We start from the raw sequence: 144,179 nt of genomic DNA, 5'->3' as shown, positions 1-144,179 counted from the left end.
TTCAAATTGCTAATCTGGCCCCAAAGAATCTGCAGTCGAAGAAATATGGAGCTATATTGAAACACCTTTCCCCACCCCTCACCCACCAGGCATATTCCAGCACAGTAATAGGGCAGCATGGGCACCTTGGGTTGGGAGGGATGGGACCAGCGAGAGAAGGCAATGACTGAATTCAGGACCACAGGAGTCTGGCCTCTCCCAAAAGTGTCCCTAATGGCCAAGAAAGTGCTCTCAGACCCCACAATTCATATGACTGATGGCCATCTGCAGCTTTCTGTTCTCAGCTAAGCAGGAATAAATGTGGAGAACAACAAAACATTCAGATGCTCTTTTGTGGTTTTCAAAACAATTGCCAAAATTTTACACTAATTTCATTTTGTGGGGACATACCATAGGAGAAGAGAGCACTTTGCTGGCATCCTGCTTGCAAGGTCCTGATCTGCTGTCAGTGAATATTTCAGACCTGCCTTGGCTTGCCTTCCTCACCACTTTGGCTTCCTTTGGCTAGTACCACTTTTATGAGTTATTTTTCTGTTCAATGACATTCTGTAGTCCCTTTTAACTTACAGCAGTGTTTCCAAACTATTCCAAATAAATAAATAATAATATATATATGATAGATATAGATATATAGGAGGCAATATTTTTCTTCTAAAGGTACAAAAATTAGAAAAATGCTAGGCACATATGTATAGCTTTATTATTTCTCTGATTCTAAAATGAATCATTTTTTTCACATTTTAAATCTGGAATCAACGTGATCTTAGTAACTGATGTGTGGCACATTTTTTCCTAAAAAGCTATTATTAAATCAATGGTGCAACCACTGGTGTCTCAAAGCAATGAAATACTGTGACTTGTAACTGTACGAGAGATCACCTGACCTAACCCACAGGCAGCTAGGACACTAGGCACCAGGTGTTTTTGCACATGGTAAGCTCACAGGGCACTTCTTCGTGGGCAGGGCAAACCATATCTCCAAGGCAGGTTGTACACCAACCTGGTCTGGGGTATGGATTTGATATTTTTTATTTTATTGAGTAGTGAACATCTATACCTTATACACATACTTCCCACAGTGCTACTTCTGAAAGAAAGATACTTTGCATAAAAAGTAGAGAGGTTTGTAGCCCCCAAAGTGTGTCTAAACCAAATATACACAAATTTAAAATTCTACAAAGTAAAACTGAAAAATTTGTCTTGGATTTCTAAGAAACTGAGAAAGAGGTTGTCCAAAATAAAACAATTCATGAATTTAAAAGCAGTTTAATTCATATTGACCTATTTTAAAATGTATAGGTGATCTTAATCTTCCTTCTGCTACAAGACTCCTAATGCAAAATGGAATTTCCAAATTTGACTGTAATTTTAAAATATATAAGAATGGACTCTACATGGCTTTTGATATGACAAACTGACTCAGCGATATCATTATAAAATTTAGCAGACATAGAAAAATGATTAAAAACATTGCTTCCATACAGATTCAGTACAATCCCTAATAAAATCCCAAAGGAATTTTCCACAGAGATAGAATAATCCTAAAATTCATATGGAAACACAAAGGACCCTAAATAACTAAATCAATCTTGACAAAGAAGAACTAAATTGAAAGCATCATACCCCCTGATTTTCAAGCTATAATACAAAGCTGTAGTCATCAAAATTGTATGGTATTGGCACAGACATAGATCTATAGAACAGACTAGAGAGCCCAGAAATAAACTCACACTTATATGATCAATTAATTTACAATAAAGAACCCAAGAATATACAATGGGGAAAGGACAGTCTTTTCAATAAACGGTGTTGAGAAAACTGGACAACCACAAGTCAAAGAATGAAACTGGACCACTTTCTTAAACCATACACAAAAATTAACTCAAAAATGGACATAGGTCTTGGCAATTATTTTTTGGATTTGGTTTCAAAAGCAAAGGAACAAGAGCAAAAAGAAACAAGGAACTGCATCAAATAAAACACTTTTGCACAGCAAAGGAAATCATCATCAAAAAGGAAAAATTCAACCCACTGGAGGAAAATATTTGCAAATCATTTATTTGGTCAGGACTATTCAGAATATTCAGAATACACAGAGAACTAATACGACTCAAGAGCAAAGAAACAACAATATCAGTTAAAAATGGGCAGAGGATCTGAATAGGCATTATTCCCAAGAACACATACAGATGGCCAACACGTGCATGAATAGATGTTCAACAGCACTAATCAGGGAAATGCAAATCAACACCACAATGACTTATCACCTCACACCTGCTAGAATGGCTATTACCAAAAAGACAAAAATACACTCGTTGCCAACGCTGTTGAAAAAAAAGAAACCTTGTGCACTGTTGATGGGAATGTAAATGGGTGCAGCCATTGTGGAAAAAGCCAGTATGGAGGTTCCTCAAAATATTAAAAATAGAGCTACCACATAATCCAACAATTCCACTTTTGAGTATTTATCCAAACAAAATTAAAACACTAACTCAAAACACTAATTCAAAAAGATATTTGCACACTCATGTTCCCTGCAGAACTGTTTACAATACCAAGACATGGAAACAACCTAAATGTCCATTGATGGGTGAGTAGATAAAGAAAACGTGGTTTACATATTCAATGGAATATAATTCAGCCATAAAAAAGAATGTAATCTTGCCACTTATGACAAGGTAGATGGACCTTGAAGGCATTATGCTAAGTGAAATAAGTCAGACAGAAAAAAACATAAACTGTATGATTTCACTTACATGTGGAATCTAAAACAAAACAACAACAAAAACAGAGCTCATGGATATGACTGGTGGTTGCCTAAGGCAGGGAATGGAGGATAGCCAAAATGGATGAAGGAAATCAAAAGGTAAAAATTTCCAGTTATTAAGGGGTTCCTGGGTGGCTCAGTCGGTTGGGCATCCAACTCTTGGTTTCAGCTCAGGTCATGATCTCAGGGTCATGAGACTGAGCCCCACATCGGGCCTACACTAAGCATAGAGTCTGCTTGAGATTCTCTGTCTCTGCTTCTCCCCCTGCTCACACTCTCTCTCTCTCTCTCAAATAAATAAATAAAATGTTTTTTAAAAATTTCCAGTTATTAAATGTGTAAGTCGTGAGGATGTAATATGACTGCAGTTAATAATACTGTCTTGCATATCTGAGAGTTGCTAGGAAAGTGGATCTTGAAAGTTCTCACCGCAAGGAAGAAAGATTGTGACTATGTATGGTGACAGATGTTAATTGGACTTACTGTGGTGATCATTTTGCAATATATACAAATATCAAATCATTATGTTGCACACCTGAAACTAATATGTTATATCAACTACACCTCAACGACAGCAACAAAAATATTGCTCTAGGTAGAGAATGTAAAATAAATTTTTGCTCAATCTGTACAGTTTATTTTTTTATTCTTAACAAAATTTTCATTTATATAATTTTGTGCCATTATATTGTAAAAATTTTTAAATAAAATTCATTTCTTACAGCAATTAATTCATATTGATTCCATATTTGCTATCTACTATAATTCACATGCAAATTTTATTTTATAAGTTCTTGTGGTGCTTTTTCAAGTCACTATAATTTGAAGATCATCCTTTGTTCAAATCAGTTCACACACTCTGCCTTAATGTGAATTCATTTAATGTGAAAGTCTCCTGGGTTTGTCTTGGTTTTTTTCTTTTCTTTTTTTATTTAAATTTTAGTTAGTTAATATACAGTACAATATTGGTTTCTGGAGTAGAATTTAGTGATTCATCACTTGCATATAACACCCAGTGCTCATCACAACAAGTGCCCTCTTTAATACTCATCACCCATCTAGCCCATCCCCACCCCACCTCCCTTCATCAACCCTCAGTTTGCTCTCTATTGTTAAGAGTCTCTTATGGTTTGTTTCCCTCTCTCTTTTTTCCCCCTTCCTGTATATTCATCTGCTTTCTTTCTTAAATTCCACATATGAGTGAGATCATATTGTATTTGTCTTTCTCTGACTGCCTTATTTCACTTAGCATAACACACTGTAGCTCGACCCACATCGTTGCAAATGGCAAGATTTCATTTTTTGACGGCTGAGTAATATCCCATTGTACATATATTCTACATCTTCTTTAACCATTCATCAGTTGATGTACATTTAGGTTCTCTCCATAGTTTGGCTATTGCTGGTAATGCTGCTATAAAAATCAGGGTGCATATACCCCTTAGAATCTGTAATTTTTTATCCTGTGGGTAAATACCTAGTAGTGCAATTGCTGATCATAGGGTAATTCTATTTTTAACTTTTTGAGGAACCTCCATACTGTTCTCCAGAGTTTCTGCACCAGGATGCATTCCCACCAACAACGCAATAGGGTTCCCTTTTCTCTGAACCCTTGCCAACACCTGTTCTTTCTCGTGTAACTAATTGTAGCCATTCTGACAGGTGTGAGGTGGTCTCTCCTTATGGTTTCGATTTGTATTTCCCTGACGATGAGTGATGTTGAGCATCTTTTCATGTGTCTGTTAGCCATCTGGATGTCTTCTTTGAAAAGTGTCTATCCATGTCTTCTGCCCATTTCTTAACTGGGTTATTTGTTTTGAGAGGGTTGAGTTTGGTAAGTTTTTGATAGATTTTGGATACTAACCCTTTATCAGATATGTCATTTACAAATATCTTCTCCCATTCCATAGGTTGCCTTTCAGTGCTGTTGAATGTTTACTTTGCTGTGCAGAAGCTTTTTATCTTGATGAAGTCCCAGTAATTCACTTCTGCTTTTGTTTCCCTTGCCTCCCACAATGTGTCTCGTAAGAAGTTGCTATGGTCGAGGTCAAAGAGGTTTTTGCCTGTGTTCTCCTCTAGGATTTTGATGGTTTCCTGTCTCACATCTAGGTCTTTCAACCATTTTGAATTTATTTTTGTGTATGGTGTAAGAAATTGGTCCAATTTCATTCTCCTCCATGTTGCTGTCCAGTTTTCCCAAAACCATTTGTTAAAAAGACTGTCTTTTTTCCACTGGATATTCTTTCCTGCTTTGTGGAAGATTAATTGACCATATAGTTGTGCAGTCAGTCTCCTGTTGAGAGATAGGCAATCTCAATATTTATGTTTATTTCCTAATACTGAGCATAGGAAATGGTCATCCTGGTAGCAAGATGCTGGTAACACCCACATCTATTCGAGGACTTTTCTGTTGCAAACAACTAGAAGCTAAATGATGCCAGATACCAAAACCCTGAAAATGAAAGGTAACTTGAAACCCTAACAAAAACATTTTTTAATAGAATAGGAAGATCATATTACCACGTTGGTTTTCAATCTCTCCTGACAGGTCAGTGGTTTATGAAAGGAGATGAAATGTTCTGATGATGTTGAGTAGTAGGTTGAACAGTATAATTGGAAAGGGGTTTGGGAAAGGTGTTAAAATTCAGAAAGTAGATTCACCCATATAAATTTTGATCAAACTTTAATCCTTTAAGCTGGTCCTATTCCCAGAATGCCAACAGAGCCACTGTGAATTCCACAGATTATCCTGTGAGACTCTGAACTCTGTACATCATCCTTTGCAGTATTTTCATCAGGACCTGAGAGAGGGATGTGTATGTGCACCTGAGTGCACACACACGTGAGGTAAGTATTATAGTACAATAGCATCACCTTACAATGTCTCAAAATCTCTTTATAAGGAAGAGAATCCAGATGAAGAAACTCGAGCTCAATGAGTCTAAGAAAAAATGGTTACCAAACACTGATCCACAAAACCCTAGAAGTTCCACAGAGGCCACCTTGTGGGGAGGGAGGGTCAGAAAAGGATGAGGGGGCAGCATCCCGGGCCAACCACCTCCACTTCAACCAGAACAACTCCACCCCCATATGCTTTACGTACTGGCGTCCACCTAAGATTTCCCTTGAAGAAAGGATATGGCTTCTAGAATTTGAAAACCATTACAGTAGGAACAACTCTAGGTTCCTTTACTGCTCAAACATTCTGTGATCACATTAGAGCTGGTTCATTATTCATTTGATCATTTAGCCAGTCAACCTCCCCAAAAATAGGGCACAGCTATAATCTAGGCACAGCACTAAGAAATAAAAATGAATAAGATGCAACCTCTGATCTCAAGAAATTCATGGTCTAATGGGATCCAGCAACATACAAAACAACATACAAAACAAAAAACAGTTACTGTCTGGTACTCTAATAAGAGGATTTATAAGGTAAAATGGAAGTAAAAGAAAGTAATTCTTTACCTGGAAAGAGGGAGAAAAGGAAGATTCAGGAAAGACTGGCAGGTGTGGCTGGACTGTTATAAATGACAAGAAGGAATTCTAACGCAAGCAGAAATGAAACATAGTAAATCTTGTAGCTAGGAAGAATCCAAGAACAGTTCACAAGATGGAGGTCAGAAATGCAAGATTGGCGGCCTGGGGATGAGACCCAGTGACTCAAAACATGGGGCTTCCACTCCCTCCCTGAAAGCAGACAGGCCCTCTCTACTTCAGAATATATGGCTGCCTGCAGTCCCAGTTAGCATTCCAATGGAGAGAAAGCACTTACTCCCAGTGCTTCTCTATCCATTGCAGGGAAGGACCCTTTCTGGTTCTGAGTTATATGTCACTGTTGCCAAGGCACACGGCACAATGACTGGTCTTGTCAAGACCATGAGCACCCTACCCATCCCCCCACCGATTATCAAAGGAGCTGAAACCAAGAAGAAAGGGGATGGGAAAAACTCTGAGAAGAACAGCAGGCTTAAAACAATCCAGGCAGAGGAACCCCACAAGTGTGAAGGATGACTATCTCACCTTCTGGCCCAGACGTCTTTCTACCACACCATATTACTCCATCCAGGCCACCTTGAGCCATTTCTGCGAGTGTTGCATCCACAGGAGGCCCCAGACATCATTAGCCATTAGTTTCTTAAAGCTACCATAACAAAGTACAGTCTCCCCGCTTGTCCAGGACTCCTGTAACTGTTCCAAGACCCCAGTGGATGTAGATAGTACTGAACTCTATATGTACCTATAATGAAGTTTAATTTATAAATTGGGCACAGTAAGAGATTAACAACAATAACCTAATGATAAAATAGAACAACTGTAACAATATACTGTAATAAAGGTTATGTGACTATGGTCTTTCTCTCTCAAAATATCCTATTGTATAGTACTCACCCTTCTTACAGTGATGTGAGATGATAAAATGCCTCTGTGATGAGATGAAGCAAGGTGAAGGATGCAGGCATTGTGACAAAGTGTTAGGCTACTTCAGCCTGCCAATTGGTCAGAAGGACAACCATCTGCTTCCAACCACAGTTAACCACAGGTAAATGAAACCTCAGAGACCAAAAGTGCAGATGAAGGAGTATTAACTACTGTACCACAAATTGGACCGCTTTAAACAATGGAAATTTGTTGTCTGCATTTGGGAAGCCAAAAGTCCAAGATCAAGGTGTCTATAGGGCCATGCTCCCTCTGAACCCTTGGGGGAACCCTTCCTTGCCCCTTTCTGGCTCCTGGTGGCTGGCCAGCAATCTCTGGCACTGTTTGGCTTGTAGATGCATCACTCCAATCCTCTGTTTCCATGTGGCGTTCTCCCTGGGTGTCTGTGCTTTCAAATGGCAATCTTCGTATAAGGACATGAGTCATTTTGGATTTGGAGCCCACCCTACACCACCATGACTTCATCTTAACTAATTACATCTACAATAACCCTATTTTCAAATAAGCTCACATTCTGAAGTACTATAGGCCAAGACTTCAATGTGTCTTTTTCAGAGAGTGCAATTCAACCCATAACCACCATCTACATAACCAGACACTAGGATTCTAGTGCTTTTTCTGAAAGAAAAACCTTAAGCCTTTCCTACTCTTGGTACACCCAGAAATATCTCAAGGTCAAAGACAGTAGATTGAAGTATAATCCAACAAGGGAAACAGAGCTCAATCCTCACTAGGGTAAAAAATGTTAAAAATACATAATGCCAAAAAATAATAATAATAATGCAAAAAGCCTATATTAACATGAAACTCCAAGTTAGAATTCATGGTCTGTGCCTACAAAATGCACAGATTTGGCTGCTCCATAAACATCAGTATTCTGCCATTTTCCTCATTATACAAGACCATACATACTTTATGAAAACATAAAATTGGTACTCAGTCCTTAAACCATATGTTTTAATAAGTAGCAGCTAATTAGGCAAAGCATTTGCATGTCTGCTATTTTGGGATTGTTTCAACATCTCCCAGGGATTGTAAACGTCCTTACTTGCAGCAAACTATACCCAAAGTAGTAGCAAAATATAAGCCACAGCTATGCAATTATGCTACTGTAAGAATATGTTCTCAGCAGGTGAGACTGCACTACCAGGCCAGGTGATTAGAAAAGAAACCTGGCAACAAAGGCAAGACGCGGGGCAGAGGCCCAGGGAGAGAAAGCACACACCCAGTAGACGCCAGTTAGCTGTACTGCAAAGAATTTAGCTTTGTCTAAATGTTAAGAGCTATATGAGAGATTATCTCCTAGCCTGGGACTGACCTTGTTACAACCATGGCTTTACTTACTTTTTACTGAGAGAGAGAGAGACAGAGAGAAGTATGGGAAAGGTGGGGAAAGGGCTTCTCCCTGTTTTTAAGAGCTCTGAATTCATCAAGTGGCCTTTTATTTTTCTGAAATGAGGAACAGTGAACTATCAAGTGACTTTTGCTGCCCCTACAAATGATAAATGCTTGTTAAGTAAAGAAGGTCTATTGATGGTCACCCAGAGTAGTGTAATTGGGAAGCTTTCCTCCTGTGCACCCCCCAGGGGTAACCACCCTAAATTCCACCAATAGAGGCATTTGGGGGTAACACCTTTTCCTCTTCCTCAGGGTCCTGCTTTAAAATGCAAAAGCTCAGGCTTTTTTTTTTTTTTTTTAAATTTTATTTATTTATTCGACAGAGATAGAGACAGCCAGCGAGAGAGGGAACACAAGTAGGGGGAGTGGGAGAGGAAGAAGCAGGCTCATAGCAGAGGAGCCTGATGTGGGGCTCGATCCCACAACGCTGGGATCACGCCCTGAGCTGAAGGCAAACACCTAACCGTTGTGCCACCCAGGCGCCCCCAAAGCTCAGGCTTTAAGACACTACACAAACACAATCTTTACAAAGTAACTTTTTGGAATTCCAGTCCAAACCCCCACCCCACAACCCACTGGCTAGGCTGGACTAAGGAGACCTTTCTCCTCACTCCCTAAGCCCCTGATAAGATAAGGTGACCCCCTTTACACCGTTTCACTATGACTTTTTTTAGTATCTCCTTTCAGTCTCTAAAGTGTCCCAGTGTAGATGAAGAAATGCCCAGTCAACTGAGTCATTCTTGACTTCCACCCGCCCCTGCCACAGGGCCTTGTATCTCCCATTAGAATGAAAGGAGAGGCCGTGTGGCATTTCCTTCTTTACTTCCAGTGGCTAGAGATACCTGGCATCTGGCAGATAATCAATAATTTGTGGAACTTAACTAAACTAAATGAAAACGCCCTTCAGTCGTTAATACTCTAATGTCCAGCCACATACCAGCTCACCAGATGGGAGGGACCCCTAGCATCAGGAGAACACTGGGCCACAGAGGGTAGAAGATCCCTCAGAGAAGACAAGCAAGTGCCTGAGAAAAGCTTAGCCTCTCTCACCACCTACCTACTGGGCAGTCCTTCCCTACCCGCCAGTGGGGGACAGTAAACACCAAAGCCTACTTGCCAGGATCCTTCTCCAGACGCAGTCAGACAGCGGCCAAAGACGGTACGTGAGCCACCTACTTCAGACTCTGAAGGTTCTTTCTTCCTCTCTTTTCTGGACTTTTTCTCTTTACATTTATTTTGCTTCTCTTTCTGGCTTCATGTTCTTCTGTCTCTGGGAGGGCAGGTGTGGCAGCGACCTGTGTTGTAGTAAGCTCTCTGATTATTCTCATGCATGCTGAAGTCTGAAAGCCAGAGGAGTAGGCACACACAAGAAATTAAAAATGATCCTACAAGTGCACAGTCCATGGTAGAAGGCAGTGTGGGAGTAGGTACTTGCTTTGAGTACACTCTAGTTCAGGTCTCGAGAGGCGGTTCTGTGGCCCTCTCCCAGCCACCAGGCCCTTGCCTCATATTTCGCAGGCCCAGGATGTTGCCACCACACTGAGAGCTTAAGAGTGAAGTCCTAAGACTGTTCTGTATTCATGAAAGTTTTATTGTCTCCACCTGCTACATCCTCAAGCCAGCCCTGAGTATATGACGCAGGATGACAGGATCAAAGGTCCCCAGGTGAGATGCTTCCTTCGTTGCTGTGGAGGGCACCAGTGACCACATGCCTGAGTTTTGACAGCACAGCAGAGAACAAGGAGCTAGAAGTTTCTCTCCTTGGTGACTGACACTAGCTAGCCTTTACAAAACTGTCCCCAACTTCTATTTCCATTAAAGACAGACTAGATCATTCAAACCAACTCTTCTGCTGAAGACAACCTGTAAAAGCTAAATGAATTATACAAACATATTTTCATAAATGGACCAAATAGCTAGAAAGAGTGAAGAATTCATGGCCATACTCTAGTTAAAAAATGGAAATTCAGAGAAATGGGCCCCACTTTGGGGGGGGGGGGGCTTTGCCCTGAAGAGGTAGTTAAAGAGCAAAGCAGTATTTTCAATAGCTCATGAGGATAGAAGAGAAAAGACAGAGTCCAGACCCTGCCACAAAGGCGCTCCAGTGAGCCACTCAGTGCTGGGGTTGGTATTCTGAGAGCTGCACTCTAGAAATAAGTGCAAACTGCAATTAAATTTGCTCTCAGGGGGTGCCTGGATGGCTCAGTAGCATAGGCATCCAACTCTTGATTTCAGCTCAGGTCATGATCTCAGGGTCCTGCATCAGGCTCCACAGTCAGTGGGGAGTTGGCTTGAGATTCTCCCTCTCCTCCTGTCCCTCCCCTCACTTGCACACATGTGCATGCTCTCTCTCTCTCTCTAAAATAAATAAATAAATATTTTTTTAAAAAACTGCTCTCAGTTGTAGCCAGATTGAAAGATGTTTGAGTGACCCAAAAGTCTCAAACCTTACAATTACCATAATCCTGGACTGCAATTCCAGTTACATCCAGGCACCCAGCAGAAGCAAAGAAAATCCTCTCTGGGGAAAGATATCATTCTAGGCCTCAAATTATTTCTGAAAGTAATGTTTTCAAATATAAAATCCTACACACAATCAAATATAACCAGGCCTCAAAGGAAACAAGACAATACGAACAATAACAGCACAATAACAATAGGAATGAACACACAGGTAGTCCAAATAATAAATTACCAGATAAAAACTATAAAACCAGAGGAGAGGCAAGAGGGTGGAGGAGTAGGGGACCCTATTTCAACCAGTCCCCTGAATGTAGCTGGGTATCTACCAAACCATTCTGAACACCCATGAAATCAGCCTTGGACCAAATGGACTTCATAGATATATAGAGAACATTCCACCCTAAAACAAGAGAATACTCATTCTTCTCGAATGCACATGGAACTTTCTCCAGAAGAGATCACATACTGGGACACAAATCAGGTCTCAACTGATACCAAAAGATTGAGATTATTCCCTGCATATTTTCAGATCACAATGCTTTGAAACTGGAATTCAATCACAAGAAAATATTTGGAAGGAATTCAAACACTTGGAAGCTAAAGACCATCCTGCCAAAGACTGTTTGGGTCAACCAGAAAATTAAATAACTTAAACAATTCATGGAAACCAATGAGAATGAAAACACATCGGTCCAAAACCTATGGGATACTGCAAAGGTGGTCCTAAGGGGGAAATACATAGCCATCCAAGCCTCACTCAAAAAAGTAGAAAAATCCCAAATGCACAAGCTAACCTTACACCTAAAGGAACTGGAGAAAGAACAGCAAATAAAACCTAAACCAAGCAGAAGAACAGAAATAATAAAGATTAGAGCAGAGATCAATGAAATAGAAACCAGAGAAACAGTAGAGCAGATCAACAAAACTAGAAGCTGATTCTTTGAAAGAATTAATAAGATCAATAAACCTCTGGCCAGACTTATCCAAAAGAAAAGAGAAAGGACCCAAATTAATAAAATTATGAATGAAAGGGGAGAGATCACAACTAACACCAAGGAAATAGAAATAATTATTAGAAATTATTATCAGCAACTATAGGCCAATAAATTAAGCAACCTGGAAGAAATGGATGCCTTCCTGGAAACTTATAAACTACCAAGACTGAAACAGGAAGAAACTGACAATCTGAATAGACCAATAACCAATAATGAAATTGAAACAGTAATCAAAAACCTCCCAAAAACAAGAGTCTAGGGCCAGATGGATTCCCGGGGGAATTCTACCAAACATTTAAAGAAGAAATAATACCTATTCTTCTGAAGCTGTTTCAAAAAAAAATAGAAACAAAAGGAAAACTTCCAAACTCATTCTATGAGGCCAGTGTTACCTTGATCCCAAAACTAGGCAAAGACCCCATCAAAAAGGAGAATTATAGACCAATATCCCTGATGAACATGGATGCCAAAATACTCAACAAGATTCTAGACAACAGGATCCAACAGTACATCAAAAGGATTATCCATCACGATCAGGTGGGATTTAATCCTGGGATGCAAGGGTGGTTCAACATTTGCAAATTAATCAACATGACAGAACACATTAATAAAAGACAAGAACCATATGATCCTCTCCATTGATGCAGAAAAAGCATTTGACAAAATACAGCATCCTTTCTTAATAAAAATCCTCTACCCTGTAGGGATAGAGGGAACATTCCTCAACTTCATAAAAACCATCTATGAAAAGCCCACTGTGACTATCATTCTCAATGATCAGGAACACGACAGGGATGCCCACTCTCACCACTATTATTCAACATAGTTCTGTAAGTCCTAGCATCAGCAATCAGACAACAAAAAGAAATAAAAGGTATTCAAAGTGGCAAAGCAGAAATCAAACTCTCTCTCTTCGCAGATGACATGATACTTTATGTGGAAAACCCGAAAGACTCCACCCTCAAATTACTAGAACTCATACAGCAATTCAGTATTATAGCAGGATACAAAATCAATGCACAAAAATCAGTTGCTTTTCTATACACTAACAATGTAACTGTAGAAAGAGAAATTAGGAAATCAATTCCATTTATAATAGCACCAAAAATTGTAAGATATCAAGGAATAAACCTAACCAAAGAGGTAAAGGATCTATACTCTAGAAACTACAGAACACTGATGAAAGACATTGAGAAAGACACAAAAAGACAGAAAAACATTCCATGCTCATGGATTGAAAGAAGAAACATTAAAATGTCTATGCTGCTCAGAGCAATCTACACGTTCAACACCATCCCTATTAAAATAACATTGGCATATTTCAGGGGCACCTGGGTGGCACAGCGGTTAGGCGTCTGCCTTCGGCTCAGGGCGTGATCCCGGCGTTGTGGGATCGAGCCCCACATCAGGCTCTTCCGCTGTGAGCCTGCTTCTTCCTCTCCCACTCCCCCTGCTTGTGTTCCCTCTCTCGCTGGCTGTCTCTGTCTCTGTCGAATAAATAAATAAAATCTTAAAAAAAAAAAAAAACATTGGCATATTTCAAAGAGCTGGAACAAATAATCCTAAAATTTGTATGGAAGAAGAAAAGACCTCGAATCACCAAGGAAATGTTGAAAAAGAAAAACAAAGCTGGCAGCATCACATTGCCGGATTTCATGCCATAGTACAAAGCTGTGATCACAAAGACAGCATGGTATTGACACAAAACAGACACATAGATCAATGGAACGGAACAGAGTCTCCAGAAATGGACCCTCAACTATATGGTCAAATAATCTTCAACAAATCGGGAAAAAATATCCAACAGAAAAAAGACAGTCTCTTCAATAAATAGTGCTGGGAAAATTGGACAGCTATATACAGAAGAATGAAACTCGAACATTCTCTTACACCATACACAAAGATAAACTCAAAATGGATCAACGACCTCAGTGTGAGATGGGAATCTATCAAAATCCTGGAAGAGAACATAGGCAGTAACCTCTTTGACACCAGCCACAGCAACTTCTTTCATGACACGCCTCTAAAGGCAAGGGAAACAAAAGCAAAAATGAACTTTTGGGACTTCATCAAGAGAAAAAGCTTCTGCACAGGAAAGGAAACAGTCAACAAAACTAAGAGGCAACCACAGAATGGGAGAAGCTATTTGCAAATGACATTACAGATAAAGGCCTGGTATCCAAGATCTATAAAAAACTTCTCAAATTCAACACCCAAAAAGCAAAAAATCCAGTCAAGAAATGGCAGAAGACATGAACAGACACTTCTCCAAAGACATACAAATGGCTAACAGACATGAAAAAATGTTCAACATCATTAGCCATCAGGGAAATTCAAATCAAAACCACATTGAGATACCACCTTATACCAGTTAGAATGGCAAAAATTAACAAGGCAGGAAACAAGAAATGTTGGCGAGGATGTGGAGAAAGGGGAACCCTCTTACACTGTTGTTGGGAATGCAAGTTGGTACAGCCACTTTGGAGAACAGTATGGAGGTTCCTCAAAAAGTTAAAAATAGAGCTATCCTATGACCCAGAAATTTCACTACTGGGTATTTACCCCAAAGATACAGATGTCGTGAAAAGAAGGGTCACATGCACCCCAATATTCATAGCAGCAATGTCTACAATAGCCAAACTGGAAGGAGCCGAGATGTCCTTCAACAGACGAATGGATAAAGAGGATGTGGCTCATATATACGATGGAATATTACTCAGCCATCAGAAAGGATGAATACCCACCATTTGCATCGACATGGATGGAACTGGAGGGGATTATGCTAAGTGAAGTAAGTCAAACAGAGAAAGACAATTATCATATGGTTTCCGTCATATGTGGAACATAGGGAATAGCACAGAGGCCATTAGGGGAAGGAAGGGAAAACTGAAGGGGGGGAATCAGGGGGAGATGAACCATGAGAGACTATGAACTCCGGGAAACAATCTGAGGGCTTCAGAGGGGAAGGTGCAGGGGGATGGGAGAGCCCAGTGATGGGTATTAAGGAGGGCAGGTGTTGTAATGAGTACTGGGTGTTATACACAAACAATGAATCATGGAACACTACAACAAAAACTAATGATGTACTGTATGGTGACTAAGATAACATAATTAAAAAAACTATAAAAACACTATGATCAATTTGATCAGAGAAAAAAAACAAAAGCGAATAATTTTAGCAGGAAATTGGAAAAGAGAGAATGTAACATTGCAGATTTGAAAAGGAAATCAGGTGAAATTCAAAACTTAAAATAATGTACTGGTTTACTAGCAGATTAGAGAAAGCTGAATAAGGAATTCATGAACTGGAAGTTATGTCAGAAGAAACAATGAAACACAGATTAAAGGAATGGAATATAGAAAGGAGTGGAGAAAAGATATAAAGGCCACAGTGAGAAGATCAAACATGTTTAGTTGGAGACCCAGAAGAAAAGAAGAGAGAATGGCCCAGAAACAGATATGCTGCAGGTGACTGTCCTATTCTGCAGGCAGAGAGGTCCCTCTCATGGGGCTCCTGGAAGTGATCTTACACTCTACCACTTAGTGACAGACAGGGTGCCTTTGTGGGGGCAGAGTGTTAATAGAGGGACCATAACATTTATCCAGTTCAAACAAATACTTTTCAACCAATGCAACTGAAATGCTTCAAATATTTAAATCATTCCCTCATGCATGCTTATTTCAAAGTACAAATTCAGTTTTGTTGGTGGTGAGTTACATTATCCAAAAGAAACCCCCTAGTTTGGGAGAAAGGTTGTGAGGTGCTGATGTGAACGGAGGTTGGCAGCTGAGGGGGTACATCCAAGGCATTTAGGTAGGTGTGCCTGAGGGGAAAGAGGCCAACAGCACAGTCCATCTACTGTGCCCTGAGTGAGACACCCAGGAGTCACTGCTGGACCCAGTCAGAGAGGGCCCTGCAGCAGAATCTGAAAGAACTGGTTTCAGGAAAGGGACAGCAGGTGCTCTGGTACACACTGGATGGCAGATAGCTCACAACTGTCAGTGGGGCAGTCTCAAGCTCATCACGGTACATAACTTGGCATTTGCTCAGCCAGGACTTCAGAAAATAGAGCAGCCTGTAACTCAGGAACAGCAAACAAAGAGCCCCGGACACAGCCTTCTAGGGGCAGCAGGGTGGTGGCCGATGTGAACTAAGTGCCCTACTGCATCTGCAGTGGTCATGCAATCCTGAGAACTGTGAATTAGCGCCATTCACCTCGCTCCTTTAGAACTCCTGAGCAGGCGAGGCTAGCAACACACAGGTGAAGTACTTTGGAATCACTACACACACACACACACACACACACACACACACACACACACACGCACAAAGGAGATGCCCTGTGAATTATCTCAGTGTAGTTTATTCTCTGTGGTTTATTACTCTGTAGGTGCACAGAGAGCCAAACATCAGTTGTTCATCTGACCGATTTTTCCCTAAGGATTGAATGGGACCTTTCAACACAGGAATACCACACAGCCTTTATTTTGAGCTCAAGTCAAAACACTTGCTGTGAAAAGGCAACTCCTAAACAAAACAGAAGCCAGTGGAGAAACAGGATTCACAATGTAAACAGAAATTTCTTACCCCAGTTTTTTGTTGTATCTTAGGGAAAATACAATGTAAAGACGAGGCCAAGTTCTGATGAAATAAAGTAAAATGGTCATTTTCAGAGTGTTAACACTATAGATGTCAGCTTTCGGCTGATAACTCGATAAGAATGATTCAGTTGTTTAAAACATCTTACTAATATGTTCTGCTTGGAGAACATGTCACAACCTAAAATGTCACCAGAAATAAGATAACCTATACTAATTAAAAGGAACTCTGAGTCTGAGAGAAAATTTAGGATCTCTAGAGGAAAAGGTGCATGTATTGAATGCATCCTTCTTGTTTCTTAGTTTTGACAAAAGAGTTTATTTTAGATCTAAACATACGCCTGACGTACTGTGAGCTTAAAATCTTCTGTATATTTTAACTAGAAAGAGAAACTAACCAGAAATAAAGAAGATAAACACATTGACCCAATAGATCCCCATTTTCCAAGCAAAACTACAGGCAAACTGTAAAAAAGCAGAAAAAGCAAAAAACATGAAATGTTTGCAGTTCCAAGTCACCTAAATGAGTACTGGTGAGAGAAAGAAAGTCTTGCCATCTACTGGGATGAGCAGAGGCAGGTGGCTCAAAGTTCTCTTATTGCTAGCTTGGCTACCATCCCAGGGACACAAACAACCTTCGACATAAAGAGCTGACTGTCAATTGGGGCTGACAGCCTTTGGCTCACATTTTAATAATAGCAATGTTTTGTTCTAAAAGGTCGACGTGTACTAACGCATTTCATCTTCCCAATGATTCCATGAGGTAGGCACTGTCACTGCCCTATTCTATCCGCAGGTGAGGGGACTGAGGCACGGAGATTGCACCCTGCCACAGCCACGAAATGGTGGGCCCAGGACTGGAGGGTACCAACTTTCAAATTCCTCCAGAGTGGTGCTTCCCAAAGTACCAACCATACAGCTGTCCCAGGGGAAGAACTGTTACAGAACAAATTCAGGTAGCAACAGAAAGTAAGTCTTCTCAAACATGTATAGAAATTTGACAGAGTAGCATATATGTTAAAATGGTGAGGGACTAGGAATTTTTTTAAAAGCTGGTCCTCCCCCACAGAGGGTATGAGGAATGCTGATCTATAGCTCAGAAACCACCCCAAGTTCATTGCTGATGAGAAGGAACCCAACTCCCCATCTCTCTTCATCTGGGAATCACCGCTGTTAGTAGCACAGCATGTGTCCTGGGAAGGAGCCACCTGCCTGCTGAGAGTGACCACTGAGAAGACAGGGCCAGGGGAGCTGGGAGTGCAAGGGTACACAGCTTTCCCTCTCCGGAGTTCTCTTTGGTGAGCCCAGAACTTTCCCCCTGCAGTGTGTAAAATTAGGAAGAAACTGTGCTGTCTTCAGCGCCTTGCAGAGACTTCATTAGAAATGTAGCATTATGAGTGATCTTGAATAAAGTCATCTAATGCCTCGCCTTTCCCTTGGGGAAAGAACTATAAGGGGACAGGGTACCGTGTCCCCTAGGAACAATAGCGCTGTGGCACCTCCACACCCATTTCTTTGGTCCATCTGATCCCAAAACGCCTCTCCCAGTAAATAATGTATTCCTTCTCCCTTGTAAAACAGGACACAAATGCACCAACCCCTCTCCTCACTCTGAAACAAAGAAGCAGCATGGGAAAGGACCCTCAATATCTGAAGCAAGAAAGGCTTAACTTGAAGCCCAAGATGGGGATGTAAAAGGCCCCTGACCCTCAAGGGAAGGAGGAGGAGGACAGTGCAGGACATGCTGGTCGGCTTTTCTCAAGCTCACTCAGCTCTGTTTTCTTGGAAATCCCATCCCAAATAAACTAAAATGGAGCTTTTGTATCTCCGAAGCCACAGTTCACCACAAAACCTAACATTTACAAAGAAAATAAATGATACCATGGAGGAAGTTTCAGCTGAGGTACTCTGGACCACAGGGCACATTTTTCTGGTGGAGGAGATGGATGCTGTGTGAAGGAAGCTTCGGGCAGGAGTTGCCTAGGGCCGAGTCCATAAAGATGTGGGTTGTCGTGGTTCACGGAAAGTAAAAGAGAGAAAACCCAAAAAGGTCACTCACTGTGTACAAACTAAAAACCCACGGAGTCTACTGCTGCCTTTAAGAGATATGGGTTGAGAGGAAAATTCCCACCACTCCTGCCTGATAGAAGAGGCAAAGGCAGTGATGGCAATATTATTAAGGCTTAAGGCTTTTATAGTTGACAAAGTGTGTTTGCACATGTGATCTCATTTAATCCTAGTCTTCATCCTGGGCAATAAACAGTAGTTTTTATAATCCCCTTTGGAAAGTAATAATTGATAAAGATGAAGAAACTCAAGACATTTTGCCCAGATCACACCACCATGCATCAGCTACTTAATTCCATGTCACTCATTTCTTGGTTCATATGTCCTAGGGGGTTTCATTTTATCAGCTACTATCAGGTCAATGATATTTAGACAACAAATAATGATACTAATGTTACCTAACCAAGTGCCTATTACTATACGTACTGGAACAGTGTGTGCATGTGCATGTGTGTGTGTGGTATATAATCTTCCTGGCAATTTTTTAGTGGATCTGAATTCCAAATAGACTCACGAAGACCTTTACATCAGCATATCTGTGCTGAATTCTTGGTGAATAAATGAATGAGTAAATGAATGACAGTTAGAAGGAATATTTGCAATGTTCTAGCCTGAAGGTTCATCCCCTAGGGAGCTAACCGGAACCCCCCAGAGTGGGTTGAATTCCCAGTCTCCCTGCCCCCACCAGCCACATACACATGCCCGGGGCCCCCCTCTGAAGACTGTGATTCTGTGGGAGAGGATGTGGCCTGAGGATCTACATGCTTCAAACCAGACCCAGAAGTGCTCGCTCCTGATGAAGAACCACCTTCTAGGTTAACTCCTTCCTTTACAAATGAGGACATCAAGGTTATGTGACCTGTTCAAGGTCACACAGCTCATGGAAGAGAACATCATAACCCAACACTCCAGGCTCTGGCGGGGCCTCCACTAGTACTTACCAGAAAACATCATATGGTACCAAGGCCCCTATGAGCGCTAACTGAAAAGCTCTACTCTTTCACCAAAAATAACCAAATTAAGGCCACTTAAACAATCAAAATGTAACATATCTTTTTTTCCTCCTGCTTGAATGGACTATGGAAAGTTCTAGTTAAGAAGATAACCTGGGTAACAACTCCCAGAGTTAGCAGAGGAAACAGACTTAGGTGATATAGGATAAAATACCTAGCCATACACCATTTAGCTTTTGGCTATACAGAACGTCCCTCAGCACAGTGCAAGGTCTCAGGGTCATCCCTGAGCACGGACACACCTGACCTGGTCTCCCCAAGTCCTATCACCTGTGTGAGGGCCTTTGTTACCTCTGTACTGAGAGACCTCTACTTCCTCATTCCTCAAGATGCAGGCCATGAACTACTCCAGCTGCTTCTCTCTGGGAGAGGTGGTGTGTCCTTGGAGGATCAATGTGAGGAGCCTCTGGGAAAGGCACTAGGAGGGTTCCCTGTGAGGGCTCCAGCGTGTGGAAACACTAAAAGTGTCAACTATCATATGGGACTGTGCTTCTTGAAAACATACGGGGATAGGAGGATAATGTGGAGGGAAACATTGAAAAGACTGAAACTATCATTCAGGGAAGAGTGGCTCTGACATCAAGGCCACCTTTTTTAGAAGATATTTAACAAACACATCACATTTTTAAGAAAACAATCTTTTTTGCCCTGCTGCATTTTGGGCAGACCCTCCTCTGAACGGTGGTTTGCTGCCCCCTCGTGTTCATTTTCTTTTATTAAAAATGTTTAACAAATCCTTATAACAACCCTAATTTTTCATTTTCCTTTCCTTCCCAGTCTTTCCAAAGAAAACTATCCCTTGAATGTCACTGAAATAGCCAAATTAAATCACAATTAAGTTAAATTAAAGAAAAGGGTCTTCTTACCACATACGTGAGTTGTTTAGAACAGAAACCTGATTTCTGTTTCTCCTCCAGTTGTCACTCACCAACCAGAGCCATCAACAGGTTAAGAAGAACTCCAAAGGACCACATGACAAAGCCAGAACCACAAAAGTCACCACCACGTCACTTCAACATGGTCTCTTTAAGGAGAGTTTAATTCTCTCCCTGAGAAAAGCCATGAGATACCCCCAGCGCTTCCCAAATCAGGCTGGGCATCTGCAGAGCAGTGTTTAGACTCCTGGGACTCGCCCCCAGAATTTCTGAATAAGTAGAACTGGGACAGTTCAGTTGTATTTTTTAAAACTCCCCAACTAATTCCACTATACTTCCAGATTTGAGAACCACTGAACTACTACATGAGCGAGGACCAACGTGTACAGAAAAGACGTAAAGGACAGTATTTTTAAAAAAAAAAAAAAAAAGTCAAGTTTTTTGACAGCAGAGAAGGTGAGCACAAGGACACACATGGGAGTTTAGGATTTTGTCTGTGGCCAAGAACAGGTGCTGCCAGGGTGATACTGGGATCTGGGAGTGGGCACCCAAGGTGAAAGGAGCCCCATTATGGGAGGGGTGGAGGCACTGGAGACAGTAGCTTCTGCTGCTTGTCAGCCCTGTTCCCTCGTCGATCCTCTTCTCCACAGCCAGGCAGGCCGCACGTCCTGCTCGTTCTTCCTTGTCAAGCTTTCTGAAATGCAGCCCTTCCCTGTCTACAGTTCTCACTTTAATTCTGGTAATGAGGAAGGGGCAAGGTCAAAAGAAAAGGGGACCTTTTCTAAAACATTCCCCTTGTAAAACCATTTACTTAAAGATATTCTGCTGGTTCTGTGTTTTGTGTTTCCAAGGATGCTTTCTATAGATTCACTCCAGGCCCTCTTTCAGGAATCCTCCAAAAAGTAAAGGGATAGAAACACTTGGTTTACTGTGGCCAACGTAGCACCTGCGTTATCTCCTCAATCTTTTGGGGACTTCACGAAAGTAATAGGAAATGCATATGAGACCTATAAGACCACAGGGACAAATATGCAGGGGCGGATACAACAGGAGATGACCTGCTGGAGGGAATAAAGTAAAGAAATCAAGGAAAAGTTCCAAGAATTGAAAAGGCCTCCTCAATGCCTAGAAGAATAAATGAAGGAAGACCTACACAAAGTAGTATCTTCACAAAATTCCATGGACCTAGAAATAAAGATAAAAGCAGATCACATACAAAGAATCAGGAATCAGAATGACTTCAGACTTCTCAACCAGAGACACCGAAAGGCAATAGAGAAATTCTGCAGGGAAAAAATTACTAACCTGGAAATATATATTGGGCCAAAGTAAATATCAAGAAGTAAGACATGTTCAGATTTGCAAGGAATTCAACATATTACATGTGCACCCTCTCTTGGGAAGGTTCTGGAAGATGTGCTCCAGAAAATGAGGGAATAAACCCAGAAAAGGAAAATGTGTTAAAAGATAAACTGAGGCACATTAAAAGTTTCAAGAGTTAAAGCCAAAATTAATTTGATCGGTCAGCGTCAAACCAGAGGTGGTTAGGAGTGCTCCCTCAACAGAAGCAAGGGAAAGACTTAGAGAAGGCGTGGAAGCAAAAAAAGGATATTATATAATTGGCTATAGCTTAAAGGCTAGTTGGCTGTCCATGACTGGTTTTCTCTAGTGTTTAAATTTTGCAACCTTGAGGCATTTACAGGCTTAGATTTCAGTTTGCTTGCATAGGTCACCACAGCATTACAGCCTCTTCAGTCTAGTGGCCTTCCTGTTTAATTAATTTAACACATGGGACCCAGGCAAAAGGAGCTCCAACAGAGTGAAGGGGTGAAGGCAAGTTGGAGGATGGGAGCTCTGCGAAGGCTGAGAGCACAAGCAGTTCAGCTTAGAGCAAGAAGACAGAGAATGGGAAAAGATATGTTTGATAATTTAGAAAATATCACTGGCATTTGACAAATGTGATGATATGCATGCAAAATGAGTGCCAAGGGCATAAAAAAGCTAAACCAATGAAAAAGTGAGACAACACCAGGTTAACCAAAGATTATGTAAGAAAGGAAAAAATTACTCCAAAATTAAACTCAGCAATCAGGGATATGGTCTACAAAATGATGTCATTGTTATGTTTACATCACGATGTTGAAGACGGGAATGGGGAGTACAAGAGGCAAACAATCTGCCATAATACAAAGCCAGTAGCTAACGTCTCTGATTGATAAATTCAGAAATATGACTTAATCTTTTGCCTCTGAAAGACAGAGGTGAGAGGGAGACCATTCTCTGAATTCCTACTGGAAGCTTTTGAATTGTGAGCCATTTGTATATACTGCTTTTCTGGAATTATTCTATTTGTTAAAGACACATCAAATGGATTTCCTCTGGAAGTATAGTCAATGAACTGCTCCTAGTGGTTGTCACTAGTGAAGGGAAATGGGAGGCTGAGGAAGCAAGTGGGAGAGAAAAATATTTTTCACTAAGCATCCTTCTGTACTTTTTAAACCTGTACTTGGAGGTTGTATTATCAAAAAGGCATATGATTTTTTTTCCAAGGCAAAAGAAACAGGAATTGAAAATGGTTGCCCCTGGGCAGTAGAACTGAAGACAATGAAGGCGTGGAGAGAATAGGGATATTTCGTATCATTTTCTATTTTTATATACAAAAAAGATTTGTTGTTTTAATGCTTGAGTATTATATTTTTAACATATGCATGTTATTCTATGTATAAATTTTTAATAATGTTAATGAAAGCTGTGTTGTTGCTTCTCGGACACCAAAGTTTAAACACTGTATAGGCTGCACCATCAGGCAGGCAAAGGAGATCCTGACCGCATTCTGTAGCCAGGGAGTTTCCCAATCATGGAAAGTTCTTTGGCCCCCTCTGCTGGTGAGTGATACCCTTGTCAACGAGTATGAAAGCACTTGCATGTCTTCCCTGAGAACCTCCTATAAACTAACAAATTCATTAGCTGAGTAGTTTCATTTCTATTAAAAATCCCATTAAATTATCTGAGTATGTTCTACATTCACTGGCAATGTCACAGAAGGAAACGTTACCATTTCACACTTTTCTGTGAATTCCAAAGGACTTTTTTCCCCTCAGCCATTATTTTCACATAAATAAAATCTCGGGGCGCCTGGCTGCTCAGTTAGTACAGCATATGACTCTTGATCTCAGGATCATGAGTTTGAGTCCCACACTGAGGGTAGAATTTACTTTAAAAAATTAAAATAAATCTTTTCTGGTGCTCAAAGATACTTTTTTCTCATGCTAGATCTGCAAGAGAAAACCAAATAGTAAATTTAAAGATTTTTTTCATCCTTGCAGTTAATTTCCAGATGCCATATGGACAGAAACAAGTTCTCTGAAGACTCATTAGTCTTTGCTGTCTGAAGGGACTTTCTCCACCTCCTGCCTCAGATGGGAGGACTCCCTAGAGAGATTCCAGACGTGTAAAAATCCACCTTGCCTCATCCACATATCGAGAGACAGAGTTAGCAAATACTTTCATGGGTTTTCTTTATTTTTGATTACATAAGTAATACATGCTGGCTTTAAAAATTAGACCTTTTTTTAATTGTCACAGCAACTTTTAAAAGAAATTCCAGAAAATCTATTTTGAAGCTTTTTTTTTTTCACTGCATACCCTATGACCCAGCAATTTCACTACTTAGTGACTCTCCCAGAGAAACAGGAGCATGTATACAAGGCCACAAGAGCTGGAGACTGTGGCACTGTTTGTATTATCAAAAAAATGAGAACAATCTAACTACCCATCAGCAGGGGCATAGTTAAGTAGATGGTGATTATCTACACTATGGTTGATTCCTTAAGCTATTCAGCATTTTAAAAGAATAAGGTAGTTTACATGTGCTAATATGTGGATATATATTCAAAAATACAGTGAAGGGAAAAAAGTATATTGTAGAAAAATCCATATGGCATGGTGTCACGTGTTTTTTAAATACTATAAATTCTCTCTATGTACATATATAACCATGTAAATATGCAGAAAATACCAGGAAGGCCACATACTAAACAGATAACATGGGAGAGGGCAGGGAAGACGGCCAAGAGTGGTATTCAAAGGCGCCAGCTTACAAACATATGGATTCGTTAATTACTTGAGTAATTAAAAACTGATGTAAAGGTTATCTCTCCATCTCCATCCAATCCCACCTCCCCAGAAGTAATCAACCTTAACAATCCTTCTATAACTTTCTCTGTGTTCATACAGAAATACACAAATACACAGGCACATGCACCTTCTTCTTTTTTTAATTTTCCAAAACAGGATCAGACTACACATAATATTCTTTCTTTTTTCACTTAATAATATTTCAAAGATAAGGGTGCCTGGGTGGCTCAGTCGGTTAAGTGTCTGACTTCGGCTCAGGTCATGATCTCAGGGTCCTGGGATCAAGACCCACTTTAGGCTCTGTGCTCAGCTGGGAGTATGCTTCTCCCTCTTCCTCTGCCCCTCCCCCTGCTCATGTGAGCGTGCCACGCGCGCACTCTCTCTTCCTCTCTCTCAATAAATAAAATCTTTAATATTTCAAAGATACCTCTTCAGGTAATATACAGACATATTTTATTCTTTCTAGTAGTTTCACAATAATCCATAATATGGATGCATCATGATTTATCCTAAATTCCCTTATTCATGAACATTTCAGTTGTTTCTAGTAACTTTTTGCTACCGTATCATATAGATATTATATACACATGTATCATTTAAACATAATATGGTGACAAAAATACAGATACATATGTATAAATATATACTCATATAAAATAGCAAAAAGAAAGAACCAGAACTATTTATCTTTACATCCTGCCATTTTTTCTGAGGAATGCTAGATCAAAGGGCATACAAATTTATGGTTTTATTAGATAATGAAGGCTATTTGTTTGTTGGCCATATGGTTTTATTAGATAATGAAGGCTATTTGTTTGTTGGCCATGAGGTTCCTAACTTCTGATAGAGTTAATGTTCCAGAACCAGCCTTATCCAGAACAAGGCCACCCTCTAGTTCAAAAGTTAAAAAACTTTTTCTCTAAAGGTCCAGATAGTAAGTATTTTATGATCCTCAAAGATTCACACTCCCACCAGCAATGCATGGGGGTCTCCATTAATCCCAAACACTCACTAGTTTGGATGCTATCAACCAACTGCCAAATACAAGGTTTTAAGAGGGTCTAAGCAAAATCACCCACTACAACCACCTTGCTTTACAAGAGGGCAAGCTAAGACCCAAAGAGATTAAGTTATTTATCCAAATCACATAGCACCTAAATAAATAAACTGGTAACTACTTGTATTACAACTGGTTGTTAAACAAATTTTCTACTTTTCACTGGACTTTAGCTGAAAGCAGATAAGTTTGGAGCTGCCTGAGGACAAAGCATGCCTGAGAGCAGAATAACACAGAGATGGACAGAGCTGACAGTCAGCCAGCAGTGGTTCCCTCCCCAACAATTTCAGTTTAAAAGATAACTTCAGTTTGTTTTTCACCATTTGTAGCCTAAAAAATTCTGTCTAATTCACTAAATTCCCAGTCATATGGTGTGCCTTTATGGTTCTTTCTGAAGAGAATTTTAAGTTATTTTTTAAGAAAACTGATATACTAGAAAACTATACAAAACCATAGAACTGTCTGAAAGCTCAAGATTAATAACTATTTGATAAAACAGCCACCAAGTTCCCAGGTTAGTGAGTGTTCTTTTTCTTCAGTACAATAAGGAGGGTCATGTTTCAGTTAAAAGAAAAATGAATTGAAGTGTGACGGGGAACAAAAAGAACGTCTGGATTTCACAGGTTGAGGGACATAAACATATTCTAAAACTACAGTGTTCTCCAGAAATCTTTAATAATATGCGAGCCACTTGGAGACAAATACCAGGATGAATAGCACCTCTCTGCTCTTTATGCTGGACACTTGGAAAGTTCACGTTCTAAACCAGCTGATTGGTTGCAGATATGAGGCTGGCAATGTAGAGTGAGGATGGCCAACTGTTTTTGCAAATAAAATTTTATTCAAAAACATCCACATTCACTTGTTTTCATGTTTTCTATGGCTGCCTTCTCATTACAAAAGTAGAATAACTATAAGAGAGAGCAAATAGCCCACAAAGCCAAAAATACTATCTGGATATCTAGAGAAAAACTTTGCCAACCCTTGAGCCAGAGGGTTGCCTTGTCCTGGATCAGGCTGGGGAAGACTGGCTCCACCACCAATTAGGACCCTCATGGGTTAGACCCTCAAGTCAAAGCAAACACTCCATAATGCTGGAATACCCATTATGTGCAGGCACTGTGTTCCCGGGTGGGAACATAGGGGTCAAGACCACCTGGCCCTGACCTCTAGAAGGTTTCTATCTACTGGGAAACCCAAATATATAAACAAACAGCACAGCATGATATGGGATTTGAGAGTTATACATTTAAACAATATATAAAGAATGCTTGGCACAGGGCTTAATATGTAGTAAGCAATTAATGAAGGATAGCTCTTAATTTCTCTTTTTATTGTAATTCCCCAAATGCCTTCAGAGCCACCTACTCCTGGCTAGAGAAGACAGAAGGTGTTTCACAAGGTTAGATGTTGAAGCAAATGAGCCAGAAGGAACCCATGACTCCAGGCCTGGGGGGTTAGGTTGTGAGTGTGAAAAAATACGTATTTGTCAAAGCGCAGCGAGTAATATGGAAGTCTGAGGCTCAGCAATCGCGCCCGGGAAGAACCTCCTAAAGCCTCTGAGACCAGATCCTGAAGGATTCCTCGTGTTGCTAACAAACAACGACCAAAAGGAAGAAGAAAGTGGCGGGTTCTGTGAAGAGTTGGTTTCTTTTTGGACAAAGAAGCCCTTAACAGGCTTGCAGGCTGAGCAGAGAGACGAAAGGGAGAGAAAAGGAGCAGACGCCTAGAGACCCTGGGACATAGGGGCTTCCTCAGAGAAAGCAAAAGGGGGTGCTGGTTTGCAGACCAGCCCGCACACGGGAGGCAGGGGGTGACGTGCAGGGGCGGCAAGGCCCCTCAGGAGGGCAGGGGCGGCAGGACGCACGCTGCCAGGGAACTTACACACCAAGCGGTCCCGGGCGCCGCCAGCCGCGCGGACCCCCGCAGCCGCCGCCACGGTCTGGAGTTGATGCGGACGCCTCCCTTGCGCTCGGTCACAGACACCCCGAAGTCTCCACAGCACATGGTTCCCTCGAGGCTGCGCCTCAGAAACCGACTCCTTTTGCGGAAACGGTGCGAAGAAGGAACGCTCCAACGACTGGGCGGGGCGAGGGGCCTCTGAATGCCCGGATCCACCTGGGGAGTCAACTGGAGGTCATGACCTCTCCGTGACCTCTGCGGACACTGCGTGCCTGCGAAGGCTCTTACAACCCGGCGCTCCCCTCCTTCTACAGTGAGTCCGGATCAGTCAGCAAGGGGTTCCCCTATCAGGGTGGTGGCTCATTTGGGGGCTGCGGGGTACAGTGGAGGCAGGTACTGCAGCAGCAGGATAGGCGTGTGCCAGAGAAGACTCGCATCAAGATAATGGTTCCCAAAATAACTAAGTTTTTCTGCCCAGAGTCCCATGATCCAAACCACTGATTTAAGTCTCGCAGACCGGGGGTCTGATCACTCAGGGCTTTCACTTGTGCCCTCACGTGATTTAATAAAGATGATACATTGGCAGACTCATCAGTTATAAACATATTTTGTTTGGATAATGGCACAGGTGCGTCCTTGCAGGCAGTAATAATGTCCATTCTATTTCGGAGGACCGCTTTTATCATTAGAGAGAGTTCAGTGCTCAGTAAAACCAGGCTTTGCCAACAATCATTTAAAGCTTGTTGGGAGAATTTAGTAAGGACTTCTTTGTGTCCTATAATGTCTTCCAGGTCAATGGAGGGAACATAGATGGCGGCTAAATGATCATACTGGTGGAAAACAGAATGCGCCCATCTGGCCTTGAGGAGATGGAGACTGGCAGCTTTAGGAATTTGATCTGGTTGTGCCTATCATACATGTTGGCTGAGGGAGGCAGCACTGTCTGCATGAAGAGATGGCCTGGGGGCAGTCAGAGGTAGGATTCAAACCAAAGTTTTTCCAAACTCAGTGTTAATAGCCTTAATATTTTCCATAATGTTCTTCAAGTGGTTGGCGATCAAAGTCAGGCCTTTGACACTTTAACTTAAAGTGTGATCTTCTCTCTTTAGCCACTTGCCAGCATTTGACATGATTTTCTGCCTCCTTACCTGACTCTAGTCTTATTGGCCGCTGCTGTCCTGCCTGTTCACTGCCGTTCTGTACCCTGCACCTTGCCCTCCTTTGCTGGAACACCTCTGCCATGTTCCTCTCTCAGCCCTAACCTGTCTACAAAAGTCCTCATTAATTCCTAGAAAATACTGAAGGCACCAAACATAACCCCAACTTTGCCTTCTCCTTCCCCTCGGTGCCACTCCATATGCTGGATGGGGAAGCTACTTCACCCAGCTGACTCTGGGAATGTCATGGTGCTCCATGAGGGTATCCGGGTATCTGATGAAGTCTGCCACTCTCTGCTTGTGGGTTTTGTATGCTTTCTTCAGGGTCCTTTCCATTTGTTCCAATTAATGACATTAGAGGGAAGAGTGGATTGTCTTTCTAACCCACTTTAACAAAATATTGTCATATGAAAAAGAGAAAATGCAACCAAAAATTGTAGCAGAAACGTGTTGGAGAGGAATGCCAGTTAACTAATTTTAAAATGTCATTTTTCTGGATTTTATTAGTTTATAGCATTCGTCTTTCTTTTTTAAGATTTTATTTATTTATTTATTTGACAGAGAGGGAAAGACTGCAAGCAGGGGGAGCAGCAGAGGAAGAGGGAGAAGCAGGCTCCCCACTGAGCAGAGAGCCCAAGGTAGGGCTTGATCCCAGGACCGAGGGGATCATGACCTGAGCCAAAGTCAGATGCTTAACTGACTGAGCCACCCGGGCACCCATCATTCGTCATCTTTTTAAAATCTGCGATTTTTTGTGATTTGTTCTCATTCTAAATGAACAGCCTCATTCTTTTGAATTTCTCTTAAAGAGAGCCCCCCAAACTGTATAAGTTTTAGGCTCCACAAAACCTAAGTCACCCCAACTAAGCTGGGATGATGTTTTGTACAGCAGCTTTAACAAACTACCACAAACTTAGAGGTATAAACAACACAAATCTATTATCTTACAGTTGTATAGGTTTTAGAAGTTTGACATGGGTCTCACTGGACTGAAATCAGTGGCACGGCTGAACTCCTTCTGGAGGCTGTAGGGGAGAATCTCTTTCCTTGCTTTTTCCAGCTTTTATAGGCTGTCCACCCTCCTTGGCTTGTGGTCCCCTCCTCTATCTTCAAAGCCATAACAGTGATCAAATCCTTCTCACAACCACCACTCTGACCTCCAGTAGTCAAGTCTCCCTGACTCTCCTGCCCCCCTCTTCCACCTTTTATTTTAAAGATTTATTTATTTATTTATTTATTTATTTATTTATTTTTAGAGAGAAAGAAGGACGCGTGCAGCAGCACATGACTCAGGGGAGGGGCAGAGGGAGAGAATCTCAAGCAGGCTCCCTGCTGAGCGTGGAGCCTGACCTGGGGCTTGATCCCATGACCCTGAGATCATGACCTGAGCCGAAACCAAGAGCTGGATGCTTAAACACCTGAGCCACCCAGGTGCCCGCCTTCCACTTTTAAGAGCGATTGTAACTACACTGGGCCAGTGTGGATAATCCAGCATAATCTCCCCATTTTGTTAGTTGATTAACAATTTTAATTTCATCTTCAGTCTTTATATATATATATATATATTTGAAATACAACTTTATTCAGATTCTAAGTGAAACAGAATGGGAATAACAGTAACAAACAAGATTTTATCACTGGATATTGTGATGTGACTATAGTAATCTTATATTTGAAACTCAGAAAGGAAACAACTGCATTCTAAAACAGCTAAATGTGCAGGTCCAAAAAATGAGGGTACTTTCACTCTGAAGCCCATTCATCTCTTTCAGCATCCCAAAGATGAAGCACATGTTCTGCTCAGCTATATAATAAAGTAGCAAACATACTGCACCACTGACATCACAGAACCGTTGCCTATAAAACTGGGCTTCTGATGCCGGGCTCCAGATGCACGTTCTCACAGGGCACCCTCCTTCTCCAGGAGAGCAGTTACCGAAGCAAGCTCTAGAACATGCTCATTCTGTGCTGCCAAAGCTGGGTCCGTGACAACCTCTAGGGGGCAAGAGCAGGCATGGCGACAAACTCTAAGCTAGGGTCTCCATTTAGGTCTCTAGCAAGCCATTGGAAGGGCTTTTCAAGTTGTAGTTACTTTTGGCAAAAATGTCATAGAACTGAAGGTTCTTCTTTCAGTGGAAAACAATAGATTTTGCCTTAACTTTCCTGTCCTTAATGTCCACTCTGTTGCCACACAGCACAATGGGGATGTTTTCGTATACCCATACCAAATCTCTATGCCAGTTAGGCACATTCTTGTAATCCTTGATGTTACATCAAACATTATAATGTCTTGGATCTCATAGCCATCTCTCAGCCCACCAAATTTCTCCTGACCAGCCATACCCCATACATACCTTTGTTGGTATGGAACACAAGGAGGTGGACCTCAGTACCCAAGGTAGCTACATGCTTCTCAAGTTCATCAGTCAGATGACGTTTCAGGAACATAGTTTTTCCAGTACCACCATCACCAACCAAAACAAGTTTGAACTGGACTTGGGGTTCTCCTAGGACAGCCACTGTGCTCTTCCAGAAGCATCTCTGGCCTACCTGACTGAGGGCTAGAAAGATGGCAGAAGTGCAATTCAAGGGAGGCCTAGGTGGCTCAGTTGGCTAAATATCTGCCTTTGGCTCCGGTCATGATCACAGGGTCCTGGGATTGAGTCCCATGTCAGGTTCCTTGCTTCTCCCTCTGCCTGCTACTACCCCCTGCTTGTGATCTCTCTCTCTCTCTCTCTCTGACAAATAAAATCTTAAAAAAGAAAAAGTGCAATTCAAATGCCCCCCAATTGCAGTCTTAATTCCTTTTTGCTACGTGAGGTAACATGGTCAGAGGTTCGTGGGATTAGGACGTGAACACCTTTGGAAGCGATTCTGCTGCTACCACAGAGGGTGTAAGCCTGGACCACTCTGTACCAGTCTTCTCCCCATCCGCACCCATACTCATTTCCAAAGGAGGAAGCTATCAACAAACAGGACAGTAAGGGTAAACCTCAGGAGATAAGGCAGGGTATGTATGGGAGAGAAGGAGAAGAAAGGGGGAGAGAACCCTCACAAGTCCTGGTGATAAAGAATTGCTGACTACCCCCATTCTTCCTTACTATTGATCAAATTCCTTTTCTGCTTGACCAGTTTGAGTTCAGTTTCTGTCACTTGCCACTAGCAGACTCCTGATTAAAGAAGCAGTCATTTATTGAGAGTCTAGTATATGGCAAGGCACTGTGTGAAACACTTGCATTTTTCTACTGCTCATAACCACACTGCAAAATATTAGTTTTTGCATTTTAAAAAGGAAGAACCTGGGGCGTCTGGGTGGCTCAATCAGTTAAGCTTCAGACTCTTGGTTTTGGCTCAGGTCATGATCTCAGGGTTCTGGGATCAAGCCCCCACTCGGGCTCTGCACTCATCCGGGAGTCTGCTTGAGGATTCTCTCTCCCTCTTGCTCTGCCCCTCACCTTGCTCATGTTCTCTCTCTCAAATAAATAAATAAATCTTTAAAAATAAATAAATAAAGATAAAAATGAAGACTTTAAGGATTGAAGTACCTTGCTCCAGGTCAGCCACTAAGGCTCCAAAGTAAGTCTGTCCAACGGATTTAAGCAGAGTTTATAGACAGAATTTGGAGCTTTCCTTCTGTGGGTCATTTCCTTCTGGAAGTCACCCCTAACTTTCTGTCCTATGGTCCTCCACCCAGAAAGACAGGTTTTCTACTGGTGTTTTAACTCTTCCTAACTAGGTCCTGACTCAGGCTAGAAGTCATCAAAACAGGAAACTGAGTCAGTCCCATTCATTTCTCCTAAGATCAACCCCCCTCCAGATTTTGCCGGCTCGTCTCTCTAGTGACCCCATTCTGAACTCCAAATCTGTATAACTAAGTGCTATCTAGATGTGGCCATTTGAATGCCTCAAGTTCAACATCCAAGGTGGACACTCTCTTTCTCTCAAAATATACTCTTCCTTCTCAATTTCTCTTGATCAGGTTCTTCTTTCAGTGGAAAACAATAGATTTTGTTTTTTTCAAGTAATCTCTACACCCAATGTGGGGCTCAAACCCACAATGCCAAGATCAAGAGTCTCATGCTCTTCCAACTGAGCTAGCCAGGCGCCCCTCTCAATTTCTTGTCTTAATGTATGATACAACCATCTAAGCCAAGCAGAGGGCAGATAGCCTTGACCTCTTGACTCCCTTACCAACAAAATCCTAGTGACTCTCTCTCCTTAACACCTCAATTTCATTCCCACTACAATTGTCTTAGTTCACTTCTTTTCCATTCTTTGCCAGTATTACTGCAACACTCTTAACTATCTCCCTAATTCTCAGTGTACCCCCGTCCTAGCTTTTCTTTACACTGTGGTCAGAGTGATCCTTCTAAAATATATGTATCTTCTCATAGGACTTCTCTTCAGTAATTCCTCATTGCCTCCAGGATAACATCCCGGATATTTAGTTTGATTGTCGAGATCTCTGTCTGCTACAGTGGCCTTTGCCTATCCCTCCACACACACTCCTCTACCACTGCTCACACACTAGCCCCTCTGTTGAAACACTCTTCCCTCCTTCATCCACCTAACGTTTAGTTATTTGTCAAAATAAGGAGGAGAATTTTCTGTATTTGCAGAGAATTTTCTGACATGTCTTTACGCAGGTCACAGCATTCATAATGCTATCTTGGTTTTAACTTCACTCTCTCCACACTAGGTGAAGAACTTCATGAAGGATGGGACTCCGTTTTCAGTATCTGTGTTCCCAGAGCCCAGGACAGTGCTGATATTAAATTCTCCGTAAGTACTTGTTGGCATAATGAAACAGCATACTTAAATAAGAGTAGTCATATTGTAAATGTAATTTGGGTATGCGTCTCCCCTAGATTTTTCCCTAGACAAACAATTTTAATTCTTCCAACCTTTCCTTTAATCACTTTGGTAAACATCCACAAAAAGAAAACAAACAAACAAACAAAAAACCACTGCACGTTCTTCACAATGAATTGAACTTGGACTGGGCATCCCTAACAGGTATCTCACACTCCTGCTTCTTTTCGTTCCTGGTTCTTTCCACTGCACTGACCATCGGGGTAATTGAATGATCTAAAAGTATCTCTAACAATTTTAGTAGGAAAAGGAACACAGTACACCTCATGTCATGTCATCAGGTTTACCAAATTCTTAAATATTACCTGGGAACAGCACCCACGTTTTCTATTTATCTAAGAGTTGCCCGTGAATAGGCAACTTTAGATAGAAACACGCAAACCTACAAATTCACAGAGTAAAAAACTCATCTATTTCAGAAGAGACAGTAACAAAAAAATATATAAAATAAAGGAAGATACAAAAATACCCTGGACATTCCTAATACGAAATAAATGTCTCTCTCAAAAGAAATGCACATCCATAAGGAGGTTAAATAGTGAAGAATTGAATCAAAGGCAAAGGTAGCATAAGAACACTACCAAAAAAAAAAAAAAAAAAGGACTCAAATATACAACTCACCTCTCTCATCAGACAACTAACTGCAACAATGTCAATTTTTTCTTGGCCACAAGAGAGCAAGGAATGGTGGGGTATAGTAGATTGGTCAGCTGGATAACTGTAGTGGGAAACTATTCACTAATGAATATTGATATTCCAAACTGTACCAACATGAAATGGGAGGTGTGGGTGGAATATATTCAAATAATTTATTTGACTCATGTGAGATAATTTGGAGTGGAAGAAAAGACTTATTAATACATAGAAGTAGCAACCTAAACTCAAATTGGACTCAAGATTTAAAAAAACTTCTACTAGTAGTAATAATAATACATGCAGTATTTTTCTAAATTGCTTTGCAACATTGTGCCACGTGAGGGCACCAAAGACTTAAAAATATTTTCACCATGTTTTCTGCTGAAATAAAAAGTTCCTCTAATTTCTTCAATGAATATTTATTGAGCATTGTTCATTTTTTAAGAACAAACAGATGTGATAAGGACACAAATACAAATCAAATATGATCAGTAGCCTTGGTGAATGAGTAGAAGTGGCCTTAATGCTGGCTGCTGAAGAGAATGTCGTATTTCACATTAATTACTGTTTTCATTTGGGGGTGCTGGGCCCATAATTATTGTCATTTGGTATAAGCATATTCAATCTAGCCTCGACATTACTTCTCTAACTAGGGCCCGGATTCCTGAGAGTCTCTGAGACTCTCGCAGGGTTGGTTCAGTTCACACTATTTTCATTATAATACCAACATGGTTTTGCTTCTGTCACTTCTATTTTCTCAGGCATCTGTAGTGTTTTCCAGAGACTTCATGACGTGATAATGTCATTGCTCTCCTCGGTAATGAAATGTGTTTGTAGATCGTGTTTTTAAAGAAATTTCTAAGGTACCGAGGTGATCACTCCCTCAGTGCCCTGGGGTTGGGGGCAGACGCACAAGACCGCAGGGTGTGCAGCGTCCCCGAATCCGTGAGCAAGTGAGGAGATTCTCTGTGCCCGCAGGGACCCTGCCCCCCCACGGCGATTCTGGGCACCTCGACACCCCCCCCCCAGCTACCCCCCTCCCCCGCCGCCACCCCTCCCCTCCTCCTGCACCAACTTTTCCCGCACCCGAAAGGGAATTCTCCTGTTTGCCCAGGTTACATCCTGGCTGGCGGTTCTAACCTGCTCCAGCACCTCCACACCAGGTCACTCCTCCCTGCCTGTGGCTGAGACGATCGTTGCTGCTATCTTATTTGCCATCTACATGTGTGACCTGCACACCAAGATACAGATCATCAACTGGCCTTGGAGTGATTTCTTCCTCTATCTGATCACCTCCATTGTCCTTGCTGAGAGAGGAAATACTCTAGAATCATCGCAAGGAGTACTGGGCCTAATCGATAAGTGCCTCTTCGGCTATGATGCTTATACGTCACCTTCCCCTAGAGGCAGTAAAGACTTACAGCCGCCCCCACTGACCCTGCGGATGGTCCAGTGTAGGTGAGCTCCCTTCATTTCTTTCTGTAGCCTGCAAAAAAACTTCCATGGAAATAACTCCTCCCCGCCCCTACAATACTCCCAGCCAACTCCCAGGCCCTTATTGAAGGGAAAGTGCCTTTATCATGAGACTGTCTTCTGACCTGCCTCTTGGTGTGGCCATCTTTATGTATGGGTGTGCCTATGCCCCCTTCCTTCTGCAGTACCCAAAAGGAGACACCTGTTCTGCCTGGACTATGTACCCAGTTAAGCCACAAAATTAGGGAGGAGGGAGCCTCAGATTTCAGATTCTAGGTCCCAGGTTGTGGTTCTGTGGAGGGATAAACAAATTGTTAGAACATATGATAATGAATAAATCAGTCCTGGTCAAAAACAAAAAACAAAAAACTAAGGTAACTGCTTTAGACTATAAGTCTGTGCATTTTCAGAGATTAACTCTGTTCTCTGTACTCTTACTGGGCTCTTGCTAGCTATCTTCAGTTATACTCGCTATGGTCTCTGCTCAGTATGCAGTAAATCATGATTTTGGAGCCCACAAGGTTTTCTTACACTCTGTGGAAACAACAGTACTAAATATTCTCTGATACCTTGTTTCAAGATATTTTTAAATTCTAAAAAACTTTTTCTAGATTTTTTATATCTAAAATATTACTTTGTAACTTAATAGTTCATCCTCAAATTAACTATGTATTTTTCTTATGTTTAAGGATAGTTGGCTTAATATAGGGAGACTAAAAGACTGGTTTTCACAGTCCAGAGCTGCACCATCTACCACATAAAGATGTTGAAAGTAATGAACTCATGGAAGGAAGGAATCTACTCCAACGAAACTGCACAAAGCTATAAATCAACAAAAGTATGATGAAAACATCTTCACTTTGGCTTTATGGAGGTCTTTAACTTATTGCGCCTTATGCAGAACACTTTCAAGTAGTTCTATGGTGTTGCTTAAATAGCAGCATCAGTTTGAGACCCAAGTTTAAAGAGTTTAAAGAAAAAGGAATGGAATACTGTACTGGGTTGAATTGTGTGCCCATTAATTCATGATCACCCTGAACCTGAGGATGTCACTTTATGGAAACAGGGTCTCTGCAGATGTAATCAGCTAATGGATCATACTAGATTAGGCCCTAATCCAATGATTAGTGTCCTCAGAAGAAGAGAAAGCAAAGACATACACACACCCGGAAAGCAGCCATGTGAAGATCGAGGCAAGAATTAGAGTTTTGTTGCCACAAACCAAGGGATGCTAAGGATTGCTAGAAACCACCCAAACCTAGGAAAAGTGAAGGAAGGATCCTCCCCCAGAGACTTCAGAGAGGGCATGGCCCTGCCAACACAATGATTTCACACTCCTAGGCTCCAGAACTGTGAGATAACAAAATTTCTGTTGTTTAAATCATAGTTTGTGGTACTTTGTTAGGCAGCCCTATGAAACTCATACAAATATTTTATTTTTTTAAAGATTTTATTCATTTATGTGACAGAGAGACAGCCAGCGAGAGAGGGAACACAGCAGGGGAGAGGGAGAGGAAGAAGCAGGCTCCCAGCCGAGGAGCCCGATGTGGGACTCGAACCCGGAAGGCCGGGATCACGCTCTGAGCTGAAGGCAGACGCCTAACGACTGCGCTACCCAGGCGCCCCCATGCAAATATTTTAAACATAGAAGTTATGAGGTCTTTAAAAGCCAAAACTTGTTTGTACCCGGCATTTCCAAACAGAAATACAGAAGTCACTGAAGCATCATACAGATCTTTTGTATTGTACTGCCTAGAGGAAACCACTTAAGTGGCTGAGAGGCTAATTTAAAGCCGTGATACAACTGACACTGCTGAATACCTGAAAATTCAGTATAGAAGTCACAGGAATGCCATTTTCCAATGACATAGTAATTCATCAAGTTAAAAAAATATTTTCTAAAGATTTTATTTATTCATTTGACAGCATCAGGCAAAGGGAGAGGGAGAAGCAGGCTCCCCACTGAGACTCAAGTTAAAGGCGCCCCTCAAGTTAAAAATTTAATTGTAACGTGAAGACTGAGTTGATAGCTCATCTTCAAAACTTGGGTGGCTCAGTAGGTTAAGCGTCTGCCTGCCTTTGGCTCAGGTCATGATCCCAGAGTCCTGGGATGGATCCCCGCATTTGGCTCCCTGCTCAGTGAGAAGTCTGCTTCTTTCCCCCTCTCCTCGCCCTTCCCCTCCCCCACCCCTGCTCTCTCTCTCTCTCATAAATAAAATCTTAAAAAAAAAAACTGTACTTGTCTTACAAGTGGATGAATCTATAGATGTGCTGAACTTACTATTTTGCTTATATTCATCTGATAATTAGCACCAATTATCAAAGAATATCTTCTTTTATGTGAATACTTACCAACAAACACAAGTGATGCTGAAGCAGTCAAAACACTAACTTTTTGAATCAGAGTTTATACTGCAACAATTGTGTTGAACATTTTCACTGATGGTACAAAAGAAATGGATAAACTGCTGGTACTTCACTATGAATCGAGGTGGTGACACCAAACAGTATTAGTAATTATTCTATTTTTTAGCTCCCTGGTACTAACAGTAAGGTTGGGGGGAATAACAGATTCACTTAAGAATGTTCTGTTAAAACAGTAAAAGTTATTGATTCTACTAGATTTCAACCCTTGAGTACATCTTTTTAATAGACGTGCAATGTCTGTGATGCAATGGGACATATACCTAAGGCTAAATATACCAGGTCATGTTACTCACATTTTGCCATCAAAAAGTATAAGGCAAATAAATTACACAAAACGTCTAAGTCAGAGCAGCTTACATTATTTATGACTTTGAGATGAGTTACAATGAAAAATAATGAAAATTTTAAAAGTATGAGCTAACAAATTTAATTTACTTAAGACCATACAATCTAAGTCAAAAGGACCATTACAGTCATCTAGGGCAAGATTTTCCCAAATGCAAGAAGTCTTTCACAGTATCTATGAAAACTGGTCACCAAGCTCTTGTTTGAATACTGCCACTGCTCACTCCCACTAACAAACCATTTTGTAAGAACTCTAGTAAAAGATTTTTCATTCAGTGACTGAACTCTGCATCCCTCCAACATCCTTGGATTGGCCCTAGTTTCTTTATTAAGGTAACCTGATATAGTAGAAAGCACACTGACTTAGGAAGTTAGAAGACCTCATTCAAGTACCAGTGCCCTCCTACTCACAGGAAGACTTTGGGCAGATTGCTATCCTTCTTGAGTTTCAGCTTGTACAAATGCGGAGTACTCTTGCTTTCCACTTCACTCCAGCAAATGGTCTAAGGTTCTATAAGAACATGTTTAAAACTTCTTGGTAAACATATGTTTATCCATGAAATACACATTTAGAAAATCACCTTGCTAGAGTTCTTTCCATTGAGATACACAGAAAAAAAAATAATAATAACAAAAGCTAATATTGCTGAGTGGACTGTCTGCCAAGCTCCCATAAAGGCTTTACATGTGGGTTTTTTTTTTTTGGTTGTTTTTTTTTTTTTTTTTTTTTTTTTTTTTGAGATCGCTCCAAATACTATCCCATTTTACACTTAAGGAATTTGAGGCACATACAAGTTAGGTAATTCAGCCAACATCACACAAAAACTACGCAATTAATCTCTTTTCCTAATAATACTTGAAATACTTGAAGACAGCTTTCCTACCTGCTTTCTACTTGCCTTATCTTTTGGGCACTCTTGCACACGCAAAAATCTATTGCTCAGAAAAGCCTGGCCAGAAAGGGGCCCAGAATCCTGGGGTCAAAGCAATGAGCCCTTCTGAGACCCAAGAATGCCTATGCTAATCAGGTACAGCAAGACAAATACCCAGGAGCAGCCACCCAGCCTGCAATGAGAGACATTCTGGAAGAATCTAACCTCTCTTCATAATTCTCTTCAAGTCAAAAAGAACAGCTTGAAAATTTGTCAGTTAACAACTGCAATTTCAGTGGAACTCTTCTCTACCAAATCAATAGCTAAAACTCAAGGCAAACAACCAATATTACTCTCAAATGTTTTCACTTAAGTCACATCTTAGAAAAGAAAGACATGTGATTTTTATTTTTTAGCAGACAGACACATTGGAACTGGACCATCCGAAAGACTAATGTTCCCTTCAGAGTAGTCACATTGGTAGGCTCTGCACTCACAAACGTGCGGGGCAGTGCTAGGCACTGAGAAGGCAGGCGCTCAATATGTGAATTATTTTGGTGATGCTGCCATTGCTTAAAGCATTTTTAGAATACTTTTGGTTAAGTCCTCCAAATCAAGACATATGTTTATTTTAATTATCTTTGACAGTAGCTCTTCTTATCCTTAGAGCTCACTATTTAACAAGTTGTGGAATTCCTTCTTCCTCTCAATTGAGAAATAAACCATAGAAAACTGCATAAGCCATGAAGAGTTTGAATACATTTTAATGTAAATTCAGTGTATTTTTAGAAATGCCAAAAGCACTATTCAAAGAGAAGTTTTTGAAAAATAATTTTTTTTCAGGTATTCTGAAATGTGCCTAGCTACCTACACAAAGAATCCAAGACTTACCTTCCCTGATCTTAGTTATATGGATACACATAACATAGGTTAAATAGACCATGTATCTTGAGGCAGGGCCACACCCTTTTATCTTTGGATTTCCCCATTCACTAACACTACATTATGTTTATGGTAATTGCCCCAAATTATTCAATTACTTGATTTTTAGTAAACTTTCAGATTTACTTTGGACACAGACAAAAGGCTTACTTGTTAAAAGAGAAAAATAACTTCTTAGAACCCCATTTTCCTTAAGTCATTATAGAAGGTATTACTGATGTACTGCCTTGGGGAATTTCTCTGATGCAGGCCAGATCCTTGTTCTGCTTTCCAACATGCCAGGAATAGTCTGCCTCTTTCATTGCTAACATACACTCCTCTACCCAGACAACTCTTCACCTACAGTCACACCTGGAATGAGGCATTCACAAGTTAACCCTTCCACCTGTCTCTGCAGGGTTGTTGTTGTTGTTATTATTATTATTATTTTAGTAATCTCTATACCAATGTGGGGCTCGAACTCATGACCCCAAGATCAAGAGTTGCATGCTCCTCCAACTGAGACGGCTAGGGCCCCGCCCCCACCCCGCTCCCTGCAGTTTTAAGCAATCATGTTAAAGGATTTTTAAAGCTAAACAGAAGCAACAGTGAGTCCTGCAGTCCAATTTTAAGGTCTTTGATGGTTTCCCACTGCTTGCAGGGTAAAATCAAAGTTTGGTCAACTTGGTAAACAAGGTTCTTCGTGATCTGGTCCCTGCAGCCTCACCTCCTTCTACTGCTCCTATACTTATACTGAACTCCGTAAGGTTTCCTGAACCCCTTTGGCTGTAGCATGCCTTTGCACAGGCCAATTCCTTTGCCTAAAATTTCCTTCTGCCTTCTGTGCCTTAGTAAATTGTTATTCATTCATTAAAACCAAGCTATGATATCCTCTGGAAAGCGTTCATTGAACCCTCTGACCCTGTAACCCTCTACACTACACATGCTTGAAAACTCATTTGCAATGTCTTTCCTACAAGGCTGTGATCAACTTCAGCTCAGGGGTTATCTTTATTCTTTGTACTTTCAGCAGAGAGCCTGACCTAGCAGGCCCTCACTTTACTCAATTTATGATTTAACTTGAGAAATTGCAGATTCAAGAACATTTACTATTAGTCATTAATCATATTTAAAATGTAAACTAGTGTAGGCTTCATATGTACTTTCTCTCCATCTTCAATCGGATCCCTTCTTACCCAGGTTGGATAAAGCAAGCAATTTGAACTTCGCATCCAGTTAGAAGCTGTTTAGCTCTGCCTCCTCATTAGTATGGTAGAATTCTCAGTCCTTACTGCCGCAACTTGTTCCTTGTTCTGTGTATTTACAGTCCATGTGGCACTCTGGCGTATTACAGTCCATGTGGCACACTTACAGTCCACAAGCCACTCTGGCATGGCTTAACTGCATTATCACCTTGCAGCCTCAGTAGCTGAGGAAGGTGTTTCTGGTATCTAGTTCCTGGGTTCAGATTCGATACACTGATTTTACCTCTTTCCCCTATCAGACATACGATCTTTCCCTCACCTCCACTCCAGAAAGAATTTCAGTACTGCCCTCTTCTCTGTGCCCAATTGTTAGCCTGAAGCATGCACTACTGAGACTTAACTTCACCACTTGTCACTTTTTGTTACCTGAGCAATTATATGGGCCTTGTCTCACTGGCACCCACCAGACTTCAAAAGCAGGGACCAAAATTCTGATGGGAACCTAATGCCTTGGAATAGCAAGTTGCAATACCAAACCTCGGACCCTTTTTTCAGAGCTCTTGTTCCATTTTATGTCCTATTGCTGGTAAAGAGATGCTTTTGGTTCTCACTCATGTTCAGAACAAAGAGATAATATACTCTTTACCAAATACTTCTCCATCACGTCAGAGAAAAGCTCTAGTTTCAACCACAAGTAGTCTCTTTTCGAATAAATTGCCAATATTATTGTTGGCATAACCCAAATGAGACGAAGTCAAAACTTTTTTTACAAAAATGCAAAGTAGAGAACACTAGCAGAGTACCAATTCAGGAAAGAAATTACTTTTAGAGGAGAAATGGAAAGTAGGACTGCCCTTTCAAAACTGTCCCCATGATTTACTACGGTTTTCCCATTTTCTCACTAAAATACTATTTGTATTGCACCGATAAATGTGCACTTCTTTCAGTGTGATTCAGGATTCCATGTATTTGATCCTGTGTGGACACAGTACTACAACCATGTTTACTAAAAGGGGCAAAATTAATTTTTTAAAAGTTAGGCAATTTCTAAGACTGAAAGACCATCCTGGTAATGGTGTAAAGATCAAACACCACATCTCTTTCACTTTAAAGTTTACAAAGAAAGACTTGGTCCTTAATATTTAGAACAGTTAGCAGCAAACTAACTGCTGCTTAGTTTGGCCCCCAGTTGGCCAGTTTTATTGCAGAAGACATATACATTCATTTACGTATTGTCTATGGTAGGTTTCATGCTACAATGACAGAGTGGCTGCATGAAATTATATGGTCTAAAATATTTAGTATCTACAATTTACAAAGTTTGCTTTCTGTAAAACTCAGAAAAAATCTCCCAAAATGGAACTCCACACATCTTAATAGGTGGTATGAAACCTCTACACCTCTATTTGGGCATGAGAGATGGTCTCTATTTTCCTTACTTCTCAACACATAGGTTTTATCTGTTCTGCAAAATGAGTAACTCTACAACTCATTTCACCAAAATAGTAAAAATTGCTTAACACTGTTGGGACATTACATCCAGATATAAGGGGGGAAAAACTCCAAATAAAGTATTTTTTCACCTCTGGGGCTTAAGGAGTGCATTTGTGTGAGGAGCACTGAGTAATGTACAGAATTGTTGAATCACTATATTATACACCTTAAACTAATATACACTGTATGGTATATTCTAGTTTAATTAAAAATTTTTTAAATGGGAAAAAATATTTTTTCACCTCACCAAATTAACTTCCTATAAAGCAACTACATCTACTTATTAACAGTACTCAGACTACCTGAAGGGAGATTCCGTTGAGTTAATCAATTGCTAGTTTGCCCTCTTCTCAGGCATTAAAGAAAACCACGTTAAAATGCAATTAAGACTATGACAATAAAAGCATATTCCCCACTGAAAAAAGCACTCATAGCTAAAGAAGAATGCTATTACAGGATCATAAACTTATGCTAAAGCTGACACCTATAATTTAATCTTCAAATCATCAATGTCACCTAGACTCACTGGGCTTGTTCTCATGATAGTGCCCATAAGAAGCCAAAGGTTATCTCCCTTTCATCACAATTCACCAGCCCGTTATCTGTTCCATCTTTAGCATCCCAGAAAAAGGAAAAAAAAAAAAAACATTGAAAGAAATGGAGTTGAACTCCAGCTTAGAATTGTCATTTCCACAAATAGCATGAAATGATGGAACTATTGGAGGCAACCCTATTTTTAAGGATTTGAAAGCACTGAGGGCCATCTGTGTAATTAATTCACAAGGATGTGATTTACCATTAAAGTGCAATGATTACATCTCAGAAAACTGGTAAACCTCACTTTAAAGATCAAATCAGATTATCAAGCTTAGTTCATAGCTGAACACAATACCAAAAACAAAAATGAAGCAGAGATTCAAACAGCTCAGTCTTAGTTCGAGAACTCAACCAGATGCTTCTCGTCATATGCAACCATTTGGAACAGGATCCACCTGTTTAATCTAACATGTAATTTTGAAAACATAACACTACATGCTCCTTGAAGCTTTCTATTGAATAACATGGTGTTAAGCAGTGATAAAACAGCTAAAATTTATGCAGCAGCTACTGTGTACCCAAGGTTTACACCAGGCACTCTTCATCATTTTCATCCTCAGAGTAACTCCTTGGGATATGAACATCTAAAGCATTAAGTATCTGAATTAAGGTCACAGCTCATAAGGGGCAAAGCCAGTTCTCACCGTGTTTTGAAGCTTTCCAGTGACAACAATGGGCAGACAAGTTGGGCAACAACTACTCTGTGGGTTCTTATGCATCCCAAGAATTAGGACTGCTGCATTGAATATGAAGCAAAAGTGTTCTTCCAAAAGGTCTTGTGATTTAACACACTATAAACTTAAATCACTGTGCCAGGTTTTCTACAAAACAAATACTACATAAGGGTAGGTGGAGGGAACTTAACAGGATAAATTAATCAATGATTAACTGCACAATTTATGTCTAAGTAAACAAGAAAAACTCAATTACAAAAAATTGAAAGTAGGTAATTACTGAATTACACATTTCCAAACTCTTTAACTACAAACTTTTCAGGTGCATGTGTCCCAAAATGACCAATCACCACATCTCTTTTGTTGGAGCACCAAACGTTTTAAATTCTAGCATGCAGTCCCTAGGCAAGGAAATAACATTAAGTAGCAAAACAGAATAACTGAAGCTTCTCTGCAGTACTTGGGAAGGCTCTGGGGGATTTTTCTATTGTTTGAAATGCCCAGCCCACCCCCTCCACCATGGCCAGGTGGCCATTATAACCTCCAGAAACATAACTGTTCAAAAGACAGTCATAATATCCAGCTCTCAATCAGTGATATCCTATTACTTAAAAGCCCTAGCAATGTATCCCTAAGTTTATCATGTAACTCTAAATAACAATTAAAATCTCACTTGAAAGAAACATTTCAGAAGGGTGTGCCTTTTCTAAATCCAGGTACTTAGATTCGAATAAAAGCACCTCTTAATAAAACACCTTTTATAAAGTTATGAGATTATGGAGAATCCAAGTAGAATGCGATGTCAGGTTAATGATGGTTTTTGAGTCAAAAACAAGTCCTTTATGACATATTCCTAAGTTTAAAATATGTTCATATGACCACATTCTCACAACAGTACATAATAAACACTAGCAAAAGGAACTTAAAAGCATTTGTTTATAGGAACCAGGCCCTTCAAGACATTGAATTTTTAATAGTTAATATAAATCTGATGTTTTCAAATCAATCTGATTTTTAGGTTAACACTACTACATTTATTTCAACTTTAATAGAAATAGATTTTTGGAAATATAAATAATTCTAATTCTTATCTTAATATAAAGCAAGATACAATTTTTGAATACTATTTTAAACCCATTACCATAAGATTTTTGCTCATTAATTACATTTCATACCAAAAAAGGGGGAGGAAGTGCCGAGAGGGTGGTGGTAATAAGAGGGAAGAATTACAAAGGAGGGGACACCAAAAAAAACTTCTGGGGGGGGTGACAGGTATTGTTCACTACCTTGATTGCAGTGATGGTTTCGCAAATGTCAAAGCTTATCAAAGTATATGCCTTAAATGTGTAGTTTATGTCAATTTATACTTTAAGTGGATTGTAAAAAAATAACCTGCCACAGAGAAACTGCGTAAGCAGCCCAAAGTACGTTTTTTTTTTTTTTTCCCAGACCTCCAAGGCGTATTTCTGAGTTCAACAATTCCACACTGGGTGTGTAATTTAATTAGTTTCTGTACTTACAAGCTCCTTTTCAAACAATATGGTCCAAATTCTTTACCAGCTACCCATTATTCAGAGAGCAAGTTAAAATTATGCTAAGCTTTAATGGTTCTATTGAAATACTTTGTATGGATCCACCCACTCAGTAATCAAACTTAGTCCTATCATTTAATAAGTAGAATAACCATACCACTGTATCTTACCATGCTCATAAAAGGTAAACTACTAAACACATTCCATATCAACGCCATGAATACACAATAAACATTACTTAACTGCTGATGAGAATTAAGGCAAAAAAAAATTTATCTGAATATAAAGCAGAAGATGCCAGAAAACTTTTCTTAAAAAATCTTTTCTGAAAGCTATTCAGTGGAAACAGTGAAGGCAGATTTTTAATGTAAACCACATTTCTCAGGTCCCTTCTAGCTTATGTTAGCAAATACATTTTCTATCTGATAGAGTTCATTAATCTGTTAACCAATCTAAGAGTCTCCCAAACATTCATTATGTGATAGTGACAGAGCTTTGTCAAAACATACTTTATGTCCTCCTGTGGATGTAATATTACATTTAATGCTAGGTGACTGGATTGAACTGTGGTATATAAGAATCTATTTAAAAGATAACTTTAAGATCTATTTAATACTTTGTTACCACTCTTACTCATACTCTGAGTTTTGTGGGGATAAAACTGTGCTTTTGTTTTTTGTGTTTTTTTTTGGTTTTTTTTTTTTTTCCTTAATTTCCCCATCACCACCAGTCTCGGTGTGAACAAAAAGTCTGGCTTCTCTTGAAAGCTGGGGAGTTTGGGCAGGATCTTGAGGTAGAAACAGCAAAAACACTGCAGCCTTCTGAGAAAATATAATTTAAAACAAGAAAAAACTCTGACGATTAGCTTATGGTAACAGAAAACCTACATTCTTACTCTGAGATTACACCCTTTACAAACAGCATATATTTAAACCGGGATGGAAATGGGATAAGGAAAGCTATAAGCAAATGCCAGGTAAACAAAACCAGAAAAATCAAAATACAAATATACAGAGCCAAATTACTATTCCAGTCAGCAATGAAACAGTAATGATTCTAAAATATGCAAGTGAAAAATAAAGTGACTATTTAACATTCATTTTAATAAACTTGTTAAGCATTTGATAATAAAAAGGATATTTTCCATTAACTTTCTTTTTGTAAACTAAGAAAGTAATCATTATCTTTGATAAAGAAAGTATAACTTTGTTTTAATAAGTAAATAAAGCATATTATGTGTTTAGAAACCAAAACCTCGAACACTAGAGAGAACAACAATATTCTGAAAATCCAGTTTATTTTCCATGTGTGGACAGATCCAGTCAGTGTGATCAGTTTTTCTGCATGTGTAATAATTTATCAAAATAAGTTTTCCCACAAGACTCTTCCATCAACTCTGAAAGTCCTGGTCTGACAACATACCCAAATAAAGTTCTTGAAAATCACCTCTTAAAATTTGGAAGAAAGTGTGTCAAGTCTTTCCTGTAACGTTTACCAAACTACAAATGGCTAAAGAGCAATTTATGTTTTAAAAGGTGACTAGTACAACACTTGAGTTCAGGAAATTAATGTTTTAGTGCACTTTGCTCCAGTTTTAGCCAACATGCTACATTGTCCTTTTGGGGGTGGGGGGCACAAAGTGGACTTCAGGATTTCCATTGTACGAAAAAGGTATGACTCTGCAAGCAAAACAGTGTAAGCTGCCTTTTTTTCTTAAGACCTGGACATTTTAAGACAGAAGCTTTGCAAAACATTACACAATTTTTTATTATTAAATGAGAAAATCTCATTTGTTACATCGTCACATTGCTAGTCAGAGAAATGCTGCAGTGATGAAGAAAGTCAATGTTGGATCAACCAAAGTCCTCATTTCTACAACATTCATTTACAAAGAAATAATGTTCAACACAGCCCAACACAACATTCTTGGTTTTCTTCATAGTGAAGTCCCTCAAAAAAATCATCTTCTAATGGGGTATTTTACTACATAAATTATAGTTCTTCATTTTTACAATTCACCCCAAACTGTATGAGAGATGTATCACACTAAAATTTCTAAAGCTGTCAGGAAATCCTTCACACATCGTCATCATCTGATGTGTCACTGCTACTTGTCTCTGTGTCATCATTCTCAATAGTGGGTTTGAAAGTGCTGTTTTTCCAGGGTCCAAACTTGAAGTCACAGATCAGGCCATTTTTCAAAATACCATTTTTCCTCAGACCATTCTTCTGTAACTAAAAGACCAAAAACAATATATTAAAATACATAATCTATCCTCCAGGGGTTACTTTATAAATTAAGAATACTGTTAATAATTCAATGTGACCATGAACACATTAATAAAATTGTATTCTACCCTGAAAATTCCAGGTATCATTTCTGGAAAACAAGTTAAATACAGTTTATTGATCCAACTGTCCTAAGGAAGTATTTCCTAGGAGTAAATCCTTACCTTTTAGAGAACCACAATTAACATCTACCAAACCAAAAAGTAAATAAATAAAATTAGTGTTTATTAGCATAGTGGAAAGAGCACAGATTGTCAATCCAGACAGGGTTGGCATGGATAAAACCCTATCACTTGTTAAGGTACTAAAAAATCCTTTCCAAATTTTCACTTCCTGAGGTGAAAGTTGTACTGAATACCTTCAGATGCTAACCAGAATAAAAGCAGCAGCCATTAACCTTTAGCTGTTATTTTTATTATTCTGACCAAACTGGACTATTCCCTACAAACTGCTTTATTCACACTTTGCAGAATAAGTAGAATACAAACTATTCCAGCACGTAAGTATTCTTTTTTTTTTTTTTTTTAAAGATTTTATTTATTTATTTGACAGAGAGAGACAGCCAGCGAGAGAGGGAACACAAGCAGGGGGAGTGGGAGAGGAAGAAGCAGGCTCCCAGCGGAGGAGCCTGATGTGGGACTCAATCCTGGAACGCCAGGATCACGCCCTGAGCCGAAGGCAGTCGCCTAACGACTGCGCTACCCAGGCGCCCCAGCAGGTAAGTATTCTAATAAGGTGCACAAAATAACAAATTCAAATACAGCCCTTTGCTTAACCACAGAGATTCTAATACTGGGGGAAAATAGTCTTCCATTTCTGAAAATGAGAAATCAGAACTAAAGGGGTTAGATGGCAATAAATAAGAACTGGGCCCAAAGATCACAAATTGGGTGGGGGTGGTTGATCCAAATTAGAAACAAAATTTAAAGACACGAAATTAAGTTACATTAATAATAGTAACATTATACTCTCTAGTAACTCTGGTCTTCTGAATTTCTTTCATGAAAAACGAGTCTCTGGTAATTTACACCATAAAAATCTCTGAATAAACCTTCTTAAGACCAAATCCACTTATATATCATTATTTGGACCTGTCTAGAAGTTTCATATTATAGAGGGTCTTTTTTTTTTTTTTTTTCAGTCATTAAATCTTGAATATTAGGTTAGGATCCAAACGAAAAGAGCCACTTATATCACAGCTTATTTTGTTATAGACTCTGACAAACAAGAAATAACAAGTCTCGAGTCTCAGCCCTCAATTTTCCTTTTGCCCTCCCTATTTCTCTATTTTCCATAGCAGATTCTCTTTTCTACCTAAATTATACAGCTTACGCTACCTCCCTTTCACTCTGAACAAATAACCTCATACTACCTTTACTGAGAAAAACCAAAGCCCACGTACGTATCCCCTGGTGTTCTCAGCCACTGTGATGATTACGAATACACCTTGACCCTTTCTTAAAGCTACATCTTTACCATTCCCCAAAGTTCTATCCTTGCTTTTCACATATGTATAACATCAATGCTACCTCATCTTTCCACAGCCTGAAATCAGCTGGAGAACTTTGATTTTAAAAAAGGGGAAAGGGGCACCTGGGTGGCTCAGTCAGTTGAGTCTGACTTCAGCTTAGGTCATGATATCTCAGGGTCCTGGGATGGAGCCCCATATAGGGCTCCACGGTCAGCCAGGAGTCTGCTTGTGCCTCACCCTCTGCCGCTCCCCCCATTGTGTGAACTATTAAATAAATCTTTTAAAAAAAGAAAAAAACCTAAATCTTTTTCTCTGTTTTTCCTAGATGTCTGTACTGTGCCCACAAACATCTAACTTAGCATTTTCTTTTTAAAAGCTTTCTAAAAACCAGCTCCTCCTGTACTGTTTATAATCATACAATTATCAGCTCATAGGTTAAAAATTTCAAAATCCTGCTGATTCTATTTCAGATCTTAGTCTCATCAAGACCATTTTTTACTATCATTTCTCTATTTTAGGCCCTCACTTATCCCTCCTCTAATTATTACAATATATTCCCAACAAATCATCCTGATTCTGGTCTTCCAAACTACCCTTCCAATGTATACTTAATACTACACCTGTACTTCATTATGTACAAACAATTGTTTCACATCACACACACACACACACACACACAAACCTCCAGCACACTGGCTCGTTCTCTTCTGCTCTCACCTTCAATATTTTGAAATCAATCACATTCTGCTCTATATGGAAATCCCTCTACCTGCATTAAAATGTCACTCTATGAAGGAGCTCATCTATGTAAAAATCCATAGTCTCTTGGGTATAATTTAAAAAACGTTGAGTTTGAAATCAGAGTCTCCTCTGTTATCAGATAAAATATAAAACCTTTAATAAACAGCATCAAGCCCTAATGGTTTTTCGGGTACCTGTGTCAAATGATATGTCATCATTAATATAAACATATCCATGTCCTTATTAGTTCACAAAAATTTAGACACTATACGTACATGCCACTACTCTCCAACATAGAGAATGCAAAATATTTTTATATTACTCTGTCAGATTTTATCTGCCTGCCTCAGTTACAAAGTCACAAAGTTGAAAGCCAACTATCTTGGTCAGACAGTATTTGTGTTCTTTGGAACTACTAACTTATGGTAATGGTACCTGGTGGCTTTCACCAGATTCAGAACTGTTTAAACAGATTCACAAACTGGTAAATCCATACAATGGACTACTTTCAAAAGGAAAAAAGCAGCCAAATCTAAGACTATACTGTACTTGGTTCAATTACTAAAACATGCCAGAGGCAAATTATGGCGAAAGAAAACAAATTGATGTCTGCCAGGGATTGCAGCTGGGAGTAGAACTGAATGCCAAGGGGGATGATGGTTATACCTCTGTCAAGACTTGTCCCACTGTATGCTTAAAGTCAATGTTTTTATGTAAAATATACAGTATAATAAACAAGACAAAAAATCCCTTAAAACTATTACCCTGCATTAGCTTCATAACCATGTTATGGAAAATACCATGGTTCACTAAGAATTTCTGAATAAAAAATTTAAACTGGGAAGGAAGAAGTATGAAATTGGAAAAGAAGTAAAATGATCTGTTCACAGACAACATGACTTTATATGCAGAACACCCTAAAGATTCCACACAAGAACTGAGACTATAGCAAAACTGTACACTGAAGATCAACACACAAAGTCAGCTGTGCTTCTGTCACAATGAATAATCCGAAAAGGAAATAAAACAATTCTATTCACCACAGTACTAAAAAGAATAAACACTTAGAAATAAACATACGGAATAAACTTAACCAAGAGGCCAAAAATTTGTACACTACTGACTATAAATTACTGCTGAAAAAATTTTAAAAACACCAATAAATGTATAAACAGTCCATACTCCTGGATTAAAAGACTTATTACTAGGACGTGAATATTATCTAAAGCAATCTACAGATTAAATGCAATCCCTATAAAAATCCCAAAGTATTTTCTGCAGAAGTAGAAAAACCCATTCTAAAATTAATATGGACTCTCAAGGGATTCCAAATAGCCAAAATAATGTTTTAAAAACAACAACAAAGTTGGAAGTTTCATGCTTCCTGGTTTCTAAACTTATTTCAGAGTTGAAGTCATCAAGACAATGTGGTACTGGCAGATTATCAAAGAGAAAATGCCAGTGGAATAGAAAGCCCAGAAATAAACCCTTGCATATATGGTTGATCCCTGAACAATACAAAGGTTAGGGGCACCAACCTGCCCCCTCCAACCCCATGGAGTCAAAAATCCATGCATTACTTTTGACTTAACTAACAGTCTACTGTTGACCAGTAAGCCTTACAAATAACAGAAAGACTGTTTTGTACACTTTTTGTATGTTATACATTTTATATACAGTATTCTTACAATAAAGGTAAAAATATGAAAATGTTAAGACAATAACAAAAATACATGTACAGTACTGTAAAATAAAATTTGCCATCTAAGTAGACTCATGCAGTTGAAATCTGTGTTCTTCAAGGAGCGACTGCATACTCAAATGATTTTTTTACAAAGTTCTGACAGATATATCCAAAAGAATGAAGGCAGGTCCTTATAACACAAACAAAAACTAACTCAAATGGATCAAAGACTTAAACCTAAGAACCAAAACTATCGAACACTAAGAAAAAAACACAGGAGAAAAGCTTCATGACATCCGGTTTGACAATGATTTCTGGAATACGATAGTAATAGTAGGGGGAACTAAGGAAAAAAACTGGTAAACTGGACCCCATCAAAAATTCAGAACTTTTATGCATCAAAGAATATAATCAAAAAGAGTAAAAAGGCTATCTACGGAATGTGAGAAAATATTTGTGTATCACGTAGGAGTTAAAATCCACAATATATAAAGAAGTACCACAACTCAACAACAACCTGATTTAAAAATGGGCAAAAGTACTTGAATAAATGTTTCTCCAAAGAGGATACACAAATGGCCAATAAGTACAAGAAAAGATGCTCAACATCACTAACCAATACTGAAGAAAAAATTAAAACCACAGTGAGATACCCACTTGGCAACCATTAGGATAGTGGTAATTTAAATAAATTCTTGAGCACCATTGGTGGGAATGTAAAATGGTACAGCTACTGTGGAAAAATGGTATGGTGGGTCCTCAAAAGTTAAACACAACCATATGATCCAGCAATTCCAATTCTATCAAACATTTCCTAATATTCTTTCAAAAAGGAAACGATGGAGACAAAAAACAAATGTTTCAGAACTTGAAATATTTTTATGCAAGGAAAAGGATAAAAGGTGAAGCTATCTGGGAAGCTACTCATGCTTTTTACTTCTTATCCCCATATTATTAAGAAAAAAAAAATGTCTGGAACATGACAAGTCATAGACATATTATTTATACTAATCCCTAAGCACTGCAGACTGGTTTAAAACAAAGGCAATTCTGACATATACTGTGATGTCTAATAAATTCCTACACAGAAAGGTGTAAAACCTCCCTTCCCTTTAAAAATGCTTAGTATAATATGTTGTTCTGATTAAGGAAAGGCAATTCAAAGTGAACTTGTATGATCCAAGTCCCCTCACCTGTTCACTAATAACTTGGAATTCTCTCATTTCATCCTCAGTTAAGGGAGCACATGTTTCATCATTCTCACTGTCTTCTTGCCAGCCCATCTCCTTTAACAATCTGAAAAGAAGGTAGGGAAATAGGTAAATTTAATTTAGAGCTCCACCCAAGTAGGATAATACCATTTCTATTGTGTCCAAGAAAACGCCATCCAGATCCATTATACACATAATGTATATTACATGCCACTGCTCTCCAACATAGAGCACATAACACAAAACACATAAAAAAGAACTTTATGCTTTCAATCTTTCTGAAAATGAACACGTAAGATTAAAGCCCAATAAACTTAGAAAAGATTAAGAATCAACTGTGCAATTGCTTTAACTTTGTTGTCAGAGGTTCTCTAGGCTGGAAATTTGCAAAAGGGTCTCTAGCTCAGAAACCGAAAAAAAAAAAAAAACTGCTAAAAACTTAAATTAAAAGTAAAAGCAATATTCCTCTTGGTTTTCTTTAATATCATCACAATCTATCATATTCTTAGCTACTCATTAGGTTTTTTACTTTGAAATGGTTGAGCTATCTTACCTCCTACTTCGCATTTTATAGTGTATTTATCTGTTGATATCACCTCTTACATGCATGCCAGTCATCAACCTCAACACATATTTCAATAAGAAAGGGGCATTGTGCTCTACAGTAACATTTCTCATATTTAGCTCTTAATTAGGATCAAAGTAAGTAAAATAAATAATACGGTTATACTCTTTTCCTTCCAATTTTTAAAGAGAATACCTCCATCTTAGGCAAAGAGAGCTTAAAAAAAATCATTAGCAGGGAACCAATGACTTTTTTTCAGTCAGGCAAATATGAAAATCATAGTCATAGCTGATGCATTTGACTCAACTATTTCAAAGTCTGTTTCTTACACAGCCACATATATTGTACTGATCTGTCTGTACTGGTTTTTTGTTAATTATCTCTCTTACGTATTTGTTATTCTAGTTATACCTACTCATCTTTCAACTTGAGCCTGCCACAAAGGTCTTGTACCTTTTCAAATAATCTCACAGAATACCAGTGCTCAGAGAATCTGAATAAAATTTAACACAACATCCTTATTTTACATATAAAGAATCAAGATGACATAAGTAAAATAACTTGCCTACTTGATGGCAAAGAAGCAGAGAATTCTGGTTTTCTCCTTCCAAGTTAGTTTATATTGCACCAAACCCTCTAGACCAAAATGTCACAAATTGTTGTCAAGTACTATTCCTCTCATTCCTTTCAATAGTTCAACACTTCTTTTCCAACACACTGTCTTCGCTCTTTAACCTAGACGGCTTCTTATGGAACAGCATTTCCATTCCCAATGCCACCTAGTTCAGAGTCTGCAGACCTAGATTGGTAAAACAATCTAACTACTTTTGCTAGATCCTTTGTTTCACTATTAAAAAATGAATGTTAGGGGGCGCCTGGGTGGCACAGTGGTTAAGCGTCTGCCTTCAGCTCAGGGCGTGATCCCGGCGTTATGGGATCGAGCCCCACATCAGGCTCCTCCGCTATGAGCCTGCTTCTTCCTCTCCCACTCCCCCTGCTTGTGTTCCCTCTCTCGCTGGCTGTCTCTATCTCTGTCAAATAAATAAATAAAATCTTAAAAAAAAAAAATGAATGTTAGCTAAACAATAATGCAAATGAAACAGGTTATTTCAAACTGTATAAAAGACAAGCATTCCTAAATGCCCAATCTCACACCTTTCCCCTTCCTTCCAGTGGGTGTTAACTGTAAACTGTTTCTGGAATAGCTTTCAAAACAAATACTTTGCCCCACAGTTAGTAATATACTGTGACAGTGATCTGTACCTTTGCTTTTTCATTAGCATCTCTCCTCATTCTCTCAAACTATTACCATGTCACCCATATACCTTAGACTTTTATAATAACTACCCTCTGCTAAGTGTCTCCAATTGCTTCCCACTTCCTAAAGAACAAACTCCTTAACTTTAACACCATGACCACAAATTCAAATTTCTTACATTAGAAAAACCATAGGTTTAGAAGCAGAGGACTTGGGTCATAACTTCTACTCTATCACAAACAGGTATATAAGCCAAAGGCAAATTCCTTCACTTCCCTGAGCTATTTCTTCTTCTCAAGCAATGAAGATGCTTTAATAGATCTAAGGCCTGCCTCTTCAATGTCATCTCTAATTCCATTAAGGACTACGCACTCCCTCAAGAAAGCTCACTCACTGCCCCCTAAAACAAACTAGGTATGTATTCAACACTAAATATCCCTTTCACACCCACTTCTTGTCCTATTAATGTTTCACTTTTAAAGATTTAATTTAGCTCTGAATTACTCCTTCTGACTGGTACTCAAGTCATGAAATCATCCTAAACTCCCTTGAATTTCTCTGGCATCAAATGAGTGAAATGTGAAATCATTCACATTCAAGCTATCCTCACTATAGTGATGACATATTGAAACTTGACAGCAAAACTAACAATATATATGTTTTTAATATTTTATACGCTTCATGTATTTTTCATTTTATATTTTAGTTTACACATGTGAACTAAGAATTGTCCTCCTTGAGAACTGTACCACTGACACCTGATTTGTTAAAATTCAACCAATATAAGTACTTAATATGCACATAACTTAAGAATCACAAAGTTTACAGGAAATCTGAAGCCACGGAAAAATAGTTATCACTCCATTTTCAGAGAAATAAAACCCAAAATCTAACAGAAGGCATCAACTTTGTTACCTCAAAAATAATGTATTAATGTGCATCTGTAGAACACTTACAAACATATACTATACAAAGTACAAAGAAAACTCAAGGTAAGAAATTCAAATTAAAAGGGTTCCAAAGTAGTGACAGGTTTACTTCCTCTTTTTATTGACTTGGGATCCTTTTTAGCATGTGCAACATCTCCACAAAATAATATAAAGTCGTAAAAAAAAAAAAAAAGAGACATATATAATGTAATATTCAGGTAGTCATCACTGATAATCGCTTTATGCACCATGGGTTCCCCACCAAACGCTCCCCACCAAGAGTTTATTCCAATTTTGGATCTCCTCTTCTTGCTCTATTTGGCTTAGTTTCTAAATCCTATATCTCCCATTTTCTCCTGTTAGTAGTCGGCAGAGGACCAAACTTTGTTGAGGTATGGAACGTCAAGTCTCTCTTCCCTGCATCTTCATGGACCAAAGAAAAAACTTTCTTTGCTTTCTACACTACGTCTGCAGATGAAGAAATAATAACATTAAATCATTCATTGTAGGTACTGGGGTTATAAAAATATTTTCTAAGTAACTGTGGCTCACTCAACCTTCTTTTGCTAAAAAATACTGAAGGCAAACACAAAAACAAAAAGATACTAAGCTTCGACTTTACTATTAAGTTTCAATTTTTACTACAGCCTTAACAGTTTCTACAAGTAAATTATTTAACTTCATTCTTTTATTGCCTACACTGTATCTCCCTAAAAAACTCATCTTTTACTATCATTAGAACATCTGGCTTGTATACTTTCTTTTCTCTACACAAGACTTGTTCTCTTCTACTGTCTGACTAGAAATATTTAATGACTACTGGTGAGAATGGAAACTGGAAAAACATCTTCGAGCACTAACATGGCAGAATCTGATCATTTTAATTATGTGTGCCATCTGACCTATGAACTGCATTCCTAGTAGTTTGTTTTATACACACACAAATATTTAAGGATATAAATACAAGGATGTTCGCAAGGGCACTATTTTTTTTTTTTAAGATTTTACTTATTTTGAGAGAGAAAAGATAAGAGCACAAGGACGGGGGAGGGACAGAGAGAGAGAAAGAATCTCAAAGCAAACTCCAGGCTGAAGCGCAGAATGTGACAAGGGGCTTGATCTCATGACCCTGAGCCAAAATCAAGAGCCGGATGCTGACCTAACTGAGGCATCCAGGTGCCTCACACAAGCACTATTTGTAAAAAAACAAACACAGGGAAGGATCCCTGATCAATAGGTAAATAGTTTCATGAATTATATCCATACTACAGAATAGTAGCTTCAAAGGAGGTATACAGTATTTCTACTAGAATGGGAAAAAATACTGAAATGTCTACTTACACCTATCTTTTTAAAAAGGAATTATTGTTTACTAGTTTCTGCACATATGACATTGCAGCCATTACTCTCTAGGATCAGAGTCACAAGTCAAACTATATCATGAGGTAAAGGGAATTCTACCCTTTAGGGGTGGGTATAAAAACCCCATGTGGTTACTGAACCATTTATACTAAATGCATAGTAACAAGATAGTTTGCCCAAACAAGTAAATTTAAAGATACTACCTAGTTAAGTTAGCTTAAAATTAATCTAGTTAAATTAACTGTCATCAAATGGGCATTCACATTTATCATCCACGCAATAAATTATTTCAGGTAAAAGGAAGCCCCAGTTAGTACAGGAGGATTACAAAATTAAAACAAATGCCTGTGTTCTCATATACAACAGTTACAGCCACATCTAAAAAGAGCAAGACATGATTTGGTAAAGGGAAAACCATCATGGAGATAAAGAATAATGTATGAATTGGACCAGAAAGACAAAGACTTAAAGGGGTGTTTAATATAAATTTTTTAAAAGTTATTCCACAGAGGTATAGCCTACATCCCCACTGTCTTAGAATTAAATAAAGTTCTAAGAGAAATGGCATTAAACTAAACAGAAAGTAAAGTCATTTTATTTATTTGTCAGAGAGAGAGAACACAAACAGGGGGAACGGCAGGCAGAGGGAGAAGCAGACTCCCCCTGAGCAAGGAGCCCGACGTGGGACTCAATCCCAGGACCTTGGGATAATGATCCAAGCCAAAGACAGACGCTTAATGGACTAAGCAACCCAGGCATCTCAGGATGTAAAAATTTTTAATGGAAAAACAATTGTTTACACAAAGCAATTACAGGGTAATATATCACAATATTAAGTGTACATATTAGCATTGTATTGCTTTAGTAGTTACACTGAAAAACTCCAAAAATATGTATGGAAAAAAGCCTATAAACATGGAATCTGTAAGGGTGCTTGGGTGGCTCAGTTGGTTAAGCATCTGCCTTCATCTCAGGTCAGGATCTTAGGATACTGGGATAAGATCAGCCCCCATATCAGGCTCCCTGCTTAAAGGGAAGTCTGCTTTTCTCTCTCCCTGTGCCCCTCCTCCAGCTCATGCTCTCTACCCCCCTCTCAAATAAATAAGATCTTTAACAGAAAAAAATGAAAACTGTAGACTGAATAGTAATCTAAATTAATACGAGTATATATGGTAAAGAGGGTCATAATTTCTCCCTTCATGGTGCTTGAGTGAAACCAGTTGAACTGTTTTTCTTACTACAATTAAAGCTTCAATAAATCTGCTTAATTAAAACAACAAAAAAATCAAAAGGAATTAAGTAGAAGTCCACAAATCCTTCACTTACTAATGCTGAACCATGTGGTTTATTTCAAGACCACATAAAGGGTAAGTCATTTCTACAAAATACCTGCTCTTACCTCTAGAATCACAGGAGAAAAAAAACATAAAAGTTCACTCTGGACTTCATTATTCTTCAATTCTTAGACTAACTCACTTAAGAGTTCCCTATTTAAAAACAGTTTAAAGACCGTAATAATGAAAGCACAACTACTCTTGAAAGTTTGCAACAAAAAATAAATCACATGTTGAAACAACTGGATATCCACAAGGAAAAGGATGAATTTGGACCCTTATGCCTCACAACATGCACAAAACGTACAATAAGGAATAAACGCGAAAAAACTGATAAAAATGACTTCATTAAAATTTAAAGTTTTTCATTTCAAAAGGGACCACTGAAAAAGTGAACAAACTCAGAATGGGAAAAAATATCGGCAAATTATATAGGATTAAAGACTTATATTCAAAATATGTACAGAATACATACAGAATACATACAGAACTCTTACACAAGACAAATACAATTTAATAACAGGCAAAGATTTTCAACAGATTATTTCTTCACAGAAGACATATAAATGGCAGGAAGTAGTTGAAAAGATACTCAACACAGTCAACACTGATTTTTAAGGGAAATGCATTATCAAGAACTACAAAAAGATACCACTTCATATCCATTAGAATGGCTAAATCAAAGAGAGATGGTAACAGGTGTCAGTGAAAATATGCAGAAACTGGAACCTTCATATATGGTTGATAAGAAGGTAAAATGGTACAGTCATTTTGGAAAATAGTTTGGCAGTCTCAAAATGGTAAGTTTATGTCCTAGCAATTCCACTCCTGGTATCTATCCACCAAAAGAACTAAAAACATGTCCATACAAAAACTTGTACATGGAATGTTCCTACAGGAGCATTATCCAGAATACTCACCAAGTACAAACAACTCAATACTCATCTAAACTGATGAACAAAGTGTAATAGAGCCATACAGTGTACTGTTATAAAGATACACAAGGTAGTGATACACGCTACAACATGAATCTTGAAAGCATAATGCTAAGTGAAAGAAGCCAAAACATAAAACACTAACGTATGATTCTATTTATACAAAATATCCAGCAAAGGCAAGAAAATAGATTAGTAGTTGCCTAGGACATGAAGGAAAAAGGAGAAATAAATGCAAATGAGAACAGGGTTTCTTTTAGGGGAGATAGAAATGTAAAATAAATGTGATGACAGTTGCACAGCTTTGAATACACCAAAAATCAAGTAACTGTACACTTAAAATGGGGGATACTTGTGGTAAATAGCTCAATAAAACTGTTAAATAAATCACATTTCTATACTAATATCAAAATCCTGGATGTAAAACATGCAGAGAAAAAAAATAAAAATGAATACTAACCTGTGTTCTGCCTCAAGTGAACTGGAAAGAACATCAGTTTGTGGGAAGGTTGAAGACCGAATGATCTGCTGGGAAATTACTGAGGCATTGCCATTCTCCTGTGGAATTTCATTTTCATCAAAGTTTCGGTTTATATCCCTTTCTTGGTGAGTACTGTTGCTGTTATGCAAATTAAATGAATCGTCATCCTGATTTTTAGGGAGTTAAAAAAAAAAGAATGAGTTAGAGAATACATAGCTGTTGAAATCTTTAATAGATTCTGGTTAGATTTCCATGTAATACATAAATATTATCATCAATAAATTTAGGAGACCTCAGAAGATATAAAATTAAGCTGTGAAAGATACCCACAGCTTTCTGTCTTCACATTTATTCAAGAAAGGCAAATCAACAGGATGAGGTAGGCAAGATGGACAATAGAAAAGAAAACATTATTTTTGCATAGAACAAGAGAATGATAAAAATCTACTTCAGAAAAGAAGTCATTCTTTATACAAATAGTAAACTAGCCTTCCTTTCAGGAAGATGACTATTTTGATCAAAGTTTATTCAAAGGTCTTAAATGATACCTGCCCAAATATTTCAATGACATGTGAATGTCAAACCAAGAGTTATTGCTAGTTCAATTACCTTCTCTGAGCCAGCATGACTTTCATCTTCATGTTCCTCTTCTACTCTGTCCCTTTTCAATGCTTTCAAAAATTCACTCTTCTTATCAGTGCGCATACGTGTCAGTTTGGTTAGACGAGGCTGCTGATTAAGTTTGTCAACAGGTGAAGCGGAATTTGAGCGATTACACTAAGAAAAAAATTCAGAAATATTAATACGTAGACAATCTCAATATAAAGTTAACAACTACCACAACTTCCTATTTCACCCTATTCACAATACAAAATTGATTTTAAAGTCTGTTTTCCCCATCCCTGTTTTATTTATCCCAATGAATGAGTAAGCAACAGAATTTTCTTTAAAAAAAAAAATCTTTTTCTTACCCTATAAAACAATTAAGGTCTAACACTACCAACAACTATTGTTCTAAATTGAGAGCTTAAATACTATTTTCTAAAACAGATCCCAAACCTATTTAAATGTGCCTATAATACATATAGGAGTGGTTTTTATTTTATTTTATATATTTTTTAAAGATTTTATTTATTTACTCATTCGACAGAGATAGAGACAGCCAGCGAGAGAGGGAACACAAGCAGGGGGAGTGGGAGAGGAAGAAGCAGGCTCATAGCGGAGGAGCCTGATGTGGGACTCGATCCCACAACGCCGGGATCACGCCCTGAGCCGAAGGCAGACGCTTAACCGCTGTGCCACCCAGGCACCCCAGGAGTGGTTTTTAAAACTGTGTTCCACAGAGTTCTAAGGTTCTAATAATAACTCCAATAAAATCTATTTTATGATTATTTACAAACAGATACATGGAGAGTTTATGAGGTAGGATTTCACCAAGGAAAATGTCTGTGGTAGGGCAGGAGTGAGATGGAGAGGGACATGTACTAGAGTCCTTTTGTTTTTGGTGTTTTGTTTTGACAGTGGAATACAACAGAACAGCTAGGATGTTCCAATACAGTACACAGAGCAATTTCAAATGTAGCAACATAAAAACAAATGCCTTTTCACCCTGCACTAATCAGGAAACTCCCTGGTCTAGAAGTTCAGAAACTTGGTCAAATGACAAAGAGATACTTAAGCTACCAGACATTCAAAGTCCATAAAATAACAATATGCATCTTCCCCTTCCTCTTCTCCTCTTTGGCCCCTTGAGTGTTAACACTAATAAAATGTCCATCATCCCCAAAAGATTATATGATACAAATCCTCATTTTTAGTCATGTTTCAATCTTACAGCATAGCATAACTATCACAAATGTCAAAATTGCAACTGTCATAATTCTTTTCTTAAAAATTTGTACTTGTGACTGATTGATAAGTGGGTATTTCATTGACTTTTTTCTCTACATTTTAGGATACTTGGGAATTTTGTTTAAAAATATTTGAAGTGCAAAAATGATTAGTAAAGAACAACTATCTGAATCAAGTCTTCTGAAAGAATAGAAATATCTCATTTTAATGTATTCATTTAATGAATCTATGCCTTCTGCCCACTGTTAATTAAATCATCATGATTAAGATATGCTGCCTTCCTCAGGAATAATTTCAGATGACATACCTCTTTCACTGAAGTTGCTGATGGACTAAAATTCTTGGCAGTTGATTTAAAAGCATTGAAATTGCCAACACCATATGTAGACTCATGAGGGAAAGAAGTCCCAACTTTATTTTCTTTAGTTTGGCTTTTCCATTGTGTAGGCTGAAGAAAAACATACAAACATTAATGTGTATCAAAAAGATTATACAGAGTATAACAAAGTGAACACTATAAAATAAAAATGACTACATGCAACTAACAAAACAATTATTTTTGTATTACATCTTAATCATTTCTACATATTTCTACCTTTTTCTACAAATAAAATCAAAGCCTGGCACTCAAATAAAAATACCTGGCTGCAACACTATTTTTTTCCAAGTTTTATTAACCTAAAGTTGGGTGTGCTTTGTCTATTATCAAGAAAACACAAGTGGGAACTCCAAAAACCTAAAACTGAACACCAAGGAAACACTATATATTATTAAGCACATGTATCACAGATTCATCTGGCAAAACAGAATTTTAGATTTCATTTACTACTAGTGAAACAAGAAAACATATACACAGATAAACACACATACCATTTAAAAGGTAACTAAAATTAATGACAACGAACTCTTTCCCCTTAAAAGTCAGTACCCCACAACAACCCCCTCACTTTCGTATAAAATTTTTAACATTCTTTTCCTAAAGTAACTCAACTGGTACCAACTTAAAACTTGCATTTTTAACAATTTAGAACTTACTTTTGTAGGTGGAGCAGCCGGTTTGGGGACTAAGCCTTTATAAACACTTGGACCAGTCCCGTTCTTAACTGGTTGTGACTGAAGATTTCCTACCACTGGGAATCCAGATAGCTGTAAGTCTTTTGTATTACCTTTCTTAATGACCAGCATCCTTGGAGCTCTAGATTTAGGATTCGGAGGATATTCTGCATAAATAAAGCACGAGCAAGAGTTACACACAGCTTAAATTTTAGCATAAAATTAAACCACCAAAAAACCAGCATATTCCAAACCTTGATTGTATTTAAAAATAATAGCTGCTTCTTGGGTAAAATAATTAAGCTAAATAAGTATGAGCTGTATTTCTTCAGAAATAAAGCTACAACATAATCAAACAGAATACAGCAAGAATTGAGCAATGTCAAGTAATACAGATGATTTCAGCTCAACAGTGGCCTAGAATGTTAACTATGACCAAACCAAGATTAATTACTTTCTAACTTATTTTTAATTTTTTTTAAATGCACATTTCACCCTAGTTGCACCTAAGACTTGGAAGATAAAGTACATTATATTTTTGCCTTCTCCATTTTAAAAAGACATTTTTCCTAATTCCTTCTCATTCTTATCTCACTTACATAGTTATTACCAATAAACAAGGAACTACCGTCCCTCTATTTCTAAATTTCTACTAAAGTTATGACTAACAGAAAACAGAATTCTATTCTCATAATACCAAGTCATTCCAGTATTTCTTGGCCATCTAACTACAATGATGGCATTATGCAAAAGTTACAGGACAATGAAATCAATCCTTCTGAAGATAGTACTAGGAGTAACAGCTGCTAACTCAAATCTTTTTTCTCAAGACAACTGCAGTTTAGTTAAAATATGAAAAACTGCCCACAGAGTTTAGTTTATATATACCCCTAGAGTTTAGTTAGTGTAGGTGTTACACGTGAGCATGTTCACAATTATTGTGGTGAAGTATGTCTTTCCTCCCTTAGAAAAATTCTCAAAGTATCAGTTTCACAGTGGGAGAGCTCAGAGTAAAAGAATGAACTTAAGGGGAGAACGGTTAGAAAATCTAAATCAAAATTAGCATAATGTATTAAATAAAGTTACATCCTGTGAGATGCTGACTTGCTTACATGTTTGTGAGAATGCCCAACCTCAAACTAAACCAAACTTCCTACTGAATCATCTCAAAAGTCAACTACACAAGGATTTGTAGGGACATGAAGGTACTCTCAAAGTTCATCTGAGGCTTCAAACTCCTCAAAATACACAGCCGGTATGATGCTTCATTTATTATAATGGTGAAGTACGAAAGAACAAGGACCTAGAGCAAAAAAACAGCAATCTTCCTACAAGTTAAACACATGGCTCACCTACTAAGGCAAACATTCCAACTTCCTGGAGGCCTTAAAAGGCCCAAGAAATAAGAGCTAAGAAAGAAATCTTCGGGCACACAACACAGAAATTAAATCAGCAATACACAGCTTTTCTAAAGAACGTACACAAGTCAACAAAACAAAAACTAAGAATAAAGATCTCAAACACAGATGAATGCAGAACGCTAGAAACAGCACTAAACAATTTAAGTTTTGCAATTATTACTTATGGTGAACAGAGGATGACTTGAATAAAACGGTTAAAAAAAAAGATTACTTAAATTAGCAATTCTTAAAAATGTAAGAGAAAATCTTAACAGCCTGGTAGTCAAACTCTAAATTAAATGAAACTCAGGAATCAGGAATGAATGGTGCTGGGAAATGCAAAAGGTATTAAGAGTTTGTAAGGTCTCAGAGAAATTCAAGTGTTGAAGCAGAGGACATTTCTATCAGTACACCACAATTAAAGAAATTCAAACATGACTGATAAGCACTTCCAGTTCAATATGGCCCATTAAGCACACATTTATCTTCTTTACCTTACCGTAGGTCCTTATGTTAAAATTACTATAAATGAAAGAAGAAAACAATACAAGAGAAAAAGGGTCATCTGCAAGGGGTGACGTCAACCCACATTTCTAGAGAAAGAAGTAAAAAAAACTTTAGAGTATCCACAAAGCAACCTAACAGCTGAGGATGGGACTAATCTACCTTACATAATCTTGCATTTTAAATGGGACTTGAAAAAACCATACATGGCAGAGAGCAGAAGTGAAACTTTTGTTCAAAGATCAATCACTAAGAAAAGATCCCTACTAAAAAAAATCCTAAACAATGTACCACAGGCAGAAGGAAAATGATCCCACATGGAAGGCTGATGGTTCAAGGAAAAAAAATAATAAAATTTTTTGTACATAATCAATCAAAATTAAAAGGTAGAAGAGAAAGAGAATAGATGAGCAAACAGGTATATTACCATTAAGCCTCAACATAGTTCGTGACTACAAAATTCACTTTCCTAAATTTGGATTCTTAGACATCTAGAGCAAGAAATATTCTGGCTTCTTCCTCAAAAAGGCCTTCAGTGCAAAGACAAAATACTCTGTAAAGAAGGAATGTGAAGGGATGACTGGCTGGCTCAGTCAGTAGAGCGTGCAACTCTTGATCTCAGAGTCGTGAGTTAAGGCCCACATTAGGTGTGAAGCCAGAAGAAGAAGGAGAAGGAGAAGAAGAAGGAGAAGAAGAAGAAGAAGAAAGGTGAAGTCTAAGAAATAAATCACAGATTTATGATAAAGGTACCTAAAGGAAGATGATAGGGTTTGGGAAGGAAAAGCAGCAGCCATAGTGCTAATGCACTGATTAGGCATTCATATTCAAACATTAACATACAGGTTAAGAACATGTACTTTGTATCAATTTATAGAATCTTGCTCCAATCTTATGAACTCTCTCATGTATAAAATGAAAAACAATAGGTCCTGTCACAGAGTTACTGTGAAAATTTTAAAAAATACTAGGAAAAACGTCCAAAAAAGTCAAATACTATCCTCCACTACAATACACTTCCAATTGTATTTCAATATTGTATCAAATTTTAGGTTGATTTAACATTATGGAAAATGAGAAAAATTGTGACAGAATGCAGACTAACTTATGTCCTGTGCAACTGCCCTGAATAAAGAGCCTGACCATTTAAAAACAAGAAAGTGGGGGTGCCTGGGTGGCTCAGTCAGTTAAGCATCCAATTCTTGGTTTCAGTTCAGGTCATGATCTCTGGGTCCTGGTATCAAGCCCCTTGCCAGGCTCCGAGCTCAGCATGGAGTCTCCTTGAGATTCTCTCCCTCTCCCTCTCCCTCTCCTCCCTCTCCCCACTTGCATGACCTCTCTCAAAATAAATAAATAAAAATAAAAACAAGAACGTGTTCTTAATAGCAATCATTACATAAAAGTAATGTAAAGGGTGATGGCAGCACTAACTGCCAAATTTAATTTGAGTCTTATATTCACTTTATATTACAGTTGATCCTTGAATAATAAGGCTTGAACTGCACCAGTCCACCTACATGCAGGATTTTCCCTGATAAATAACAGTACAATATTGTAAGTATATCTTCTCTTCCTTATGGTTTTCTTCTTAGTGTTTTCTTTTCTCTAGCTTACTTTAAGAATACATAATACATGTAATATACAAAATATATGTTAATCAACCATGCTGGCAGTAAGGCTTCCAAGCAACAGTAACTATTAGAAGTTTTTTTTTTGGGGGGGGGTCAAAAGTTATACATGGATTTTTTACTGGGGGGAGGGGCGTCAAGGCCCCTAACTCCTGCGTTGTTCAAAGGTCAACTGTACTTGTAAACGTGTTCAGCGATTCAAATTCTCTCTACAAATTTTTTTTTTTTTTAAAGATTTTATTTATTTATTTGACAGAGATAGAGACAGCCAGCGAGAGAGGGAACACAAGCAGGGGGAGTGGGGGAGGAAGAAGCAGGCTCCCAGCGGAGGAGCCCGATGTGGGGCTCGATCCCATAACGCCGGGATCACGCCCTGAGCCGAAGGCAGACGCTTAACCGCTGTGCCACCCAGGCGCCCCTCTCTACAAATTCTCCTGACACAAATCTTCCAAGTACTGAAGCTGCTGGATTCAAACAGTATCCAATGTCTCCTTCTATACTTTCTCCATTTACTTTGTCAACTGGTAAACTGTATGAAAAAACCCAAACTGCTTATTATTTAAAAGACAAAATTTACATACTGGCGAAAAGACTTTAACACTTTTAAATAAAAAAACTAGAAAGTAAGTGATCTCAGGGACCTCCTTCTGTAAATTACATGACCTTAAGACTCTTTATGATCTAAGTTTAAAACGCCTGGAGGCAGGCCGCCTGGGCCCCAATGGCTCCCTGCTCAGCAGGGAATCTGCTTCTCCCTCTGTCCCCCACCCTGCTCAAGCTCTCTCGCTCTCCCTCTCAAATAAATAAAATCTTTAAAAAAAAAAACAAAAACAAAACACCCTGAAGACAAATATTGGTTTAAGATTTTCATACCATCATTTTCCACTATCTTCACAAACTGTAATCTGACAAAAACTGACTTTAAATATCCCTTTATTATCTTGTTATTTATGCTCTCCCAAGACCTATAAATATTTTTTCCTTAAATACAGAGTCAATGGTGGGAGGAAGACTAGATCAATTCTTTGGAGACAGTTATAATTAAAATAGTGCTATCTGTAATACAAAGTAATTTGATAACATATACATGTATAGTTAAGAGCGGACATGTCAATTTTTTTCTTTCTTTTTTTTTTTTTTTTTAAAGATTTTATTTATTTATTTGACAGAGAGAGAGAGACAGCCTACAAGAGAGGGAACACAAGCAGGGGGAATGGGAGAGGAAGAAGCAGGCTCCCAGTGGAGCAGGTAGCCCGATGCCGGGCTCGATCACACCCTGAGCAGAGGGCAGAGGCTTAACGCTTAACAACCGAGCTACCCAGGCGCCCCAGGACATGTCAATTTTTCATCCTCTGTGTTTCACTACACTCTCCATGTAGGTATCTTGTATGTATTTTCTGATTCAGTCCCTTATTATTCTTGGGCGATCTCTCACTTAGAAATTCCTCTTGCTTTTTAATAAATCTACTAGAATATGCAATGCTTACTAGATCTGAACATAACTTAGTTAACATTCATTATACATCTGTAATGTGATCAAAGATTTAATATAGGGGCTCCTGGGTAGCGCAGTCGTTAAGCGTCTGCCTTCGGCTCAGGGCGTGATCCTGGCATTCTGGGATCGAGCCCCACATCAGGCTCCTCCGCTAGGAGCCTGCTTCTTCCTCTCCCACTCCCCCTGCTTGTGTTCCCTCTCTCGCTGGCTGTCTCTCTCTCAAATAAATAAATAAAATCTTAAAAAAAAAAAAAGATTTAATATAATACAGTGATTTTACACAGTTTAAATATTTTATACAATTTAATATTAACAATGCTTTTCTCATTAAAATTATTGTGATCATCCTCATCTCACAGAAAATTCACTGAGATTAACTCACCTGCCCAAGTCTAAATAACCATTAGGTAAAAGACCTAATGTTTTGACCCAGGTCTATCCCATCCCAAAGCAAATACCCTTACCCACTATATTATACGAACGGAGAAAAGGGAAATTAAAGTATGACTAGACCAAATACTTCAAAATGTTTACCATCCCCAACTAAAAATACTACTAATAGGCCTTAACTAAATGTTCAGAATGAGAAGCCTGTAGTGCATACTACCAAGTGAGATCAAAGTCCACTACTTTCTGATGCCAAGTTACTAATTTAGGTTCCTTATTATCTTGATCTAAGAAATGAGGCAATTTGAAGGTGTGAACAAAAGCATACAGCCAAATGAAGGGTGAATGTGAATTAAAATTTCACACTAATTTGAAGAGGAAATTTAGTAATAATACACAAATATCAAACTCAATCTGTACCACAACAATTAAGACAAATTCCTATTGTGAACATTAATTTTAATGCAGAAAATTAAATCTGTTTCTGATTTATATGAATTGATGCTGTTTTAAACTTTTTGGCTTTCAATTTTTTAAAATTTAATGTACAAATCTGTTTTGATTTATAGTAATTTGAGTTTCAAACAAATGAGAATTTAATAACTTGTAATTTATGCCAACAGCAGGGGTATGGTGTTTTTAACAAGGTCCCCTACATTATTCACACTTCTCAAAGAGTAACAACTTACATGACGAATAAATAATACTTATAACTCTGACCCACTGAAATTTACTTCTGTCAAACTAATAAAATCTTATTAATTTTCCCTTCTCAACCTTGACATATGTTGCAATACCTTTTTCTTCCTGTTGTTGTAATTTTAACAACTGTTTTCATATAAGATACTAGAGGAAAGTGGAGCCATTTCCACGTATAAACTACCAACAGAATGCTTTTACAAGGAAATTCAAGGATTATTCCTTTCTCTTAATTCTATTTTACAAGGTCATTAAAAAAAAAAATTTACCGGTTTTCATCATGATCTAACTCAATATAATCATGTCACTCAATCTGTATGCTTTCGGCTAATATCATTGGAATTCTCTAGAAAATAACCCATCTTTAAGAAATAGTCACTAATTTGCTTTTAGAAAGCTAAACAAATAAATGCTTAAAAATGAACCTCCACACTCTTAAGTAGCATTATCAAATATGAGAAAAAAATCAGGAAAGCTCGAGTTATCAAGGAATAGACACGAAAATAAATGCTGAGCTAAAACAAAATTATGCTTAATTACTAGTGAATGAAATTTTTCATTATTTAGTATCTTAAGTACTAAATGTTAGCCTCTGCAAGTAATACATTGTTGACATAATTCATCAACACAATAGCCAGTAGGACTCCTGAAAACACACAAATCAACAGTCACTAATTATGTCTCAAATAGCATACAAACACATACACATCATTTTTTTCTCTTTCTCACCTCCCAAATAAATCAGTCACACAACTTAGTACTTTAAAATTGTTACAGGCACACTCAAGTACCTTTTTCTTTTAAATTATTAAGGACCTAGAGATAGATTAATTTAGAAAGCATTAATCTTAGGCACCCAACAACAGTGATCCTAATTAAGATCAAAATAAAGTCACAGATAAAAGCTACATGAAGGTGTTTCCAAAAAAGCTAATTAAGTTCTAAGCAGAATTAAACTTATGTTAACTGTATTTTAAGCAGGTTAATTACTTTCCCTCAAGGCATTTTTTTTTTAAGCTGGGATATTATATTTAAACTACTGCAATTTCTGATCTATAAAAGGACAGTTTCAGGGACAAATTGGTTTGTTTTGTAATACATACTACATTTCCATTACAAATTTTTACTTACCTGGATGGAAGTAGCACTAGAAAAGTTCTATTGAAGTCTTTCCTAAAATTCTCTCATGTCTTCCTCAGGAACATTGCTATTTTAAATGTTGCAATGGGCAAAACAGTATTTGGGAACCCAGGGGGGGAAGTGAGAAAGGAATAGTGAAGTGTAATACAATGAAAACTTCTTCATTGTATTCCTATGGGAAGTACTGGGAATTTAACAGTTATTCAAGCCACAATTAACCATTTTCTTTTTTCTAATGCAGACACACTTCTTAGTTTACCTAAGGCACAGTAAAGAGTACATCTTCCTTTTAAACATCTTTCAACTAGTGCTCAAAATCCTTAGACCAACCCTGAAACAGTAGAACCAAAATCTTTATATTAATACATTTTATTCTCAATATTTTCAAAGATGTATTTGCCTTTAAATCATTTCTAAAATTATTAAATTAACCAAGGATCAGTACCAATAGTATCTATAGGTAGTTTTATATGACAAATGCTCACTGACATTGATTTTTTTATTTACTTTCATTCTGATCAAATCCAAATTATTCCTAATTTCTTAGAGATTCTATTTAACACCTTCCAGGTGGTTCTATATTCTTAAGCAATCAGTTGTTCCCAGAAAAACTGAATAATAAGGAAACATACCTAAGAGAGGAGCTTGGGAGATTTTTTTGGTTGGGTATGTGTGTGTCTGGGCGTGTAGGCCTGGGGAGAGTGGTAGAAATACTAATTTGCAATACAGAAAAAACAATGCCATTCACATGGTTCTAACAAAAGTGTCTGACCACCCCCACCCCCACCCTCAAAAAGCCCTTAAATAAATCGGGAGATTAAAAGAAAACAAAGTAATTCCCCAGAGTATCACCCCATAAATACAATAAAGAACAGCAGAGGAAGTGGCAAAGTTTAAAATAATGCCTTTGTCATTAGGACTAGTATGCTGTCACAAGCCACAATCCTTTTGTTTTGGTAAGTTGATAATTTTCAATAGGAAAATACAAATGAACATGTGTAGAAGTTCCAAAGAGGATTCAACACCTTTGAATTTGGCATCAAATAATTAATTTTTCAGGTATCAAATCTTCATATTTAAAATTTTTCCATTATTTTAAACTTCACTTGAATCTTTAAAAAGCTGTCTGATTTGTACTATGAGTGCAGTTTAATCTTCTGTAAGATGCTATCAAATTAAACTCAGCAGTTTTAATGAAAAGGGAGTTATTACCCAAAAAATGTCATTAAGCTTTGACAATCAAAAAGGCAAATAATTTCAAACACAGATTAGTTCCATAGGCAAATTTATACAATTATTTAATACTCTCTATGTACAACCATTTTCGTAAGTAAAAAGATTAATTTTATGTCACACGATGATTAGAAGTACTTATCTTTCCAGTTAAGTAAGTTTTCAACTGTGAAAAACTAAAAATTAATTTAAACTAAGTTTTTTGTTTCCTTAGATTATCAGGCTGCTCTTGAAATGACATTGATTCATTACATTAACTTACAACCCTTAAAAAAAAAAAAAACTAAACTCGTGAGTATACTTAATGGTACTAATATGTGCAAATCAAGTATTTCAAATCAAACTCTATCCCCAATATCTCGTTTTTAAAAGATAAGTGCTACTTTTTTATGTAGCTGAGCACTCAAAAACATATTTAAAAGAGTAAGTTTAATTCTAGCCTATTTATTTCTAAAAACACAAAAAAGTGAAACCTACAAATAACATTTTATACCCCTCAAAGATAGATTAAAAATTACTTACCCCATACACCTGCAGCTAAAGATTTATTCTGATTTGGTTCTCTCTCATATTCAGGATTTAAAGACGGCTGAAAGAAATCGGAATAAAAAGAATAAAACAAATGTTCACACTGCCCACATATTTTAAAAATAAACCTTTTAGGGGCACCTGGGTGGCTCAGCTGGTTAAACATCTGCCTTGGGCTCAGGTCATGACAGGGTCCCTGCTCAGCGGGGGGCCTGCCACTCCCCCAGCTTGTGTGCAAGCTCTGTCAAATAAATAAATAAAATCTTTAAAAAAATAAACCTTTTTATTTTTTTTAAGATTTTATTTATTTGACAGGGAAGGAGAACACAAGCAGGGGGAGAAGCAGAAGGAGAAGCAGACTCCCCGCTAAGCAGGGAGCCCAACGTGGGGCTCAATCCCAGGACCGTGGTATCACAACCTGAGAAGGCGGATGCTTAACCGACTGAGCCACCCGGGCACCCCATAAATAAACCTTTTAAAAGTAATCTCAAAGCCATACTGAAGGGGCACCTGGGCGGCTTAGCTGGTTGAGCATCCGACTCGGTCTCAGCTTAGGTCATGATCTCCTAGGTCCTGGGATGTAGCCCCATGAGGGCCTTGGCATTCAGTGTAGAGTCTGCTTGCTACCCACCCCCGCCACCCTCCCTTTCCGGCACACACTCGGCACATGCACTGTCTCGCACATAAATTAATTTTTAAAAAAATACTGAAAAAAAAAAAAACAAAACCTGGTACAATACAATCAACTCTTAACTATTAAAGACTAATTATTAATAAATCTTACTTTCAGCTTATTCTGCTAACCATCAAAATGGTTACTATCTATTCTCACTTCTAGAGGGAAAACAAAGAAATAATCTTTAAATATTCTTATTCTCGGGGCACCTGGGTGGCTCAGTGGGTTAAGCGTCTGCCTTCGGCTTGGGTCATGATCCCAGGATCCTGGGATCAAGCCCCGCATCGGCCTTCCTCCTGCTCCCTCTTCCCCCTGGTGCTCCCCCTGCTTGTTCTCTCTCTCCCTCTCTCCCAAATAAATAAATATTTTTTAAAATAAATACACAAATATTCTTATCCTCAACTACCTAAGAATGTGTGATTAAAAAAAAAAAAAAAAAACAGGAAACACAAGACAACATGGTGTTTGCACCAACTAGAAAAATTATCCTCTCAGCGCGCCTGGGTGGCACAGCAGTTAAGTGTCTGCCTTCGGCTCAGGGCGTGATCCCAGCGTTATGGGATCGAGCCCCACATCAGGCTCCTCTGCTATGAGCCTGCTTCTTCCTCTCCCACTCCCCCTGCTTGTGTTCCCTCTCTCACTGGCTGTCTCTATTTCTGTCAAATAAATAAATAAAATCTTAAAAAAAAAAAAAATCCTCTCAGCCTAAGGAAGAAAAAAAATCAGGCTACTAACCAACGCTTGTTAGGTTTTCACTACTGAATGCATCAGTTAACACACTCATTCTCAAAGCACAATACAAATTTTTATTTCAACAAGTGATTCACAGGGTATTAAAAAGAAAACTGAGTTCAGCATTGAATGTGTACGCTAAAGCTAATTTTAGAATCCTAAACTTCCAGTCAGATATATACCATATTACCTAGTAACACAGCCTGCCTTAAAGGTATTTAACACGTTGAATAAAAGGAATCCTTATTTTACTCACAAAAGTGAACTATTAACACTGTATTGACATTACTGTGAAGTCCCAAGAGAGTATGCATGCATACCAGCATGATTTCTTGATACAAACTAAGATACCAGAAGACTCTGGTGGAGGCTATAGGTGATTTCTAAAAAATACAGTATTAGAAATTACACTGTAAGCCTATCTATCTTCACGGCTAGGATGACCATCTCGGAAGTGGGGGTGAGACAATAATAGCAGCAACAAGGTTTTATTCAGTGCTTGCTGTGTGTCAAGACCCTGTTTTTAAGTGATTTACTGTATTACTCATTTAACCCTCATAACACTGAGAGCATTCTATGATCATTCCTGGTTTATTTATATTATAAAAATTCCATTTTATGGCAACGAGAAGGTGGAAAAAATGAACCACCAAAATGAGAAGGCATGGCAATTCCAAAGTTACTTCATTACAGGACTTACGAATATTATTCTGTTCTTCTCTTTTTCTCAACACTCCCCTGCCCTAAATCCAGTTTATCAAATTCTTTGACTCACTTCCACCCTCCACCCAATCTATCATCAAACCACAACCTAAACACTATCTTCACTAATCACAGCTACCGAGCTCAAGCCATCGTCTTCTCCGATACTACTGCAACTGCTTCCTAACTGGTCTCCCTGCTCTCACTATAATCCACTGAAGAGTCAATAACTGAAACAGTCTTCTAAAAAATTTAAATGAGATCACATAACTTTCCTCCAAAGAGGCTTTCTCCTCCTGCCATCTGTAATTAAACTGAAAGTCTTTACCTTTATCTGCCAAAGTCCTAATCAAGCAAAACCCCCTGCTACCTCTCTAATCTGGTTAAATAGTCACTACCAATACTGACCCAACTTTTATCCCTTAAACATTACAAACTCACTCCCAACCTCAGTTAGGCCTTCGCACTAATTCTTCGCCTCTTCCTTCCAGTTTCAACAAAGCTCACTCCTTACCAAGTAGATCCCAGGTTAAATGTCACTTCCCTAGAGAAACCTCTCCTGACTTCCCAAAGTAGCCACCCAGTCACTTCTTGTCTAAATTCTCAGCAAAATACTGATTACTTTTTCTTTTTATGTGGTGAATGCATATAATAGAATAGAAACGCGAGGGGGTGCCCTGGTGGCTCAGTTAGTTAAGCGACAGCCTTTGGCTCAGGTCATGATCCCAGGGTCCTGGGACTGGTCCCCGTGTCAGGCGACCTGCTAAATGGGGAGCCTGCTTCTCTCTCTCCCTCTACCTGCCACTACCCTTGCTTGTGCTCTGCCAAATGAAGAAACATCTTTAAAAAAAAGAAACTCAGTGAGGGTAAGCACCTTGCTATTTTTGTTCCATGTATCAACAGCTAGACTCATAGAGCCACTCAAACAGACACGAAATGAAAAATGAGCATATGGAATGAAAAATGAGCATATACAGAAAAATAAATTACCAGGGATAAATCACAAAAAATATTAGATAAATAAAATTGTACACTAGAGATCAATTTTTTATGCAACTGGAGAAGCACAGTGTTTAGATAGCCACATAGTTAAAGAATAAAGAAAAGTTAAGAAAATTCTATTTTTGATTAGTTCATACTTATTTTTTTAAAGATTTTATTTATTTGAGAGTGAGTGAGCAAGAGATAAAGAGCATGAGCCATGGAAGGGGCAGAGAACAGGCTCCCCACCGAGCAGGGAACCCAACACTCAGGACTCGACCCCAGTACCCTGGGATCATGGACCTGAGCTGAAGGCAGCCACTTAACCGACTAAGCCACCTAGGCACCCAGATCATACTTGTCTCTAAGAGTGGAGGTAACATTTCTTTTTTATCTTTTTTTTTTTTTAAGATTTTATTTTTTTTATTTGAGAGCAAGCAAGCAAGCACGACCAGAGGGAGGGGCAGAGGGACAGTGAGAGGAAGAAGCAGAATCCCTGCTGAGCAGGGAGCCCAAAGTGGGGCTCAATCCCAGGACCCTGGGACCCTGACCCGAGCCAAAGGCAGACGCTCAACCAACTAAGACACCCAGGTGCCCCAAGAGTAAACATTTCTAATTGTATCAACATAGGCTTAGTTTGCCTTCCCTGACTACTAAGAAACTTTTGAATAATACTGAAAGACAAGGGGAGTTATCCTGGAATTAGCTTAAAAGTAATAAATGAATAATCAAGTGTTATTTAAAAGAGACTGTCTAAACAAAACGTACTGGTAAAATATTCTTTCCAAAAGCTTAAAAGCTTTTTAGAGATTAAAGTTTTTAAAAGATCATATCGTAAGACACAGGAGTAAGTAGAAGGAGGGAAGGGAATTGGGAGGGGAGATATAAACAAAGAGCCTCACAAAAGTAAGGATTAAAAATAAGTGAACCTGGTTTTGGGGGGGGGGGGGGTGCTGGGTGGTGCTCAGTCAGGTGAGTATCTGACTCTTGATTTCAGCTCAGGTAATTATTCCAGGGTCATGAGATTGAGCCCGGACTCAGGCTCCAGTCACCAAGGAATCTGCCTGAGATTCTCTCCCTCTGCCCTTTCCCCTTGCTCCCACTGATGCATGCACCTGCCCACTCTCTCTCTAAAATAAATAAATCTTTGAAAAATAAATAAAAATTTTTAAAAAATTGAACCCATCTGGTGTGATTTCTATAGAAAATGAACCATAGTGATAAAATCTCATGAGAAAGCCTTGATACTAAAATGGCGCCTGCGGAAACCTTGTTTGTATAAAAACTACAAGAAACTTACAAAATCCTCAGCCTCAAACTGTTTGCGTTCTCTCTTGTCTTCTTTCCTCCCCGTTTCATTGTCAGGTATGCTGTTTTCATGTAGTCCTTGGCTTTTTCCAGAATGGAAAATACTGCTACGAGAACGGGAACTTCCACCATGGTATCCCCCTCGATGATTTATGTTTTCAGTACCATTTCTTCCATGCATCCGCCATCCATTTTTTTCTTTCCTTCCAAAATTACCTTTATTTAATAATTGTAATAAAGTATTATAAATTCAAAGATGGTTATGCTTAAATACTGAATCACTATCAACATTCTTAAAAGAACTGAAGAAAATTATCCTTAAACTTCTATTTCTTAGCAAATTTTACCTCCATTAGGACGTCCAATACCAGAATCAAAGCCATCTGAAGAGTTGTGTCGTCGACGATTCACATCATAACGATTTTCTGTCCATGAAAAGTTTTCAGAATGCTTCTCAAAATTTATTGACGACTGAAACAAAATAAGCACATAGGTAAACATAAATATAAAACCTGGCTTAATTTATTTCGAAGATTCTAAATGGTTAAGAACATTCTGTAGTTACTTTCAATGTATTTGATAACTGGTAACTTATCAAGAAAGATTCCACTGTAAGTCTATTTTGTCTAATGGAAATCATTCCGAAAAAGCTTAAAGACATCTACTTACCCAAAAACTTTAAAAGTAAAATGCCACTGGAAGGGAAACAAGGTAAAACATAGTGTACTTCTCTTATATAACAAAACGTAAAACTCCGTATCATACATTACTTGATTTAAATAGCTCAAGGTTTTCTTCAGTATCAGAAAGTTATGGCAAATGAAGCTAAAATTCTAAGTTCTTCAAGATTTATTTCCAAACTCCTTTTCCCCAGAACAAATATTTCTAAAAATTTATCGAGATAATATATAGAGGTGCCTAGCTGGCTCAGTCAGTGGAGCATGCAACTCTTGATCTCTGCATTTTGAGTTCAAGCCCCACGTTGGGTGGAGGGATTACTTATGAATAAAATCTTAAACAGTAATGTATAAAAACGATTTTTAGGGGCACCTGGGTGGTCAGTTAAGCATCTGCCTTCGGCTCAGGTCACGATCTCAGGGTCCTGAGATCAAGCCTCACGTCACGGTCAGGCTCCCTGCTCCGCAGGGTATCTGCTTCTCCCTCTGCCTCTCCCCCTGCCCCCGATTTTATGTATTTATTTGTCAGAGAGAGAGAGAGAGCATGCACGCACACACCAGCTGGGGGAGCAGCAGGCAGAGGGAGAGGGAGAAGTAAGCTCCTTGATGAACAGGGAGCCCTACCATGTAGGGCTGGATCCCAGGACCCCGGAATCATGAACCGAGCCAAAGGCAGACGCTTAACCAACAGCGCCCCTAAATAAAATCTTAAAACAAAAACAAAAACAAAAAAAACCTGTTTTTAAAAATTAGGAATCTATAAAAACCATAAAAGTCACAAATATTTCTAAAGGTTGCTGTTCTTTCCCTGTATTATCCCATTAATCCGATAAGATCATAATCAAAACTTCGAACCTTTTCTTAAAATGCCCTGACCATTTCTCTGGGCTGGACTTATGTTACAACCACCTCCAGGACAATGAGCAGAGTCTCTCAGCTGCAATGTAAGCCCACTGCACATACCCATGTCATCCACTGGGCCCCTCCACATTGTCACTTGGGACTTATTGGTGCTGCTCTCCTATTGCCCCCAGCCTCATCCTCATGCTGCTTATGGTGCCATGAAAGATAAAGTCCCTTGATTGTCTCGTATCTTCAGCCAGCATCCATGAAACACTAAGAGCTTACCATGGTAGGCCTCCAAGCAGGGTAAAAACCCAAACCATTCACAGACCCCTAACAGTTTGGGTGGTGAGGTTGTAATGATAACAGAGCTTAAATTTTCTGGAAAAAATAAATACAAGGGTCTCCAGGCCACATTAGGAGCATATGGGAAGACTCTCAAGATTCTGGCAGCAACTGCTGTCATCCAAGTGATGGGTGGAAGTAAGGGTCCCTCAATGTTTAGCGGCCAACTGGCAAAGAGTATAATTGAAACAAGGTGTCCAAACAGTGATTTAGGTTTGGTAACCCTCCCAAGTAGAAAAATAGGACTTTTTTATTATGACAACGGGGGTCCCACCTGAAAGGCAACACTGCTGTGGCTGCTAAGCCAAGACACTCCAAAGATGAAACAGAGGCCGGCAATGAGGATACAGAGTTTTAAAAGATTAAAAAGTCATTAGAAGAAAATCTGTTAAGGCTACGGTCTACTTGGAAACAAAATAAATGCAGACTCTAGCTTCCCTGCAATGGAAGTGTTCTGTGCCCTTCTGTACTCCCTGATCCCTCCCTTCCCCACTGTATCAACTTCAGCATTTTTAATGAGAATGTCAAGTTTGCTGGTATTTAAGGAAAGGGACAAACTTCTATAGCTCTGGTAGACACATGCTCAAGTCACCATCTACCCACTCCCATGAGGAGTGAGACAGTACTAAGCATGGGGTGGCTGAAAATATTGAGGAATGTGGGAAAAGACATGTCAGTACAGTGCATGCGGGCAGGAAAGGCCCCATCTTGGGAGTCTGCTGAAGCCAGAAGGTACACAGAAGCAGCAACATCAACCCTGGGTTGCGGATTCAGAAGAGAAATAATAAGCCTACAAACCACGTAATAATCCCCAAAGGAGTTATCTTCTCCTCCACCCTGTACTTTCCCACATCCACAGATGAAGAAATCATGTAATCTCCTGAAAGCTTGGATTCTAAACCTGAAGTGCATAATTTCTTAGTCTGTGCCACTATAGTGAGAAAAGGTGCCCCAATGACCCAATTTGACTGATTCTGGAGTCTGAAGAAAATTCAGCAGGAGGAAAGAGAAATTAAAGTTATCTTGCAGGTGAGGCTTTTAGGGCAATTCAATATACTACTGTTTTTTGTGTTTCAACCTGGTACTAATTGTTACATGGTTGTACTGAAAATGCTCAAGATTCTTCCATTCAGGGAATACCACAGGATGACAGGTGATTCCTGTCCCCTTTCAGGTAGTCTAGCAAAAACACTATAGGCTCCCAGAAGGAAAGAAAGAAAAAAAAAAATCAGAGATATAGTTGGAAAATTTGATAGGTAGTGGAATATTCAGATGAAGCTATTTACCAGTACAGCAGTGCCATGTGCCTGCCATGTACACCCCTTTTTTAAAGGGTATATGGTTCTTGCCCTACTGAGCTCTTAAATGAAAGTGAACTCAAACTCAGAACAGAAAAGGCGGTCCATTAGGGCTCTTGATCAAATGTAATTTGAGCATGCAGCTAACCTGGCCACTGGGACATCTGTTTTGCACAAAGAAGTGTCAACTACCCTCTGGAGTAAACCTTATTGACACCATAACAAGCTTCTGGTTCAATAAAGCTCTCAAATCACGGTCCCCTAAACGCCTGGGTCTGGTTCACTGCTGATTCAACTACATTAAAAGAGGACAGTGTCCTCTGGGTGGCAGCAGCCATCTGGTCCCACAACTCTGGAAGACCAAGTGGGTAAGCGTCATTCGGCACAATGGGCCATTTGTCCCACTGTGAAAGAGGCCATATTACACATCAAACCTTTGATCACTTCTTGGAGCTATCAACAGTGTTTCATCACCGTTGAAATTTTTTCAGGTTACAGTTTTGCTGTTGCAATCTGGTCACATGATTATGACCCTTGAAATTAATCCATGTCATTTTTTTGGACCATCAATACTCCAGTAGTACTGCATCTTTTGTCATAAAGGTCAACCTGCAATAGGTCAATATTCAAGTACTACTAATCAAGACATTCTACACCCTCTACTATCCACAGGCATCCAGTACTACTGAACAACAGGAATGGTCTCCTCAACATTCAACTCAGAACAATCTGCAATTCTACATTCCCCAACTCTTCACACACTTTGAGACACTTTGGTCAATGAATGCAGCACACCCAAAAAGAAATCATCTCTTCTTAGCCACTTCCTAGGTAATGATTAGGATTAAAAAAAAAAAGTTATGAAATTATACAGACCTATTTTTAAAATACCAGGATTTTGCCCTGATTATCTCATGACATGATGTTTCTTTCCTCTAAGAGAAACTACAGGCCAAGCTACCTCTCAAGGTGATGGTCTGGTCAAAAAGAAACCTAATGAATTCAAACAATCTGGTTTGGCCACCTGGATTCTCTTTTTGGTGGGACGTGGTCCTGTATCTGAAAATTGTGACCATTTAATTCAGTATACGTCTCACCAAGTACCCACTACAGTGTCCAATGTGGCCCAGGGTGAGCATTATAATGGGTCTCTGCAATTATATAAAAATGTCCTTATCCCACTTACATCCAACTCTTCCAGATAAAAAATCCGGGTGTGAGTAGGGAATTTTTAAGTGAAGTCAGCTATCCAAATAAGACACACCAATTTCATGGGTATAGAAAAAAAAGACCCTAGCATCTGTGGAAGGAACAGCTTTGACCCCAAAAGGTGCTGGAAGGAAGAAGAACAATTAATGCTCTATCCCCTAGAACCAGCACCACTGCCTGAATCATACAGAAGCTGGAGAAAACACTGAGCCACTGCTAGATGTGCCATCCTCATACACTTTGAAATCAGAAAAACTCATGTGACCATAAAGAGTCCCCAACTATTCTCCTGTGCTTGATGTCAAGTGCAGCTCCTGAATGTGAATGTGTAAAAACACTTAAACCAGCACAACCTGGGGGCGCCTGGGTGGCTCAGTTGGTTAAGTGTCTACCTTCAGCTCAGTCATGATCCCAGGGTCCTGGGATCAAGCCCACACTGGGCTCCCTGCTCAGTGGGGAGCCTGCTTCTCCCTTTCCCTGCCACTCCCCCTGCTTACACTCTGTCATATAAAGAAAATCTTTAAAAAGCAAAAACAAACAAAAAACCCAAAAAACCCCCAGCACGACCTGGTTGCATTCCGATAAAAATTCATGATTCTCCCAACACCTGAATGGTCTTAAGTTCTGCCATATATGGCAAATGATTCTGCAATAATGGTGACAATGTCCATGATTCCTAACCAAACTAATGTAATAGTAATCCAAATCATGTTTAACAACAAATTCCTAACTAAAGTGATCTGTGCCCCTTCAGGTGGAATGTTTTTTGTGAGGGAAAATAAGCCACAAGCTAACTTCTAGGGAGGATCAGAGTTGTTTTTTGGCCCATTTATTGTCCTTATAATTGTAGGTTAATGACACCAAAAATCAGGTCAGTTTAAACCCTCTTAAGTGGATTTCAATGGGTAACAGAGGAGCCTTAGACCACATACTGGCTGGCTGAAGGAAAAAAAAAAAATCACTACCTGTCTGTCCCTCTAGGATTTGCTCACAACCAGCTAGATCCTGGCCTTAGCCTATTATTTGGCATGTTAACAGAAGCCTTAATTAAATGCTGTATAAAACAATTAAATGGATTTGGTTTTAGCTTTGGTCAGAATAATCAAAGTGGCTGACAGAGTGGTATAATCACATGAAAATTCAAGTTTGGCCAAGAATATGTAGGGCTGATGGGTTGATTGTTGGGACAGCAACCCATCAGGGGCCCTGAGCATTTCCTTCCATTCTTCTTGTATGCCAAGAAGGCCTTCACTGCTCTTTGTAATGGCCCATTTCTCAAGGTATGGCTGCAGTGAGCAACATTTGAGGGATGACAGGTAACATCCTTCTCTGGGACAAAAAGCAGGCTTATTATAAATGTGGTAGATCCCCAATCAGCACCACAGGTAGCATCCACCTGGACCCTCCCATGTCAACTATCAAAGGTTTTTTGTTTTTTTTTAAGATTTTATTTATTTATTTGACAGAGAAAGAGACAGCCAGCGAGAGAGGGAACACAAGCAGGGGGAGTGGGAGAGGAAGAAGCAGGCTCATAGCGGAGGAGCCTGATGTGGGGCTCGATCCCATAGCGCCAGGACCACGCCCTGAGCCGAAGGCAGACGCTCAACCGCTGTGCCACCCAGGCGCCCCAACTATCAAAGGTTTTAGGAGGCATAAAGAACCAGTGCTGACATCATGCTCATTCTGCTTGTCGTGCTATTAAGTAATAAATAAAGTTCTTGGCCCTTGATCCAGGAGTCTCATGTCTCCTGCCAGCATCTATGTTAGCTTGCTAGTAGGATAAAATCCAGACCCTTCACAGATTGACATATACACAACAACACAAGAAATACAAGTAATAAGGCTAAAAAGGCAGACAGGAAACTATTAGTGAATGTATGACTGCCCATATTTAAAAATCCAAAATATAATACAGAGTAAGAACTAAAGTTGCCAGAAACAACACTGACACAAGATGTAATATATCTGCAGCAAAGACTTAATAATAAAGCTTTTCATTATTTTTTAAAGCAAACTCTATGCCCAATATGGGCTTGAACTCACAATTCCAAGATTAAGAGTCCCATGCTCTACCAACTGAGCCAGCCACAAACAATAATAAAGCTTTTAAAAATAACATTTAGGGGCACCGGGTTGGCTCAATCGGTGGAGCTTAAGCCCCATGTTGGACAGAGTTTACTTAATAAAAAATAAATTAATTAAATATTTAAAATAGCCAACAAGTAGTACAAAGTACTTGAATTCACCCAATGAAATATATATGCAAGACTGAAAAACATTGTAACTTTAAAGATGTTAAAAATGACATATATGCACACACACACCAATACATATATACACATATACAGATGTATATTATCCTAAACTAATGTGAAAAGAAAAGGAACGCAAAAGAAGTAACAAAGGATGCAAAGAGGCATTTCACAGAAATATAACTCCATGTGCAAAAAAAGTGAAAATGCACTTTACGACGAAGATTGGCAAAAAAACTGTGATATTTGGCAAGAATTTAAAGTAAAGAGAATAGTTAAATAGCATATAGGAGTATAAATCAGTACGCTATGCAGAAGAGGAACTTGGCACTATCTAACCAAGTCCCAACTATTTTTTTTCTAGATCTATGTTGGAGCCTTCTATTGAAACTGTAGTCCATAAATAAGAATCAACATCACTTTGAAGACTGTTATAACTCGGGGCCCTGTCCAAGAACTACTGAAATGTGAATCTGCATTTTAACAAAATCCCCAGGTTATTTTCTTATCCATCGAAGTGTGAGGAGCAGTGGCCTAAAGAATTCTAATCGATGTGTACAAGAAGATATCATAAGAATATTCAATGCAGTGTTTCTCTAGAGTAGCCAAAAGTTATGTTGTAAACAATCTAAACTTCAATGGACAAATAAAATGTAGTATAGATAAACAAAAATAGGATACCACATAGAGTTTTAAGACGGTTACACGACATTTGTGAATATCAACATGGGGGGGAGAAAATCTCAAAGATACAATGTAAAAGATGCAGATATATATATATGAAAATCACTGATAAAAATGTTTAAACATACCTAACAATACTATTTGACATTCAAGTAAGTAGTTTTAAGAACATGCACTGAGAATACTTCTGGGGAAAAATGAAGAGAAAGAACTGTGAAGAAGTTAAGACAGTGGATTTCAATGTACACATAATGCTTTACTTCCAAAAGAAATAAAAGCTAATATAGAAAAATGTTAAGATATCACTATCTTGATGTTTAATAAGTATTTATTATCTATCCTTCTTTGTATGTTTCATTAAAACCTTCAACAAGGTTTTTTAAAGAATTATCAAAACATGTACAGAACTGCTAAATCACTACACATTGTACACCTGAAGCTAATATAACACTATATGTTAACTACACTAGAAAATTTTAAACTTACAAAAAAAAAAACCTTACCAAAACAAATAAGCAAATTACAAATTACCAAAGCAAATATATTTCTAATATATATGCCAAATTCCCCAATGTGAAAAGAGCTATTACAAAATCACTAAGAAACAGATTACATGAACAAGCAGTTAAGAAACCATTCATAGGCGTGCCTGGGTGGCACAGCAGTTAAGCGTCTGCCTTCTGCTCAGGGCGTGATCCCGGCATTATGGGATCAAGCCCCACATCAGGCTCCTCCACTATGAGCCTGCTTCTTCCTCTCCCACTCCCCCTGCTTGTGTTCCCTCTCTCACTGGTGGTCTCTATCTCCGTCGAATAAATAAAAATAAAATAAAAATCTTTAAAAAAAAAAAAAAGTAATCATTCATAACACCAAAATATACTCAACCATAATTTAAAAATGCAAAGTAATGAATTACCATTTTTCATCTAATTGCACAGATTAAAAAATGTGAAAACACCCAGTGTTGCTGAAACTGAGAACACTAGCCCCCTCATAAAATTCTGATGGGATTATAAGTAAGTATAACCTTTCTTTTTTTTAAAGTAGGCTCCAAGCCCAACATGGAGCCCAACACAAACCTTGAACTCAGGACCCTGAGATCAAGACCTGAACTGAAATCAAGAGTGGGACACTTACCGACTAAACCACCCAGGCACCCCAATACAACCTTTCTGAGAGCTATTAGGCCATTACCTACCAAAATGTACAAACCCCTTGATTTGCTGATTCTACTAAGAATTTACCCTACAAATATATTCAAGAGATGCCTAGACAATCCTGCAGCTTAGTCCATTAACTGGTAAACTAATTAAATAATCCATGTAGATCCACTCAATAAAAGATTACGTAGACACTGAAAAGTTAGATCCATACGCAGAAGAGACAGATACCAGAGATGCCATCCCTAAAGAAAAAAAATTTCGTTTATCCAAACCAGGATAAAAATACATCCTGGTGTATGTATAAAAGCACCCTAATATTCACTTCTGAAAATTAGTCTACTACCTAAAAGTTTAGAAAATAAATTTATTAAGTTGATAAACATTAAAGTCAGGCACACATGGATTCCTATCCTAGCTCCAGCACTTTGGGGCACATTACTTACCTCTCTTAACCTTAGCTCCCTCCTTTGTATATGGGAGAAAGAAAACAGAATTTACCTCTTATGTCTTCTGTTAGCATTCACATGAACCGTTTTATACAATCACTGGTATGTAATAATGACTAAAAATTTTTTAAAAAAGGTATTACCATGAATAAGAAAGAGACCCTCTCCATCCCTTTACCATCTTTATCCCTTTACATACTTAAAATCTTTTCCTAGATTCCTTTAAAAAATAATTTAGCAATTTTTTCTTGGATACCCACAGTATGAGTCACTAGTTAACAAAAACTCTACCGAGTAAACAAGAAGTTTCAATGAACTCTACTATCAGTCTGACTGAATTTTCTGATCTTCTCTTAGCCTGGACTTTAAATACACATTTTCAATGCAAGCCAACACTGTTAATGCAACATTAAAAGAAGTTTTGGTAAAATATTAATCACTATTGTTTAGATGTTGCCATGAAAGAATCCATAATGCACTAATGCTACACTCTAGCCATAGAACTACAGATTAACGAATATGAATTTACTGTAGTGGAATGTCATCATAACAGGTCTGTATTATTTTGTACTTAAAAAGAATAAAAATTCCTATATTTTCTATATCGTACCCTGTATTTGCTCTTTTAGTATCACACCCTTGGAATCAACCACCTCCTCCCTCCTTCTCTTAAGTAGGCTCCACACCAATGTGGGGCTTGAGTTCACCACCTGAGACCAAGAGTTACACGCTATTCCAAATAAGCCAGCCAGGTGCCCCAGGAATCTTCCTTCTTCTAACAATACTATAAAAGGATACCTCAACCTGATTACAGGGATCAATTTATCATCCTTCCTAAGGTAAGATGGCCAGAAGGAGAACATCTAATACAAAGAAGTATCTAAACTTTTCCAGTATCTACAACCATTTCAGTTCAGTATTGCTTCAATAATAAAAATACTACCCAAAATGCAACTCAGGATCTATTAAAGAATGATAGTATCAGTGGCAATTTACATTTTCTAATAGTATTAAAGAAAATAGAAGACCAAAAGAGAAAATATTAGTGTACCACAGATGTATGACTATTATTATAGTTAAACCTATGTGTACACAAAAACATTATGTAAAATTTGCTTTTTATTGGGTCCCAATCAACAGCTCAAATGTCAATGCCCTATGCCGCATATAATCAACCACATGCAGTTTAAAATTTCACCACATGATGGGGCTAAAATTCTACACACCTCAGAAAACTACTAAAGTGCACTTCCAAGAATATTACTTTTTATTTCAAATCCTCATCCCTTTAAACAATAAATAAAGACTTCCATTACACTGAAATAGAGAACTCCACAGTAAATTAACGTCTGTTCCATTTATTCAGGGTAAGATTAAAAGGGCTCTGGCAGAAAACAAGAGGTTAATTATAAATGAGAACCCATGAATAGTGATTTGTAGACATGAAAGGGTAAAATGGAAGGTGTAAGAAGTCATTACTAAAAGGTCTGTATTTGTCAAAACCACACTGGGTAAGGTCTAAAGAAATAAGTTCAAGGACTGCTAGTTAAGAGTTCAAATATAAATACCATTTTCTGTAGGTAATTTAAAATAGATTTGAATAATTGAGATTAAGAGGGGAAAATCCTAATTCTCGAAATCTTCATTCATGAAGACCTCTATCCAGATCAAGGGTCAGGTTCTGGAAAGCAGTAAGGATTTAACCACATAAAGCAACAGTTAATCTTAATGAATCTCAGATTAACATCTGAATGAAGACAAAAATTATTCTCTATCTTTTTAATGTTTTGTAGCTAACTTTCCAGGTGCTGCTAATTTTTTATCAATTCGCTTGAAAATGAAAACAAGTCTTATACCTATTTCAGAGAGAGTAAACAAAATAGAAAAAAGAAATAAAGGTGGGTAGCAGGAAACTCATGTAGTCGGGTTCAGAAGTAGGCCTGAAAAAAAATAAACAAACCTGCTAGAGGGCTAGATTAGAGCTGCTGGGTTACAAGGAAGGGGGAGGTGGAAGTAAATTGCAGAGACCTACACCTAAGAGGAAAAGGGGCAATCAGAGAATCTCTAAGAAGTGATCTCAGTGCTTAACCAATACAAGTCTCCATTTTCTAACAAGTTCAAATCCCACTGCACAGGCTATGAAATGAGATATTTAATCATTTGACAGCATTCCAAAACAAGTCCTATGTAAAGAGTATAGAATACGAAATGCATCCTAGATTCTAGTCTAGGCTCACAGTAATTCTATGAAAAACAGGCAAGTCAATTAACCTTTCAGAGAATCCATCTGTAGAAAATTATGGGCCAAAATTTGGGCCAATTTATTATGATCTGACAAGTCCTTACTGGGGACCGACTTTCCAAATTATAAAAGTTGTTCCCATAAGAGCTGCTTTTAATAAACCAGTTTTGTAAGAACTGCCTGTACCCCCAAAGGTCCTAGATGAACGCCTTAGCATGGCAGAGCATGATGAACAGGCAAACAGATGATCAAGACTCTCCCGATTCCTTTGCACTATGGGAAAAAAGTCAAAGACAGCTATTAAGCCAGTTAGATTGATTCTAAACAATTTCAAGGTCGGTCTCTTTCAGCAAGTCTTTAAGTGGAAGACAACTGCAATGCCAGCAAGTCTAATACAAACTACTGTTTTGATTTTTGACTAAAATGAACATTTCTTAGATTACTGAGGCCTGATATGTAGCAATGTTGCAAAGCTTTCATCACTCCTGAAATTTTAGTGATGTGCCATTCAAAGTGTTATTTGTCTGAAAAAGAAATCGTCTGGGTACAAGCAGAGACCTCAAAAACCTCAGATTTTGGGGCGGCTAGGTGGCTCGGTCGTTAGGCATCTGCCTTCGGCCCAGGGCGTGATCCCAGGGTCCTGGGATGGAGCCCCGCATCGGGCTCCCTGCTCCTTCCTCTCCCACTCCCCCTGCTTGTGTTCCCTCTCTTGCTGGCTGTCTTTCTGTCAAATAAATAAATAAAATCTTTTAAAAAAATAAAAATAAATTTAAAAAAAACCTCAGATTTTTCTTTTAATGTATTACCTATAGAACAGGAAATAAATCAAGTTACTATCTAAAGAATAGTACAGATAAAGGTAAGACGCAATGTATCTAACGGGTTTGCATTAAAATGTATGGAACTCTGGTTAGTACAAAAGACAACTGAAGTAAATGGTGTACAGTATGGTGATGAAAAACTGACTTTTTAAATATAAAAACTAACAGATTCCATATGAAATAACTTAGATGGTAATACAAGAAAATTTTCTCCACAAAAATATTAAGGCTTCACGTTTCAACTACATTTGTGTACAAGAACAAATGAGAAGCAGACACAAAGAAAGAAATGCAAGAAAGTACCTTTGTTGATGATGGTGGAGTAGGAAAATTAAGCCAGGCTGGAGCAAAGTCATGCTGCGCCATTTAGGTCCAGTCTCTCCAACTCAGTGAAACAAGGCTTCAACACCTCATGGCAAGTCCCTGTCATATAAAAATGGAAGGAAATTAGACCTGGAGTTCCTTGCCAAAATTTTCTTAAGCTCTATCTCTTCTGAGCGACAATGATTTTACTACTCTAAGATTCCAATTATAATGAAATTCTAAAATAGGCAAAAATATAACAGAAACTAGATCACTGGAGTGGATGGGCGGGGTCCAGTGGGGTAGGGATATGACTGCAAAGGGAAGGTCATTCTTGAGGTAACGGAATTTTATCTTGATTGCAGTTATACAAATGTACACATCTGTCAAAAATCAAATTGTACACTTAATATTTGCCTATTTCACTACAAATAAACTGTATCTCAATAAATGTTATTTTTTTAAATCACCATGGTCTAATCACAAATAGACATCAAGTGTCTCTAGATGTGACAAACTAGGATGCACATTACACCATCTATAATGTATTCTCGCCCCCACCCCAGATGGAATCTGAAATCTGATCTAACTACTAACTTTCACAAAGTTCAACACGGACAAACAAATTAAAGAAAATCTGAGGGAAATTATCCAGCAAATCCAGATCACAGGATACTCGACAGGTGAAAATAATCGTGGTTTTTTTCCCCCAACAAATAAACAGTTTTCAATATGCAGATCAAACACATGTGGGCCTTACGCAGATCCTTACTCAAACCAACCAACCTTAAAAAAATGAAAATTATGAAACAATCAAAAATTTAAACATGAACGGAACATTAAATGACATTAAGAAATTATTACTCATTTTAGATGTGACAATGGTAGTGTGATGGTGGTAAATAAAAGACTGAAGTCTTTACAGTTACACTGACATATCTGGAATCTGTTTTAAAAAACAGATAATGGTGGGGCGCCTGGGTGGCGCAGCGGTTAAGCGTCTGCCTTCGGCTCAGGGCGTGATCCTGGCGTTATGGGATCGAGCCCCACATCAGGCTCCTCTGCTATGAGCCTGCTTCTTCCTCTCCCACTCCCCCTGCTTGTGTTCCCTCTCTCGCTGGCTGTCTCTGTCTCTGTCAAATAAATAAATAAAATCTTTAAAAATAAATAAATAAATAAAAAACAGATAATGCTAAATGGGGATAACTGGAAAAAGGCTGCATATGCATTTAGAAATGATAGTACAAGGAGGTATGCAAATACTCTTTTCTCTAGTTATATGTATGTTTGAAAATTTCCATAATGAAAAGGCTTGTTGTTTTTTAATTACAATCATCACAATGGGTATCAAATATTTTAGGCACTAATGCTTTTCTTCACTCTAAATTTAACTTTTTGGGAGCCTCTATCAACGGCATCAATAAAGTTTCAGGTTGCCAGCCCAATCTAAACAGCAAATTCATAGTTTTGTTTTTTTTTTTAAATAAGGCAGAAGCCAACTGGGCAACTGTACTCATTTCAATACAAAGCTTAAAGGCTATCAGCCAATGAAGGAATCTAATTTTCTGTGCATCACAATGCCTGAGTTTACTAATAGCAAATGTTTTATATTTACAACTGCATAACCCCAAAAGTGAAATTTTAAAAAACAAAATAATCAATACCACTGTTAATCTTCCCTTTTCCAAATTCTTTCAAATACTGTTTCTATGAAAAATCCTTTATGGTCGTATCAACTTGCTAAAATACTTTTTAAGAAAAATTCTCAAATATCATAGAAATATTCTATTTTTTACTATCCCAAACTGTAGAGATCTATTCAATGAAAAGTTAAGACTGGCCAGATACAGGAAATGGATACAAATGATTAACTCACCATGGTAATGAAAACGTTTAAATGGTATAAGTTCATATGTGCCATGAGTGGAAGGTGGAAAAACCTTGATCCAATCTGAGTAACCTGACACCACCAATTCCAGTAATACACTTATGAAACAAGTATACGAGTGTACCTAATCAAAATAAACTACATAAAAATTCAGGCACTCTAAGTTCTAATTCTTCTACCATCTTATTCTACATTTTGAAGTCTTCAGAAATTAAAATGAAAACTAAAGTGTTTCTGGATGAATAAAGGATTTTCATTATCTATTTTGACATGAAGCTACATACTAAGCTGCTTTGTGATGTATGTAATAGGATGTTACTTTCCCAACAAGTTTTTGTTGGAAACTCTTAAAATTACAGTTTCAATAACTAAGTGGGAATGAAAAACCGCTTTTATAGTCTGTACCAAGAAAAAAAAAAAATCACAAGAAATTGCAAAGAATCTAAAATAAATAAACCTTATCATTTTAAACAATAGTCAAGTAATAACCTATATACTAAAAACAATCCCTAGGAGGCAAACCACTAATATTACCTATTCATTTTCTACAATGTCTTTAGAATTCTCATTTAAATTTAGTTTTCAAAAGATAAAATATGAATAGCTTTAACTATTACCTAATACTAAGACATTTACACAAGTGTGTGAAGGAATCATGACAGGGCACCCCAAAATATGCTACTTTAACATAAGAATAGTTTTGAGCTGAAAATATTTTAATTCCTACAATTCCTTACCTATCTAAAAGCAGAGCCTCCAAAAAGAACTTATCAGTCCCCCTCCCCTGGAGCAACTCTTCCCTACACACACACACACACACACACACACACAGCACCACACACAGCACCACACCCAGACACTGCTACAAATTATTGTTTCTCCCATCAATTCTCCTAAGGGCCCATTTACCTATCTTTCCAAAAAGTCATCTGTTTTTCCATTAAGTGTCCTTAAATGGAAAATTCTAAGTGTCCTTAGAATTTGGCAAATTCTAACCACCCCTGAGTTACTCTGAGGTAGAAGCACACTCTAATAAACTTCTATATGTTTTCTCTTGTTAATCTTTCATTTGTCAGTCTAATTTACAGGGCCCCAAGCCAGGGAACCTAGAAGGATAGAAGAAAGAAATTTTAACCCCTTACCTCTATAAAGCCAAATTAAACTTTCAAAAGCGCCACCCTATCATTTTCTTTTAACTACACTTAGTGCCATCCAAATTCATTCTATCTTTCTTTCCCTGGTAATATTAGGAGTGGAACTGTGCCCCCCACACACAAATTCATAGCTCTAAGTTGCACCTCTCCCACCTCTAAATACAACCGTATTTGGAGATAAAGGCTTTAGAGATGATTGACTTAAATGAGGTTGTTAGGGTGGGCCCCATTCCAATCCTGTGTCCTTGTTAAGAAGAGGAAATGGGGGGGGGGGCGCCTGGGTGGCTCAGCCATTAAGCGTCTGCCTTTGGCTCAGGTCATGATCCCAGTGTCCTGGGATCGAGCCCCCGCATTGGGCTCTGTGCTCGCACTGGGCTCTGTGCTCAGCGGGAAGCCTGCTTCTCCCTCTCACACTCCCCTTGCTTGTGGTGTTCCCTCTCTGGCTGTCTCTGTCAAATAAATAAATAAAATCTTAAAAAAAAAAAAAGAGGAGGAAATTGGGACACATTGAGACACCAAGGCTGCACAGCAAAGAGACCATGTGAAGAGGCAGCAAGAGGGCGGCCATCTGCAAGCCAAGGAGAAAGGTCTCAGAGGAAACGAACCATGCTGACATCTTGATCTTGGAATATGAGCTTCCAAAACTATGACAAAATCAATTTATTTAACCCACTCAGTTTGCAGTATTTTGTTATGGCTTCCCTAGCAAATGTTAAAAAAAAATAAAATAAAAGGCCCAAAATTGAGTGAACTCTCCTAAGCCCCACATAAACAAACCAAGACTTAATACCTAACCTGATTACACTTTAAGACCCTCTCAGAAAAAGGAGCACCTGGGTGGCTCAGATGGTTAAGCATCTGCCTTCAGCTCAGGTCATGATCCCAGAGTTCTGGGATCCAGCTCTGCGTTGTCAGGCTCCCTGCTCACCAGGGAGTTTGCAGCTTCTCCCTCTCCCTCTCCCCTCACCCCCATGCTCTGTCTCTCTCAAATAAATAAATAAAATGTTAAAAGAAAAAAAAAAAACAAACCCCTGCCAGAAACAAAATCTTAACTGGTCATTCTGGAATTTCCTGGTCAGCAGTAGTGAGGTAATCAATCACCTGTAGACCCCCTCCCACCATTTTCTAATGAAAGATGAAGTAATCCACTTTTTCCTTGTCCCTGGCCCCCTCTGCCTGTAAAAGCCTCCATTTTGTACAGCTCCTTGGAGCTCCTTTCTACTTGACAGATAGGATGCTGCCCCATTCATGAAACATTGAATGAAATCAATTTCATCTTTAAATTTCCTCTGATGAAATGTTTTTTAACAGACTAATACAAACAAGAATGTTAGAAATATACTAATCAAAAATGTTTGTATCAACTAGTACTTACAGGAGACTGCGGGGGTGCAAATTAGCAGTCTTATAAACAGTAATCCCAGGTTATTAGTAATCTTCCACCAGATTCCATTATAAGGTCTGATGATCCCATATAATACAGGCATAAACAAAAAAGATTCGTAAATGCTGACGGCATGAAAATCCTAATTTTTAATCTCAACCTATTTTACAACCTGTTGATGAATAAATGCCTGAAGTCTAAAACATCAACTATAAGAAAATCCCTAAGGGGAAAACTGGTTCTGAAAAAACCCTTATTGAAATACTGTATGTTTTTAAGTGCATGCGCCTGACTTAAAAATCACTGATTAACTAAAAATCCAAAACAGAATTCTTTAGACTGAAAAATGCACTTTGGCAAAAAGTACACAAACAGTAAGATACTTCCTATTTCCTATAATGTTTTTACTTCTGAACCCACCAAGTTTGTGGCAAATGTTTTCAATGAAAAAGTCAAACTGATTTCATCAGAATGTACATCGAACACCAGCTTTATAATGGTTTACATTTCAGATACCAAAAACTTTAAAAATCACAAAGCCTGTCAAAAACATGCAACATCAACCAACAGGTAAGGCATTTTAACTAATTAAGGCAGATTTTTATGAAAGAACAGGCTTCAGAGTCCAATGGTCCTGGATTCAAATCAACTCAACCAGTTACGAGGCTGGACGACTTTGGCAAGTTAACATCAGACTGTTTCTTCTCTTCACTAAAATTTAGGTAACTACTACTTACCTTTTAACTTGAAAACTATTGAAGTTCTAAAAAGACAACTACTATCTACATACAATCCTTTAAAAAGGTTGTTTTTCATTTAGCCAAACTGTTCACAATCCTTCATTAATAAGAACCAGAAGACGGACTATTCAAATTCAACCTTAGCTCTCTTGAAAATAAGCCTGTGAAATACTGCTTTCATATAAGCTTAATGTATTAACAGATTTCATTTAAAAAGTGGGTTTCTCTTCCTGATTCAGGACTAAAGCCATTTATATGAGGAAACACAAGAGGGTTCCAGACTGTTAAGAGTCAGAGTAGGGACAAAAGGGTATCAACACCTGGGAGCGGCCCAGCACAGGATATCAGTGTCAAAGCAGGGTGAGGAAGGGTATCCGTGCAGGGGGACAGCCAGAAATGGGGCACTGAGCCCAAGAGTGAGGAAGGTATCCATGGGTGGAGGGAGGATCAGTGAGAAGAGTCAAGATGCTAAGCAGGGGGAGGTGGGTGTCCACACGTGGATGGTGGCAGTGGCTACAACAGAAGATTGATTATATACAGGGGAAATAATCAAATAAGTATTTAGAATAATTAAAGTTAAGTTTCACACTGTCAAAGAATACAGTAACTAGTAACAGAAAGGGTGAAAACTAGAGTGAATTTTGTGGTGTTATACTCTATCAGTATGATTAATGATTAATTCACAATCATATACTAATAAAATACTTACATTCACATATACCACACAAAGGTAATATTTATGTATATATACCTCTCCCAACTCTGCACTGAGAGGGTCTGAGCATAGTGACTCCAGTAAATGAGCATACTTAACACAGAATCTTGGCTTTTTAAAAAAAGATTTTATTTATTTGACAGCGCGTGTGCATGCGCACACACAAGAAGGTGGAGCGTCAGGCAGAGGGAGAGAGAGAAGCAAGCTCCCGCTGAGCAGGAAGCCCTATGAGGGGCTCGATCCCAGGACCCTGGGATTATGACCCAAGCCAAAGGCAGCCGCTTAACCACTTAACAAGGTGCCCCTAGGATCTTGGCTTCTAAAAACAGATTTCCACTAAACAAAACCAGGGCTTTGAGAAATAGCTGATTCCCAGGGCTGGGGAAAGATGACAAAATAAGCCTAGAATATTTTATCTTAGCAAAAAGCAGGAAATATCCAAATAATGATTATGAAATATCAAAAGGGCACAGAAACCAGCTTGAATCAGTTCCCACTGGCCAAATCAGGGACAATTTGAGAATTAAAAATGAAGAAAACACATGTTTAGGCCATGAACACAAAATGGTGAAAGAGGGAACTCCAAGAGCCTACCCCTTCACAGTAACAGCAAAAATCAAGCAAAATCTGTCAGAATCAGCTTTGTCAGAGCTCTGTTAATAGTCAAAGGCCTACCGCAATCAAGCACACTAAATCCAGAAAACAGAAACTTTAAAATGGTAGGAAAGCTTTGTAGCGTTTTCCTTGCCCTTGACCCCCATCTCTCCCAGGCACAGTGGAGGTCCCAAAAAGCCAGTGTGGGACCCAGGTCTCTGATTCTGGAGTGAGCCCTGTAGAACTTAGTCTCACAGGATTATGTTTGGTCTGTATAAACCTGTCTGGGGGCTACCTAAGGATTGACAAGAGGTACTTGCCTTTGTTTTACCTAACATGGAAGGAAAAGCTGCTATGCTAAGGGCATTCCTCCAAAACAGTCTAAGGTGCAAGAACCTCCTCCTCCATGGGACAAAGGTTTATAACTGAGTGAACAACAGCACACCCAAAGCATGGAAAGAAAGGCTAAGACACCATTTGGGAAATTATGACATTGCAAAGAACTCCCTTATAAGAGCAGGCTTAAAAACCACACATATCTCCAGGGCAAGACATATGCTCAAAAAAACAAACAAAACAAAAACAAAACCTGAGAAGACCCTCTACTTCCACCTTGGCCTGATCTTAAGAGTCAAAGAAAACAGGAAATGAAGACTAAGATAGTTATAAATTATGCTGTCGTTAATCATTGAAGAAATGCCCTAACACAGACCTAACGGGCAACAAAACACTAGCTGAACATGGTGAAGGTGAAAGTGGCTCTTATTTGAAGAGCTCTCAGAGCAGCAGTACCCATGGACAAGAGAAATAAAACTGCTATTGTACTGAAATTACTTTCTGTAACAACATTCATGAACCTTTAAGTCAAGTCTTATAAAAGGCCGCAACCTGTGCTGTGCTGTGAGCACTAAGAGTTGATTCCTTGTTTGACCCACATGTGAAAAGATTTGTCATCTTTAGACAAGATAACATACTGATCTTGATGATAAACTTTTATATTTTGTTCATCATGGCTTTTTGCATTAATTTTTTAAATTTTACCAAAATATTATCTGAAAAACCAAAAACAAGAAACACTAAGTGACCACAAGCTAAGGGACAGTGACTTCAGAGACTAGCCAAGATAAAGAACACAGACTTTACAAAAATAGTTTCAAAAAGTCACTAAACAAACACCCAACTACAAATCCACAGTAAGCAACCCTGAGGACAGGGAGGGAAACATTCGGTTCCCACAGTCTCCAAATTACAATATTAAAAATACTCAATTTTCTACAAAAAATTACAAAGCACTCAAAGAAATATGAAAGTATGGTACACTAACAGGGGGGAAAATGAAAATTACAAAACAGTCTCTGATGAAACACAGACATCAATCGTCCTAAATACAAAGAGCTAATAAAGGAAACGGAGAGCAATGTCTCAATAAATAGACTATCAGTAAAGAGGTTAAGAATTATAGAAAGGGGGGCGCCTGGGTGGCACAGCGGTTAAGCGTCTGCCTTCGGCTCAGGGCGTGATCCCGGCGTTGTGGGATCGAGCCCCACATCAGGCTCTTCCTCTATGAGCCTGCTTCTTCCTCTCCCACTCCCCCTGCTTGGGTTCCCTCTCTCGCTGGCTGTCTCTATCTCTGTCAAATAAATAAATAAAATCTTTAAAAAAAAAAAAAAAAAGAATTATAGAAAGGAACCAAAGAAATTCTTGGGCCAAAAAGTACAATAACTGAAATAAAACAGAAGGAAGAATCAGATTAAATGGAAGATAGGTCAATTAAAATTATCAGTCTGAAGCAAGAAGGAAAAAAAAAGAAAACTACAGAAGTCAAACCTCAATTTTGACCTCAAACTTTCTAGTTGGATTCTTCTTTCCAGCTTGTCTCTTGGCTCAGTCAAAAGACCGGGAGGCCAAAGCATACCCAGAAGGGAACAGAAACTACCCTCTCATGCACTAAGAACTATCCTAAGCCAGCAAGACACCTCCATCAGTGAATGACTCCCAGTGATCGATTTGACCTTCACTGCCTACCTGCACATACCCACTCATCTTTCCTCACATTTTCCTTATAAAAACCTGGAAGTATTTTCAGCATTTTGGAGACAGTTTTTGAGATGCTAGTCCACTGTCTTCCTGGTGTTGGACTCACTGAAATAAATTCCTTTCTTGTTTCACCACTACTTATATCTCTGCCTTTTGATTCTGTCAGCAGGGAGTGGGTGAGCTTAGTCTTTGCGACCCCCAGAGATAGATGCTCTTGCACCTCTGCACCCCAGCTACAGAAAGACCTGTGGGAAACCATTAAGCATACCAACATACACATAGTGAAAGTATATAACATAAACATACTACCTATTAAAATTCCAACATTCTTTTTTGCACAGAGAAGCCATTCTCAAATTCATTTGCAACTGCAAGGGATCTCAAACATCCAAAACAGTACTGAGAAGGAGAATACAGTTAGAAGACTCACATTTCTGTGTTTCTTTTTTTTTTTTTTTAAGATTTTATTTATTTATTTGACAGAGATAGAGACAGCCAGCAAGAGAGGGAACACAAGCAGGGGGAGTGGGAGAGGAAGAAGCAGGCTCATAGCGGAGGAGCCTGATGTGGGGCTCGATCCCATAACGCCAGGATCACGCCCTGAGCCGAAGGCAGACGCTCAACCGCTGTGCCACCCAGGCGCCCCACATTTCTGTGTTTCTAAACTTATTACAAAGCTACAAAAATAAAAATCGCAATGGCATAAGGATAGATACATAAACCAATGGGATGGAACTGAGAATCCAGAAAAGGTCATACATGTATGGCCAGTTAATTTTTTACCAAAGCACTAAGACCATTTAATGGGGGAAAGAATAGTGTTTTCAACAAATGGTACCGAGACATATGGATAATGGACTCTATTCACACCATATACAAAAATAAACTCAAAATGGATCAAAGACCTAACCATAAAAACTAGAACTACAAAGCTATAAAAAGAAAACATGGAGGTAAAGCTTCATGATCTTGGATTTGGCAGTAGGTTTTTATGTATAACACCAAAAAGACAAACAAGAGAAAAAAATGGCCTTCAAAAAATGTGAAATTTCTGTGGCAATGGGTATTATCTAGAAAGTGAAAAGACAGATGAATGAATGAATGAACGAATGAAAAGAATGGGATAAAGTATTTGCAAATCTTATCTGATTAGGGTCTATCAAGAATATATAAAGAACTCTTACAACTCAACGACAAAGACAAATATCCCAACTTTAAAATGGGCAAAGGATTTGAAAGACATCTCTCCACCCACCACTAAAAAAGAACAAAGAAAAAAACAGCATATAGCAAGTATTGATGAAAATATGGGAGAAACTGGTACCCTTGTACATTGTTAGTGGGAAGGTAAATTGGTACAAACACTGGGAAAAGTTCAGAAACTCCTTAAAAAGTTAAATATATACCATATGACCCAGCAATTCTATAAATATATATATACATATACCCAAAAGAAGTGAAAATGGGTATTCAAGTATTTGTACACCAATGTTCAATACCAGATCTATTCACAATAGCCAAGAAAAGGAAGCATCCCAAATATCCATCAATACATCAATGAATAAACAAAATGTGGTGTGTGGGTGTGTACATATATATTCACTATAAAGGAATGAAGTACTGACACATGGTAAAGGGTTAACCTCAAAAACATGCTAAGTGAAAGAAGCCCGACCAAAGATCACATATTGCACAATTCCAGTTATACGAAATAACCCTGAGTAAATCCACAGAGATGAAAAGCAGACTGGTGGTTGCCAAGGATCGAGGGGAGGGAGGAACGGGGAGTAACTGCTAAATGGATAGATTTTCCTTTTTGGGTGACAAAAATGTTCTGGAATTTAATAAAGTTGGTTTTACACCAGTGTGAATATACTAAATGACACTGAATTGTATGTTTTAAAATGATTAATAACTTCATGTAATGTGACTTTCATTCCAATAAAAATAAATAAGAGTGCTGCTGTATTCTAACCCCTTGAATAAAACACCATCAATACAGATATAAATGCATACACTGAAAAATTAAAGGAAGAGAAAATCATTCATACAATTTCTAAGTACCTCTTACCCCCCAAAACAAAAACAAACCACTTATTACAATTCTGTGGTGAAATAACCAGGCAAATAGCCTGGGAAATCCTTAATGAACAGATCAAAGTGAACATCATGAGTTATAGAACAAACTGAAATCGTGTGCCAAATGACAGAATGCAATGAGCAGAGAGCACTGTTTTACTTCTGTAATATTCTAGCCAAAGATGCATAACCCAAAGAAGCACAGCCTGTCAGAACACAAGAAATGCCAACTAGAGAGATGTTATATCACAATAACTGGCCCATAATCTTCAAACATCAGATTATAAAAGGAAAATCATTTTTAAAAAATGATCAGTCTGTGACACATGCTCATCCTATATCTTTTGTGAGTTGCATTTTAACTTTTAAAAACTATACTATGACATTTTGTTCCATTGAATTTTGTTTTCATTGCTGTAATACCATAATGAAACTCTATTAAATATTTAGTGGACACATAGTAACTACTAAGTGATTTACAGACCTTGCTAATAAAAAGTAAAAGAGGCCCCTTCCCTGTAGATTCTGACTCCACAGGTCTTAAGCAAGACCTACAATTCTATTTTTTTTTTTAAGATTTTATTTATTTATTCGACAGAGAGAGACAGCGAGAGAGGGAACACAAGCAGGGGGAGTGGGAGAGGAAGAAGCAGGCTCATAGTGGAGGAGCCTGATGTGGGGCTCGATCCCAGATCACCGGGATCACGCCCTGAGCCGAAGGCAGACGCTTAACGACTGCGCCACCCAGGCGCCCCCTACAATTCTATTTTTAAACCAGCATTTAAAGTGATGATCATCAGGAAAGGATTGTAAATACTGCAATAAACATCAAGAAAAAAATCCTTGCCTAAGGAACATGGACTCTGAAGGAAAATATTCTATTGCTTATTTTTTACAGTTTGGACCATGAAACAATGTTCAGTATCTTCTGTTATCAATATAGTTAAAATAAAATTAGATTAGACATTCAGATGTAACAGAACATTAATAAATTTCACAAGAAATCTGGAATATTACAAATTTCCATCCTTTAAGAAGTTTTCATCTTAATGTTTCCTTTAACCTGGAATTTTCTTAGACCATTTTCCTCCTCAGGTTACCCTTTAAAAAAAAAAATTATTTATTTGAGAGAGAAACCATGTGTGCAAGTGCAACCGCAAAGGGGAAGGGGCAGAGAGAGAGAATCACAAGGGGACTCCCCGCTGAGCATGGAGCCTGACAGGGTGTCGATGCCAGGACCCTAAGATCATGACCTGAGCCAAAACCAAGAGTGGGATGTTTAACCGACTGAGTCACCCAGGTACCCCCTCAGTTTACCTCTTAAAACTGTTCAAAACCTGTCCATGCTTTGCTTACCAGAAAAAAAAAATCTTAGAGAACTGTGATTGTTAAATTGTTACATCTAAAAATTCCTATGTTCACCCTCAAAAAGAACTTTAAGGAGAAAAAAAGAATTACTGCAAACAGGATGCTTCTAATTCTCAAGTTTCTAGACTACTAAAGGTAAAGCACACAAGGTAACTCAAGAGCTGTGAAACTTAAAATTAACAGACTTAAATTTCATATAAAATTCACTACCAAAAAATATAAACCCTACTCTATAAACAAATTTTTACACACTGCGCTTCTCTTTCCTCATAAAACTGAAGTTAAGTCAACCCTGAAATTTTTTCTAATTCAGCTTATGAGACCCTTTTTCTTATAAGGGTTGGCAACCGTACATTTTAATTAAGAATTATACTGCAAACAAATTGGGCTCAATTGGAATAAAACTGAATTCAAATAAACTCATTTACTCAATAGCCAGTGTGGTCAAAGCTAAGTGCTAAACAGTGAAGATACTTAAAAGGCTCAAGATGGCAGTCCCCCGAGAACATTCGAACAGTTAACAAATAACTGCAAAAAATAAAAATAAAAAATGCACCCTTAAACCCACAATCAGAAAAGTTGAGGTATAAGCAAATTATTTATCTGAAGTATTTACCATGAGAAAAATACCAAAGTTACAAGGATTCAAATGAGGTAACTTAAAAAGAACAACAAAACATAAAATGGAATCAGCTTCAACTTGTTCTCTGAAAAAGGGGCAGATTCACAAGAGATAATTCACCCCTAAGCTACACAGCCAGTAAGGGGAAGACCTGGACAGTAAGAACTCTAGATCTGCCTCAAAAGCCATGCTTCTTCGTTCACAATCAGTACCGCTAGAGTGCTCCCACAGAAAGTACTAAAAGTTAACTCATTCTCCTGCTCTGCCCTTGCTCCCACCCCCAAACCCCATCACCATCCTCCCCCATCCCCCAAATATATTTCAGAAAATAACCAAAGTAACTTATCTTCAAGTTTCATTTTACTTTATAAACTTATGAAAATTCTCCTTCCCATAAAGAAACATTTCTGATACATTTGTTTGCTGAATGACTTAATTCATCAACAAACATTTATGGAGCAGCTACTCTAAACCAGGACTTTGACCAATATTCTCCTCCGCAAGAATGCATACTATTAGGAAGGAACAAAGGGAGGAAGAAAGTAAAGAAGGCAGCGAGATTAGCTCATTTTTCCTGGTACCAGAAGTGGCAATTACAGGTAAAAAAAACAAAAGGGGCAATTAATGGTAAGGATTATCCTCAAACTACCAACATGTGAAATGCAGCAGACTAAGTTATGATAGTATCAAATTAATTCCATAATTGGTTACATTGTGCTGAAACTCCACATCAGACTTATCTACAAAGAACAGTAGAAATCCTGAATTTGAGGACTGAAAGCGATAGAAAATGACTGACAAAAGTTAATTGTGAGAAAATGTGGGAAAAATTTTTATAATCTCAGAAGGTGGAAGGAAGGCCTTTCTAAGTACAACACACAAAACAGAAATGATAAAAATATATTTATATATTCAATTATAAATATAAACACAAAAAGCATTCTACATGACAAAATTCACAACCAAGGTCAAAGAAAACAACATGGGGGAAATACTTGTCACAAATAGCACATACAAAGGGTTGACTTCCCTTCATATGTCAAATGTTCCCACAAATCAAGGGAAAAAAGAAGTTAAAAGATGAAGAAAAAATATAAAGAGCTGACAGGAAAGGGTCTTATAATATGAAATGTTTTCATCCTAGCATTGTTCCTAGCAGTAAAAAAAAAAGAAAGAAAGAAAGAAAGAAAAGAAAGAAAGAAAGAAAAGAAACAATGCACAGCAAAAGAGATCTGGTTAAGTTGACATTAAGCCATCAATATAAAAATAATAGGGTAGCTTTACATATATTAAAATGGAATAACCCTCCAAGATACTTCCTTAAGTAAAAAAGCTGTAGAGCAAGGTGGACCTCATGTTACTACTTACATTATAAAGAATACAATGTGCTTATATAAACATAAGTTCTCTCCAGAAAAATACAAAAACTAAGAGTGGTTTCTTCAGACAAGAATTACAGCTGGAAAATAGGCATGAGGGGGTGACTATTTTCTAAAAACCTTTGTACTTTTCGTAATTTCCACCGGGTATATGTATTCAAAGTAATTTTAAATTCTCTTTACTCTGACTCAACTTTACCATTTCTTGAATCCTCTAACTTTAACATTACCTACCTTTTTCCGAAGTCAAGTAAGCCTAAAAGACAGCATCCCAAGAGCAGCAAACGAGCTTCAACAAATGAATTTAGAAAATGAGCCTAACACTATGAACTAGTCATTTCACAAACAGTTCCAACAGACAGGATCCTTGATATGAAATGAAAGATTTGGAAATTCAAGTACCTTAACTTTTTTTTTTTTAAAGATTTTATTTATTTATTCGACAGAAATAGAGACAGCCAGCGAGAGAGGGAACACAAGCAGGGAGAGTGGGAGAGGAAGAAGCAGGCTCATAGTGGAGGAGCCTGATGTGGGGCTCGATCCCATAACGCCGGGATCACGCCCTGAGCTGAAGGCAGACGCTTAACTGCTGTGCCACCCAGGCGCCCCAGTACCTTAACTTTTTGATTATGAAGACAATAGCCTAAAATATATACTGAACACATAAACATGCATATACAAACACACACACAATTAACTAGGCAATTTAATTAGGGCTTTACAAGTATTATCTCATTTAGTGCTCAGCATTTCCCTCTGGGACTGACATAATCTTTTCTTCAAAAAACAAAACAAAACAACAGGTTTTTTTATACAGAGGCACCTGGGTAGTTCAGTTGGTTAAGTGTTTGCCTTCAGCTCAGGTCATGATCTCAGGGTTCTGGGACTGAGCTGTGCATCAGGCTCCCAGCTCAGTGGGGGGGGGGGGGGGTGGTTCTGTTTCTTCCTCTCCCTTTCCCCCTCCCCGTTTGTACATGCAAGCTAACAAATTTTTTAAAATATTAAAAAAAAAACCCCACAGGTTTATATATATATGTGAAACACATTTTATTTGTTTAAAAGATTTTATTTATTTATTTGACATGGAGGGGGACACAAGTGACAGGGTGGGAGAGGGAGAAGCAGGATTCCCGCTGAGCAGGGAGCCTGATGTGGGGCTGGATCCCAGGACCCTGGGATCAGGACCTGAGCTAAAGGCCGACCCTTAGTGACTGAGCCACCCACGTGCCCACCAAACACATTTTAAAGTTCCCAATGTAAGAGTACTCATCAGTGGTAGGTCAAATTCTTAACCACTAAACACATACATACATACTGTAAATAACCGAGAATACGTTAGGTAGAGATGTTACCTTATACAAAATTTTAGCCTTAATAACAGCTGTTTAGGTAATTCTCTAAATTCTACATTTTGGTTTCACATGTCAGGCACTGCCTTGACCTATAGCTATAACAAACCTTATACAAATTACAGATATTAATCTCCCAAACACATAGACGAGGGGCAGTTTGAGCTACCACTGCAGTCATTAACTTTCTACTAACCTAAGCCAACTTTGTCCCCAACAGACTCTATCCTCTCATCAGGCTGTCCTTGAAGGTCCTAATGTAAAGGACTAAGTTGAAAACATTTTCACTCACATTTTCCCATTTACACAATGTCCCTATAAGGACTCATTTTTATGGAAGAGACCAAAGAGTAATTCATGGGAAAAATCTGAAAACTACTAGCTGACTTAGAGGGAAAAACAAAGGCAGCTAAGTTACATATGGAAAGTCCTTAAGACATCTTGACTATCAGGTGAATGCACTTGTCAAGTAGTTTTCAACCTAGCCAGTATTCCATGAAACAATTATTTCATCACTGTAACAGCCTCAAGTTTAGCATCCTTGTAGAGCTTTACTAACTAAGGCCCCTTGTAAGAAACCTATAACATCCTCTTCTTAAAAAGAACCAAATCAAGATCACACTGAGAAAATTTGTAACATCAAAAATAATTTAAACTCTGTGGGCACAAATCTCCTTTCGTATCTCTGAGGAGTAAAGATTATGTCTCCTCTTCAAAAAAAAAATTAATTAATATAAATGAATTCTCATGGCCTTTCTCGTTTCTGATAGTGAGCCAAAAATTCTGTTCGCTCATTTATTTCAAAGTTACTCCTTGAAACCTAAAGTGTGTTTTATCTTTCTAAACCTGAGAGGGCAATTTCACTAGGTTTTAATCTCTCCAACTCAGTAGTTCAAACTAGGAAGCATTTTTATTTTTTTTTTTAAGATTTTAAGTAATCTCCACATCCAACATGGGGCTCGATCTCACAACTCTAAGATCAACAGTCAACAGTCCCTACCGACTGAGCCAGTCAGGCACCCCTAGGGAACATTTTTAAAGGCAAGGTCATAATGAATAAGTCCTTATCAGTCAGTCCCTTAAGGGCACTAACAGCAAATCCAAAGCCAGCCCTTAATCTAGCAAGCCGGCAAGAAGCTCATATAACAAATTATTTAAGTCTAGGCAGATAAAACAGCTTCTATATAATCTGACAACAAATCAACTAGGCTACAAATAATCTAACAAATTTCTCCTAGTCCCCAAACAGTTAAACTGTTCTATAATAAAAATACCAACTGCACATACTGAAGTCTAGGGAAAAAATAAGTTAACCCAAATCATCTAAGATGTTAATTCTTTTACTCTGCAAGTTAAGTGTACTAAGAATATAACAAATAAACAAGGTCCCCTGCCCTCAAAAGAGTATGTGATAAATATGAGTGAAGCCAGATAATTAGACTATGTTTTGAAAGAAATAAATAGGATAAAGAAATAAGAGAAACCAAAGGCTACAGGAAGGGGGGGGGTTGTCTACTTTGCACAGAATGTTTAGAGAGTCACCTAGAATCTAACAAAGAAACTAAAACTGAGCTAACAAAGGGAAAACAAGAATGAGCAAGCATAAAGGCCCTAAGACAGGAAGGAAAATGGCTAGGAAGAGAAAGAGGGCCTTAAAAGGCAAATGATCTAGGAAGACATTAAGGAAGGTTGCAGAGAAATGGAGGGAAAAAACAATTCTTACAGGCTAGAGTCTACATGTTATTCTTAGGTCCGATGGGAACACTCTGCTCTGTGAATAATAAACTACAGAGGTGCAAGAAGGGCAGAGGAACAAAGTTTTAAGACTACAGCAATAGTTCAGGTTAGAGAAGATGGTGGCCCGAACAAGTCCAATGGCCGTGGACTAAAAAAGGACTTATTTCAAATAGATTTGCTAAATGACTAGATGGGAGGAAAAGTAGAAATCAAAGGTGATTTCCAAGTTTTTTAGCTTGAACAGATGGACTCTGTACCCATTTACTGAACCAGAAAAGAATGGAGAAATTATGGAGCTAAGAAAGACTCAAAAGAGTGCAGTTTGGGATGTATTTGTCAACTAAGTGGAAAGGCTAAGAAGGCCGTTAAATTATAAGAGTAGAATACGGGGAAGAGATCTGGACTGCAGATTGAAATTTGAGATCATTTGCATACCATAAACTATGGTACCATTTCCCAGGTTACACAAATATTACCTCAAAAGAATGTAATGCATTGTGTTTTCATCAATTTTGAACATTTTATAAAATGCAACCTAAATATACCTGGTTTGGGGTGCCTGGGTGGCTCAGCTGGTTAAGCATCTGCCTTTGCCTCAGGTCATGATCCCAGCCAGGGTCCTGGGACTGAGCCCCATGCCAGGCTCCCTGCTTAGCAGGGGAGTCTGCTTCTCCCTCTGACCTTCCCACCCCCCTTCATTCTCTCTCTCTCTCACTCTCTCAAACAAAATATTTTTAAAAATAATAAATAAATATACCTGGTTTCTATTTAGTTCTGTCCTTTCAATTTACATTTACCTATGCTCCCGATCTAGTCTTCTCCCTCCTGGTTGATCATAATGGGCCTCAACCACTACTATCTATGTGATGCAGCCATGACAATACTGCTAAATAAATTCTGTATCATTTTACAAATTCAAAGCATTCAGCACTCATTATTTCACTTGAGTCTAATGATAACCTTGTGAAGCAGGGAAAGAACCAGTTTTATTAGGGCAGGAAATAAGTCTTATAAAGGCTGCCCTGGCCATCATCAAATAGCTATTATTTACTAGAAGAGATGAAATCATAACTCAAATTTAAGAACTCTATTTACTCTACATTCACAGAACAGAGCAGACCAAGTAAAGTGCAGGAATCTTACATTTTTGTCTTGTTTGCTACTAAATGCTCAGCACAAATGAAACAGCAGGCATAGAGTAGGCACTAAAACATACTGAGGCAATGGACATCTTCTCTAGCCGACGAACACTCAAGAAATCCCAGAACCTCTGCTGAATCAACGTTCTGAAGTCAGCTGAGAGCCTGCATCCTCCTTTCTCACTTCCAACACAGAAATATTGTCATTTATTTCAAAGTATGTTCAAATATCAACTAGATAATTCCTAACACTTCAAGCCACACAAAAGATTGCTCTATCAATTCAAGATGGCATTATTCTGCAATAGGTCTTACTTCACAGGCCCATAAAAACAATTTCTTTTAGTCCATATTTCCTACAGAAGATTTTAAAAAACAAAAGATGTCATCAGGATTTTAAAATAAAGCAGAAAAAGTCAAATGCTAGCATCTGTATTTACAACTACTGACTTAACATATACAGGAATGATAGTAAGTACACCAGTAGTTCCACACATACAGGCAACTGAGTTTCAACAGAGGTATTTCGAAGTGATTCAAGGGGAAACACAGCCTTCTCAACAAATGATACTGGGACAACTGGACGTCATTTACAATATTAAAAAAAAAAAAAAAAGGAAAGAAAGAAAAATAGAACCTCAACCCTTTGCTCACACCACAGGCCAAAAAGAATCATTCAAAATGTATCACAGACCCAAAAGTATAAGCTAAACTACAAAATTTCTATTGTGTTAGAGGGAAAGATTTCTTAGGACACAAAAAAGCACAAACCAATTTTACTTCAAAATTTAAAATACTTATTCTTCAAAACACACTATTAAGAAAATGATGGTGGGGCGCCCGGATGACTCACTCGGTTAAGCGGCTGCCTTCTGGGGTGCCTGGGTGGCTCAGTCGTTAAACATCTGCCTTCGGCTCAGGGCGTGATCCTGGCGTTTTGGGATCGAGCCCCACATCAGGCTCCTCTGCTAGGAGCCTGCTTCTTCCTCTCCCACTCCCCCTGCTTGTCTCTCTCTCACTGGCTGTCTCTCTCACTGGCTGTCTCTGTCAAATAAATAAATAAATAAATAAATAAATAAATAAAATCTTTAAAAAAAAAAAAAAGCTGCTGCCTTCTGCTCTGGCATGATCCCAGGGTCCTGGAATCGAGTCCCGCATGGTCCTGCATCAGACTCCCTGCTCAGTGGGGAGTCTGCTGCTCCCTCTCCCTCTGCCCTTTCCCCATACTAGTTCATGCACTCTCTCTCTAATAAATAAAATCTTGAAAAAAAAAAAAATGATGGCAAAACACAGACTGAGAAATTATGTGCAAAACATGTATCTCAAATACATGTATCCAAAATACATAAATAATTCTTACAACTCAACAAGACAATCTCATCTTTTTTAAATGGGCAAAAGATCTGGACACCACCAAAAAAAATCATTATTAGGTAAATACAAATTAAAACCACAATGCAAATTCAAACTATACACCCATTCCACAGATGAAATTGAAAGACTGACGTCAAATACTGGCAAGAATGCAGAACTATGTAATATATATTGCTGGTGCAAATGCAAATGGTTCAGCACTCTGTAAGACACTGCCAAGTTTTTAGCAGAGTCAAATACACAAAATTCCTATGACCCTGAAATCACATTGCTGGGTAATTTCCCCAAGAGAAATGAAAACCCTTCTAGTCACCAAATCCAGTATGCAAATGTTCATACAAACTTTACTCACAATAGCCAAACACTGGAAACAACCCAAATGTCTAGTAACCAGAGAATGGATAAACATTTGTTGTGTATCCACACAAGAGAATACCACTCAGCCATAAAAAATATGGATTAAAAATACTTGCAATAACATGCATGAAAGAAGTCACAAACAAAAGTATACACAGTGTTTGGTTCCCTCTATAAGAAATTCTGGAAAACAATACACAATAAGAAGAGAAGAAAAAAGGACTGGTGGTCTCCAGAGAATAGGGGTAAGGGTAGAGGACACTCTGTAAAGGACAATAAGGTAACTTTCTGGGTGATGTAAATATTCTACATTCTCAGGTGCTGTGATTACACAACTCATTTGTAAATAAATAAATAAATAAATCTTCAAACTGTACACTTAAAGAGTGAATTTATTCTATGTAAATCATATCTCAATACACCTAGTTTAAAAATGGGCTCACATTCCATTAAAAAAAAATGAACAGGCACAACTTTTGTAAAGACCAACTACTAAAATGTTAATTTTTATTTAAAAAAAATTAGTTATTAGTATTTCCCTGTATTACTTTGAGCCTAAATTTATGTTCTCTACTCTGAGGAATTATTAAGTAATCCCACAATTTTCCCTCTATCTTCAGGACCAAGTCCACCAATCCAAACTGCATACTAATTTTTACCTTCTATTTGTAGCAAAGGAAAACTGATAATTACTTTTCTTTTGGACACTTCTACAAATACCATTTCAAGAAATACCAAATACTGTCACTACACTATATGATAGCTTTAATGTTGGCTGACTGCCCATTCAACTGAAATGGCAGTAAATATTAGAAAGGTAAATGAAACATATTCTAATTAATATATTATTAATCCACCTGAGGTACTTTTCTTCCTAGAAGGACAGAAGTATTTAAGAACACTAGTCGCTTGTTTCTTTTAAGGAGGCCAAATAGAGAGTGTTTTGGAAATTTGCGAAAATGTTTTGGAAACAATAGCCTTCTAGAACTGTCACATCTGTGCTACGACATATTATAATTCATTATTATGACCATCTTATCTTTTTCACTTTAGGAGCGTATTAATATGATCTTATGTACATAAAATTTTATTTCAGGTTAATAAAGGGGACTTTAAAAAGTACTTGTTATAAAAGTTCTATGGATCTGATTGGATTCTGTACTACTGTCTCTAGAACTGTGCTGTCCAACACTGCAGCTAGCAGCCACACGCTGTTGTTTAGATTTACATTAAAATTTAACTTAAAATTCAGTTCCTCATCTGCACTAGCTACACTTCAAATAAGGACATACGTCTAGCAATTACCATACTGAACAGCTCAGACACAGAATGCTTACCTCATCTCACAAAGTTCTATTGGACAGCGCTGCTCCACAATAAGATCTACTTAGAACACTAAGAAAATTAACTGTAACATAGGAATACAGATAAGCAAACTTCAAATCCCAACTCTGTCACTTACTGATGACCTTAGGTAAATTAATCAATCTCAAAGTTTCTTAAATCATTAAATGGAAATAGCACTTATTTCACATGGCAACTAGGAAAAGCAATTTTTAATCTAAAATACTGTAAACACTGGTTATGAAGTGATCCAAAAGGAAAATATTCCTGAATGAGAATAAACCCATGTTAACAGTATATTATAAAAAAGACATAACTGTATCTCACTAAGGAAAAGAAAACTTAGTAGCTGGCTAAGAATAAAATAAGTTATCTTCTCACTCCTGAAACAGTAGTACTTATACTTTCCCCATATTATCACCTTAAAAACTTTAACTATGAGCCATCATAGTTGGAAGTCTAGGCTCTGGATATACAGAACGTGTAGGTTCAAAAATATCACTTCCTGATTGTGTGACCTTGGTGACTTAAATCTCTGTGCTTTCATCTTCTCATTTGTAAAATAAGAACAAGAAGACATTCCCACCCACACGATCCAGGAGGATTAAGTAGTTAATTCACTTAAAAGGCTTAAAACACAGCCTGCAATATGGTAAGCGTTGATAAATAGTAGTTATCAAAATCTAGTCATCATGAGAGGGGTTGATTTCCAGAATATATCAAGAACTCCTACAACTCAAATTTAAAAATGTGCGAAGAACCTGAATACACCTTTCTTCAGAAAGGTAATACGGCCAATAAGCAAATGAGAAGGCATCAGTCATCATTAGAGAAATGCAAATCAAAACCACAATGAGATACCACTTCACAACCACCAGGATGGCTATTACTGAAAACAACAAATGTTAGAAAGAATACGGAGAAAGTGGAACCCATGTACATTGCTGGTAGGAACAAAAAATAGTGCAGCCTAGAAACAGTATGGTGGTTCCTGAAGGAATTAAAAATAGAATTACCATATGAACCAGCAATTCCACTTCTGGTTTATACCCAAAAGAATTAAAGGCAGGAATTAAAAAAAAAAAAAAAAAAGGCAGGGAGTCAAACAAGTATTTGCACACCCATATTCACAGCAACATTATTCATGATCTCAGAAAGGTAGAAATAACCAAAATATCGATTTACAGACAAATGGATAAACAAAATGTGATACACACACACAATGGATTGTCTTAAAAAGGAAGGAAATTGATTCTACCACACGCTACAACATGGATGAACCTCGAGGATATTATGTAAGGTGAAATAAACCACTTACAAAACAAATAACTGCACAATTCTACTTATACTAAGTACCTACAATAGTCTAATTCATAGAAATACAAGTAGAATGGAGACTGCCAGGGGCTAGGGAGGGGGAAAATGCAAAGTTAATGTTTAACGGGTACACAGAGTTTCAGTTTGGGAAGATGAAAAAAGTTCTAGAGATGGAACGTGGTGATGAATGCACAGCAATGTGAATGTACTCAATGCCACTTACATATACGCTCAAAAATGGCTTAAATGGTAAATTTTATTTTTGCCACGATAAAAAAAAATTTCCCTCATTAAGGTGACTGTAAAATTAGTATGTAAGGGGGAAAATACCTTACCTCCAAAGCTCAGACTGTGGCTATAAATGCAGAAAGATTTAAATCTCGTAATTTATATTTAGAATATACTTTCTTCTCTAAAGTTGTAACAGCCCAACCTACTAATTGTGGAGTGAAGACTGCCTAAATCTAATTATGCTGACAACTTTACTGGGTGGGAAAGATTACCTCCTACTGTGGTTTTTGTGAGTATGTCCACAAATTCTTTTGAGAAAAGATGAAATCTAACTACACTCCCTTGGTTTCGGGCTAGACTTAATTACTTGCTTGGAACAAAAAGAATGTGGTAGAAATGACTTCTGGAATAGGTCATAAAAGATATCTCGGCTTCTACCTATCTCTAAGATCACTTGCTCTAGGAGCTGCAGCTGCCACATTTTAAAGAAACTCAAGGAGAAACGCCTGGCTGGCTCGGTGGATGTGACTCTTGATCTTGGGGTTGTGATTTTAAGCCCTAAATTGAGAGTACAGATTACTAAAAAAACAAAACAAAACAAACAAAAACAAAAGAAACAAAACAAAATCCAAAAAAAACAAAAAACCCAAGGAGTTGAAAAAAGAGCCACATGTGGTAAGGAACTGAGTCTTCCAGACAACAGCCAGCATCAACTGCTGCCAGGCCAATGAGTACACCATCCTGGAAAAAGATCCACCAGCCCCGGTCAAGCCGTTGAGCATCTGTAGCCCTAGTAACCATATCAAAGACTTTATGAAAGACGTATATGGAGCCAGAACCACTCAGGTAAACTGCTGCCAAACTTCTGACCCACAGATATCACGTGAGATAATAATTATTTTTTTAAAGATTTTATTTATTTATTCGACAGAGATATAGACAGCCAGAGAGAGAGAGAGGGAACACAAGCAGGGGGAGTGGGAGAGGAAGAAGCAGGCTCAGAGCAGAAGAGCCTGATGTGGGGCTCGATCCCATAGCGCCAGGATCACGCCCTGAGCCGAAGGCAGACGCTTAACTGCTGTGCCACCCAGGCGCCCCAATAACTATTTTTTATAAACTCACTCATTAAGAGAGTATTTAATACTCACTGAAAAGCAAACTAATTTAACTAGTATGCATATGTAAAGACAAAGACAATTTTTCAGTTTAAAAAACTTTTTTTTTTTCTCAGTTTAATAATTTTTTTTTTTTTAAAAGTAGGCTCCATGCCTAGCCTGGAGCCCAACACAGGGCTTGAACTCACCACCGTGAGATCAAGACCTGAGCTGAGGGGTGCCTGAGTGGCTCATTCAGTTAAGCACCGGACTCTTCATTTTGGCTCAGATTATGATCTTAGGAGGGTTGTGAGATGGAGCCGGCTTTAAAGTCTCTCTCTCCCTCTGCCCCTCCCCCTCCCCTCTTCTCTCTCTCTCTCTCTCTCTCTCTCTAAAAAACAAAAACAAAAACCTGAGGTGGGATCGGGAGTCTGACACTTATAGTGACTGAGCCATCCAGGTGCCCTCAGTTTAAGAAATTCTTAAAGTATATTTGCAAGTTTAGAGTTTCAAAAGAAACAGAACATATTTAACAACTTTAAAACTTTTTCTTGCTAAAAATAAGTATGAAAAAAAACTTTTTTAAAAGGTTTCAAAAAATATAATCTGTAAACTGAATTAAAGGACAGAAAATGAAACACCAAAACATCACACTCACCAAGCTGTGAACAGAAAGATGACTCAAGAACAAGAAAATGAGTGGGATACCTTGTATAAAAAGAAGCAGAAACTAGCAATTACTTGAAAGGATATAGAGCAAATGCCTGTAACTCTTCTGCTGGGTGTGGCAGCCAACAAAAAAGGGGAAAAGCAAGCAGGCAAAACTGAAAAACAACCAACCACAAAAGGTTTATCAGTAATTCTAACATTCTGTTTCTCAAGAGGCTCCCGTTCAAAGTAATGGACCTGCTCCCCAAAAAAGTATACAAGCAACCCCAAAACGATCATTTTAGAGAATTTCCAAACCACTGTCTCTAATTCTTTCTAGCAAAAAAAAATAAATTAATTAATTAAAAAATTGACATTAGGAAACCCTGACATATAAAACATTTAAAAAGGGGGAAGACGGGACAGTGAATACATCTCTTTCCAACCTGCTCTCCCTAAATATGCCAAATCCACCACCCTAACTAAGGGTTGCTTAAGTAACAAAACCAAGAGCTATACTTTAGGTAGATTTCTCTGGCCACATGAGAGACTGTGGAGAAAAAGAGAATGGAGCTAAAAGGCAAAGAGATGAGTTAGTTGGTCACTGTCTTGGTCAAGGACCAAGTTAGGATAATAAATGAAACTGGAAATGGGGAGGGGCAGGGCACGGATGGGTTTCCAGAAATGCCATTAACATGTATGTATCAGAATCTCAAAATACTGGAAATTAGAATAATATGTTACACATATATTACACTTCACAATTAACAAAAAGCCTTCATATAAATTATTTCCAACAGCTTTCTGGAAAAGCTAAGACCAAAGAGGTTAGGTAAAATACAGAAGGTCACATAGGCCCTTTTCTAGACTTTCCAAACACTAAACCAAAAATCTCCTTTTTAACTCCCAGCTATTTCCCTTTTTCTATATTACTACCCTTGCCCGGATCTAAATTGTTATCTAAAAATTTTTTATCAAAAATTAAACAGAAAAAAGGTGGTTATGTCAAAGACAAATAATCTGGCTTGGGTTTAGGTTCTATCCTCACTTGCTAACTTTACTCTCAGACTAGAGGCTCCCATCCTTATTTCCTCTGTAACTCTCTAAATTTCATTTTTTTTCCTTTCTTCTGCTCACTCCTATTATTTCCTTACTATTCATCCCTTCCTCCATTCTCAAATGTCAGGAACTTCAAGCACAAAAATCTATGGAGTAATCTCAGTTCAAAACCAGAGAAAAAGTAAAACAAAGCTAACATGCACTGAACTTCATACATGTGCAAAGAGGATGCGGGTGTATAAGATAGGAATATAACCTGAAACTACATTTTAATTTTTAACTACTGAAGTTTTACCTGATAGTTACTAACAAATACCAACGTTAAAAATACCTTCTCTTCCTCCTTCTAGCTTAACTCCAAGTTCCACTAGTAATAATACTAACCAAAGAGAAGCAGTATATCGAAGAAAAAACAAAAATATCAGGAATAATGCTCAAAAAGAAAGAGTTAATGAAGTACAATTCACAAGAAAGCAGTATAGCATAGTGATTAAGAGTATGGAGCCCTCCAGTCAGAGTTGGAGATTTGGTCAAGACTTCTACCTAACCTTGGGCCTAACCAAGTTACTTTCTCCCAGACACAATCTCCCAAAATCTTTTCTCAACTGTACAACTGTAACTATAATAGCACTTTCTTCACAGAATTATTCTAAGAGCTAAAGTATACTACATAAAGTTCACAGCAAAATACGTGACACAATCATCTATAAATTATGTTAATTACTATGATTATTATTTTTAGACCTACAGTCTAGGCACAGAAGACAAAAAAAAAAAAAAAAATGGAGAAGGGTACACAGGAGAAAAAAAGGTGGGGGAGGGGAAGGGGAGAAGCAGCCCAGTAATTGTGCCCATTACTATTGCTATTTATTTTGATGCCAAGAAAATAATATTTATCAAAATGTTCAAATCTGTCCATGAACAACTGCTGTAAGCAAAGTCCACCAATGTTAGACTATTCAAAGATTAAAGTTAATTCTTAAAAACCCTGTCTCTGAAATTATCTTTATACTGTAACATGGCTCTGGGTAACATCAGTAGGAATAATTTAGAGGAAAATAATCATAATGTTCTTTTCTATGAAAAAAGATCATTTTCACTTCAACTTTTTAATCACATTTAAGAGGCATATTCCTAGACAAGTAACTTGAAAAGCCACTAAATGGAGAAATGCATACAAATAGCAGTCTCTCTGAAGCAAAAAGGTGTAGAGTGGTCTCGCCATTTGTTTTTTTAATATAAATCAAGGTGGAAGCTCAACTGGAAACACTACACACAGCTCTGACAGACAATACACAAATAACCCTGTCTATTTTAACAGAATTACTTAATTCTAATCTCAATTTTATATCAGAAAATAAACGCTTTATTTGGATACCTACATTCTTCTGGACTCTACTACCTCTTCTACTCTAAGTAAGATAAAAGGATTCAATAGCACAGGAAAAAAAGTTCTGTTTTGGAATAAAGGGAGCAACTGACAAGTTTTAAAGCCACCGTGGCAAAATATTCAAAATTACAATCTTTTATCTAAGAAAAGTAATTAAATGAAATAAACTCTAATTTTAGCTACACTGATATATTCACTACTAGTGTCTAAAAAATAAATTTTAGTAAGTTTTTTAATAACAAACATTCCCATGCCTAAGAATCACTGAAAAACTCTATATGATAGCTAATGGTAACTAAAAACACTACTATTCAATACTGAAAAATTTAAGTATTATTAAAACATAATTCTCATTTGTCAAAGGATCTATTATTACGGCAATACTTCCAACTTCTTAAAAAAGCTTTGTTTATAAACTTAAGTCAGCATAACCTTCCAGAGAAAATATATCAAGTGACTTAAAAGAATTGTAAATTATTATGAAAATCAGGTTTAAAAACCAAGTCACACGTTATAATTTACTCTAAACTACCTTACTAAACAGCAACACTAAACTCCCTTCAGAAGCAGCCTAAAGTCACATTTAGAAAGTAAACTGGCTAGCAAGACACATGAAATATTTGTTTTTTCCTATCTTTTTACCAATCTATGAATCCATAAAACTAAAGGTGAATACTCACCACAGGGATTTTCTTTACTTCATAAGCACAAAAACGTAAAAATATGTATGGACCATGTGATCTGAAATATTCTTAAATTAACTCTTCCTATATTTCAATTTACTTAATGGTAGTCTTCAGACTGTCCAGGAAATTGAAGCCAAGCAGTATTATTCCAAGAAACTGAAAGGCTTCCAACACAGAATAAACTTGACTCTCATTACAATTTACAAATGAACATTTGCTCACCATATAATACTTACAAATTCCAACAGGACTGCACAGGAAGGTGTTGGGTTTTTCTCTGTAATCTTTATGTTTTCCAGTTTGTTTTTTTATTTTGTATCCTCTGAAATAATATCCAAGTTCTTTGAAGATACTTAACCTATGACTATTTGACATAGAGTTACTTCAAGTCAGCTACCCATACTTCTGTTTTAAAGTTTTCATATGGCTATCTCCAGAATTAGCCAAGTTCCTTGGATTTTAGATTTTAAAGTCTTCTTTATTATTCCATGTACTTGTCACTGTTGTACTTATCCACTCCAGATGAAATATCCAATTTATGAGCCAAAAAGCAAAAACAAAAAGAAAATTTCACATCTGAAGAGCATTCCAGAACATCAGCATACAGAGGGACACATAGCTATCTCAATACTACCATGCTGCTTGAAAACTGCAACATCTTAAATTTCCAGGTAAATAAAAGATAAAAGGGAAAAAACTCTGTATTCTTTCAATGTCTTCATTTAGAAAAGCTGTCCCATTGTGACATGAAAAGGGCTGAGGTCAAAAATTCCTAAAACTTTTAATAAAGGAAAAAATAAACTGCCAAGAAACTTCAGCAATATTTAAACAGTAATTTGAAACTGCCTAAACTACTCAGTACACAAATCAAACATATCTTACAGTTTTGGCTGAAGGACTACTACAGGAGGGGGGTGGGGGGGAAGAGGCAAAAAAAAAAAAAAAAATACCACCAGCTGAAATAATTTAACCAGTTATATAATCCGTTTGAACCAAAATATGAAGAAATGCCTGGGTCTCTTTAAGTAGCTTGTAGAACTGTTCACTACTATAAATTCACTTCAGAGATGATTCTTGCCACTTTTAATAAACTTCTGGGGCAAAATTATCCAAAAACATTGTAATCCCAATATGGCCACTTCAAATATCCGGGGCCTTTTACACAAAACCTAGAAGATGATCTTCATATATGAGTAATTCAATCACCTGTAAAGTTATAAAAAAAAAAAACTTGAATTACACACCGAATTTTAATTTTGAGCTAAAAATTAACCCCCATCTTGAAGAGTCAACTTCTGGAGAGAAATTCACTTCTACGTAATTCAACTGGGGTCGGAAAAAAGGCTCAGCCAAGCAAGCTCCCCAAAACAGTCTACTAGATGAAAAAGACTTTAAAATAAAAGAGGGAAAGGTGGGGAGATGATGTTACGGAGGACAAGGAGTGATTTCAAATGGGAAGGGGGTGCGGATATAATACATGGGGATTATATAAACTTCCCATACTTTTCGAGTAAAAATTAGAACTATGAAACTGGCCCACAACCTTATAAAAGATTTTCTCTATTTTCAATTCACTGGGCCCAAAGAACAGGCAGGTGTGGTGCCATGGAGCATTAGTAAATACAACTCAGGAAAAAAAGGGATATAAAGAGAAAGACGCTCTCTCCAAATTAGAATGTTTAAAGAAGAGACACATTTTCCCCACTAAGGTAGAAAGTAGGCAGGTGAGAAATGGGGCAAGAACATTCCTTAAATTCGCCTGAGGGTGAGACTTCCCTGGCTTCTGAGGGCAGCTGTGGAATAAAGGTGTCGGTTCCCATTTCCTTGAATTAAGAAAACAGGTTTCTCCCAACACTGAGGGGGTGGAAGGTACCAAACCGTTCTCGTAAATCCCATTAAGAGTGGTTCTCTCCAAAACCAGAATAGGTCCCTTCAGGCCTCCACAGGACTCCGGGGGCATGGTAGCATTCGACTCAATACACAGCTACGGCCACCGACCCGGGCGAGGAGGAAAGAGCGGGCGCGCTACTGAAGAAACAACTGAAGGCCACAACTCGGCCTCGACTCCCTCAGCCCTCTGAGAGGACCAGTAGTGCCAAAAGAGGCAGGCGTGTGCGAGAGGCCGGAGGAAGGAAGATCGTGCACGGAGGGCGTCGGACCCGTTCTCAGCCTCCGCCAAACATCCCCCAACCACCAAGCCTAAGCCATCCACCCCCTCCCCACAACCGCCACCCCCACTCCACCGGGGCCGAGTAAATATTTAGAGGGGCCTCTCGGCACCGTCCTTCCGTCTCTCTCCTTGCTCTCCGCCACCCCCCCCACACACCGCGTCCGCGGGCAGCCTCACACCTCGCGCCTCCAACGCCGCTCCCGACCCCCTGAAACCCCAAAGCCGACAGGGGCACCCCCCACCCTCCCCCAGACTCCAGCGCGGAACACAGAAGACGGTGTTACCTTCTGCCACACCAGAGATGCCCCTGGCCTGGGGGTGCCGCTGCGCTCGATCCCCGGAGGAGGTTTTCGGTACTTTGAATAATCCCCTTTTGCCGCTTTTCCCTCCCCCACAACCAGTCTCAGTCCCAAAATGGCGCCGACCCGATCCGCAATGTTCTGGGTCAAGTCTCGCGAGATCGTGGAAGGTGGCGAGGCGGGGAAGGAACTAGAGGGGTTGAGGAGAAGGGAGGGGAAAGGCGGGGCGAGGAGAAGGAGGAGGGAGAAAGGGTGTGGAAGAAGCGGTGCGGACGAACCTACTGGGCGGGGCAGCAGGAGGAGCGCCTCCACCAGAGAACCTTCTGGCCCAAGCAACCGCTCACGCCCCGGCCGAAAAAGCTCCGCCCCCTACGTCGGGCGGCTAGGGGGAAGGATTAGGGCGTGGCTACGTCTGGGGGCGGAGCGTCGAGGAAGCCCGGGAGGTAGGGGCGCGTGGGGGGCGGTGGCTCCGCGCAGTGACGTCAGGAGCAGCTGGAGTCGGGGATTACCCCCTGCTGCTGACGTGAGGACGGTGAACAATCGGGAACGTTCGGTGGAAGGGGGAATTCCCCGCCGCTCCCCGAGGAGCCCCTCCTCCCGCCCCTCCCCCGCCCGGGAGCCGGGGATGGTGGGGCCTCCGGGAGGGTGAGAGGGGAAGGCTGAGCCTGGAGGCAGCCGTGCGAGCTTGAGTGGCGCGCGCCTCAGCGTCTTCCCTGGCTGGACGCTCCGAGCAGCCGGTGCGCGCTCTACTCGCCGGGTACCGCGCTCGGGCTTGGGCGGAAGGGAGATCACATGCTCGTCAGTACACATCCCTGCGCAGGCGGAGCGCTGGCGGTGCAGCCGCAGGGCAGTTGGGCGCCCTGAAGCAATGGATCCACCATCGTATGCAAATACGAGTGTGTCGGACGTAAATAATACGTACAGGAGGCCGGTAGCTGACCAGAGACTAACTGGGTGGAAACTAAGCTCAGATTCTCAAAGGGTAAAAATGACTACTGGATGTAATTGTGCCTATCATTTTTCTTTCTGCCAGGTCTACAGGAGGTGAGAATTATTTTAACAGTGTCTCTAGCCCACACACCCCACAAAATTTTGTGGTTTTTTTTAATGAATTTCATGGTATTCACAGTTCTCTAATTGCGATACTTTTTCGCTTTGTAACTGAAGTCTCACTTTGAAATCTGTGAACTTAGCTTTCTAAGAGGAAGAAAAGTAATCACATGTGCTCAGGGGAAAATGTGGGGGGAGGTGTCTCAATGAGAGAAAATTCCGTAAATAAAAAGTCCGTGGCTCTCCGCACTTCCCCAAGCCACAAAGGCTTCATACCCAGAAACTTTATGGTCCTTTTATATGCATTATGGGGTTTGTAGTTTAATGGACTGCTTCTAAAAGCTCCCTGATAGAATCTTTGACTGTAAACTCAACAAAATTACACCTCCCAACCTTTAGCTTAGTCTGCATTGGAGAGATACACACTTCTGGCAGTTAATATCTCGCCGAGAGCAGAGAAAAGAAAAGAGCATTAACACAAGCAAAATGCCTTGTCTGTGCTAGGCATTTTGTCTTTATACCAACTTATGAAGTGGGTGTTATTTGTCGCGTTTTGCAGATGAGAACACTGGTTCGGGTTAAGTAATGTGCTTAAGGTTGCACGACATGGAAGCTGAGCACCACCAACTTGGCTGTCCATCTTAAATGTGCTAGGGTCTGAATCCACATTCTTTCCACCACACCACAGTGCCTTAGTATAAATAATTTATGTACTGGAACAGGACCTACTTCTCCTGTATTTCTAAGCATGATGTGCATTCAAGAAACAAAAAAATCGGTAATTTGAGCACATACACAAATTGTGCCTTTCCAATGGCACAAGACATAAAATAACAAAATAACAAAATGGAGAAACAATTTTAACATTTTCGACAAACTGCTTAATATTTAATTATACTCAGTTACTACCCGTAATATCGAATAATGTTTGATTTACAAAATAAATATATCAAGAGCTCTTACAAATCATGAAAGAAAAGATAATCATATGATCTCTTAGAAAGTCAAAGGACAAAAGCTAGTCATGTGTATGTCAGAAATTATCTGAAAAGACGTTGTACCTCAATAGAAATTTTAAAAATGAAAATAAAACTAATAATGAGTTACTACTTTTCACCCATTAGACTGGCAAAGATTTTAAAAGGACCTAGATGAGGGTAGAAGGAATAGGTATTTGCATTAATCATATGAAGAATCAAAATCTGTACAGCGTTTCTGGAAGATAGTTTGGCTTTCATTTAAAAAAAAAAAAAGTTCTTAGGGGCGCCTGGGTGGCACAGCGGTTAAGCGTCTGCCTTCGGCTCAGGGTGTGATCCTGGCGTTATGGAATCGAGCCCCACATCAGGCTCCTCTGCTATGAGCCTGCTTCTTCCTGTCCCACTCCCCCTGCTTGTGTTCCCTCTCTCGCTGGCTGTCTCTATCCTGTCGAATAAATAAAATCTTAAAAAAAAAAAAAGTTCTTTAAGATACCCTTTGCCCAGCTATTCTAAACTTAGAATTAATTCTAATAAAATAACGGAAAAGGTGTCCAACAATTTTAAAGATATTCATTGATATATTGCTTATAACTACAAAAAAACTGACAACAACCTAAATTCCTATAAATGAAGAGACTGAGTAAATAAATTATGGTACAGCACATCCATATATAAAATACAAAGCCATTAAAAATGATGATGTAGGGCCAACCTGAACCCCTCGGTTGGTAGAGCATGTGACTCAATCTCAGGGTAGTGAGTTCAAGCCCCATGTTAGATGTAGATTACTTATAAATAAGTAAACACCATGATGTACTTCTTCCTAAAAAGAAAATGGCTGGGAAGCCTGGGTGGCTCAGTCCATTGAGTGTCTGCCTTCAGCTCTGGTCATGGTCCCAGGGTCCTGGGATAGAGACCTGCATCCCCCATTCAGGTTTCTTGTTCTGCGGGGAGCCTGCTTCTCCCTCTACCTGCTGCTCCCCCTGCTTGTGCTTGCTTGCTCTTTCTCTCTCTGACAAATAAATAAGTAAAATCTTTTAAAAAATAATTAAAAAATAAAAAGTAAAAAGCAAACTGAACAATTAAATATAAGAACCTATCTCCAACCAGCATGTTTTCTATTCTTTTATTCTATTCATATAGTGAAAACTAAAGAAAGGATTTATCACATAATTATTTTAATTTATTAATGAATATAACATTATAGTAGTTTAAGAGAACCTTTCTTTAGCCAAGCTCTATTCAAGAAATTTTAAATAAATAAGTTTGATAATTCTCTCAATGATTGTGTAGATAACAGCCACAAAGAGATTAAGTAATTTGCTCCAAAGTAATGTTAGCCTCAGTATACGATGATGTATAAGCAAAGGTATTCATTTCCAATGTAACTGTAATAGAGAAAACTATGAAACCTAAATATCAATGGAGTACTGGTTTAAAAACTAAGATATAGAAGGGGGAATGAAACATGAGAGACTATGGACTATGAGAAACAAACTGAGGACTTCAGAGGGGAGGGGGGTGGGGGAATGGGATAGACCGGTGATGGGTAGTAAGGAGGGCACATATTGCATGGTGCACTGGGTGTTATACACAACTAATGAATCATCGAGCCTTACATCGGAAACCGGGGATGTACTGTATGGTGACTAACATAATATATAATCATTAAAAAATAAAATAAAATAAAAAAATAATAATTAAAAAAAATAAAATAAAATAAAATAAAAACTAAGATATATCCATACAACAGAATACCATACAGCTCTTAAAAAAGAATACGGTAGACTGACATATACTGATGTGGAAAAATGTTCAAAATATTTTGTTAAGAGATAAAAGCATAGTGGACGCCTGGGTGGCTTGGTTGCTTAAGCGTCCAACTCTTGATCTCAGCTCAGGTCTTGATCTCAGGGTCATGAGTTCAAGCTCCGCACTGGGCTCCACGCTGGACATGAAGCCTACTTTAAAAAAAAATATTGAGAGAGAAAAGTGTAGCACAACAGTATATATATATGTATATGTATACATGTGTACATGTATATATGTATACATACACGTAAATGTATATATGTGCATATGCATATGCACATATATACATATATACACATATATGATGAACTCATATATATATGTATATGGGTTCGTCAGCATTATGTTGCTTAAAGAATAACTCTTTAATGTTCTTTAAATCAGGATTTTTTGTTTTATTCACTGCTATACTATCTGAATATACTATTTTATAGTAAGTTAATGTTTAAAACTTAATTACCCAAATATCTGCAACAGTTGAGGAACATAAAATATTTGTGTTGGAAACCTTGAATCCTGCAAAACCATATCCAGTGTCCCTTTGTGTTCCCATTGTAAAATCCTACGCTTACCACTTCGATTAATCATCTACCCATTCCTACTTCTACCTTGAGCCTGAAAAGATGTCCAGGACCTTCCTTATCATTTCTCCTACACTTACTACACTAGATTGTAATTGCTGATTTTATTTCCTATTTCTACCACTGAATTCAAATATCCTTGAAAGCAGCAAGTATGCCTTTTTCTTATTTATTCATAGCAACTAGCGAAGTTTCAGCCACCAGGTAAATTCTCCAATTTTTGTTAAATGCATCGCTTCCCCATATTTAGTCTTTGTTTTAGCCCCATACTAACTGCAGATCTCAGAATTTCCCTTGTTCTTAAACATTCTATGCAAATATTATTCCCTTTAACTAGATTGCCTTTCTCCTCTCCACTCTCTGCTTTGCAAATTCTTATTTCTTGTCCTTGGAGAAGGAGTTATTCAAATAACACTCAGGTAAAACACAATCAGGTAAAGCTCAGAACTTCCTTCTCTGGACTCTCACATAGATTTACACTCACTTGTATCAGCATTCCTTCTCCTGTATGTCCCCCTTTCAAGATGGTGTGACCCTTGTCAGGGACACTATTTCATTCATATTGTTTCATTCATCCTGTTTCCCTGAAACAATGCTCAACCCATAGAAGGTCCTCAGTAAACATAACTGGCAGGACAGATGACTAAAGCATCCGTAACCCACTCAGCTCCTTTTCCCATGCACCAGGACAGCCTTACCTGTTTCAGGTCACTGCAGAGGTCCTCTCATTCTCTGTTGACTACTAGTTGTGGTCCTGCTATTGCACTCTCGTGGTTCACAGACAGTCTGAGTGGAGGCTCAACTACCTAACTTGGAAAAAATCAGAAACTCACAAAGGCGTTCTCTTTCGTATAATGAAAAATAATCATAATAATACTTTCGTGCTCCTCTTTCTTCCTAGCAGGTTTCACAATTTTGTGCTGATCCATTTAATGGGTCTCTCTCCTCAGTGGGTTTCATAAGGCAAGAGCCCATGCCCATTTTGTTCCCTGCTGTGTCCCCAGCACCTGGCACAAGGCTGAGCACAAAGTAAGTACTCCATAAATACTACCAGGATGAAAGAAGGATTGGTTAATGAAAATAAAAACATTCTTAAGAGGAGTATTTCAGAAACATCCGTGCTCTACAAGAAATAGGGTTTTTTTAATTAAAAAATTATGTAACAAATGAAAAAATAATAGAGTATAATTTTAACTTTGAAATGATCTCATCCTTAATTGTGATGACATGTAATGACAAATTGGATCGATAAATTTGGTGTTCATTCATTTCAATTTTTTAAGTATAAAAATAGTATAAATTGTAGAAAGCTTGACAGACACAGAAGAGTATAAACAAATGAAAATTACCTATAATCCACGCTCCAGAAATAATGAGCCTTAAATATTAATGTATTTCTATTAAGCATTTGTTCTTTGCATGTTATATCATTTGTGTCATAGTGTATAGTTTTATATCCATTTATTATTTTGTGTGTTCTAAAATTCCCCATATTTTAAAAAGTCTTCATTTTATCTACATTTTAAAGATTAACAGAAGATTTGATTTCTTAATTTAAAACATTTTATACTAATCCTATTATCTCTTTATTTGAACATAATAAGGATGATTACTATTTTTGAGCTTCTTTTCTAACCTCCTTTCCGTTAGAAAATGTTCCTGATTATATTAAGGTTTCCTCAGTTTAACCCATGATTATAAATTTAAGTTTATCAAGATTTTCTTCCTCTGATCAGTTTTTTTAATTTCATGTAGAATTGGGGCACCTGGGTGGCTCAGTTAGTTGGATGTCTGACTCTTAGTTTCATCTCAAGTCATGATCTCACGGGATCCAGCCTCATGTCCGGCTCCCCACTAAGCAGGGGGTCTGTTTGAGATTTTCTCTCTTTTCTCCCTCTGCTCCTCCCCTGCTCATGCTCACATGCTTGCTTAGGAACACCATTAGCATGAACACAAATTATCAGCAAAAATGTTTAAATATTCTCTGCCAATATGTGACTTTTAAAATATAGCCTCTTTTTACACAGCTTTTATAATTTTAAACCTACAGCAGGACTATAAGCTTGTAAATTGTTGTAGATAAGGTGAAAAACACATTTTACAAGATTTTTAAAAGATTTGTGGTCTATTTCAATATGCTGTATCCTTCATCATCTCTAGAAATAGGAAACAATGAACCCTGGAGGTGTAATTGACCCCATCCCCTGCACCTTGTCACAGACTGTGTAATATGTGGAGAAATTGAATTCAGACTGGGTTACTTTGCTCTCTCTTGATTCATGCAGGATACTGCTTAGGAATATTCTCCGTGGTGAGATTTCCCTGGTATTTATCCTCTTAGGTTTTCCAGTTCATTGTTAGATACTATCCTTCACTTTTGACTCTGAACACCCATTTAATAAAAAGAAATCCATCATGCACATTAGAAATTTTACTGAATCAGTCAGTAGCTTCCCAAGTGCAACTGTGGCAACCCTCCCAAACCATCCTACTTAAATGCATTAATGCTTCCCATAACGCGGAGCCTAATTATCTAATTAGCATCTGGAGATATAGACAGAAGCTAAATGGCATGATCAAAAGCCAATCAAAGGAAATAAGAGCTGGAAGTAAAATCTGAAAATTTCTCCTTCTGTTACCTACTATTAAGCCTTTAAGTTTCAGGATCAGAGTAATCATAGATCACTCCAACTTTACTAAGACTATAAACTGTGTTCCCACTAACTGATTTTATTAAAATTTATAGGAATTTGAGTAGTAATCATTTATATTATGAGAGCATCTTTGATTATATTTTCACCTTTTTCTTCCTTTTTAATTATGAAAATAATACAAGCTTGTTATAAAAAATTCAAACAATACAAAAATATATAAATTAGAAGTAAAGTCCTACTACACCTCTAGAGTGCAACTTCAGTGAAGTTTTTGTAATCCTTCTAGGTTTTTTCCTATACATGTAATACACACATATATTTTAATAAAATTGATATATACATACTATTCTGTAATTTGTTTCTTCCACTTGATGATATATGGACATCTTTCCATGTCAGTACACTTGATACTAACTTATTATTTTCAAGAATTATGTAATTATAAAAAAGGAATTATGTAATAACTCTTTGAAAGAATTTACCTTATCGGGATCTAACCTGTGCCTTCTGGAAAGATATTTAGGTTGCATCTAATTTTTCCTCCTGTAAACCATAAAGTAATAAATGTTTCTGAATTTAGAGTGTGATTGGAAAGGAAGGAGAAGGAAGTGGTAATATGCCAGTGGGTAAATCAGTAAGCCAAGGATGATAGTTTTAAGGAAGATTTGGCAAAATAACATTATTTACTTAGCATTATGATGAACCAGGTCCCAGTTAGTTGTGATCCATGCTGCCCTTTTTCTTAATAGTGCTACTATTTTTATATTAATAGACTCAGTTTAATCTGGATTCCACATAGTACTGAAAATAGCATGAGCTTTGGAGTTTGGCCTGGGCTTGAAACCTAGCTCAGTTCAGTTCAGATTTATTATATTAGGCACTGCTGCTATGCTATCTGTTGAGTATACACGAATGATTAAGACACAATCTGTGCTCCAGATTCTTACAGCCTGAGGGATGAAGCTGACGTAATATTTATTACGTTGAGTGCTGTTCCTCCAGTGTCTAGAGCAGGGCCTGGTAATAGTAGCTACTCAATATTATTCTTTGCCGAGTGAATGAACTTCAAGACTGTGTCAAGTACTATGTAAGAGGCATGCACAGAGTGCTATAACATGGCTTTCCAAGAAGCCTTAAAAACTGAGTCTGATGGGGGTGCCTGGTTGGGCTTAGTCAGTAGAGCATGCGGCCCTTGAGCTCAGGGTCTTGGGGTCGTGAGTTTAAGCCCCATGTTGGGTGTGGAGATTACTTTAAAAAGAAAACAAAAGCAAACAAAAAAACCCTGAATCTGAACAGTTGAACAGAATTCCAGGAGTAAAGGACTTTCCAGTTAGAAGCGGTTGTACAACTGAAAGTGCCAGGATGAAAATTAGCCAGAACGAGACGTTCACAGAGATGCAAAGAGAAGTGACTGTCACTATACAGGCTACTGGAAACTGTGAGAGAGGGCTGGAGAACAACACAGAGACCACATCAAAAGGGCTTTAACCTTGTGCTGGAGAGATCACGTTTATCCTGAAGGTTTTGGAGAGTCTTTTACAGTTTGTCCCCTTACCTGCAGTTCCGCTTTCCAAGGTTTCTATCTTTTTTTTTTTTATGATTTATTTATTCATTTGGAGAGAGAGAGAATGAGCGAGCAGGGGAAGGAGAAGATAGAATCCCAAGGTGACTCCCAGCTAATCCCAACTCGGAGCTTGATCTCAAGACCCACGAGATCGTCACCTGAAGCAAAATCAAGAGTCGGTCGCTTAACTGACTGAGCTGCCCAGGTACCTCTCCAAGGTTTCAGTTACCCACAGTAAACCAGGATCCGGAAGTAGATGATCCTCTGTATAGTCAGAAGGTCAGGAGTAGCCTGACGTCACAATGCCTGCGTCGCTCACCTCGCTGCATCTCGTCGTAGAGGCGTTTTCTCATCTCACATCACCACAAGAAGGGTGAGCCCAATACAATAGCATATTTAGAGAGAGAGACCAGTTTCACATAACTTTTATTATAGTATACAGTTGACCCTTGAACAACGTGGATTTGAACTGTGCAGGTCCACTCGTACGCGGGCTTTTTTTTTTTTTTTGTGGTAAGTACAGCACTGTAAACGTATTTTCTCTTCCTTATGATTTTCTTAACATTTTCTTTTCTCTAGCTTACTTTATTGTAGGAATATGGTATGTAACACGTACACAAAATATATGTTAATTGGCTGTTTATGTTCTCGGTAGGTAAGGTTCTGGTCAACAGTATTAGTTAAATTGGGGAGGAGTCAAAAGTTACATGCAGATTTTTGACTGCACAGTCAGCAACCCAAATCCCCACATTGTTCAAGGTCTAACTATATTGTTGTAATTGGTCCATTTTATTATGATTTATTGTTGTTAATCTCCTACTGTGACTAATTTATAAATTAAACTTAAAGAAAATTAAACTTTATCGTGGATATGTATGTATGGGAAAAAACGTTATATATATATAGGGTTTGGTACTATCCATGATTTCAAGCATCCTCTGGGATTGTTGGAACATATGTCCTCTGGGTAAGGAGAGACTAGTGTATTTTAAGGAAGAGAGTCATGACTGGATTCACACTTTATGAAGAGCCTGCTTGTGATCCTGTGAAAACGACATTAGGAAAACGAAACTCCAGGAAGAGAAAGAAGCTAAGAGGCTATTTCATAAATCCAAATGAAAGGTTTCAGTTTCTCCTACACATCGTAATCCCCGTCCATTTTTCTTCTAACACACGCATTTGAGTTAAGGGTCATCATACAAGCTGGTCTTTCTGCCTGGAACACATGTGGTCTCCCACCTTCTGCCACCAGTTCTCACAAGCTTTAAAGTGTCAGCCTAAACGTCACTTCCTTAGGCATCCTTCTCTGACACCCTGCTCCCCCTGTACTCTCCCTTATAGCACTGAACATAGTTATAAATTAAACAGTTATTCAGATGGTTATTTGTTGGATATATGCCTCATCCCCTGGACTCTAAATTTCATGAGGAATGCGTGAGTAAGTGAATGGGCAGGGAGAGATGTGAACAGATTCAAGAGTGGATACAGAGATTGTTATGTTTAAATGTTTGTGGGGGCACCTGGGTAGCTCAGTGGGGCGCCTGGGTGGCTCAGTCGTTGGGCATCTGCCTTTGGCTTAGGGCGTGATCCCGGCGTTCTGGGATCGAGCCCCACGTCAGGCTCCTCGGCTGGGAGCCTGCTTCTTCCTCTCCCACTCCCCCTACTTGTGTTCCCTATCTCGCTGGCTGTCTCTATCTCTGTCAAATAAATAAATAAAATCTTAAAAAAAAAATGTTTGTGAAGATAAGGCAAGAAAGAAAGTCAATGATTAAATGTAGTTTCTGGGACAGCTGGGTGGCTCAGTCGGTTAAGTGTCTGCCTTCGGCTCAGGTCTGGATCCCAGAGTCCTGGAATTGAGTCCTCAATCAGGCTCCTTGCTCAGCAGGGAGGCTGCTTCTCCCTCTGCCTGCTGCTCCCCCTGCTTGTGCACACACTCTCTCTCTCTCTCTCTCTGATAAATAAATAATAAGTAAAGTAAGTTAAGTAAATAAATAAAATCTTTTTTTAAAAATGTAGTTTCGTAGTTTCCAGTTTAATCACTTGGGTTGATGCTGGTGGCATTCTGAGTTAGGAGATGGAGGCAGAGAAATAGGTTAGGTGGAAGATGGAAATCATGAGTTCAGTTTGGGATATGAATCTCAAATCTCAAACCACAAACTCAGGCAAGAAATAAAACTTGGCAAAATTTCCATAATAAGCTCTATATCCCGGTGTTAACCTCAGTCATCTCCAGCACTCACTCCAGTGATAACTAAGGCTACTGATTATTTTAGAACCATGTTTCTTTACTCTTGGAGTTACTTTGCATCTATTTTACTTGTGCTTTTCCTCCTTGATTTTTCCTTTTTCTTTCTAATTTTCTCTTTTTCCAAGCTATAGAGTTTTAAAGAAAGTTTGTCAGTGCTGTTTGACTTCTCTATCAAGATTATGACAAAAGTAAATGTGCTTATAAATTAAAACATGAGTGTTTTTCATTAGAAATAAGGAGCTGATTTCTGAAAAGAAGAAATTTATTAAATATTGGAATGGATAACAGAGAAGTGTAAGAAATTGCCATCTTTTAAATCCTCACACTTAGAGGGAATTTAAAGAGGAGACCTCTTTGTAAAACAAACAAAACAAATATATATATGTGTAAATATATTTACATATATATATATTTATATATACTTATATACACCCACATATATCAGCAAGGGAAATGTCTGGCCAGGAGTTCTTTTCTCCTTCTTCTTCTGGTAACAGAATGCCAGTTTATGGAGGGAACCCATTTTGTGTAGTATGAGTGGGATTGACACCCCCTCACCCTTGAACTCAGTTCCAGGTGTGGACATGTGTCCTAGACCTGTCTAATTAGAATACTATCTCCATGGCCATAGTGTTGATTTGGGGCACCTGACTCAAACTAATTACAACAAAACCTCTGAGAGTTTTCTACAGATGCTGTCAGGAAGCCATTCTCTTTCTGTTGGGGTTACTAAAACTGAGAGGGTATAAATCTGAAATTTCCAGTAGGAAAAATATGGAATGTCCATCCTGCCTGCCAACTGGTTCTCAGAAACAAACATAATCAGAGCCCTAACAATATCCTTTTAATCCTTGGATCCAGTCCTCCGGGAAGCAGTGATCGTCTCTGGACTTCACAGTAATATAAGCAAATAAATTCCCTTTATTGCTTTACTAGTTTGTGTTGGAGTACCTATGAATTCAGGGTCTTTGTCTTGTAAGGTGACTGATACTATGCAATGTTTTTCTTTCAGCCATGATATTCAAAGTCATTTGTGAAAGACTTTCTGTTTCTGGTAAAGAAACCGGACATCTGAAACAACCAATGGGGTAAGCGTAACAATTCTGGTGTTTTTCTCTCCTTTTGTACCAACTCTATAACTAGCCCAAAGAAGAATCAAATCCACTTATTCTATCTATAAATAAGTTTTCCTTTAAAGCAGGATCCCTTTTGTGGAAAATAAATTGAAAAGGAAACAAGTTATCCTATCCAATTTTCCTCTATCATCCAGGGCAGATGCTCTTTTCACTTTAGTAGAATGAAAAGGGAATCTGAGAAAGATTGGGAAGTCTCCTTACAGTGAACCTTTTTTTTTTCTACTGCAAAGGATGAATTCACCCAAACTTCTAGAAGTGCAAAATGGATAGGCAGTGAAGGAAGGCAATCACTTTGCTGGGAAAAAAGCTGGTGACTCCAAGAGTGAGAGAAAAGTAGAATTGCAATGAGAAAGTAAAATCGGTTAAGAAAGAAAACTAAAACAGGAAAATAACTTTACTCAGTATTTTTTGTTGTTGTTCTTTCCTTTAACATACATAAAGTATACTTTCCAATGGCATAATCATTCATCCATTAAACAAATAGATATGAAGTCTGCTCTGAGCTAGGCGCCGGGTGAATGCTGAGGATGCAACAAAGAGTAAGATACCTATGAGTCCATCTATATTGATAAGAGTCGAAATTTGATTCTAACAAGGAAAGGGAATGAATATCAAACGCCACTTTATTATTGTAGTGCTGTTCTCCAGGCTCCCCAAACGCCCTGAGCAATGGGCAAAGGGAGGAGGGTGCTTAGTCTATCCTTAAGCCAATGAAGAGGGAAGATTGGAAGACATGGGACACCTGACTCAGGCCTGAAAGTCTCAAGACTCTGATGACCTGCTTTTCTGACAACAGAGCTCAGCAAGGACACTCTGTTGGGAAAGAGCTGCATGCAAAGTTTGGTGGGGTGGAGGATACATGAGTCATCCAGGAGCCAGATATGGACTCAGTGAAGGAGGCTGGTCTTACCCAATGAGACCACTTGAAAGATGTGGTGACTCCAGCAGAGAGATGGGTTATTGGAAACTATCAAAGATAGACAAAGCCAGACCCTGATTAAAGTGGTAAGGACAAATTTTAATCAATAATATATTACCACAATAGGGAAAAGAGTCCAGTGTGAACTGAACTCAACCTCAGTTTGTACAGAAGCAACTGGGCATTTTCAAGGGAGGATAAAGGAATAGGGAGAGGGGAGAGCAGGGGCTCCATAGAATCAGGGAAATGAAAACTCACAAAAAGCTTGTCTGTGTGAAACACACCTGAGTTCCTTAACTGGCCCTAATCAAAGTTAGAGTTCTACCTTTCCACAGACAGTGGGAGACAGGGGCTCTATCTTCAAGTGTTGACTAGAACAAATAGTAAATTCTTCTGGCAGCATTGAGTTTCCTCAGGCGGGTGTTTTAAGCACGGGGGTGGTGGGAGGGGGCAGGGCTATCATCATCCTAAGGATGTAGGTTTGGAATGTTGGTAACTGTCAGTGTTTGTTCACATTTTTGTAGACCAAGGTTGAAGCCTGCTTTCTCCAGGCTCAGAGGCTCAGAGGAGCCTGGCCAGAGTTTGGTCAAGGAGAGACTCTGTCAAAACCAGAAGCTAAGAAAGGCTCACACATAACCAGCTGGAGGAGCCAGTAGGAGTCCACAAATACAGTTTTTAAGGTTAGAAATTCTCAAAGTGAGAAGGGTTTACTAAGTGTCTGGAAAAGCACTCTGTGGGAGAGAATCAGCACTTGGAATATGTCCAATCTAGAGGGCACCAGTACCAGATTACAACTGTGTGAAAGCTGTCTGCTCCTCATCCTTGTTTCCTCTCCCCATCCCCTGTCTCAGTGAAACCAGAGGAGGCCATGAAATTCAGGGCAGGGAAATAGTAGGGAAGACACTGATCACAGCCCTCCCCCCACCAAAGGTTTAAAACCTAAAAGGATTAAAGTTTGAGGGAAGGAAAAACATGAATTGGTGAGAGCCTGGAAAATAGATGATCAGAAAGTGATGGTGAAAATAGTATGGAATGTGCCCGAGATTTTGTCCTGAGAAAGACAAGAACCATTCTAGAGAGAAGGTTTAAATGCAGAACACAGAGCAGGAATAAAGTTGTTTTCTGTTTGCACCCTACAAGAACCATTCTAGAAAGAGGGTTTAAATGCAGAAACCTGAGCAGGAATAAATCTTTATTCCTGCTTTCTGTTTGCACCCTACCAAGTCTAGTTTATTTATTAAGCTATTTACACACCCTCCTCTATTACTTCACCTTCCAAATATTCCCCTAAGAGTGACTTTATTTGCACAGGGTGCAAGAGTGCTAAAGCACCCTAAAGCACACGGTGCTTATGCAAATGCTTATGCTTATGCATGGATGGGAGGTTTCCTGGTGTCCATCATATTCTGAAAGGGGTCTGTTGATTCCAAAATGAAAAGCTCTTATTCTAGGCCACTGGGTCTCAGCTCCACATACCTACATCCTTCTTTTGTTAATCACAAATATTTTGCTTGCCCCCTTTACTGTAATCAACTGGAAGTAAGTTAAAATAAAACACAGTTCAATGTGTAAATGCTTAGTTTCACTGAAATGCATAATGAGATACTCATATGTTTGTACAAGAAACAAAAACAAGAGCAACAACAACAACAAAAACCAAGAAACAGGCCCAGATGGTATCCTAAGTCCCACCTCACCGAACACAGACTTAACTTGATTACATTTGACCCTCCCAGAAATGGAATCTTAAACCAGTCAACCAGCAGTCTCTGAGCAGCACTAGTTAGGTCATCTGCCTGATACACCCCTGCCCCTAAGGGCAAGTAACCTTGCAATAACCAACCCCCTTTATTGTTTAGTATAATTTCCTTGTTCCTGCTCCCTTCTGCCTGTAAAAGTCTTCATTTTCTACAGCTCCTTGGAGTGCCTTCTCTCTGTTAGATTGGATGCTGCCCAATTCGAATCAATTTTAGGTCAAATAACTCTTAAAATTTTTACTATGCCTCAAGTTTATCTATTAACAGTCCCACATGCGGAAGCATTGACCGCAAAAGCTACAGATGCAGTCTAAACCAAGTGCATTATATTGACTTAAATGATTTCAGCTGATGTGTTGTTGGTGGTATTATCTCTTAAAGTTCTGAATGTTTCTTGGTAAAAAGGTTCCATGAAAGTAAGTACAATTTTCTTTCAGTTTACTCAGTAGTTGTATTCAGTGTACGTTAATAGCAGTGTAGGAAATGGTTAGTGTCAATCTTTTAAAAGAAGTTAGATTGGGGCCCCTGGGTGGCTCAGTTGTTACGCATCTGCCTTTGGCTCAGGTTAGGGTCTCAGGGTGTCGGGATTGAGCCCCGCATCAGGCTCCCAGCTCAGTGGGGAGTCTGCTTGTCCCTCTCCCTCTGCCCCTCCCCCCTCACGCGCATGCACACTCTCTCTCTCAAATAAATAAATAAATTCTTAAAAAAAAAAAAGACGTTAGATTGACAAAATTTGGGTTTACTAAGTGCTATCTTTGTAACAAACAAAAACACCCTCCCAGATTCCCAGGTCACCCTCGGGGGATGAGCCTGCCGTTCAGTGTTCAGAAACTGAGCAGGTCCATGAAGGTCATCACCCCCACTTCTCCCTCAGGCCTTTTCGGTTCTTCCCTATCCCACCCTCCTCTCTTTCCTCACTGAAGGGGAATTCGTGGACTAGACAGAAATCTCTTTACAGTATTTTTCTTTTAGAAATGCTAAGGAATTGAGGAAATCACTAGATCTGATTACTTGATAAACTTGATAAAGGGAAATCTGTATGTGTGTGTGTGTGTGTGTGTGTGTGTGTGTGTGTGTGTGTGTCCCTGGGTGGGCACAAACTAAAGAGAAATCTTGATTGGATCTTGGATGCTCTAATACTCCCCAAGTCACTTATATACTCATCGCTATAAAAGAGTGTACTCTGCCATTCCTTTATATGGATTTTGTGTTCAGAGGATTGTCTCTCTATACTTGAGGACTCTCTTGTAGAACCATGCTGATTGGCCCTATTGCAAGTTTGCAAGTGTCCAATTTCAGTTCTCATGGATCTGTGTTTTTTCCTGGGACCAGCTTCTCCCACTTCCCTAAGCACTGCTTCCTTCCTCCTTTCTAACCAATGCATCATTCTCCTGAAAAACTCAGTTGCTTCTCTCACTTGCCAGAACAACTTTCTGTATCAGCCTGCATCCTGGCACCTTATTAAGGTGGAAAAATAACAAGAGACCCAAGATGGAAGAGTTTTTACTGCTGAGCAGGGGAACCCCAGTCCAGCTGAGTCTAGTCTCTAGGAGATGCAGTTTGGGGAAAGGGAACATGGTGTCATATTTTAAAGCCAGAAAACCACAAACTGACTCTATCCTGTGTTAGGACAGTTGCTGTGAGCAAACACCAGGCGGGGCTGGAAGGGATCCTCTGCCTCTGTGGGGTTCCTACCTCAGGGGCATAACTTCCAGCAGCCACAAACCACCGTTTGAGATCCCCTTCCTTCAGGTGAAATCTCCATGCCGTTGGTTCCATGTAGAAAGAGCCAGGAGTATAATTTTAATCACCCAAGAGGTCCACTTGTGTCAGTGGACATAAACTCGCAGAAATTCCTGTAGAGATAACTTTATGACTTACAAGTTGGGTGAAGACATAAATTTACAAAAAGCATTCTGCTACCTTCAGACCCAAAGGAAAAGTAAAATTGTTTTACAAGAGTGGATATTTTATAAGTGAATGGTTCTGCTAATTAGAATAGCAAAGTTCTGAAACATGTTCATATGAAATTAAAAGGGTGGCATAAATTATTCCCATTGTGTTGTAATGTTGATTGTCTTAAAATGTCACCTTTCTGCCTCTGTGTCAAGTACTCTCTTATGCCCCCGCCCCCAGCTTATTTTGAAGGACCTGATAACACTTGTTCTCAAGAGCAATGCTTCCTCTGCTTTCAGATGCCAACTCCTTAACCTTTATAAGATCTCTGGAAGATTGTTTCATTTTCCCTTTGCTAAGAAATGGGTACTGACATTTTCAGAGTAATGACTTCCAGGCTGTTAAATTATGGGTGATCGTTTTGCTATTTTGTATTTTCCACACTTTGAACAATAAACATCTGTTTTTTTCTTTTTTTAACTTTGAGAGATGTTAAAAGTACAGACAAGTGCTCACAAAAACATAATACTTGCATTCCCCATAACCTAGAGCTCATCTATAATGTTTATAATTAACAGAGTAATACAAAATTAGCCTATATTACAGAATGGGATGCAGGAGATGATATGCCGACCAGACAGCTTCAGATCCAGTCAGTGGCCTTTCAGCATGAGCTTCATTTCTTTGTGCTGCTGATTTTTCTTTTTTACTTTTTCTGATTATCAATAAAGTAAAGCATTATCCTGTAGAAGGTAAAGAAGCAGACTGATAGTGGAATCCTAAAAGAGAGGTCATTACTAGACGTGTAAAAAGTAAGATAGGATTTTCTCAAGCCCAGCTTCTCTAGAGAGAGCAAAATTTCACAGGTGAGGGATAATTTAAAAAGAGGAAGATGCTCTTGCTCTGGAAATAATGGTATAGAGCCTACTATGTGTCAGATACTCTTCTAAGTACTCATTTAACCTTGACGACAATGTCGTAGGGATGTCATTATGTTAGTGTTCTATTTTATGGACAAGGAAACTGAGGAATAACAAGTATAAGTGTCTTGCCTACAGTTAAACAGCTGGTAGATGGTGAAACTGGGAATAGTAACCAAGACAATCTAATTCCAGGGTCTATGTGCTTAACCTCTGTCCTCTGTTGACCTCCCACGGGTAAAAATGCTGGAACTCCAAGTCCTAAATCAAGTCCTAAATCACCTTTTTCCCAGGAGAACCCAAGGAGTATATCAGTTATCTATCGCCTCATAAAAAAAAAAAAATGCCAAAACTTGGTTTTAAACAGCAATGACAATTTATTTAGCTCAGAGTTCTGCAATTTGAATGGGGTTCGGGCAGGGATGCCCATCTCTGCTCCGTGTGGTGTCAAGTGAAGCAGCTAGCTCAGCTGGAGGCTGGCAGATCCATTGCCCATATAGCTCATCCTCATTGCTGGTTAGTTGGTGCTGATTGATACTGAGAACTCAGCCAAGGATGAAACTAGGGGGACACAATTCCTTTCTACGTAGGCGTTGGGTTTCAAGAGCCAGCATCCAAAAGGGACAGGAAGTGGAGCCTACCAGTGTCTTTTTTTTTTTTTTTAAGATTTTATTTATTTATTTGACCCAGAGGGAGAGATAGAGAGAGCACAAGTAGGCAGAGCTGCAGGCAGAGGGAGGGCAGAAGCAGGCTCCCTACTGAGCAGAGAGCCTGATGTGGGGCTCGATCCCAGAACTGAGCCACCCAGATGTCCTGGGCAAACAAGGATTTTAAAGAGGCATCATTTTACTTATTTTAGCATTTAAAAACTTATCTGTTTTTATTTCACTTCCTTTTTATAATGCTATAATGTAAACTTAGATTATTTTATTCTTTTCCGAAGAGAAATTAGAGCATAAATGTAAATAAGGGATCCAAATGACTACTTCCTTGGGTAGAGGGTTTTTTCTGGGAAGATAGAAATGGCTTGGAATGAGATAGAGGTGATGGCTGCACAACTTTTTCACTTCTTGACATGTCTACATATATTATACCAACACATTTTACCTTCAGCTTTCTGATAAGTAAGGAGTGACTAAAAGGGAAAGATAAAACAAGTTTCCCTATATTTCCCTTTCCTTTTATGTCATCATGTTCACATGGCTCATACAGGGATTGGCAAAGGTAAGAAAGGATATGGTTCATGCTTCTTGGAACACCATTGCTTTTATTTCTGTTTTGGAAACAAGTTTCAGTGTAAGAAGGTAACATGGTCCTGGGAACTGTCAGGACTTCTTACTCAGTCATAGATGTACTGTGCTATCTAGTACCTGGTTTGAGTCACAGGGAACTCCCGCACCTTGTGTATGGAAGAAATTCTGTGTCCATGGGCATCACAAGTTGTATGCGCAAATGCACAGCAATGAACAGCAGACACATATAATGCTTGCAGCTCCTCTGCTTCTGAGCTGGCTTCATTGTCCCACTGAAGCTCACTTGCCAAACATAAGTTCAAAAATAGAATTTTGAAGAGTTTTAAGACAGTGACAGCAGAGCCCTAAACCAAGTGCAGAGCCCTTCTGAACATGGAGCCCTGTGTTACTTCATAAGTTGTATATCCCTGAAGTCCACTTTGGTTCCAGGGCCAAAATTCAGCCCTCTCAGGATATTTACCAGGTCATGAGCAAAGGCAGAGCTGGGAAAACTGCTGCAGTATTTGGGATGTCTTTTGCAATTAAAATAAATTTTAAAAATTATTCTATTTTTAAATTGGATGAGATATTTAATAGCATTATGGGTTGCAGTTAGACATTCTCTAACTGGCAGCTCTCTTTCCTAGTCCTGTCACTGTTTGATGTTCTGATTTCCTTTTCTTTATCTATGCTCTTTAGTTTAAATTGAGATATAATTGACATTTAAAAATGCTCAAATCTTGGGGCGCCTGGGTGGCTCAGTCGTTAAGCGTCTGCCTTCGGCTCAGGGTGTGATCCCGGAGTCCTGGGATCGAGCCCCACATCAGGCTTCTCCACTGGGAGCCTGCTTCTTCCTCTCTCACTCCCCCTGCTTGTGTTCCCTCTCTCATTGGTTGTCTCTCTCTCTGTGTCAAATAAATAAAATCTTAAAAAAAAAAAAAAAAGAGAATGCTCAAATCTTGAATGTATAGCTCAATGGCCTTTTACCTATGTCTATACCCATGTAACCACTACCTAGGCATGATATGGAATATTTCCTTCACCACAGAAAGTTCTCCTGTGTCCATTCCTGGTGACCATCAGAGGTTGTCACTATTCTGATTTCTGCTACCCTTCAATAGTTTTGCCTATTTGTCTTTTCTAGAACCTCATTAAAAATGGACTCAAACTGTGTGTATTCTTCTATGTCTGTTCTGCATAATATTTCTGAGAGTCATACAGGCTGTTGCAGCTGTTCTTTTTTTTTTTTTCTTGTTGCTGGTTTTCCATTATACGAATACATCAGAATTTGTTTATTCATTCAAGTGTTAATGGACATTTGAGTTGTTTCTAGTTTGGAGCTATTATAAATTAAGCTGCTGTGAACACTCTTGTACAAGTGTTTCTGTGGACATTTGTTTTCATTTCTTTTGTAAATACTTAAGAGTGGAAATGGTGGGTCATATTTTACTTAAGTAGAAATTGCCACAGTTTGCCAAAGTAGTTACAGTCCCACCAGCAATGTATGATAATTCTTTTCTTTCTTTCTGTTTTCTTTTCTTTTTTTTCTCTTTTTTATTTTGCCCCCTTGCTTCCCAGCCTCATAATCATTTCCATATAATTGGGAAGAGGACTCTTAATTTAGGGACAAACTATGTTCAAAGCTAGAATATAGAAAGAATTGAAAGTCTGAAGGTCCTAAGCAATTTAATTCCTAATAATATTTCAAGGAAAAGGTGTGAGTGTGTGTGTGTGTGTGTGTGTGTGTGTGTATGCATGTGTGTGCCAAGGGGGTGTTCTTAGATAATTCGTGGGGCAAATTGGGAGTGGGAACTTTAGGGACAATAAGTGTATTCTTTTACTCTGCATATTTCAATTTACTCTTTAAAAATTAGCTGTCCCGGAATAGTGTAAGGGATGATTTTTGTTTAAATTTTGAGATATTTATAAATGGCTATGATGTTCAACCTATATGTGATATTTTTGGAAGAGATGGTTTAACAGATGGGGCCAGATAATGTTACCTATTTTTATTGAATTCACTTAATGTTTTACTACCTGAGAAGCCTCAGCATTTCTTTTTCCCCCCCACAAAATCTTCCTTGTTGGTAAAAGAGCTACAACATTTTAAGAAATGAAAAAAATATATATGTAGGTAAAATAACATTGTTAAGATTCTATGGAAGCAGAAGAGAGTTACAGATGTACACCTGTGGTTACCCGACCTATCCCAGCTCAAAGGGGAAACTGGGACTTAGAGGGTTGCTGGTCAACAGCAGTGAGTGGCTTAGGGACCTGATCCAGAAGAGGGCAGGCAAGAGCTGCCTTAACTACTGCAGAGAGCATAGCTGAGACCTTCAAGAGTGATTATGAAAGTGTTTCTTGTCCCTTGTGGAAATTCCAAGAGAGACAGAGGACCAGTTTGGGGCCTGCTGAGCTCAGACTTGACTAGGAATAGAAGTTGATAGAGGAGGCTAGGAACCAGCTCAGGTACTCTAGAGTGAGATTAAGGAAAAGCAGAAAGTTGCTGGCCTGAGTCAACATCAGGGGCAAGAAAGATGATGCAAGATTGCCATCATGAAAGGAACAGGTTGGCTGGCAAGCTTTTTCTATTTTTTCAAAAATATTTTTCCTTTTAAAATATTTGTGATCATTATGACACACCGGAAATTACAACAAAAGCTTGTTCTAGAATGAGTTTGCGGGCCCTTACAGGGCTTGAAACCAGAAGGAAGTTGTGATATACCATTGCATCAGGTCTTAAGCCTCCTTCTGAGTATTTCCGGGAGTAAGGGGGTAATGCCTTTTTTTTTTTTTTTTAACTAGACTCCTTTTTTTTTTTTTTTTTAAAGATTTTATTTATTTATCTGTCAGAGAGAGAGAGCCAGCACAAGCAGGGGGAACAGCAGGTAGAGGAATAAGCAGGCTTCTTGCTGAGCAGAGAGCCTGGTGGGGGGCTTGATCCCAGGACCCTGGGATCATGACCTGAGCCGAGGGGAGACCCTTAACTGACGGAGCCATCCAGGTGTCCCAAGGCTAATGCTTAAAAGCTCTCCGATGCTACCTGAAGTCTCCTATGTTATAAGATCTAGCCAGGATTGGCCTGAACGCTCACTAGTTACTGTGGGAAGTCTAAAGCCCTCCCTAAGATATTTGTGCATCTCTGGGAGAGAGAGGCAGGTGTTCAGGTGTTGGGTGTTAAGTTCTCATGGTTACCATTACCTATCTAAAGCTAACCATTTAGAGCAAATCCTGGCACACTTTACAAGTGGTACTCATGTCTCTGTCTTCATTCTTCTTTCTCCTTCTCTTTTTGCTTCCTCCTCCTTCTCCTTGTCATTGTTATGATTTCTGGCTCTGAGTTCCTGTTTCCACCGAACATGGTCAGTTAATGGATTGTCTCACTATTTCTTACCCAGGTTGTCCCATTTGGCACCATGTGAATCAATTTGTCATCTCCATTCCCTTTTTCAGTTGATACATACTCATAACACCACCACTCCCCTCCTTCCCCTCGACACACATAGATGAGTGTATCTGTCAACATGAAACACTTTTGTTTTTGTCAGGATTTAGTGAAAATTTCAGGAGACAGCTGGGTTGTGAATATTTACAGCTCAACAATATAAACACATTCTACTTGAAAACTGGGCACTTCATTTGTTTTTTTTTTTTTTCTTTTAGTGGCTACACTAATGATTCCACGAAGCTCAATTTTTTTAAATTACTTAATTAACTAATTAAGTATTTTAAGTAAGTTCTACGCCCAATATGAGGTTCGAACTCACAACAATGAGATCAAGAGTTCCATGCTCCACCAACTGAGCCAGCCAGGCACCACCCCGAAAACTGGGCACTTCTTAAAAGACCTTTTCTCAGGAATTGTTCTACTCAGTTCCCACCCATATAGGGGCTCAGCAATACACTAGCTAGCTTGTTTCTCTTCGTGTTCTCTCCTGGGTCTCTTAGGTCATTAGCACCCTCTCCTTCCCGGACTATAGCTCCCAATGCAAATTCCTGTTCTTTATTCAGAGTGCAATTCTTGGTGGTGTCTATTTCCAAGCTAAGGTCCAGACCCACTTTTGCATATCCAAACCCATCCAAATATTCAGCAGGACAAAAAAACCTTTATTTACCATGCTCCATTCTCCTAAAGATATGCTGGTTGTGAATTTCATTTCTTACCTCTTCTTTGCACAAGGCAGAAACAATGAGGGAGATTTAGCAGGAAGCTACTCGGAATAGGACAAAATGGTAGAGAAGTCACGTATCCGGAGGAAGAGATTAACATTTGGAGGACAAGTATCTGCAGTAACATGGCCTTTTCAGTTTGGCAACCCGAAACCTAGAGGAATTCAGTTTGTAGGGAATTGGGCATACTAAGAATTGTATCCAAAATAAATTAAGTCAGCGGGAATGTAGAAATAAGTACCCCTCCCCTCCCCAAATGGGGCTAGTAAGTAAGATGATCAACTAACTGCGTGCAATTACTAGGGGACCTGATAAAGCTCAAACATATTCATAAGGAATATGGGGCCTCAAGAAGGGGTAAGGAAGAAACCCCAAATGTGAAAAATCCATGTGAAAAGGATTTAAAGAAACATCCTAGCTAAGCAGCAGATATGGACTTAAAGACACTCCAACACTCATGGTGTAATTAATAATTTTTACATTCTTGGGGGAAACAACTGTGATTAAATACAAGTTAGTGCTTTTTATCACTACTAAGGGGTCATACTAATCACTATGTGCCCCTTCCCATAAGACAAATTGTACCAATTGCAACAAGGGAAAAGAAAATGTAATGGTATTATAACTTCACTGAAAATCTATTTAAAAATTGACCAAGTACAGGGGCGCCTGGGTGTCTCACTCAGTCAGTTAAGTGTCTCCCTTCGGCTCTTGTCGTGATCCCAGAGTCCTGGGATTGAGCCCCACATCGGGCTCCCTGCTCAGCAGGGAGCCTGCTTCTCCCTCTCCCTTTTCCACTTCACCTACTTGTGCTCTCTCTCTCTTTCTTTCAAAATAAATAGATAAAAAGCTTTAAAATAAAAAAAAAAGAAATTGACCAAGTACAACAGAGATGTAAGATCAGTCATGTTTATCCAAAGTCATAATAGTAACAATAGTATAGAGCTCATGTAGGAAGACAAACAGAACAATGGAACAGAATAGAGAGCTTAGAAATACGTGGAAACTTGATATTTGATAAAGGCAGCACCACAAAACAATGTAGAAAGGATTATTTCTTAGGTAGCATGAGAAAACTGGCTCACTATACAGGGAAAATCAAGTTGAATACTGCATTGTTACCGTATGCAAAGGGGATTCAAAATGAATTTTATAGCCTACTAAGGTAATAGAAAATACAGACTATCTTTATGAACCAGACGGAAAGCTTGGTAAGCAAGACCCAAAAATACAAACGTAAGATGAAAAATGGTTATTGCAACTGCATGAAATTTAAGGATTCCTAGTCAATAAATTACAAACTTAGGAGACAGATGACTGACTAAGAGAAGATATTAGCAATAACTCAAATTTACAGGACATTTAAACTAGAATTTACAAAGGGCTCCTGCAAATCACTAGGAATAAAATTGGAAACTGAATAGAAAACTAAATAAAAGATATGAATAGGAAATTTGAAGTAAGGGAAGACCAGAGGGCTAACAAATAATGAAGAGGTACTCAACCTCACCAGTAGGTAGATAAATAAAAAATTAAAGCAAAAATGATACAAAATTTTACACTCATCAGATTGGCAAAATTTAGAAAGGATGACACACATTAGTTTGGCAAGAATATGGGGAAGTAGTATAAACTGATATAGGTATTCTAGAAAGCAATCTGGCAGAATTCAGTGAAAATGGGGATGCCTGGGTGGCTTAGTCAGTTGAGTGTCTGCCTTCTGCTTAGGTCATGATCCCAGGGTCCTGGGATCGAGTTCCACATCAGGCTCCCTGCTGAGCGGGGAGCTTGCTTCTCCCTCTGCCTGCCTGCTGCTCCCCCTGCTTGTACACATTCTGTCTCTCTCTGTGACAAATAAATAAATAAAATCTAAAAAAAAAAAAAAAAAGAATTCAGTGAAAATGAGGTAGTGTGTGCCTCAAACTCACTTATCTCAAAGCCTACATATACCAGAGAAATTCTTGCACGGATCTGAAGGAGAGTTATACAATGATATTCATTGCAGTGTTTTCGGTAATTGAGAGCCAGAGGCACACTAGGGATGGGTACATAAAATGTGGTGGATACAGAATGTTATGCAGGTACAAGCAATTTTATACACACACACACACACACACACACACACACACACACACAGAGCAATATGGGTAGATCATAAAAAACTAATGCTGAGGAGGAAAGAAAGGACTAGAGCAGAATACATAACATATATCATTTATGTAAATTAAAACACATAGACATGGAATATAAAACTACATACTTTATAAGAACATAAGCATATTTTATAACATGTACCAAACATATTAGAGTGGGGGAAAGGAAAATGGGATTAGG

At 38.5% G+C, this 144,179-nt stretch overlaps 1 protein-coding gene and 1 pseudogene across 5 annotated transcripts; both read right to left on the bottom strand.

The window, feature by feature from the left end:
- Positions 1-30,770: 30,770 nt before the first annotated feature.
- Positions 30,771-33,941, bottom strand: LOC113254900 (GTP-binding nuclear protein Ran-like; annotated as a pseudogene).
- Positions 33,942-47,198: 13,257 nt separating this feature from the next.
- On the bottom strand, positions 47,199-119,299 carry GPBP1 (GC-rich promoter binding protein 1). Of its 5 annotated transcripts, XM_057307056.1 has the most exons (14): positions 118,915-119,277; positions 116,697-117,666; positions 107,814-108,004; positions 88,776-88,895; positions 76,840-76,963; positions 76,485-76,708; positions 72,088-72,154; positions 70,965-71,024; positions 63,065-63,249; positions 62,337-62,477; positions 60,788-60,955; positions 60,158-60,345; positions 53,297-53,399; positions 47,199-48,153 (listed from the first exon to the last, which is right to left on the bottom strand). In XM_057307056.1, exons 4-14 carry the CDS (start codon positions 88,836-88,838, stop codon positions 47,995-47,997), a joined length of 1,482 nt encoding a protein of 493 aa, XP_057163039.1. In that variant the 5' UTR covers positions 88,839-88,895; positions 107,814-108,004; positions 116,697-117,666; positions 118,915-119,277; the 3' UTR covers positions 47,199-47,994. The 5 variants fall into 5 exon arrangements, with proteins under 5 accessions (XP_057163039.1, XP_026354719.1, XP_057163041.1 ...); XM_026498934.4 differs by lacking the exon at positions 107,814-108,004 and having other exon boundaries at positions 118,915-119,299; XM_057307058.1 differs by lacking the exon at positions 70,965-71,024 and having other exon boundaries at positions 118,915-119,273.
- Positions 119,300-144,179: the final 24,880 nt, after the last annotated feature.

This window comes from Ursus arctos, unplaced genomic scaffold (assembly GCF_023065955.2).
Source record: "Ursus arctos isolate Adak ecotype North America unplaced genomic scaffold, UrsArc2.0 scaffold_5, whole genome shotgun sequence".
Lineage (NCBI taxonomy): Eukaryota > Metazoa > Chordata > Mammalia > Carnivora > Ursidae > Ursus > Ursus arctos.
This window is presented reverse-complemented; position numbering and strand designations above follow the sequence as displayed.

Bases quoted from the DNA above. Each gene is read 5' to 3' on its own strand.
- GPBP1 (XM_026498934.4), bottom strand. From the start codon at position 88,838: ATGGCGCAGCATGACTTTGCTCCAGCCTGGCTTAATTTTCCTACTCCA. The intron at 71,025-72,087 runs GTAAGTAATTTT...CACTCTCCCCAG, and splicing joins TTTAGCTGCAGGTGTATGGG to GCCTACACGCCCAGACACAC. The intron at 48,154-53,296 runs GTGAGGGGACTT...TTGGTCTTTTAG, and splicing joins TCCAAGTTATTAGTGAACAG to TTACAGAAGAATGGTCTGAG.